The 105787-nt window shown below is 61.9% G+C and overlaps 2 protein-coding genes and 1 long non-coding RNA gene across 5 annotated transcripts; all 3 read left to right on the top strand.

Moving 5' to 3' along the window:
- Positions 1-3997: 3997 nt before the first annotated feature.
- Positions 3998-67365, top strand: ZC3H3 (zinc finger CCCH-type containing 3). Of its 3 annotated transcripts, none has more exons than XM_086337612.1 (12): positions 3998-4220; positions 5998-7321; positions 8358-8554; positions 29592-29745; positions 50801-50985; positions 55117-55159; positions 55234-55395; positions 55496-55565; positions 57292-57423; positions 64584-64768; positions 65290-65648; positions 66980-67365. In XM_086337612.1, the coding sequence occupies exons 1-12, from the start codon at positions 4133-4135 to the stop codon at positions 67009-67011; spliced, it is 2931 nt and encodes a 976-aa protein (XP_086193738.1). In that variant the 5' UTR covers positions 3998-4132; the 3' UTR covers positions 67012-67365. The 3 variants fall into 3 exon arrangements, with proteins under 3 accessions (XP_086193738.1, XP_086193739.1, XP_086193740.1); XM_086337614.1 differs by having other exon boundaries at positions 4031-4224; XM_086337613.1 differs by lacking the exons at positions 57292-57423; positions 64584-64768; positions 65290-65648; positions 66980-67365 and adding an exon at positions 56712-57211.
- A 1479-nt stretch (positions 67366-68844) lies between these two features.
- LOC147359807 (uncharacterized) lies at positions 68845-70746 on the top strand. The gene is made up of 4 exons (XR_015141258.1): positions 68845-68985; positions 69086-69133; positions 69657-69816; positions 70482-70746. It is a non-coding gene; the product is annotated as an uncharacterized LOC147359807 (long non-coding RNA).
- A 4464-nt stretch (positions 70747-75210) lies between these two features.
- MAFA (MAF bZIP transcription factor A) lies at positions 75211-76538 on the top strand. Its single transcript, XM_086337736.1, has one exon. The coding sequence runs from the start codon at positions 75347-75349 to the stop codon at positions 76400-76402; it is 1056 nt and encodes a 351-aa protein (XP_086193862.1). The 5' UTR covers positions 75211-75346; the 3' UTR covers positions 76403-76538.
- The last annotated feature ends 29249 nt before the right edge of the window (positions 76539-105787 follow it).

Below are 105787 nucleotides of genomic sequence, written 5' to 3'. Positions count from 1 at the left end.
ACGGGGCTCTACTGCTCTGAGCCTCACTTCACTCTGCCCTAGCAGGAGGAGCCTCTGACTGCTGGCCTCCAGGCATCGCTTGGCTGGGGCGGGGTGTCTTTTGCACCTGGCAAGTTCCCTGTCCGGGCTTGTCCAGGACTAGGGCATGTGGGACACTGTGGTGATGTCCAACCATCCATCCTCCGTGGCCCCTGAGAGCCTCATGGAAATGCTGCCATCTAGGAAACAGCAACTAGTCAACTTTTCTTCCCAAAGGATCTGGCTCTGAGGATCATGCTTTGCAGTGAGGGTGGAGAGTGGAGTAGGGGTTAGCGGCTGGGATGGGGGAACCCACAGAGTCCTCAATGGTTGGTCTCTTGTACAGTCACTTCCTGCTCCTCCCTACTTGGACGGAAGGCAAGGGGGCATCCATGGGGGGTAGTGCTCCCAGCCAGTCAACACCTGTTCCTATGAGGGCCTGTGGTTAGTCACTCAGTCGTGTCCAACAGTGATTCCACGGACTGTAACCTGCCAGGCTCCTCTGTGCGTGGTTCTCCAGGCAAGGATACTGCAGTGGATTGCCATTTCCTTCTCCAGGGGATCTTCCTGACCCAGAGACTGAACCCAGGTCTCCTGCATTGCAGGTGGATTCTTTACCACCTGAGTCGCCAGAGAAGCCTTATTTTTTTATTTTTGTTCCATGTAAGGAGCTCAGCACTTAATTTTTAAACTTTTTAAGTACAGTTGATTTACAATGTTATGTTAGTTTCTGGTGTATAGCAAAGTGATTCATATACATTTTCATACTCTTTTCCATTATGGTTTATTATAAGAAATTGAATATAGTTTCTTACTGAATATAAGAAATTGAATACACAAACTAATCTATATTAGTTTGTATCTGCTAATCTCAAACTCCTAATTTATCCCTCCCCCAGCACCTGATATTTTTGTTCAGAAGGCCTTGCATGTGTTTCCTTATTTCCTTTGGGAGGACTCCGAAAAGTGAAATTCCTTAAAAGGTATTCAGTCTTGGCACATATTGCAAACTGCTCTTCAGAAAGGCTATGCGAACATCCTAAAAAACTGAATGGTGAAGTCTCTTCCCTTTCACCCCCAAACACTGAGGGCAGAATGGTTTTTTTTTTCAAGACTAATCTTTGCCAGCTTGATGGGCATCAAAGTGTTTTAAGTTTAGCCAGATAATTGTGACAGCACTTACATCCTATTTAGTTTCACAACTCCAAGAGACAAATCCACAAACCTCGCCTCCTCTTGGCAAGGGGCTGGGTTCTCCCCTCTGCTACTCTTGGACTGAAGTCCAGGAGCACAGAGCTTGTTGGGCACAGAAGACAATAGGTTCAATGAATCCATCACTTTGTACTAATAAATCACCCCAGAACTTAGTGAGGTAAACATCCACTGGTTTGGTCAAAATTATGTGAAAGTTGCTGTCATGTCTGAGTTTTTGCCACCCATGGACTATATACAGTCTATGGAACTCTCCTGGCCAGAATACTGGAGTGGGTAGCCTTTTCCTTCTTCAGGGGATCTTCCCAACCCAGGGATAGAACCCAGGTCTCCTGCATTGCAGGCAGATTCCTTTTACCAGCTGAGCTACCAGCAAAGCCCAAAATTATGAGATGCCCTAAATCCTGACATTTAGGCTTATCTCTGCTCCACGTGGCATCACCTGGGTTTATCAAATTTGTGGCTAGCTAGCAACTGATGGCAGACAGCAGGCTGTCATGAGGGTCCATGGTGTTAAGTGGGCATGTGCTGCCCGTCCTCCCGCAGGCCAGTCCTGGCACATTCAGGAGGTGATGGCTGCAGGATTCTCAAGAGCCCAGACAGCACCAGCCCAAAGAAGTGCTTTTCACGATCCCTGGTGGGAAATCCCATTTCATTCTCTGGGAACTCCCATACCCTGCTCTCAGTTTTGCCAAGGCCTAAGGGTCTCACACAGTGCTCAGCATGACCCGTAGCTCACCCTGTCCCACAGCCTGAGTGCAGGGGCCATTCTATTGCCTGGTATTCCCAGCCTGGAGCCGCCACCGCTAAGAAACTCCAGGGTGCTCACTGCTGCGAGTTAAGCAGAGTAACACTAACACCCTGGGGTGGGCTCAGGCGCTGGCCTAGGAGGCAGGCCGGGGGTTGCGTCCTCACCTGCAGGGGACACAGTGCGTGTGGCCCCTTGCATCACTGTTGGCATGGTTTACCTCTAACTACGTTACAAACCCACAACACGTTTTTATTATTTTTGCTGTGACTGTCTTTTGGAGAAAATAAAAAATTTTTAAAAAGTTATTAATACTGTTTCCTGTTCTCTTTCTACATAAAGATCTGTTTCCATATTGTATCATTCCCCCTCACTTAGAAGAATCTCCTTTAACATTTCCTATTGTTCAGGTCTGCTGCAGACACTGTGTCCGCTTTTTATTATTGTGGTAAAATATATGCTAACAGCAGCAGCCATTGACACTTTTGAATTGTGGTGATGAAGACTCTTCAGAGTTCCTTGCAGTGCAAGGATATCAAATCAGTCAACCCTAAAGAAAATCAACCTTGAATATTCACTGGAAGGACGGATGCTGAAGCTAATACTTTAGCCACCTGATGCGAAGAGCTGACTCATTGGAAAAGACCCTGATGCTGGGAAAGACTGAAGGCAGGAGAAGAAGGCGGCTACAGAGGATGGGATGGTTGGATGGCATCATCAATTCAACAGACATGAACCTGAGCAAACTCTGGGAGATACTGAAGGATGGGAAGCCTGGCGTGCTGCAGCCCATGGGGTCCTAGTGTTGGAGACAACTTAGCGACTGAACAACAAAATATATATGGTATATAAGTTGTCATACAAGTATTTTAAATTTTATTTGGCTGCACCAGGTCTTAGTTGTGGCATGTGGGATCTTTAGTTGTGGCATACAGGATCTAGTGCCCTGACCGGAGACCGCAGCTGGGCACCCTGCATCGGAAGCTCGGAGTCTCAGGCACTGGCCCATCAAGGGAGTCCTCATATAATCATTTTGAAGTGTCCAATTCGGTGGATTAAGTAGATTCATAAGGTTGTGCAACCATCACCACTATATGTTTCCAACACTTTCTCATCACTGCAAACATAAAACTCTCTAGCCAAAAAGCATTAATTCCCCGTCTCTCCTCCCCTCAACCCTCCCTAACTTATGATGCACTTTGTTTCTACAAATGTGCTTATTCAACATGTCATGCAAGTGAGATCTTACCATATTTGTCCTTTTGTGGCTGGCTTATTTAATGTTTTTGAGATTCGTTTACGCTGTATCACGCACCAGTCCTACATTCCTTTTCAGGACTAAATCCTATTCCATCGTACAGATACACACCGCTTACCAATTCACCCTCATGGGCACTTGGGATATTTCTACATTTTGTTATGGCAAATAATGCTTCGCTCAACGTTGGCGCAAGAGTATGTTCGAGTCCCTGTTCTCACTTCTTCAGGGTATATACCCCGAACTATCTGACTGCTGGCTCAAAGCATCTATTTTTAACTTTCTGAGGAAACAGTAGTTTACCACAGCGGCCATATCATTTTACACCCCCTAGCTGTATACAGGGACGTACACACCTGTTTTCATACTTGTTTCTACCGAAACGGCACAGTCTTTCACCCTTTCAGAGGTTTAACGCGTCCCTGCAGTGCCTCTCCTATCCCGGACGTCCCTTCCCCTGTACCGGGCCGCCAACAACAGAGCCGCACGGGCCCTCGCCGCGCCGGCTCACTCCCGCAGAACCCCCCTCTAGCTCGACGAGAAAGGACCCGCGCCGTGGATAGCATGGAGTCCCCGGCTCTGCCCCTCGTCCCGGGCCCACAGGGAACGAACGCTCTCGGCGAAGAACCCGGCCAAAACTCCTCAAGGCGCGGACTTTACGCCGCAGGGTCCCCTCCGTAGGGCCGAGAGAGGACTTCCCGGCGCTCCATAGTGACGTGGCCTCCGCCCCCAGCATTGCGCGTGCGTGACCCCGCCCCTCCAGGCGCAGCCAGGGCGGGGGCGCACGACTCCCGAGGCCCCATTTCCGGCCGGCGGATGCCTGGGCCCAGCCGCAGTGCGCAGTCGCGGTGCCTCCCAGCGCTCCGCCCCGCCCGCAGTAAAACGGTCGCCCGGCGATGACGTCGCGGGGGCCTGGCCGGGCATCGCGGACTCCGGAGATGGAGGAAAAGGAGCAATTACGGCGGCAGATCCGCCTCCTGCAGGGTGGGTCGCTCCGGGCCCGGGTCGCGCGTCCCCTTCCTCCCCCTCGCTTCACAGCGGTCCCCTGCCCGCCTCCCCGAAGGGGGCCGCTCCCGCCCACGGGTCGGAGGCGGGGGTCCGGTCGGTGGGGAGGTGGGTGGGGTCGGGCCGGGTCCTGGGGACCCTGAAGGGGCGTTCCCAGCCGGCCCAGCTCATCCCAGCTCGGGTTTCCGCGGCGGGTGCGGGCGTTACCGGTGCTGCGGCAGCTGGCGGCGGGGCGGGTCGCTTAGTAACCGGCGGGAAGCGACCCTCCCCGCCGCCGCGGGCGTGCGCGGCCTCGGCCCCCCCGGCGCGCTCCCTTGCTCGGGGGCCAGGGGTGTGTATTTCTTCCCCGGACGCCCGGTTCTGATGCCTTTGTCCCTCCTTACAGTCACATTCTCCTTGATATTCCTGGCCCAGAATCCCCGGTCTTCAGGTTTTTCCAAACTTTTCCATTTTTAGACCTCAGACGGCATGTTGTTGTTCAATCGTTAAGTCGTGTCTGACTCTTTTGCGACCTCAGTGACTATAGCCCGGGGCTGACCCATCCCTCTGGCGGTGAAGAACCCGCCTGCGGTGCAGAAGGCACAGGAGACGCAGGTTCGATCCCTGAATAGGGAAGATCCCTTGGAGGAGGGCATGGCAACCCACTCCAGTATTCTTGCCTGGAGAGCCCCATGGACAGAGGAGCTTGGCGGGCTATGGTCACTGAGGCGACTGAGCACATGTGGACTGCAGTCTGCCAGCGCTTTGAAGGAAATGGGCTGCCGTTTCCTTCTCCAGGGGGTCTTCTGGACCCAAGGATTGAACCTGCATCTCTTGTGTCTCCTGCATTGGCAGATGGATTCTTTACTACTGAGTCATGAGAGATGGCGTGCTGTATTTTTTTTTTTTAAATCATTTTAAAGGTTATTCCCACAAAGAGAAGATCTAAGAACTTGGGAAGTGTGTATTATTGGCAAGAGTTCAGTTGGGCTGAGCCCATCTACCAGCCACTTCTGGCCCTCCATCATACCTGCCCTGAGGTGTCACCAGGTCTGGACATGACTCTCTTTGGGCCTGGAGGTGGGACATATGGTGGGGGAGTGCTGTAACTGGAGGGCTTGTTGGCTGAGTTGTGACAGCTTGGGTGGTTCCAGCTGAGGCCTGTGTCTGCCTGCACAGCCATGCTGTCCAGGGGCTTCACCTGGTGGTCTCCTGCACTGAAACTCCAAATGTTAGGCCTCTTCTCTTCTTGTGGGAGGATGATGTGACATTCTTGTCACGTGTGGAGTACCCGGGGCGTCAGTTGTCTTACACTCGCTGTTGTGTGTGCCAGGCAGGGAGGTCCTGAAGGTGCAGCCCTGCCCCTTTGTGTCTGTGGGCTAGCCGGAGGCCTTCCGTGTGTCTCTTGAGGTGCTGCAGCATGGGCCCTGCTGGTCTCTTCGTGCTGGGTGACACTTCGCCTCAGAGGATTGGGAACCCAGCATAATATCCCTGCTGAACAGGGGATATTATGTCACAGGAGTGCATTTTAAGGATAAGCAGCCAGAAATAGGATTGAAGTAGGATCGATGGGAAGAGGCTCATGGGAAAGATCGGCCTAGGGGATTTAGGCTGACTGTCAGTGGTTCTCAGGCCCTGGGGCTGCCCCTCCTGTACTGGGACTTGGCAGGATCCAGTGGGGTCTACAGGGTGTCTGGTCAGCTGATGCTCCTCCAGGGGTTTCTCCCTGATTTTCCTCACCCTTCGGTTGACAGAGTCTGTGCTCCTGCCTCCTCAGGTCTGATTGATGACTACAAAAGCCTCCACGGCAGTGCCTCTGCCCCAGGCACCTCCGCCGCCCTGGGCACCTCCACCACTTCCCAGTGGCAGCCGCCCACTTACAACAGCAGCAGGACCTTCAGTGCTCGCTACCCTCGTCCGAGCCGGAGGGGCTTCTCCCTGAACCATGGGCCTGCGTGGCGCAAGAAATACTCCCTCGTGAATCGGCCCTTGGGCTCCTCGGACCCGCCCGGTGATGGTGCCGCGCAGCCGCCGCTCAGGGCTGGGAGCAGCCAGGGTCCTGAACCGCAGGAGTACATCCTGGAGAGGCAGGTGCAGCTCAATCCAGACCAGAACATGGTCATCAAGATCAAACCACCATCCAAGCCGGGCTCGGCCAGCACTGCGGGGGTCCTGCGGACCTCCTTGGAAGAATACGAGGACCCCCCCTGGAATGACCACAGGCCTCAGGAAGGTGAGGGTGAGTCCTCTGGTGCACAGCGGCAGCCCTCGAGGCAAGGAAGAGCCAAGGGGGGCTGCAGTGCGGAGGACCCCCTTCTGGTTTGCCAGAAGGAGGCTGGCAAGCCCCGGGTGGTGAAGTCAGTGAGCAGCGTGAGTGAGAACCCCTTGGAGCCCCGGCGGACGGTCAGGGCCCGCTTCCTGCCCTCCAGCCTGCCCCAGCGAGGCGGCATGGCCCTAGGCCGGAAGGCGGGCTCGCACTCTGTGGCCAGCTCTGTTACACAGCTCCGTGGGGACGGGAGCGCGAACACTGGCCTCTCAGGCCCATCCGCTGCCTCTAGCCTGGTGGTAGGCCCAGCTAGACCTGCTGTTGGACCCAGGCAGACCAGGGAGCCCTCGGTGCTGGTGTCCTGTCGAACCAACAAGTTTCAGAAAAACAACTACAAGTGGGTGGCTGCCTCGGCAAAGAGTCCTCGGGCCTCTCGGCGGGCCCTCAGTCCCAGGGCGGTGGCGGAGAACGTGTGCAAGGCCCCCTTTGCTGCAGCGGAACGAACAGAGAAGCCTCAGCTCAAAGCCGACCCAGATGCCGAGCCCAGGAGGCCTGCCGTGTCTGCCGTGCCTGCCGTGCCTGGGGCCTCCCCCAGCAAGTACAAGTGGAAGGCCTCCAGCCCCTCGGCCTCCTCGGCCTCCTCCTTCCGTTGGCACTCAGAGGTTGGCAGCAAGGACCGTGCCTCCCAGCTCTCCCCCATCCCGTCTAGGTCCCCCCCAGCGGACAGACGGGCAGTGGAACCCAGCAGCTTGCAGCCTGTCTTCAGTGAGACTCCGCTCTCCGCTTACAAAGTGAAGAGCCGCACCAAGATCATCCGGAGGCGGGGCAGTGCCAGGTGCGGGCCCCTGCCCCTCCCTGGGTCTTGTCTGGGCAGGGGTGTGGGAGGCAGGGAGGAAGCGTCGCCCCTAATGGGGCCTGAGGACGGAGCTTTGCCTGTGGTGCATCAGCATGTCTGGCAGGAATGAGGCCGCAGTTACCGCTGTCCTTTCAGTTAATGGGGAGGGGACGGGTGGAGGTGGCGCCAGCAAGCCCTCCCTTTCCCTTGTTGGCGAGAGACCAGAGGCTGCTGGGGTGGCTTCCATTCTGGGCCTGCGGGATGGTGGATGGACAGCTTTGTGCCCAGGCCAGGGGCAGGGTCTTTGCAGGAGAAAGGTAGCCAGGTGACAGGGACTTCCTCCCTCGCTGAAGGCATGTCAGCTTCCCTGCCCTCTACCCACTTGGGTCCAGAGGAGACTGGAAGATGGCACTGTGGCCCAGGGCTTCAGGGTCAGGGACTTAATTGTGGAAGCTGCCAGATGCCTCTGTCATCAGGCGTGGCGACACATGCCATCTGTCAGGGAGTCCCACTCAGGCCCTTCCCACCGCTGACCTTGCCCTGGGGCCCTGCTCCCCGGACAGGCGCCGTCTGGGCTGCTGAGCTCCATGCTCTCCTCCTTGGCCTTTTGTCTCTAGCGGCCTCTGTGTCAGCGAGTTTGGGGAGGGGAGCCATGGGGCTGGTGGCGGCCCCTCCTTGGGACGACGCCTGCCTCCTCTGCTCTCCCCCAGTTCCACGTGGGGGCTCATCTCATCTGGCCGAGGAGGTGCAGAAGATGGTCGTGGAAATACCTGGTGGGGGTCAAGGGCTGTGCTCCTCCGCCCTCCACCTGCCCTGGCTCTGGGGTCCTCCAGGGCTGCGGCTGGGAGCCGGGTGGGGTAGGGTGGGGGGATGGATGGGCAGGGAGCCGCTGAGGTGGATCAGGAGGGAAAGCGAAGTGGGGGGGCCAGACCCCACTGGGGCTTGGCTGCCTGCCAGGGCTGGTCTCTTGGTTCTGGGATCTGGGTGGGCGAGGCGGGGAGGGTACCTGCTAGAGCTACCTGCTCTATCTCTGCAGCCTTCCTGCGGACAAGAAGAGCAGCCCCCCACCTGCTGCCACGGCTAAGAGTCAGTTCAGCCTGCGGCGAAAGCAGGCCCTCCGGGGAAAGAGCAGCCCCGTTACGAAGAAGACACCCAACAAGGGGCTGATGCCGGTCACCAAGCCCCGGCCGTGCTGCCTGCCTCCTGGCCGCGCCTACGTCCCCTCCAAGGAAGGTACGCTGGGAAGGGTTCCCTGGGCCTGCGCTGGCTCTGTTCCCCGCTGGGACCCACGGTCTCCATCCACCTTGTACTGTCAGGCCCTGGCCCAAGAGCTGTTCGGCCTGGCGGGCAGTGGGCAGCCTGGGCTGCGGTGCTGTGCGCTGCGCTCGGGGCCATGGAGAGGCTGCCAGACAGGCACGTGCGGCCTCTTCAGGACATCCCTCCATGCCTGCACGGCCGCGTCTTCTTGGCAGAGGTGGGAAGGGGATGAGAGGGCGGCAGGCAGACAGCCCTGAAGGGGGTGGTGGCCTGGCTGGTGCCGTCCAGGGCCCCTCCCTCCTGTCCTCGCTGCCCTCCCTGTGGGCTGCTGCCTCCTCTCAAGGCCTGAGCGGGCCTGGGAGGGGTCTCTCTGCTCTCTCAGTGAGTCCCTGGCACCCCCCACTGTGGCGATGGCAGTGCTCCGGGGGGGCTGGTCCTGGGTGTCTCCTTGGAGCAGCCGTGGCTTCCCCACGGACACACCAGGGATCTGGTCCTGGGCGCTGCTGCCAGGGCTTGTGTTCCAGGGACTGTGCTGCCTTAGTGCTCAGGGCCCAGCTGGGGTCCGGGACGGCATGCAGCACCTGCACAGAGCCGGCCAGAGAGCGTGGGCCCTGGGGGCCCGGGCGGAGGCCCGTGCTGGGCGGAGAGGGCTCCAGCCTCCCTCCCACCCAGTCTCCTTTGGCTGCATGTCCCTGGGTTCCGGCAAGCATGGATTTCACCCTGGTGGCAGCAGAGGGAGCCTGTCAGCAGCCCCTGGGGGCTGCCAGGGGAATGGGTTGGGGGTTGGGCCTTGGCTGCGGGACTGACTGGAGAGAACAAGTGGAGAAGCCTCGTGTTTTAAGAGGCTGGCAGGGGCTGGGGAGCCCACCGGGAGCCTGAGGCCAGCTGGGGGCTCTTGGGGCAGCCGGGAGAGGGATCGGGGTGCTTTCTGGAGGCTGGGCATCTGCGGGGCTGCACGGTCCCTATCCGGTGCTCTTGGTCACAATGTTGTCTCTGTCAGCAGAGAAGCTGCAGGCGGAGCTGCCCCCACAGGTAAGGCGCTGCAAGGGGGTGGTGCTCAGGGCCGGGAGTGGGAGGCGGGCTGCCCTGGAGCTGGGGGTCCCGGAACCCTGAGGCAGGGGTGTTCCCTCCTGCTAGCAGGGAGTGCGGTGTCCAGGAGGGGTCCCGCATGGAGGTGGTGTTTCAGAGGGTCTTGAATGATGGACATGGCAGGAGGGGGTTGGGGGGGGTGTCCAAGCAGGGGCGCTGTGCTCCTGCCAGCAGAGCCCTTGAGGGAGCTGGTGGGTGTCTGCCGGGTGCTGGGCTCCCGTGGAAGCCAGTGTGTGTGTGGAGCGGCTGCTGGGCAGGCGTTGAGGGTGGCACGGTCGCGGCAGACAGGGCCCTGGGCCTCTTGGCGGTCTTTCTGCTGCCCAGAATGCTGGGTCCTGATGCAAGGACCAACGCTGGCCTCGACTGTGTCCCTGCCAGCCCTGTGCTGCCCCTGCCCCATGGAGCCTGGGCTGCGGGCCGACGGGCCCAAGGCAGACAGTTGCCATCCTGTGTCCTGGGACCCTGTGGAAGGAGCACCATGCGGTCAAAGAGGTCATTCTGTGCCGTGGACTGGGAGCGCTCTCCAGATGGCGGGGAGGTTAGCACTGTGGACTGTCCATGTAGAGTCCTGGGGGCCCACTCTCCCTGCTCCAAGCTGGAGGGCTCTGGTGGCTTGGGGGTCAGGGTGAGGACTGCCCCAGGCCTGGGAACAGCCTGGCTGCGGCCGTGCTGTAGCCGCCATGGGCCAAGGGGCTGCCGGGGAGCTAGAGAGCAGGACAGGGGCCTGTGGGTAGTGTCCCAGGGCCGTGGGCTGGAGACGCTATAGGATGCTCACCCTGTTGCAGGGTGAACAGGGTGAGGGGTTGACAGGGCCACGGATCTGGTGCCAGGCCACAAGGGGGAGGTGGCATGTGTCTTCCCTGGAGTTGTACCTGCACTTGGGAACCGCGTGGTCCCGTTTTAGGCCTCAGGCAGACGGGTGCAGGCTGGGGACAGTGGAGGCTGTTCCTGCTGGCAGGGTGCTCTGCTGCTCCGAGGGAGGGGGGAGCAAGGCCGTGGGCACCACAGGGTGTGGGGTGCGGACCCCTGCGCCTTGTGCTGTCCCCACTCAGAGGCGGACAGATCAGCTTGTAGACATGCGGTGACCATGCTCTGCAGGGGACATGGAGGGGGAGCTGGGAAGAGGCTCCTCTTGGGGGGCTTGGAGAAGGCTTCTGCTGGCTCGGCCACTCTTCCTCCCCCCACGTGTCCTCCACCCCTCAGCCTTCCATGTACCACACCTCTGTGCTGGGCTGTGCGCTGGTTCCCGTGGTCCGAATGTGCCCAGGCCGGGGCGTGTCGGTGGATGGTGAATGCAGAAAGCTCCTTGGGTGCTTGTAAATAGGTCGAAAAATTTGCCTTCAGGCGGCAGAAGCACTCTGCAGAAAAGGAAATCCGCGGTGGTGTCTCAAGAGCTACAGGGGGTGGGGGGCAGCTTTAGCCAGGCAGGCAGTCTGGGGCGTCTCTGAGGAGCTCCCTCTGAGCCCTGAACCTACCTGTGTGAGGAGAGGCGAGAGGGAGGGGACACACCTGTGCAGGCGAGGTTGCGGTTGCGTTGCGTAGGAGCTGTAGGGCTGAGCTCAGCAAGTCCTGGAGTGGAGACCTGTCCTGCGCAGCATCCCAGAGGGCGGGAGAGGCTCAGGCCAGAGGCAGGTGGGCCTGGAGGGTGGGAAGGGGCGCCGTGCCACAGTAAGGAAAGGGGGTCCGGTTCGGAAGCCGCTGAGGGACGGTGGAGGCTCAAGGGTCCTATGGGAGCATGCTTGGGGACACAAGGCGGCCGTGTCCGGGCCTGAGGAGTGACTGGGGCCGGAGGGGCAGGAGCTAGGGTGTGCCTGTGGGAGAGGATTGACCTCCAGGCCCAGGGCAGGGGTCCTTTCCCCGAGACTTGATGGCAGGGAGCTCATGGGAGAGGCTTGTGTAGAGACTGGGCAGGGGTGAAGGTAGGGGTGGGGGCAGGGCTGAGGGGCAGCATTTCCCCGGCTCCCCACCCCTCCCGGCTCCCTCCCTTTCAGCTCTGTGCGGGACTTGGGCTTTTATCTAATGTTGTGGGTACTTGGGGTGCACAGGTGAGCCCCTCCTGGCCCCATTGGCGGGCCTGAGCAGCTGTGTGTGTCCATGTGTCTATATCGCCACAGGGGCGGCCCCTTCGTCTGCTTGTCTGCGGCTTCTCTGCTCTGTTTCCCCACACAGACCTTAGTGCCAGGTGCAGCCCTCCTCTCTCAGCCTGTGCCTGCCCGGCTGTGGGCTGAAGAGGGGGAGGGAGAGCCATGGGGTCCCCTCCAGGCCTGCTGTGCAGCCCGGCGGCCAGAAGAGGGCGCTCTCACCCTTCTTATTCCTCGTCCACCTTTTTCTGGTAATTGATTGCCTAATTTTCTCTTTATGTGAAAGAAAGCAGATATCAAGTAATTTGCAGCAATAACCTGCTAATGCTGGGCCAGTATCGAAACTCCCCTGTTCATTTCAAGTGGCAGATAAAACACTAATACATAATTATCCTTGCAAATTGGATTGTTTTAAATAACCAAAAGGCTGCGGCCAGAAGAAAGCGATCCCATCTCCCTTGAGTTACTATTGCAGTGTAATTGCCGCGTTCAATCAATTTCCCTGGCATTAGAAATTCCATCACAATCAACATTAAGCTTTATTCATTGTGATGGCTAAGAGCCGGGCCATTTCTCCTCTTTTTCTTAACTGGCAAAATTAATCAGGGAAAAGATTTTAAACATTTACCCGTGCGAAAGAGGTCAGCTCTGCCACTATATTGCTCAGCAGATAAGAGGGCTAATAAAAAGAAAATTGAATTACTAATGATCACCAGGAACAGAGTATATAAAACCTGGCAATCGCCGGCTCAGGAAAAGGGAGAATCAATTTTCTTGGGACAAGGTGCGCTCATTTTTTATTTTGGCGCATATTATCAGCAATTTAATTTGAGAGCGCATAAACAGGAGGAAACAGTTAGGGAATAATGAGCCTGGAGGTGTAAAGTGCCGCAGGATGTATGCTGTACACAATTTATTTGGCACAACAGATAATCGCTTTAATTGAATTCAAAACTGCATTGTTCAGCAGGCGCATGGACACTGCGCCTGGGGACTGAGCTGGAGGTTCAGCCTGACTCCGCCTCTTACTTTCTTTCCCTTCCCTGCCTCTCCCCTGCTTTCCTGGCTCCTGGCCAAGCCCTCCAACCCTCCCCCTGACCCTCCCCCTAGTCCCTGGGCCTAAAGTCCAACTCTGGCTGGGGGAGGGGCAGGTGGTCCCTGGGGTCACCATGTGACACCCCCCCCCCCCCCCCCGTGCTCCCTGGGGAGTACCTGCACCTTGGTTGCCAGAGACCTCAGTTGATTGCCTCAGGGCAGACAGACCCCAGAGAAGGCTGCAGAGAAGAGAACCTTAAGTAGAGAGCTTCTAGGGAGTGTGTTGAGGCCGGGCGCTCTCCAGCACCTGGGGCTTCAGGGCCCGCTCTGGGGTTCCCCTCCCCACCACACTGGGCCCAGCACTGTGACTCAGGTGCCCTGAGGTGACAGGCTCCATGTGTACCGAGGACCCTGACTCCTTGTGTGCAGAAAGGGTGCAGTGGGCGCCACGGGAGCCCGCACTGCGCTTGCCACTTGGCTCCAGGCTGGCTTCCTGCCCTGTCCTGCAAGGGGGCTTCCTGGGAGCAGCAAGTGTTTGCTTCTTGGGCCAAGGAAAAGCCTCAGGCGACTGCATGGGCAGTGGCGTCCTCATCTCCTGGGGCTTGCTGGGGCGGGGCCTCCTCTGCCTCACCTGCCCAGGACAGGGGGCACATGGCCATAGCCCCCACCGCTCGCCCGCCTGTCCAGAGCCCTGCTGCCGGAGCCCCGGATGTGGTGGGGCTGTGCACGCAGGCCATGTTTGATGGGAAGGGCCCAGGTTTCCTGGGGGGAGCCAGGTGTGGGTCTGAGGGCCGCGGGGCCTTCCCTCAGGCCTGCTGGCCTCACGCAGCGCCTGCCTCTGGCCGAGAGCTTGCCAGGCTCGTGGCGGGTGCTCCCCACACATCCCTCAGTCTGCTGTGCCAGCCACATGGTCTGGAAGGTCTGCCGTCACCTGTTTGTGAGTGCAGTGGGGCGGGCACGCATCCTCGGTCACCAGCAGAGAAGGCAGGGTGGGGGGGCCTTGCCCAGTCTTCACCTTGCAGCCCCAATCCCTGTGTCCGAGTTTGTCCAGGAAGCTGTCAGGGAGTCTCTCCCATGTAAGCCCCCCATGGGCCCCTGCCCCGGCTGCCCTTCCCTGCCGTTCCTGGGCTCCTCACCAAGGCCCCGGTGACTGTTTCTGCCCTCCCCCAGCCCAGAACAGGGGCCTGTGCGGACCAGGGGTCCCTGAGGCGCACAGCCCCCTGATGGACCCTCTGCGGGCAGACTGAGGGGACATCCTGGGGCTGCCTCCCCTGCTGTTCCATCATTTGGGCTTGAAGGGCCCACCTTGGGGCTGTTCCCAGGTCCCTGGGGTGCCCTCCTGTGCCAGTGGAGGTCAAAGCAGGCCCTCAGCTGCCTGGGTGCCAAAACCAGCCCTTGGGGCTCAGTTTGTTGAGGGCCCTCTGCAGGGCTCTCCTTGAGCAGCACCAGCTCAGGGACTTGGGGTGGACACCTACAGGGAGCCCTCCGCCCGCCCGCTGTGTGCTCAAAGCCATCCTCACTTAACCTCCTCCGTGGCCCCAAAGTTCTAGGTGTGCAGCAGCCCTGCTCTGACCACTCTGCCTGCGCTGCCCCTCTCCACACCCTCCCTGCCCCCTCCCTGCCCCTCCCGTCTCACCAGGCCCGCACCCCTCCCGACAGGGCCCCGCCCCACCCCCACCCCCTGCCTCTGACCAGGTGTGCCCAGCGGGCAGGGGCAGGCAGTGAGCCAGGTAGTGGCCCCGCAGCATGGCTCTCGGAGGCAGCCCGGAACCCGCTGCTTGGCGCCGGACAGCCCTGTGCCTGGCCTCACTGGCCTCCGGGCCGCGGTCTGTGGTCAGAGGGGCAGAGTGAAGCCTGCCCTGGGCCTTCACGCTCGTCAGTAGCGTTTTCATCACTAGTGCCCTCTGGCGGCGCTTTGGGAGGGCCAGGAGGCAGGCTTGCCATGGCACAGAGGGCACACAGGCCTGAGGGCCTCCTGAGGCGTCCCCGTGCTGGCCTGCGCCCTGGTCCTGGGGCCTCCTCGAGGCGCAGAAAGCCCCGGCCCTGAGCCTCCAGGCTGGTGCTGACCGGGCCTTGCTCTGTCCCCGCATCCTGGGCATTTCTGTGCCGGTTGAGGGGACGGGGCGGTCAGGTGCTGAGGGCAGGTTTGGTGGATGCTAGACTGGCTGGCTGCTGGATTTTCCCACCTTAGAGTAATCTGCGATCCAGCCTTTCCCACTGGGGTGCAGACGGGTTGTCAGTTTTACTGCCGCAGACACTGCAAAGGGCGCGAGAGCAGTTCCATCCAGAGCTCTGCTTCCCTAAGGGAAAAGGAAAACGCTGAAGCGGGCCCTGTGGAAGGCAGTCGCAGCAATCCTGAGCCTTGCGTAAACTGTCAGGCGAGTCGGAGGCTTCCGGTTTATATCTGCCTTGGCGGCGCTAGTTAATTATTTGGGCAGAGCTGGCGTGGAGCGCGTGCAGGTGCACGCAGTGCCGTGTGCTGCTTGGCAGGCGCTGGCCTCCCTGGGTGCTGTGAGCTCCAGGAGCCGGGGCGCAGCCATGACTCCAGCTGAAGCCCGGGGATCTGCTCCTGCCTGGGAAGGAGGGGCGGTGTTCCCTTGCGGCTGCGGCCCTGGCGGCTTGTGGGCAGGATCCCCAGGCGTCTTGACGAATGCGGATGGTGTGCTGGGGCGGCCCCACCTGGCTGTGGCTCAGGGACCCAGTCAGGGATTGGTGCTGGGAGCTACCTGGGAAGCAGGGCCGCGTCAGCCTGAGCCCTCTGGGCAGATTTCTTTCCTGCCAGGGCCAGGCGTGAGGGGGAGGGAGACCCCCCCAGGCCGTGGTGGGGGTGTCCCCAGGGTGGACCTTGTGGAGCCGGCCTCAGGAAAGGGATAGTCGCCGAGCTTGGAGTAGTCCTGCCCTGAGTCCAGCTTTAGTGGGAGGAGCAGGAGAGACCACCACGGCTCCCAGTCCAGGAGCCTGCCCCGGACTCCTCCACACAACACCCCCAGACCCCCCTGCACACCCTGGCCGGGCCCTGTGCAGCACCGGCAGTGATGCAATGGACCCTCCCTCTGAGACTCAGAGCCAGGCTCTGGGCTGGAGCTGCTCTCCTGCCCCTCTCAGTGTGGAGCTGGGGGCAGTGGGCTGGGGAGCTGAGCTTGGGCCCAGATGGTGTCTCAGGTAGACCGTGGCAGACGCCTTTCCTGGGGAGCGCTGTTCCTGACTCTCGTGACCCCGTGTGTTTTCACGGGGAAGGGTGCCAGGAGGGGTGGGGCCTGGTTGAATCTGACCCAGGCTGCTGCCTCCACGCTGTGCTGCGAAGGCAGGGAGCAGGTGCCGGGCCATGAGGCCACGCTGCCTCTCTTGCTGCCTTGACGGTGGGCCTGGCTGGAGGTGTCCCTGGCCGGCTCTGACAGTGCCAGCAGTGGAGGCAGAAGCCTGGGCGGGGACTGCTGTCAGAGCTACCCGGACGGGCCAGTGCGCTGAGCTTGGACGCAGCACACCAGGGTCAGATGGCTGGACATTTGCCTTCAGCCTCTCTTTTCTGAAATATGCAGATGTAAGGTTATAAACTTCCCCCTGAGCATAGCCTTAGGGTCTGCAAGTTAACTATTTTTGTGTTCCTCTAAAACTTTTTCTAATTTTTGTTGTAATTTTTCTTTGATCCAGGGTTATTCAGAAGGGATTGCTTCATTTCTAAATCTCTGAGGCTTTTGAGGTTCTTTGTAAAATGACCACTCCCCACCTTCACTGGGGGGGTTTAGGGTCCACTTTGGTAAAGCTCTTGTGTGTGCTTAGAAAGAATGACTCCACTTGGTGAGTTCAGGGCTGTAAGGAGAGTTGTATTCATGGTGTTGTTCAAACCTGTGGTAAACTTCCCAACTTTGAGGGGCAGGGAAGACTTGTGTTTTTCCAGTGTCTGAGAGAGTGCGGAGTTTGCACTGTGCCTGTGAGTGTGCTCGTGTTCTCAGTTGTCGCTTTTGTGTTAGTATTTATTTTAAGGTTATTTTACTGTGTGCAAAGCACTTAGAATTGTTACATCTCCGTGCTGGAATGAATCTTTACTGTTATGAAATATGTTTGTTTTTTTTTTAATCTCCAGCTTTTTGCCTTAAAGTCTGCTTTCTCTAAAGTAGGTATATGTAGGCCGGTTTTCTTTTAGTTAATGTCGCAAAATGTGTACGTATACACTAGTGTACATACATACATGGAGAAAGAAATGGCACCCCACTCCAGAACTCTTGCCTGGAAAACTCCATGGATGGAGGAGCCTGGTAGACTACAGTCCATGGGGTCTCAAAGAGTTGGACACGACTGAGCGACTTCACTTTCTTTCTTTCTATAGTTCCTTTTGGAGAGGGAGATGGCAACCCACTCCAGTGTTCTTCCCTGGAGAATCCCATGGATGGAGGGGCCTGGTGGGCTACGGTCTATGGGGTTGCAGAGTCAGACACGACTAAGCAACTAACACACACACATACATACCCTGCAAATGTTGGTGCATGATGTATGCAAACATGTTTACTTTTATAAGTAAATAATCCAAAAAAAGCTGTTTTGTATTATGGTTAGATTTTTTTTTTTTTTTTTTTTGTATCCAGCAAATAGTTCCTTTTAAAAAAGTGCAGCCTGAAATTGTTTTGTAAGAAAAGATTTCATCTGTCACAATAAACCGCAGTTTGGGTGTATTTGGGTTTAAATCCAGTCTTACTAGGTGCTTTTTCTTTGTTGTACCTGTTATGTATTTCTTTTCGTTTTTTTCTTCTTTTGGATGTATGTTTAAATTCCATTCTTTTCTCCGTTAGCTTATTGTATCTCCTTTTATTTTTCTTTCAGTAACATTGTACGTTTTTGAGTCTGTTACCAGGTCTTGGAAATTGCAGTCTGACCCTTCCCTGGACAGCATAAAGAAGCTTAGAGCACCCTCCCCCTTTTTTCTTCTCTTCCATCAGACATGCTGGAACTACCGTGATTTTAATTCTCCATGTGTTTTAGACCGTAAAAAACGTCGTATATGGTCATCCTTGACCCAGATTCAGCTACGTATTTATTCTCCCATTTCTTTTCACTCCTTCCTTGCCTTCCGCGGAGAAACACCTCTTAAGATTTCCTGTGATGTTGCAGATGTGCTGGGGGCTGTTGCTCTCCGTGGACGGTTATCTGAAGTCTTCCTCTCTGGAGAGCGATTTTGCGTGGGAGCCTGTGGGGCTCCAGGGGGAGACCTGGCTGTTGCCGGCTGGCCCTGCTCTCCTGCGGGGTCTGCTGTCGCCCTCTGGCTGCAGAGCTTTCTCCATCTCTGGTTTTCAGCAGGTGTATGACAGTGTGCTTCCCTTGCGTTTTATTTATCATGCTTAGGTGAATCGCCGCTTGATGGTTTTCATCAGTTTTGGTCTGGCTGAGAGCTGAGCGCCTCAGCACACACTCCTCTGGGCCGCCCAAGTGTGGCGAGGCCTCTGCTGGCACTTACCAGGGGAGGGTGGGGGTCTCTGCTCCACAGGGCCTGGGGGCTGGGCCAGTGGGGCTCAGGCTTCTGGGCAGCTTGCTCCTGTAGCTCATGTGGGGAGGAGCAGGACCTGGTGCCACGCGGACCCCAGCTCTGTGTGCCCGAGGCCCTGTCTCTTCCCGTGGGGTGGCGGAAGGGGTCCTGGGCAGGAGGCACTGCCGCCCCAGAGCTGGCGGGCGGTGGGCGCTGGTGTGCTTGCTTGGAGCCCCCAGGACTGTGCTGCTGCTACCCACCCCAGCCCTGTGCCCTCGTGGGGCCGTATCAGCACAAATGGAGCCCGCTCAGGACAGGCCCCAAGCGCAGGCCTCCCCCGGGTCTGAGCTGAGACCCTCTGCTTCCCACGCTCTGGCGTCCCACGGGTTACTCTCCCGCTGGAGGGACACGGGCTGAGGCCTCAGCTGTCCTGGGAAGGCGGGGCCCGGTATTCCTCTGCAGGGGGACTGTGCCTTTTCCGCTTTCGGAGCGTCTGCGCAGACCACGTGACCCTGGGTGGGCGCCAGTGTCCTCGGGGCCCTCCGGTGCCACTTGAGCATCACCTGTGTGGCCCGGGCCCCTCAGTGTTCCCGGGAGTCCTTCCGGTTCATAGGTTTGGTCCTAACGCATAGAATTGACGGGATTTGCAAAGAAAGTCTGTAATTGCGCACAACGACTGCAACCCCATCAGTTCTGACCGTGAGACGCGCAGGTGCTTGTTGCTCTGCCTCCGTGTCTTCTCCCAGGCCTGGCCCCTGGCATCTCGCGCCCAGCAGTCCTCAGGAGTCTGCAGTCCCGCCACTGGCGGTCCTGGCGGTGTCAGGACAGGGTCCAGCTCTGGGCGGTGGCAGGTCCCTCCTGTGGGGTTGCATGCGTGGGAGTGAGCCGCTGTCCTCCCACCTCCTGTGCCCCCCGGCAGCTGACCCTCAGGTACTGTGCTCGGACAGGCCCCGGGGGTTCTGGGCCAGAGTCTCTGGGGGCCTGTCCTCACCTGCTGCAGCTGTACGGGGGCCCCCCCAGGTGCGCTGAGGGAGCCAGCGTGCTCCCGGGCGTCCACGGGGTGGGGCTGGGCCGGCTCTGGTTTGTGGTATGCTCACTCCCTTCCCCTGCGTTGGTTTTGGGTGACGGGGGCCTGGGGGCATGGTGCTCCTCCTGGTGCTCCTGCCCGCCTGGCTGAGGAGAGTCTGAGAGTCTGGGGGCCCAGGACCTGGGCCATCAGCCTGGCCCCAACCGCTCTTCCCTGGAGAGCCGCACGTCCAGCAGGGCCTCTGGAGGTCCAGACAGGGCCTCTGGGTGCCGTGGGCCTGGGGCAGGGCGCAGCCCCCCGCACTTGCGGGTTGCTTGCTGTCCTCCCCCGGAGCGCGGCACTTTCTGAGCCAGTTCGGAGCTGTTTTCTCCTCACGGTGTGCCCCAGGCTGTGCAGACCCCCGGGCTCTGGCCGCTGTCCTCCTGACTGCCTTTGCGCATCGGCGGCGGCCTGTACGGAGCATACTCTCCATGGCGCTGGGTGTGACAGTGGCCACTGCTCCAAGTGCTGGGCAAGGGTAGGCCTTGGTGGCTGGCAGCAAATGGCCTCGCCACCCAGCAGGGGGTGTCCTGTGAGGCAGTGCGTGCTCGGGGCGGTGCGGCTGAGCCCGTCTGTCCGGCCATCCCGCGGTGCGGGTGCCTTCAGAGCCGCTTGCTCCCTGCACACCAGCAGCGGCTCAGCTGCCTGGTCCTGATCGTTGCTGGCGGCGGAGGTCTGTGGGGTGGGCAGTAGGGCCTGCGGTGTCGAGGGAGAGACAGCGTACCTCACCGTGTGCAGGAGACGGAAGGCAGACCCTGGCCCTGCAAGCAGACCCAAACTCCCGGCCCCGGCACTGCCATGGAGTCTGGGGAGGACGGCGGGAGGGTGGGGAGGAGCAGGCGGGGCCCACGGCTCCCAGCATGTCTGGGGTGAGCCTTGCTGAAGCCACGCTGTGCAGCGAGTCACCAGCACCACGTGTTCCCGTCTCTGCTCATCTGCACCCGTGTGGAGTCTGGAATGTTGGAGTGGGGGCAGGCTCGCCCTCAGGACCTGCCCTCCTGAACTCGGGCACCCCGAGTGCCCCTGCAGAGTGTGATGCTGGCGGGCGCTGTGACCTGGGCGTCAGCAGTGAGGGGCAGCCTTCCCTCCCTCCCGGCACCTTTGCCTCCTCTCTTCATCTGCCGAGTTTCTCTGGGCTCCAGACAGCAGGGCTGAGCCTCACGTCAGGTGGCGCCCTATTCTGGAGAGTCCATCAGCCTCAGGCAGACTGGCCTGGGGTGCCCACCACTCTGAGATTGGAAGGCCTCTGCCTGGCTGGCCCCCTCTCACCCCTCCTCTCCCCTTGCCAGCCACAGAGGCCCAAGGCCCTGTCTTCAGAGGTGTGTGGAGCTACAGCCGCCCCCAGCCTTACCCTGGCCCCAGCAGCCTGCTTTCTGCGGGTGGAGCCTGGGAGCTGTCCCTGAGCAGGGCTGCTGGGCCGGAGGACCCTGCAGGGGCCCAGGCCCAGGCTCCTCCCTGAGGGCTGAGAGCTGAGGGTGGGGGGCCTCTGGTCCCCTTCTTGGCCAGCCTGTGGTACCCTCCCACTGCCTCCACGGTTGGCAGGGCGGCACATGGCGGCGGGCCTCCTCTGGCCCGTGAGCCCCAGCGGCTCTGCTGCCTTCCCGCCTCCGCCACGGCGACCCGCCTCCAGCCTCTCGGCCGGGCAGGCTGGCTCCAGGGCTGAGTGAGGCCAGATCTGCTCTGCACCCAGGTGCCCTCAGGCCTGCTCGCTGCCCCTGGGCTGCAGCTCTGCCCCTCTGGCCACCGCATAGGACAGGTGAGTGGCCAGGAGAATCCGGGTAGCCTGGCACTTGTGAGGGCACATGTGGTTTTCTCTCCGTGGTCACTGCTTTTTATAGCGAGGTTATTTCCAGGCTCTCTCAGAAGTGTCTGTCTCTGGCCCCAACTCTGAGGAAGCTGGGCTGGGCGCCCGAGGGGCCAGGCTGTGGCCAGGAGGAGCACTGTCCTTGCGCGGGCCACCGGCTCTGGGTCATGTAGTGGGACTGGGGTTCCTGGGGACGACTGAAGCCCAGTGTGTGTCACATATCTAGGGGCACACCCCGTGTCTGCTGGGCACCCCCCCCCCGCCGTGGGTGAGGATGGGGTCTTGAGGGTGAGGAGGGTGGAGGCGGACACATTGATTGGCGCCTGTCCCGTGGCGCTGCGGTTAGTGTCTGGGCCAGCCCCGTGGGGAGGGCAGGCGTGTTCTGCACTGCTTCCCCCATCGCTCACGCTTGGAATGTGGGCCTCTGTCCACCTGGGACTGGTGGGCACTTTCCTGCCACCAGAAACCTCAGCAGAAACTGCCAAGGTAGGGTGGGCCGTCACCTCCCAGGATCGGCTTTGTCCCCTCAGCTGACCTGGCTTGTTGGGGGCCCTGGTGCTGTCAGTGGGGTGTGGACAAGGCCCCTCCACTCCTTTGGTGGACCTGGGAGCCCCTGTTGCTCCCTAGGGCTCTGGCCTTCTGGGGTCTCAGCCTGGTAGGGGGCGGATTCCCCCCCAGGCCATCTCCCTGTCCTCCTGGCTTGCCTGGGCCAAGCTCCCAAATGGACGGACACAGGCGTGAGAAAGGACCACCGTCCTGTGAGGATGGAGACCATGTGCTCACAGACCCAGTGTGGGGCCAGGTGTTGGCCAGCCCCTGGTCCCCTGGGCAGTCAGGCCTTGGACCTCCGCACGCAGGCGTGTCAGCCCAGCACAGCCTGGTTCAGCCCGGGCGGGGGCCGCCTGGTCTCCACTGGGGGGAGCCCAGCCATGTCTGAACCCTGCCCTCCGCCCGCTCGGGCCTGGCCCTGTCTCTGGGGGAGTGGAGGGAGGGTGGGCTGTCTGCCTGGCCTGGATCCCGCCTTCCCTGCCTTTGCTTGGGGCTCCCGGCTTTGGGGTGTGGCCGTCTCTTGCACCTGTGGGCCCTGCTCCCTGAGTTTGCCCCTGCCCCGGATCCCCAGCCACACGCCATGCTGTCTCTTCCGCCTTCTGGGGCACGCCTCCCTGGGATGTGCTCGGGCTCCCTGTCCCCTGTGCCCAGGGCCTGCAGGTGGGGCGGGGGCTAGGAGGTGCTCCCTTCCCCTCCTCCATCCTTTAGAGTGACACCTAAAGGGGTGGGAGACCCACCACCTGTAATGTACAGCGACTGTCAGGGAGCAGACTACCCCCATTTCACACAGACGGGGCGGTGTCGTCGTGCGATCGATGGCTCGTGCACGATAATTACAGGAACTGGCGGCTTGTGTTGCTTGAGTGAGTTTGAGAAGAGTAGGGTCTCAATCTTCCCTCTAATAGGGCCCTGACAGTCCTGGTGCTGTGCGTCTCTGGCTGACGGTGTCGTCATTAAACACCAGGTAACGTGAGACGGCGGCGCGCAGGGCCGGGCGGCGACAGGGCTGTCTGTCACCTCCCCGCTGCCCACGCTCCTCTGGTGCCGACAGCCGCCAGGTGACGTGCGGCCCAGTCAGGCTGTCGCTGTGACTTGGTGATGGTAGCTGTTCGCCAAGGCTGGTCCCTGGAGCAGAAGACAGGAAGCCTCTCAGGGCAAGACCCAGGCCCGCCTCTCCCCTCTCACAGGCAGGCGTCCCTCCCCCTTGCTGACGTGTGCCCGCGGCCTGCGTGTGAGTGAGCACGTGTGTGAGCGAGCACGTGTCCACGCGTCCACCCCTCTCCCCAGGGCCCCCTGTGCCTGCGTGTGAGCAAACGCGTGTGTGAGCGACCACGTGTCCACGCATCCACCCCTCTCCCCAGGGTCCTGTGCGGACTCTGGTCTGGAAGGCAGGGGTGGGTCCTCTGCATGTCAGAGTCTGGCAAAGCCTCTCCGCAGGCTGCCCGAGCCGTTCCTGGGGCCTGCAGGAGGGCTGGCCCTGGGGGCAGAGCTGGGTGCCATGGGAGCCAGGAGGGGCCTCGGCGGCCCCGTCCCCACCTCCCGCCCCGCCCCAGTGTGGCCGCCTGTGGGGACGCGGCCAAGCCGCTGACTGTGGCAGGGCTTGTCCGTTTGAAGTGCCGGCAGCCATCAGGCACAGGAAAAGTGGAGTGATTTATTAGACTCATAAAAATTCATACTTTGCGATCCCCGTCATCCCTCGTTTGAAGCTTGTTAGAGCGCTGGGGGCTGCGGTCCCTGGCAGCTCCCACTGAGCGAGCGCGGGGGCGGGGCGTCTGCCTCCTCCAGGAGAAGGCCCTCGCCGTCGCGGTTTGTCCTGAGGCCTTTCCTGTCCTGTGGTGGGTGCAGGAGGGCCAGGCCCGGTCACCACACACACCCTGCACCTGCAGGTTCTGGGCTGGGACCGGCTGCGGCCGCTGGCTGCAGGGCACTGAGTGCAGTGGGCCCAGGGTGGCGCCACGTGAGCGCTCTCCCGGGGAGGAGTGAGACACAGGTCTGGGGGCGCAGGGAGCCTGCAGGGCGAGGTGGAGATCTGGGGTGCCGGGGAGGTGTGGTGCAGGGGCAGGTTGCAGTGTGTTTCTGGCTGTCTTTATGGGTTGGAGCCGTGTGTCTTCTAGGCTGATGTCAGAGAGTTGAGCTCCTCTTTTGTCCATCCTGAGAGACTCCTACGCAGAGGCCCCTGGGCCTGGTGCCAGACGGGCCCAGCCTGGGTCCCTTCCTGCGGGGCAATGGGCCGGTTATTTTCCTTCCCTTTCCTTCCCTCGTCCTTAGGGCTGACGTACCTGGCGGCTCTGCTGCACGGTGGGCACTGTGGATCCTCTGTGGAGGGGGTGGAGGGAAGAGGGTCCGCACTTCTCTTGACAAGGCACCCCCTGAGCTGGCCAGGGCCAGCCTTCCCTGGGTCTTCCCCTGAGAACTGCTGTCTGGGCGGGGTGAGGGGCCCAGCCTCCTGCCATGACGCCTGCTTCCATCCGCCTCTGCAGGCAGCATCTCGCCAGCTCTGCTTTAGGTCCCAGCCCTTCCGCAGGGTGCGTGGGGCCAGTGTGGGAGCTGCCCTGCCCCGGGCATCTGCTGGGAGCACCCCTCTGGGAGCACTTCTGGGCACGCAGCCGTCCCCCTGCTTTCTGCAGGCGGTGGAGCTTCTCCTGGTGGCCCTTGGGGACTGTGCGCCCCTCCTCAGTCCTCCTGATGCTGTTGTGGTTTCACCGTCTCCAGGACCATAGGCGTCACCAACAGAACAGCTCAGACAGGCTGATGTTCAGACAAGGTGGTGTACAGAGACGACAGGCCCGTCGTTGGCAGTCTGGCGGCCTCTTTTCTGCTGACTAGGTGTGAGCCTTCCACCAGCCTTGAGGCAGCACAGGGCGGGCCCAACTCTCTGCCTGCCTGCAGCCCTCCCTGCTTCCCACTGTCCCAGGGGCCATGGCCATGCCATCCCCTCTGTCTAGAGCCCCCTGGCCAGCGGTGTCATTGTGGGCGCAATCCCTGAGCTCCCTGCCTTGTGATTCCTAAGCAGGTAGTTAGCTGGAGGGGCCTATTCTCGTGGAGGCTGGGGGTGGTCTGGGGGGCACCCTAGGAAGAGGCATCATGGGGGATCCCTCTTGGGAACTGTGGGCTTGAAAACTCTTTCTTTCAGATCTCAGAACCCAGGAGGAGTGGGTTTGGGTGCTCGGAAGCTGCTTCGGTTGTTGCTGCCCGCGGCCCCAGTCAGGTGGAGACATCCCCCGATGTGGGGGCCTCGAGCAGCCTTGGGGAGCGGGGTGCAGTGCAGGCTGCTGGTGAGGCGACCAGCCAGTGGGACCCACATTACTGGTAGTGGAGGACAGCTCCCGGGGCTCCTGAAAGCCTGAGCTGTGACGTGGCCTCTCGTCTGTCTTAACGCGGAGTTGGGGGTGTGAGGAAGTGTCGGGGCAGCTGCTGAGGAAGAGCAGGTTCGGTGACGGTGGGGGCTTTGAGTCACAGGACTTGGCACGGGACACCCAGGCTGGCAGGAGGCTCACCCCACAGCCCGCCCGCTCGCTTCCCAGCGGCCACGCTGCAAGACCCTGGGAGGCCAGGCGCTCGACTGACCCCACCCACTCTGTTCGCTGGTGGGGCCTGGGGCCCCCTTCAGGAGCAGAGCTTGGTTTCTGGGGTGCCTGACAGGCGGATGGAGTTCTCGGTCCTCAGGCTGTGCCCTGCCCAGGCTCCTCGTGCGTCTGGTTCTGGCGAATCCCCCGGCTGGCCGCCAGGCGGTGGCTGTGGCCCAGCTGTCCTGTTCTGCACCCCGCCGGGCGGGAGGGCTGGAGGCAGCCGTGCTCCCAGGCTCGGCCTTCCCCGGTGGCGCTGAGCTGTCCCCTCGCTCTGCTGGCCTCAGGGGCGGGGTGGTACCCTTGGAGCGCATGGGAAGCCCAGCGTGATTGTCTGCTGTCTCGGGTCTCCTCCTCGGCCTGTTGCTCAGTCTGCCCACTCCAGAGGCCCCAGTGCCCGTGTGGACCTGGAAGCTTGTGCACGATGGGCCGCAGGGTCCACGGCCCAGTCAGGGCGAGTCTGGGGACAGGCCTCTAGTCCACGCTCCTCAAGGTCCCAGATCAGCCTTGCCGCCCCCGCCCCGCCTTTCCTGACGGCGCCCACCCTGCCTCGTCGGGATGTCCGGAGCTGACTGGCCAGTGGGCTGTCGGGGGCTCCTCCCGTCGCCTCCTGCTCCCGTCAGCAGCCCCAGGCAGCCTCTACTCAGAGGAGCTCCGGTTCCAGCTCCTCTTCAGTCGTTAAACAGTCGTGAAATCAGCTCGTTTCCTCCTAGTTCTCGCCCTTTGAAGTTCCATAAAAACCTGAACTCCCTCTCAACCCTAGTCCGCAGCGACAGAGCGAGGGCCTGCCCTCCGTCCAGTGGCTCTGCTGTCTGTGGTGCTCGTTGAGGTGGGGTGGGGGCTGGGGTCAGCCAGAGGCCGGGCTGCTGCAGACGGTGCTGCCGGACGGCCACCGTGAGGGCTGGTGCTCCCACGCTCCCAGACGGCCGGGCCCCGCGGCTGGCCTCCCTGGCAGCAACCCCCCGCCACCCCAGCCGCGAGCTGGGTGCGCAGGGCCAGAGCCCAGCTGATGGATGGGCTCATACCCATTCAGATATGATGCCAGCAGTTTTTTTGTAGTTTGTCTTCCACTGCGGTAGTAAAGTTTTTAATTAGGGAAGCTAATGAGATCGATTAGTCATTAGAAGTGACCTCTGCACAGCGGGGCGGAGAGGGCTGTGTGTGTGGGCCTGATAACGCGGCGCCCGGGCGTCGTTGGCAATAAAGGCGCGAAGGGTTTGATTTGAGTGAAATGTGCCACGGGGAATACATCATGCGGAGAAAAAAATTACAGCCCTGGGAGTCTGTAATGAAAGGAATTAAACCAACATCGTATCTAAATAACATGATTATCTACACAGACCTCAGCCAGCCAGGAGGAAGGGGAGAGCCTGCTGCTTGGCAGGGCTGTGCTGGGCTGGGCTCAGGCGGCCCTGCCCGCGTGAGGAGCGTGCTGCCTCCTGGAGACCACACCCGCCGCTCCGCCTGCACACAGGCTTCAGGGCTACCGGGCCTCCCACCCCAGCTTCTGGCCCCCGTGTGCCATGTGCGGTCTTAGGAGCCCCCAGTCCTACCACCCCTAGGACGAGGGTGGCACGCCACCTGTCTGTCCACCTTGCTGAGCTCGTGCCCTGGACAGGGGCGCCCTGGACGGTCCTCTCTGGGGCGCGTCCACCCCTAGGCCCATGCTGCCCGTGAGAGAGTGGGAGGATCTGCAGGGCCAGGCAGGGGCCGCAGCACACTGTGGGGGTCCCATGCTGCCCATGGGAGAGCGGGAGGATCTGCAGGGCCAGGCCAGGGGCCACAGCACACTGTGGGGGCTGGGCATGCTGCCTATGGAAGAGCAGGGGGATCTTCAAGGCCAGGCAGGGGGCCGCAGCACACTGTGGGGGTCCTGTGCTGCCCATGGGAGAGCGGAAGGGTCTGCAGGGCCAGGCCGTGCTCTGTGCTCACTCTCCCCCTGCCTCTTAGATCTGGAGGGCGGAGGTGTGACAGGGGAGATGTCTGGAGAGTGACAATGAGTCTAAGAGGGAGGGTCTACTTTATTAGTTTGTGTATTTTTGGAAGTGGTAACGGGGCACCAATAAGGAAAATGCAGTAAATTGGTGATGAAGTTGCTCTCACAGTAGGGCTGCATTGTGAAGAGATGTGAATATCAGTGCTCTTTGTAGGGGGGAGTTAGGGCCAGGCCCAGAGGCTGTGTCTCAAGAGGCACTTTGCAGAATGTGGAGTCCAGTCCCTTGGGCTTTGGGGACTGGGGGCTTCCTGAAGGAGGTGGCGCCTGGTGGAGCAGGGAGGGGATGGGAGAAGGGGGCGTGCATCTGGGTGAGGGGGCGGGGCGTGGGATGGAAGCAGCCAGGCTGGGGCGGGGGCCTGCTCACTGCCCAGTGCCCCTTCCCACCCCACACAGCCATGCCCCGGGCCACAGAGCAGGGCACCCCTGGGTTCTGCGGTGTGTGTCACAGCCCCGGCTGGTGGGTGGTGGCTGCTGTGGGGGTCAGAATGGGGCAGAGAGTGGGCGGCCCCGCTGGAGGGAACAGGCAGGGGTCTGTCCAGGTGCAGAGTCTCTGTAAGCAGGGAGCTGGGGTGGGTTTGGAGGCCATGAGGTCAGCGTGGGGCTTGGTGATAACTTAGAGGAATTCTCATGTTCCTGAGCTCATAGTTGGAACAAGCTATTATTGATTTTCGTTGGTCTCTCCTTGCTTGTAAGACCTTGAAAATTCAATTCAACAAACATTTATTTATTGATGCCCAGGTTATGCTGGGCTGTGTGTGGTGTGGGGCTGCCCGAGGCTGCAGACCCGCCCGCTCAGTCACTTTCCAGGACCGGGCCCCCAGGTGAGCCTGTACTTTTGCTGAGCTCCCCTCGTTCTCTTGTGACCCCTCCTGAGCTTCCGCCCTTGCGAGGAGACAGACAGATGGAGACAGGTGGGGTGGGGTGCTGGCCCAGCCTTGCCCCGACTTCTGTGGACCCCCTTGGTGGGCAGTGGTTGTGGGTCCCTGCCATCAGTCCGGGGAGCAGAGGCGTCCCCCGCTCTCAGTATTCCCTGGGCCTTGGGGCCCACACCTAACCTGACCCGGCTGGGTGCTTGGAACCTGCACTTTCCTCTGTTGTGGAGGCTGCTAGGAGGGCCTGGAATCCGTCCGAGCCGCGTCCTGGCCGTCTCACGTGGGAAGGCGGGGCCCTTCCAGCATCTGGACAGGGAGGCACAGTGGCCATGCAGGTGCGGTCACTTCGCTGGGTGGGCTGGTCCTGACTGCCCCCGGGCAAGCCCTCACCCCACCACCTGCCGGGCCGGGTGGGCCTGGAGAGGAGGTCCAGGCCGAGGTGCTGATTGCTGACAGGGGAGGGCCTGGCTGTGGCTTGGTGGGCTGTTGTGTTCCCAGTTCTGAGAGATGGTTTTTAGGTAGTGTTACCGTCACCATTTTCAGAGCAGTAACTGCTTCCTGTGGGGTTTGCAGGTGCTGGGAAGATGTGTCCTTGGCCCAGGGGAGCAGGTTCGGGTCAGGACGCACTGGTTTGTGCCGCTGGACAGTGGGGTGGCTGGGCACCGCCGGGACTGGCGTAAAGCAGCAAGGCACGTGGGGCCCTGTGGGGCCGCCCCCTCTCCTGGGCCATGCCGGGCCCAGGCAGCCTTCAGCTGAAGGGTAGCTGATCCTTGCCCTTCCTTGTGCCGGATTTCTGGTGGTGAGACCAGTGCATTTTCCTGGCCACCCCCTGTGTGTCCATCCCCCCTGGCTGTGCTGCCCAGAAGCTGCCCGCTGCAGGGGTGGTGGTTGTGGCCCCCTTCTCGGCAGAGCCCTGGGCTGCGGGCAGGCATGTGGAAGTGGGCCCCAGGAGAGGCGCCCTTGGGAGCCTGGGCCTGAGCAGCCTGGCCTGAGGGCCTGGGTGCTAGCTGGGCCACGAGGGGCGGGAGCGCTGTGTTAGCTTTAATTATCTGGGCAGTTAGAGCTATGCGTTAACGAAAGGCGGGCAATTAGATGCGTTCCTTGAAGCCATGGAGAAATTGCTGGCTATCAAGTTGAGGGAACTGGGGCAAAACAGATCCCTGTTAATTGCATGAAACCTTCAGCAAGGAGGAAAGCTATGGTGTATATCACTCTGCAGAATGTTATAGAAACGGAAGTGATTAAGGACATAAATCTGCATGGATGCAGGGGGCGGGTGAGGGTGGCCAGAGAGGGAGGTGAATGCCTTGTACCCCAGCCTCCGCGGCCCACCTGCGGCCCCTCCTCAGTGCCCACGGGAGTTGGGCCTGCCCTGCCGCCGGCTCTGGCTGCAGGAGCTGCTGGGCTCCCCAGAGCGGGGCGGATGTGGGCAGGGCTGATGGAGCAGTGGGCAGCTCCCCCGCCTCCCCTGACCCCTGTGTCTGGGTCTCCCTGCAGCCTCCAGCCTGCATGGCCAGCGGCCCCCTCCCACCAGCAAAGTGATCAGGACGCGCTACCGCATCATCAAGAAGACTCCGACCTCGCCTCTTAGCACCACCCCCGGCCCCCCAGCCCTGCCCTCCTGGCGGGCGCGGCGGCTCTCCCTGTCCAGGTAAGAGGCCTGCGCCTGGTGGGCTCCAGAGGGCGGGGCAGGCCAGAGGGCCTCAGGGCCTGAGCGCACCGCCGCAAGTGCTTGGTCTGTAGTTGTTGACAGGGGAATGCGCTAATTTTTTTACCCAGCAATTTCTGCACAAGTCATGTAGCCAACCCGTGTGTGCCACACACTTGTGCAGACTCACGCTTCCTGTCCTGTTATCAGCAAGCTGCTGGAGCTGCTCTGGGAGCAGCTATGGCCTGGACCGTTGAGGCCACACCACACTGGGTGTCCCTCAGGGAGAAGCTTCTAGTGAGAGAGGCTGGGCCAGCTCTCTGTCCTATGGCGATCGTCAGGGGCGGGAGGCGAGGCTGCAGCCCGCTCCACCTGCCAGCCCCAGGGGCCTCCTGCTCTCGAGGGCTATGGCCTGGCTCCGGGCGGCCTCTGGCTGAGGGCGTGTGCAAGCTGAGTGGCCGTGGGAGAGGAGCTGAGGACCTCCTGGCCCGGGGTAGGTGTGCCAAGAGGTCAGCCTGCCCAGGCGGTCAGCAGTGCCCACCACCCTCCTCCCTCCCGCTAGGCCACACGAAACTTGGCCCTGCTGCTGACTTTTCTGGAGGCGATAGCTGGAAGTATATTTTAAATTAATTTTACTGCACTTTTTGTAATATTTTTGTTTTAAATAGATTTATAAGCATCTTGGGGGCTATTTCTACAAATTTATGAAGATAATTTTCACTCTCTCGATAAGGTTAAATTTACACCTGCTATTTCCATATTAATTCACAGTGCTAAGTGGGTCTAATTTTCTTCCGTTCTCCTATCTGGTGAGCATGGCCTTTCCTAATGCAATTTCCCCCTCACTAAATCACTGTGATCGGGAGTCATGATCGAGCTAAATTAACTTAAATTAATTTACTTAATAAGAGCCCCAGATCATCATGAATGAGGTTCAGATTTATTGATTCCTGCTCCTGCCTCCCCCTCCTGCAGTCGGCGTCCGGCTGCCTCGGCAGCCCAGGCCTGGCCCCGCCTCTGCTGGGGCTGCGTGACCTTTGTCAGGAGGCGCCAACGGGCCTCTCCTCCTGGCTCCTGGGGCCACGGGAGCCCAGGTGTGGATCCAGCTGGGCCAGTACTGAGTGCTGAGTGTGCCAGGCTGTGATGAGGTCACTGATCAGAAATGAGCGCCAGGCTTAAGGGGCAGAGGTCCTGAGGGGGGAGGTGGCTAGGTGCGCCCCCAAGGCAGCTGCCGCCTTGGTTTCAGCTAAGTGTCCAGGCCCTCAAGCGGAGGACGGCCCGGTCAGCAGCAGGGCCTGGGCTGTGCCTCCCCTTCAGCTCGGGACCGGCGGGGCTGCTGCATGGGCAGGTGGTGGCGTCCACACTTGGGTTGGGTGCACAGCAAGGCTGCTGGGACAGGCCCACCCAGCCTGGCCGCCAGCTCCTCTCGGCCGCTGCCTGCCTCAAGCTCCGTGTCCCTGTGACAGTGGTCCAGGCCCGGTGGGGAGGCTGGGGGCCTGGTGTGGAGGCTGGGTCGCCACCCAGGAGCCCTGCCAGGTGCCTGCGTTGCCGGCCCCGCAGCCCTGGCCATGCTCAGTGGCTGCAGCTGCTCTAGCTCTCAGCAGCCCAGTGCGGAGGTGCGGCCAAGACACGTGTTAGCTGAGGGCCGGTGTGGAGCCTGCTCGGGGGCTGCCTCCCTGAAGGCCTGTCTGACCCTCGCCAGGTGCCTGGGAGGCCCCCGAATGTGGCCTGGGGGTGGGGGAGCTGAGTGGCCGGGAGGCCCGGGAAGTGTGGCTGCCAGTGGGTGGGTTCTTGTGCCCAAGGTCACCTGTGCCCTGGCGGGGCCTCCTCCTCGGCAGAGTTGCGGCCTGCCACTGCCCGGCCCGACGTCAGCTGCTCACGCCCGGCTCAGCTTGTCAAGGCAGCAGGATGAGCCTGTCCCCGGAGCCGGCGGCTACCTTGATGCCTGCCCACGCTGCTCCTTCTGTCCCTCAGCGTTGGGGCTGCCTCTGTGTGGCCGGCAGGCGGTGTAGAGGCCCCAGGGCCCGCTGGCCTTGACCCTGACCTCTGTCCCGCAGCAGCAGCTTCCCCAGCTCTCCCTGGCAGAAGGAAGAGTTGTGCTGGCGACTGGGCTGAGGCCAGGATGGGCTCCTGGCTGCTGAGTGACCACAAAGCATGGCTGTCCACCAGGTGCCAGGCTGAGCCCAGGGACCAAGGGCTTTTCTTGGGCTCCTGATTGGTGCCCCAGGGAGAGAGGACACCAGTGGTGGGCTGGCTGGCAGGCCCTGCCGTCCTGAGGTCTCAGGAGGGCACATGGCCTCCAAACGCTGCAGCCTGCTCTCACCCCATCCGCTCATCCTTGGGGGGCAGCAGCCCCTCTGCCCGACCCCTGCCCTGCGGGAGCCAGCAGGATGGGTGTCCCCAGGCCTGGCTTCTGGTGTCCGGGAAGTGACAGAGATGGCGGGATCCTTGGCTTCTGCCCCCCAGAGGCCCGTGAGCGTCACTGTGGCCTGACCCACGTGCCGGCGTGGCCACACTGTTAGCGCTGTCCCGTGCGCCAGGGCGCATGTCTGCCTCACGAGGTGGCTTTGTGTTTTGCCCCCTGATTTAGATGGAAACCTGCCTACTCTGAGCCTCCGGTCAGTTTTGGCCTCACGTGCTGGGGGCTGAGGCCCACTTGGTAGCCCACATTCGCAGCAGGAGGCTGGGGTCCCTGCCCAGCCCTGTTGTATGCTCTGGAGGTGGAGGAGGTTCTGGTGCTGCTGTGGTGAGGCTCTGACTCCAGAAACACCCGAGAGGAAAGTCCGCTGGAAGTAGGGCCGTTAGCCCATCAGGTCCGTCTGCCGGTCAGCCCTCATCCCATTGGGGCAGATGGAAGGTGGGAAGCCCCTGGACACACTCTCCCCCGACCCGGACACCGCCCACCAGGCTCCCTAGACATGTGTCCGTCATCCCATAGAAAGCCCCTGGCTGCCCTGGTCAGGAGAGTGTGCGGAGGCCCAAGCAGGCGGGACACAGTGGCGTCTGCCCCTCCTGGGAACAACGCCGGCCCGAGTTACCCTCGGCGCTGTTCCGTGCTGCTGTCTAGGCCGGCAGACGCCCCACTTGGGGGCCACCTGGCTGTGGGGGCCATGGCGACAGGCCCCGCGGGCCCAGGCTGGTGCTCGCTCCAGAGGGGCTCACGGAGTGCGCCCTGGAGCTGAGGCTCACGCTGAGAGAGGGCTTAATTTTTTTATTCTAAGATTTGTGGATTTGCCATGCCCTCGCTGGCTTCCAGCAAGTTCATGAGTCTGAACTGAAGCTCGGCTGTGACTCATGTCCCCAAACGGCCTGTCACTTGTTTTCTCTCCGAATTCATCTGATGGGAAAGCGCGGAATAAACAGAAGCCGCTGTGCTTAAGCAGCCGCGTCTGCAGGCCGCGCTGGCCCGACTACGAATGGTGCTGTCACCGGGCCTGCCGCCCGCCGTGCTGCTCTCTTTTATTTTATTTTTGTGTCTGTGCCGTAAATCTTAAGTAATCTCAGAGGGTTGACGAGGTTTGGGCTGTGACTTTGAAGGCTCTAACGCGCTTCTCCAAAGTGACACTCGTCGTCGTGAGGATGGGGAGCCACAGTCCCCTCACCTGCCCTTCTTGGGGGCAGGCGGCCCCCTCGCCCCACCCAGCCTCCCCCGACCTGCCTTACCAGGGTGCTGGGTGGCCCGGGCTGCTGCAAGCAAACGCTGCATGCAGGGCGGCTCACACAGATGTTTACTGTTCGGTCTGGAGCTGGACGTCTGAGGTCAGGGAGCCGGCCAGGGCCACCCCTGCTCCTGTGGCACACAGCCGCCTGCCTGCTGTGTCCTCGCCTGTGAGGGAGACAGGAGCTCAGGCCTCACAAGGACACTAATCCTGTCACGGGCCTGCCCTGATGACCTCGCCTCACTCTCGTGCGTGCGTGTGTGCTAGGTCGCCTCAGTCGTGGCTGACTCCGACCCCATGGCTGTAGCCCACCAGGCTCCTCTGTCCTCGAGATGCTCCAGGCAAGAACACTGGAGTGGGTCGCTGCACCCTCCTCCAGGGGATCTTCCCGACCCAGGGATCGACCCAGGTCTCCCGCATTTCAGGCTTTACTGTCTGAGCCGCCAGGGAAGCCCCATCTCACCCTCATCACCCCCCAAACGCCCCGTCTCCAAACAGTGTCACACTGGGGCTAGGGCTTCAACATGGGAGTTTGGGGGGGACACAGCCTTGAGTCAGAGCAGGGGTGTCCTCTGAGGGCAGTGGGACTAGGGTCCCCACAGCCCCCGACCCTGCCCTGAAGGGTATGTGGCACTTGGAGGAGGTCAGGGGGCGGGAGGCAGTGCCCCCCCCCCCGAGCCCTACCCCGACTCCAGGGGGCCATCCTGGGGGTGTGCAGAGGCCCTCCCAGCTCAGCCCAGGTGGGGTTCACAGGGTGCCCTGGGCTGGGCAGCAGGGACCCCCCCACCGAGGGTACCTACAGGCAGCCATCCTGTGCCGGGCAAGTTCTCTGGTCAGAAGTCAACAGAGAGTGAAGCGGACGCTACCGTGGGGCGAGTGCCAGGAAGCACTGAGACTCATCCAGGCTGACGGAGGTCGTGGGCCCAGAGAAGGCTTCTCTGGGCAGGGGCCGTGGGGTCGGTGAGGGCCACATGGTGGGGGCTCTTCCCAGGGCAGGGATGTAGCCCCGGGGGTCTGCTCAGAGGGCAGTGGCCGCGGGACGTGCTGGGGGTGGGATCGGCCTGCTGCTGCACCTGCGGGGGCTACAGCTTTCCTCCAGGTGGCCCCCTCCCCAGGAGACTACTGTGTGCAGCCCTGGGTCACACACGGGGTGCCGTGTGCTGTGGTCCTGTGGGTGCCCGCCTGCCCTGGGGCAGAGCCTGGCTCCACCCAGCTGTGCCTCTGGCTGCCCTGCTGCCAGTGAGCGGCCTTTCGGACAGCGGAGGAGGGCCCTGGGCAGGGCGCCACTCAAGCAGCTCCCGAAGGGGCTCTGAAGGGGCCGTGAGGGTGGAATGCAGTTTTGAACTGGTCCTGCTACAAAGGCACGTGTCCGTTTCAAGCAGGGAGAATGATGGGGGCGGGGGCGGGGCTGGTGGCTCCGTGGGCAGCGGGCCGTCGAGGCGGTCCTGGTTCCATGTCAGAGGCATGCTCTGCCCCCTCACCTGGTGTGTGAGACACCAGGTAAGAGCACTTCCTCAGGGCGTTTGAGTGGGACAGGAGGGGCCCCCACACTCTTCAGGGCCTGCCGCGGCCCCCACGGGCTGCTCCCTCTGGAGACAGGCCTTCCACTTGGGCCGGAGATCGCGGGTGTTTGCACGTGACCCTTGGCTGAGCGTTTTCTCTCCTGGATCGTCAGTGCTGCAGCTCAGGCCTGGCCAAGCAGAGCAGGCACAGGGTCCAGTCCCCAGGCAGGTGGCTCTGGTGACACCTTGCTGCCCCTGGGTCTCTGGAAGAAGAGCCAATCCGTGTCTTTCTCTCGTCCACTCAGTCCCCAGGTGCTCGTGGAGGCCTGCCCTGTGTCAGGCCCCTGCTTGTCTGGAACCTGTGGCCCAGTGGCGGACAGACTGTGTTGGGCCCCCCCGGGCCCCCCCGGGCGTGACTGCCACCGAGGTCTCTGCCAGGCCTGCCTCTGCTGAGTGGAGGGGGCCAGGCACAGCTCTGAGACTCACTGTCGGGCTGCAGCCCTGCTCTGTGGCTTGTGCTCTGAGTGGCCGCTTTATGTCAGCATGTTGGGGACAGTACCCTGTTGTGGCTGACTCCCCGTCCACCCCAGGGGAGCTGTGAGCCAGGGGCTGCCGGGGAGAGGGGTGTGTCAGGAGGCAGGGAGGGGCTGGGCCAGTGGGCAGGGCAGGGCGGCGGCAGTTGGCCATGGGCTCCTGGTCTCACTTGGTTCCTTTCCTAGTCGGTTTCTAGCACGTGGTGTTTTGGATAACTTTATTCTCACCTACACAGAGGCACAGAAGAGTTGCAATAATGGTGCGTGGAACCACAGTGTGTTCTTTGCCTGGGCACCCCGATTCTGTGCACCCCGCTCCATCTGCTGCGCCGTCCCCTCTGCTCCTCTGTGGGGACGTGAGCCTGGGCGCCCTTGACCAGGGCTCCAGAGACAACACCATGCACGAGGAGACGCAGCTCGCCCTTCGGCAGGAGCCCTGTAGGTCCCTCGGGGTGTTGGTTGTGCCCGGCCGTGTGAGCGGCCTGTCCCTGCTGGGCCTCCTGCCCCGGGGGTCCTGCAGGGAGCTGCCGCCCCTCCTCCCCACCGCCCTGTATGTCCTCCTCGCGTGCACTCGAGGTCCTCACTTGACAGACTGTGAGCTGTTACCGTTTGCTCCGTTCTAACCGTCCATTTGCTGCCGCTCTGGTCTGTGGAGGCCCCTCAGGGCTGCCCCGGCTCCCTCCACGTGGCACCGCCCCTCACTGAGCCTACTTCACCCACACAGCAGAAGCTTCCAGGCTCACCTGGGACTTTCTCTCTGCAGGCCTGACTCCTGGGAGCCCAGTAGCTCCTGGCGGTTCTCAGCCGTGGGGGGTCTCTCAACAGTGCTGACGGGTGATGGGAGCGTGTCGAGGGGTCTGGGCAGGGGTGTGCTTCCTTCTCGCAGGCCTTCCTGGGTTCTCATCACGGCGTGCTCTCAACGTGTGTGGCTCTCTGGTGCTTTAACCTGCAGTCTCCTGGTCACCAGGGGCGTTGGACACTTAGGCACAGATGCTGGAGGCTCTTCCTGTCCCCTGTGTCTTTCGTGCTCATGGCCCGTGTCCGTTTTTAATGGCTGGTTTGTCTTCTGCTTCTGAGTCACGGGACCCATCCACTTGTGTAGGGCTCTGTGTCCAGCTTTTCCCACCTTGGAGCCTGGGGTGGGTCCACCAGGGCTCTCGGCCCGCTGGGGGCTTGTTCCACCAGCCTTGGCCCCCGTTCAGCGTGAGGTCGCATACCCCTCCTCAGGGGCTCTTGCCTGGCCTGGCGGCGCTCTGCGGCATTGCCTGATTCTCTCAGCGCCTTTGTACTGGAGCCTGGCCTCCGCCCTCACCACAGACGGCTGTGTGCTCTGAGAACAGACTCCCCTGCGCCCGCGGGAGCCGCGGAGAGCACGTGAGGTGGGATTTGAAGAGAGAGGAAAGAAATCAGAGCAGGAAGTTCAGCCTGCAGGTGACGGCAGGGGCGCGGAGGGGTTGCGAGACCAGAGCTCTTGGTGCTGAGCTTCGGAGGGGTTGGGGTGCCTTCTCTGGGCCTTCTTGGGGACTTGGTGGGACTGGCAGGGGTCAGGGCGGGCCCTGGGGTGACCCCATCCCCTCCTCTCCTGCCTCCCACCCGCCTGCCTCCCTGCATGATGCTGAAGCAGGTCTCCTCTGGCAGGTTTTTTAGGATTTTATTTTATGAGAACAGGCGGTTACGGCTCCCTGAGTGCTGTAAAAGTTAATGTGATGGCCTCCCCGTGCCTGTGCTCATTTTTATAATTTTTTATTTTATGAAACAGGACAGAGAGCTTAGTGACTTATTACTATTCATTTCGTTTCAATGCAGTAAATATTGATTCAGTTGGGGGTTTTCAATTTAAACCGCTTGGCGATTATATAAAATATTACTGGCCTCTGAAATTATGCTTACCGATCCCTTCGGCTGCTCATTAAGGAAGGAGTGCAGTTGTGGGTCCCTTTGCCTCCATCATTCTAATAGATGGTCTGAGGTGCGTTTCTGCACGGGAGGTGCCACGGAAACTGCTGGCGGGGGCCTGACAGCAAGGATGCAACTCTTAATTTGGAAGTCGCTTCAGAGCGAGCCTAGGTGGTTTATTCATTTCTCTGAGTCTAGCAGGCCTTTCGGCTGTCAGCAGCCCTGAGGCCTGAAGCCTGCCTGCCTCCTTGGTCGGATTTGGGAGGGCCTGGGGCCTTGGCTCCTCGCCCCCTTGGTAGTTTTGGGGAGGTGAGGGAGGCCAGCCTTGCCAGGCCACAGCTGCCCCTGTGTGCACAGGGGCTGGGGCACCTTGGGGTGCCCGCTCTCCCTCCAGAACCTGCTTCAGAGGGGCCTTGCTTGGCCTTGTTAGAGCCCAGTCTCTGGCTGGCAGGCCAGGCCTGGGACACAGGACCCTCAGGGGCCCAGGACGGCCACCGTCTTCCCTCTTCTGTCCGCGCTCTGTCAGCGTGCCACCCTGGTTGGGCTGGCACGTGGAGCCCCCGCCCAGGGCTGCCCTGGCTTCAGACCAGCTGGTCATCTGGGCCCTGTCTGTCTCCATCCTCCCCAGCATAGGCAGCTCCAGGGTGGGCTGTGTGAGGTCGGGGGCAACGGCCAGCACTACCGGGGCCCAGCACCGAGGAGAGGATGTGCTCGGCGGGGCCACCGGTGCCACGCGGCCCCTGGGCAGGGGCGAAGCTGGGCCGTCCTCCTTGGCCAGCTCTGGGCAGACACTGACGGGCGTGCAGGCGCCTGTGTGGGGCTCCGTCCAAGCCTCTGGTCCACCCTCCTCGGCGTCCACACAGCTCTGTGACAGTCATCCCTGAGGCAGCTCCGTGCCCCCTTCGTCCTTGGCTGTGGGGCTCCTGGTGTGGGCCCGGGTCACGGGCATTGTCGCCACAGTGTTTGTGGCTAGATTTCATGACAGATGGCACCTGGGTTCCATCTGTGGACAGTGTGGGAAGTGGCACGCACCGGACTCCCCTTTTCTGCATCTCAGACTGGAGCTGCTGGCACACGGCGCTGGGCCCTTCCCTCTCCAGGCCCACCGCGAGCTGGCCAGGAGCCCGTGGGCCAGGGCGTCTCCCTGGGCCAGTGTCCCTGAGGCCATGCCAGTTGGCAGGAGCTGCCGTGGAGGGCTGGTCGGGCATGGCAGTCCCTGGGGTGGCCCGTGTTCTGCCCCCCACCCAGGCTCTGCCACAGGCCCCTGTGGGATGGTCTCTGCCATCTGCAGCCCCCCGGTTGCCCGCCTGCCCTGCTGGTCTCTCGTCTGTCTGTGACTCACGGGCCCTCTAGTCTTTGGCCTTCTTTCTTCAGTCTCTCTGTCCTGCTTTTCTGTCGCTGCCTCCTCACGTCGGTGGCTTTCTCGCTTTCTGTCCCTTTTCTCCATGCACGGACATGTGCACCCCTCCCTCTGTCCTGCCCCCTGGCACCTTGGCTGCGTGCGGGTGCCCGGAGCAGGGAGGCGAGGAGGCTGCCCACGTCCCTGGCCCCTCTGCAGTGACTCTCGAGCCTCCCTTGCACAGCCTGGTGGGGCAGCGCTGCCCCAGGCCACTCTCGTTCTTGCCGCACACGAACCCCCCGCCTGGCCCCCACCCCGCGTGGATCCAGGCCATCCACAGCGCACTGCATCTCGATTGTGCCCACCCACCCCCCACCGCGTGGACCCAGGCCATCCACAGCACACTGCGTCTCGATTGTGCCCACCCACCCCCCACCGCGTGGACCCAGGCCATTCACAGCGCACTGCGTCTCAATCACGGACGTGCAGCTGGTGTCACTGCTTTTCGGGAGCTGCCTCAAGTGTCCAGGGCCTGCCCGGCAGCCTTCAGACCAGCATTAGAAAAGAGTCAGGCAGGTGACGCGTCACCCAGGCCAGCCCTGCAGGGCCCCGTGTGACTGGCCACTGTGTGGCCGCCCCACGTGCTTGGCGACACACCTCACGGAGACACTGGTGCACAGGCCAGAGTGCTTCAGAGTAAACCTAGAGGGAGCCCCTGCGTCCGCCCGAGGGAAGCTTTGCTCTGCAGGCAGCGGGACTGTCAGGACGCTGGCAGGGTCCCTCGAGGCCCTCCCCGTGGAGCCCCGCGGGGCTTCCCTAGCTGTGCCCAGGCCCCAGCCACACCTTGCACCAGGCCCTTGTGTGTCTGTGTCGGTGCCCCCAGGGGTCCCTGGGGATGAGGAGCAGGGAAGCTGAAAATACTGCTCCTGACAGCAAGGAATAAAATGTCCTTGTCACCCAGCGGTTCCTGGGTGCCTTACACAATCAAACATCGTTTTAAACACCACTTTTATCTTGGTTTTAGAGGTGGTAGTAAAGCAGTGTTCAGATAATCAATACCACATTTAACTCTTTGCATATATCAACCTCCAGCTTGGTCGTACCCCGAAACACAGTTCCCCTCTCAGGGCCGGGCCAGGGCCTCTGGAGATGTGTGAGGGAAGGCGCTGTTCTAGGGGTTCCCCTGAACAGGAAAATGGGCTCCCTGCGTTGGCTGTGGGGTGTGGGGGCTCACCGTGCTGCGGACCATGCCCTAAAGGCCCTGCTGGGCCTCAGGCCACCTGGCTCCTATCTGTCCCCAAGGTCCCACGTGTGGCTCTCAGGCGCTCTGGGCAGGCACCTCCCAGCGGGCACAGGCACCCTCGGGTGGGCTGCGCACGTGCTCCCCCTGCCAGAGCTCCAGTTAACCTCCCTCTCCCCTCCTGTGCTTGCCCGCCCCCACCACCATGTGCCCTGCGGGTCCTCAGAGGGTGGTCTTTGGTAACCCCTCAGCCACCCCTTGCCATTTAGGGCTCCACCCAGCATCTGCTGAGCCAGACACCCATCAGCGCTTGCTCCAGGTGGGAGGGGCTGAGGGTGCAGAGTCTCTGTGTGTTGGGACAGGTCCAGCGACTGCTGCCCTCCCCCACCCACCCGCGCTCCCTGCAGGAGGGTCCCTGACCCCAGCTGCTGCGAGCCTGACGGGCAGCCTGCCTCCTGGAGTCAGGGCAGCCGGCGAGCGAGCCGGTTTCTTTTTCTCTGACTTTCCTCGAAGTCAGCAAGGTTTCTGTGGCTGCCCCGCCCACTCCCCAGAGTAAGGAGCCCCGGTTTAATTTGCGGTTAGATGTCTGTTAAGATTGCGTCCACTTCCCAAGTCAGCACTTAATTGGCAAGGCGCTTGATTTAACAGCGTGGGAGCCTCCACCGGAAAAATGGCTTGAATAAATCACCGCCTGACGCCAGAAAATAGATATAATCTCAGCATTAACTACATTAATAGTAGCAGGAGCCGAATTAAGAAAGCCATAAAGCATAGGCGGGGGAGCATAAATTATGGCCGGGGCTCTGTCCCTCGGCAGAGCTCCTCTGGGGGTGGGGCGGGGTGGGGGGTGTGGCTGCTCCCGGCCCCGCCCGCCTGCCTGGTAGGGGCCCAGTGGGCGTGTCTGGGGCGGGGTTTGCTTTGGGGCGAGGCCTGCCGGCTGCAGCGCCCCACCTTGCTGGGCTCGGGTCCTGGAAGGGTGGGCTTCGCCCCCTACCCTCCAGGGCTCCCCACAGCCCGCCCCTCGCCCTAGTGGGGGTCGTGGGGGCCGAGTGCTTTGCACCTGGACGGTCATCCGCCGTTAGGTGCCCCAGGTGCTGGCAAGGACTCTGCCGTGTGAGACCCTGCGCGGACTGCACTGCCGCCACCTCCCGCTCCCGCAGAAGGCTTCGCCCAGGGTTCTGCCTCCCCGGGAAGCCTTCCGGAGGCCTCCCGGGGCTGGGGCTGGCGGTGGAGGTGGATGCGGCCTGAACCGCAGCCTCCTCGGGTGATGGATACTGGACTGTAGCCGCGAGGCCGGTCTCCCCGACGGCTGCCCTAGTCTGCACTTGTGCCGCAGCAGAGGGCTGTCCTGCTCCGCGGCGGCCTTCTGTCCGCCTCGCTGAGGTTGGCGCGTCCAGGTCGGGCCTCGGCCCCTGGGCTGTAGGGAGAGTCGGGGGCGCACCTTCTGCCGCGCTGCTGTGCATCTTCTGTCCTTCCAGGTGTTAGCTGCCCCTGCCAGAAACTTTGCCTGTGCTCTAGAAGAGATTGCGATCCAGTGTTCATTCAGACTTTGGTGGGTTTTCCTTGCTGCCACACCACGTGGCCTGTGGGATCACAGTTCCCCCAGCAGGAACACCCGCCACGGTGGTGAAAGAGCCAGACCGCTAGACCCACCAGGGAACTCCTTTAATGTCAATTGTGTTCATGCTCTTTGTTAAGTTCAACGTTTTTTTTGTGCACTGTTCATTTGCCTCTAGCCTGTTTCTTATGGGTTTTCAGGAATCTAAATATTTGGGGGTGGGGCACCCTTTTGGCAGACTACACATTTTTCCTCAATTTCTGTTTTGCCTTTTGTTTTGTTTGTGAGGATTTTTAATGGAACTTTTACGTTTTCTGTGTTCTTAGATCTGTCGGTCTCTTAAGACTTGGTATAACACACTGATTTGCTTAGAACCGCTCTCCTTGTCCCGTGATTCATGAGCTCGGTTATTCTCTTCTGGTGCTGCACTTTCTAGTTTTACAGTTAAAACTGTAATCTACCTGGGATTTATTTGGAGACTTGGTGTGAGATTAAAGGTCAAATTTAATTTTGTTTAACGCCTATCTGGTTGTCTTTGGAACATTTATTAAACATTCAGGCTTTTTCCCATTCTTTAAAAATGTCACCTTTATTATATAAAATCTTGTTCCTGAACTTGGTCTTCTGAACAGACCTTCAATTTCCGTAGCCAAAACGTGTGGTTTGTTTGTGTTTTCAGTGGTCAGTTCTGTGGATTTTTATCTTGTGTACCTACCACAGGGTGTGCCCGTTACCTACCCCCTGACGTTACCTACCCCCTTCAGGGTGCTCCCCCCACGCGTCCCCACCTACCCTGTGGTCCCTCTCCTATGTCTGGAAAAACTCTGTCTCAAAACTCTTGAACTTCATATAAGTAGGTTCGTATAATAGGTGCTGTTTTGTGTAATTCCTTTTGCTTACCATTTGTTATCCAAACAGACTCATAGACTGAAGTCTGAATCCCATTGTGGCTTTTTGGAGGTGAGAGGTGATTAAGGCTGAATGAGGTCATTAGGGTGGGGCCCTCATCTGATAGAATTGGTGTCTTTATTTGAGGAGGAAGAGATGACAGGGCCTGCTCTCCAGTCACCCTGGGGAGAGGCCTTGTGAGCGCCCGGAGGCCCTCTGCAGGCGCCTTGATCCGGGCTGCCGGCCTCCGGGACTGTGGGGAGACGGGGTGATCTACAACAGCCTGAGCCAGCTTGTCCTGCTCCTCTGCAGGCGCCTTGATCCGGGCTGCCGGCCTCCGGGACTGTGGGGAGACGGGGTGATCTACAACAGCCTGAGCCAGCTTGTCCTGCTCCTCTGCAGGCGCCTTGATCCGGGCTGCCGGCCTCTGGGACTGTGGGGAGACGGGGTGATCTACAGCAGCCTCAGCCAGCTTGTCCTGCTCCTCCCCAGGTGTGCCCACGCTGCTCTTGCTGTGCCCTTAGTGGTCGTCTGGGGGCTACTTGTCTCCGCTGCTCTGTCCTGTGGGGCATGCTGCCGAGTGACAAGGGGTGCCCCCTCCCCCCACCGTGGAGCTGGAGCCTTGGTGGGCAGGCAGATGCCAGGCGGCGGGTAGCTGGGGAGGAGGCTGCACACACGAGGCAGTGTGCAGTGCCCTGTGCAGTCTTTCACCCACATTTGTCTTAGTGGGTCTTTTATTGATTTGCTAGCACTCTTTACATATTACGGCTACATTCCTGTGTCAGCGGTCTTCTCACAGTGCGGCGCTTGCCATCAGCGCTGTCTGGTTCATCAGTCTTCTTTTATGAGTGTCCTGTTTGAGAAATATTTGCCAAGGCCACATTTTCTTCTAGAAGCTTGGCTATTTCAGTGTTAATATTATATTAAGTCTGTGATCCCTTATAAGTTAACTTTTACTTGTGGTCTGAGGTGGGGGGTCAAGATTCCTTGGTCTCCTTACAGCAAAACGTTTACTGAGCCTACCCCCACCCCACCCCTAGAAGTGCAGAGCCAGAGTCTGTGCTCTTGCTGGGCTGTGTGTCCTTACCACCCCTGCCTGTTTGGCCTCTGTATTCCTCAGGTCAGCCATAGGAACACTGGCTCAGTTTTGGCCTTTCCCAGTGGACACCTGCCACAGCATTGCCTGCGGTGCTTGTTCAGCTTTTCCTGGTGGTCTAGCTGGTCCCACTGGTGGCCTGGCGGCTTCGATGGGCGTGCTTCACTTGTAGTTGGCTCCCTGCTCACCCTCTGACCCGCAGGAGCTTTTATGCTGAGCTCAGGGGCTTGTCCCTGGGGTCTGCACGCCCACCACGGCTTCTCCCGGGAGCTGTGCTGTGCTCACATGATTCTGAGAGGAGCCCTCCTGCTGGGGCCTACGGGTCGCCTGCCCCCACCATCTCCCCTCTTCCCGAGTATCTTTAGGTAGCCATGACATGAGGGTCTCTGATGGCCGGGGCTTGTGGCGTCTGGGGGTGTTGTGATGTTTCCACTATGTCACGTGTCCCTGGCTTGGGCCGCCCTCCAGTGTCTCTCAGCTCGGCCATGTCCAGGTACTGGGGCCCCTTCATGACATGCATGCAAGCGTGAGTGTCCTAGGGCTCCCCAGAGGGTCACGGGCAACTGCTGTGAGATCCAGAGGTGAAGAGGGGCTGCAGCTGCAGGGACAGGGAGGCTCGAGCGAGGCGGACAGTGGCCCTAGGTCCTAGGGCCGGTGACGGGCCTGCGTGGTGGCAGGGGGAGCTGGAGAGACAGCGTGGGGTCCAGGGCCAGCGCCCTCCCACCCTGCGCGGGGCTCAGCGAGGGACAGGCTATGAGTGGAGTCCTGGGAAGGGCCGGCTCTAGTGTGCGGAGAGCCGAGTGCCGGCCAGCAGCGCTTCCAAGGAGGGTGAGGGCAAAGACCCCAAGCGAGATCACCAGGCAGGATGTGATGCGAGGCCTTGCGAAGGCGTGCAGCCCTCTGCTGCCAGAGGCCAGGCAGCCAGGCTTTTGATCGGGGCCTCGGCGAGACCTGTCCTGCCGAGAGGACAGCAACTGGCGGCAGCTGCCGGGCTCTTGGGGGTGTGGTAGTGGGGTGCACTCTGGGTTGGCCCCCACGCCCCTGGTGATGGGGTTTGAGCCACAGACACCAGGGCACAGAGGAGGGGTTGTGGTGAGGGGGCTGTGTGGGCAGCGGGGCTGACGGGCAGGCCCACAGTGGAGGAGGGAGCCCCAGGAGGTGCCCCCCGGGGTGTTCTCTAGGAGCCAGTGAGCCAGGTGGGGCCTCGACTTCCTGAGTTCCTCCCAGAGGACTCGGGGCGCAGGTTCTGCTACCCCAGCTTCCTTCCCTTCCCTCTTGCCCGTGTTGGGAGAGGACAGGGATGGGCGGACTGGACTTCACATGCACAGCGGGCTGGAGCTGGGGTGTTGGTGGGCCAGAGAGAGAGAAGGATGCCCGGAGCGAGGGGCGGTGGAGGGGTGGCAGTGGAGGGGCGGCTGCGGCGGGGCCAGGCCCTCCCCACCCTCGCCAGTGTCAGGCCCAGGGCCTGAGCGACAGCCCAGCCTGTAGGATGACACCGGGGAGCAAGGATCGGGGCAGCTGAGCTGGCCGACCCTGGACCCCGGGCCTGTGCCTAGCACGCTGAGCTCTGCACTCGGAGGGGGCCACTAAGGCCCAGTGATACCTGCTTTTTGTAGCTAACACGCAAAACACCAATGTCTTCAGCTAAAATGGATTTTTAAAAGTGTCATTTTATGGAGAATTTTACTTTCTATCTTGTTGTTTATTAGGCTCTTAAAGGGAAAGCTTGTAATGCATCCATTGATCGCAGCACCGATTGAATAGATGAGAGCTCATAAAACAGCCCCGCTTCTTAGGCAGCCGCCGCGCTCACGCTGGGGGCAGTTAGTGCCCCCCACCTCCAGTGTCGCTGGCCAGGGCACCCCCGAGTCACTTCTGCTCGGGGCTGGGGAGAGACGGGGCTGCGGTCCCTGGGGAAGGAGCAGGGCCCTCAGGTGTGTCCCGCACCCCCACACCCAGTTCCCCCCCCCAGCGCTCAGTCTGCGCCCTGGCCCACCAGCCCTCTCGGGGCCGTCCTTGCTGTGACCCACCAGGGTCCTCAGGCCTCAGCTCCCACCCAGGCCGCAGCCCCCAGCCACTGTGACCAGGTGCGTCCTGGGAAGCCCAGCCATCACCTCGGCCCTGCCGCAAGGTGGCCAGAGCTCGGCGGGCAGGTGGGCACACTCGGGAGGAGGGTCTTAGAAGGCCAGATGGCCCCAGTCGCCCTGAGACCCGCACCGTCCATCCGTCTGTCCACTGAGTTCCTGGCCCCCCTGCCCCGCCACCCCACCTGGGCCCTTGTCCCCAGCATGTTCCGTCAGCACCTGTGGGACTGGCTGCCTGTGTGCCGGCCGGCCCAGCCCGTGGGGCGCCGGGCGTCAGCGTTTCCGCGGAAAGCCCGCTTAAGCAGTTTGCAGCCGTCACGGTGGCGGCGCCAAACCTGACCTACTTGGGATTCGCTGCGCGGCCGCGCGGCGCCCTTCTGCTGACGGCGCACTCCTCGCTTGCTCAAGCTGTGTGGAACCCGCTCCACGTCCTGAAAACTGCTTCCCCGCTTGTTTTCTCTGCTCCCTGCAGGCTGCCCACCTCCTGGCCCGCCACGCTGAACCAAAGGCCTCTCCTGGTGTGGGTGCCCACACGTCCCAGCTCCCGCCCACCGAGGCCGCCCCACATTTCTCTTACTGGCCCCCTGGCAGACCCCAGGGTGGGAGACTCTGGTGGTCCCCAAGCCTCCCTCCTGGTGTGCGCTCACCCTGCACGAGTCCCTGGAGCCCCACTCGCCAGCACAGCCCTGTCCCAGGTGCTTGCTCCCAGGTGTGACTGGGCCCTGTATAGGGTCAGGGGAGGCTTCCCAAGGCCCCGACATCCGAGCTTGGGCTCAGGGCAGGACTCAGGTGACGGCAGAGGCCCAGCACGTGCACAGGCCCTGCGCAAGGGTGATCAGCAGGTGGTGGGGCAGTGGTGGGCCCCACAGCAGAGCAGGGAGTGCTGCCAGCGGGGGCGGGGTGACGGGAGAGGAACTGACGGGACGGTGCGGCGGGGACCCCGCCAGGGAGCGGCAGTGAAGGCAGGGCCCCAGACTGCCTTTGGGGTGAGAGAGGAGGCCGGCTCAGGGAGGCAGGGTCCTCGGTGACTGGGGTCTCCAGGAGGAGGCAGGGGACGCAGACTGTGGGTACTGGGAAGAACGTGCCAGCAAGACCCCTCTGTGCTGAGAGGCCTTCCTGTGCGAAAGCAGCCCTTAGTTCCACCAGCAGCTCCCTGTCCAGGTGTGGGCCCCTTGGCCTGGCCCTGGCCCTGTCCTCAGGGGCTCCCCACCCTCTCTGGGTGCACAGGACCCACCCTTGCCAGGCTGCCTTAGGACTGGGTGCTGAGAGGCCATGGCATCCTCAGCACTGGGTTTGCTGGAGCCAGGCTCCTTCAGCTCCCGTGTGCTCCTGCGGTCCTGGCCGGGCAGTGGCAGCCAAGGCAGTATATGTGTCAAGACTGGAGGTAGGCACAGCTCCAGGACAGAGCTTGTCCTGCCCTGGGCATCCTGGAGGCTGGGGCCGCTTCCAGAGTCTCCAGGGCCAGGCCGGCTTTCTGCCCCTCACCTCCCTGCACGCTCAGAGGGAGCCACTCTGCGCCTTCAGGCAACACAGCCCCACAGGCTGCCTGTCGCCAGCCCGGGGCCTGGGGTGCACTCACTGTGCATCAGGTCCTGTCAGTGGGCGGGCGAGCTACGTGTGCACGCGTTTTTGGGAGCCCGTCTGCCTGCGGTTCTTTGGGTGCACACCTGTGCCCCAGGCTGCCAGGCCACTAGCAAGGATGCCTGGGTGGGCCCATCTCAGCCGTGCAGCTCGAGAAGTAGACTGCGACAGGCGCCCTGCACGCATTACTGGGCCTGCACCAACCTGCTTGGGCAGTGGCCAGGGAGCGTGCAGGGAGCCCAGGGGGACTCTGGCAGAGTGGGCTCGGCGCTGCTGGGGGGGGGGGTTGCCCTGCAGGGTGGGCTCGGCACTGCTTGGTGGGGGGGCCTGCAGACCCAGCAGAGGACATACCACAGTCATCCCGGCTCTTGGGAGAGCCTTCCTGTCCTGCCCAGACTGATGTCCTGGCTCTCAGGGTCCTGCTTCCCTGGGACTGTCCTCTTGCTTCCTGGGCACAGCAGCTGAGGGGGCCTTGGAGGGCAGAGCCCCTGGGAGCTCCTGGACAGCCTCGGGCCTGGAACATTTCAGCTGCTCCCTGGGCAGTGGACACGTGGATCGCTTTTCTTTTTAAACCTACTTTTGTGGTGTGTGTGTCTTTCTCCCCATTACCAGCTCTCTTCATTTAAAATGTTATCTCCCCCCGCCCTGTCCTTTGTGGCCCCCCGGGGGGGCGCCCAGGAGAAGCCCAGCCCTCACCCCAGTGTAGTCAAGGTTATGGTGATAAATCCTGGGGCATTGTCACTTCTATTCGGAGTAAATTGGCTGGCCGCTTTCGGGCTGAAGGAAAGATAATTTGCTGTAGTATTTCAAATGGATTAGAAATGGATTTGAAGGGAAAGTTCATGCCTCCCATTACAAAGGCGAGAAAGAGGACTATCTTAAGGCACGGTTCCCTCCCTGGCCTTCATTATCCACGCTTAATACCTTTCCTATTTTCCAGCGTTAATGAAATTTCCTGGCGGCATGGGCCTGCCGGACGGATGGGAGAAGGCTTTAGGTCTGAGGCTCCTGTTGTAGAAAAGGAATTACAGGCCCTTGCCGCGAGGGCAGGAGCGCTCCCCGGGTCCTTGGCCCTGCTATTATCTCATTAATTTTATCCCCTCTTCTCAATACAGCTCGTTTCCAAAGGCTGTCCTCTCCATTAGGGTAACAATTTACTGGAGTGCCGTGACACCCACAGCAGTGAAAGGCTACGAGGCGTTTGGGGTGAGCACCCCCAGCCCAGTGTTCCAGCCCCCGCCTGCCCCGGTGTCTGCTGGCCGCAGGCCCAGAGTCAGCGGGCCCAGTGGGTGAGGGCAGGCAGAGAGGGCCGTGCGGCTGCCAGCTGGGCCGAGGCTCATGGGTACAGGGCCCTCCCCGAGTTCTTGGGGGCGCCCACCTCCCCCCGGTGGCCCCAGGGTGCCATCTGGGGACGCGGCTCCTTCCAGCCTGGCTCCCAGGCTCCAGCCCTGCCGCAGCCCTGCACCCGGGCACGTGGGTCCTCGGGCCCAGGTGTGCACATGGGCTGTGAACACGGAGAGGAGGCCTGCTGCGCCCCGGCCCTGCCCCGAGGCCCGCGGCAGAGCCCAGGAGCAGGTCTTCTCTCTGGAAAAAGGGGCCGGGTTGGTTGGTCACGCTCATCCATAAGAATAGTCATTCCCAGGCCCTCCAGCCTCCACCCGCTGGGCCTGCCAGGGCTGGGCCGCCGTGTGCTGCTGGGATCCATAGCTTCGCCTGCGTGGCTGCCTCTGGGGGTGGTATCCTGTCCAGCCTTAGCCCGGAGTATGTGGCCAAGTAGGGGGCGCTTCCTCACCCCCTGGAGGGCTGGTCTCAGGTCTCCGTGGCTCTGCTTCCTCCCCCCACTGTCTCAGGGGCATCGTGCAGCCTGTGTCTCTCATTTCATGGGGGCCAGCACTGTGGACGGAGGGAAGGTGGGGGAGGGGTGCCCCAGCGAGGCGAGGACGGCTGAGGGCCGTGTTCCGGCGAGTGCGTCCTGGCGTCTGGGAGCACAGCCTGTTGCGGGGGCGCTGGGGGTGGTGCCCTGATGGTGACCCCCCATGCTGCCCCCGGCCCAGGGCACGTTGATGGAAGGGCAGCTGCCTTGTGGGCAGGAGGCCCCTGAGGGCTCCGGGCAGTGCAGGGCTGGGGCTGCGGGCACCTCTCAGCCTTCAGCTGGGGGCTGTGGTGACCGCTGGCTGGGCTCCACTCACCGTGAGGGTCGGGACTCAGGCCAGGCTGAGCCTTTGAGCAGTGTCCAGGATGCCTACAGGGGCTCCAGAGCTCCCAAGGCTGACGGGCTTCTTCAGTGAGGGTGGGACCCCCAGCCCCACCCCTCCTCAGCCCCTCCCCGCCTTGGAGGAGCCCAGGAGACACGTCAGGCGCCCACTGGGCATGCAGATGCCCCGAGCCCAAGGTGGGAGACCTGGGTCCCGGGGTCTGGGGAGGGCCTGGGGTCTGGCTATCTCCCCAGCGCTCGGCTGGGCCAGGGAGTGGGCAGCGGAGTCCCTCTGGCACAGCCAGGGTGGGCAGGGCTGCCAAGGACCCTTGTTGGGGTCACTCCCTCCAAGACTGGTGTTTGTGAACCTGAATTCTAATTAAGGGACACTGGGTCAAGCGCTTTCGGGAGGCCTGCTCGGCGCTTCCCGCCTGAGGCTGCAGCTTCAGGTCCCGGCACGCCCGGCTGCTCAGCGCAGCCCGCAGCCCGCAGGTGGGGAGCCAGGCCAGTGGTGGGCCACCTGTGGGGCCTGCTCTGCACTCCAGACCCAGGTCGGGGCCTCCCCACCGTGTGGTCCCTGGTTTGCCAAAGGAGAGTGTTCTGCCACCCCAGTGGAGCTGGGGTTTGTAGGCTCCTGGGGAAGGGGCTTCAGGGCATGGGAGCCTCAGCAGGAGGTGCTGGGGAGCCCAGGACTCCCGGACGGCCCGGAGCTGCGGCTGGTGGCCTTGCCTGCCGGCAGCTGCCCTCCTCACACCCCACCCCGCTGCGGCAGAGGTGACGCTGTCAGACGGGCACTCCCCTGCCCAGCTCTGCCAGCAGCCCAGATGTGCCCTGAGCTAAGAGAGAACTGCGCTCAATTTGCATAAGTAGGTGTCTGCTAAGACACGCGGAAGGTCAAGGCCAAGTTGCTCTGGGGTCCTGAGCCCCTCCCGTGGCAGCTCAAGGAGCAGCCACCAGGGCAGCTGCAGGACCACCTCTGTGGGACCTGAGTTGGGGGGTGTGGCCCCTGTCTGCTGTGGCCAGGGGGTCTGTAGGGGACTTCTGACCCGTCTGCCCTTGGATTGGCCTGGGCCTGCACTCAGGTGACCCCACAGGCAGCCCAGGCCTTTACCAGCCCTTGACTTTGAGGGACTCCAGTTTTGCCCCCAGATAGCTTCCCTGGGTTGGGGGTCCGTGAGGCTGTTCCTTCCTGGTCGCGATGCCAGGCGCTCCATGCGGAGGAGCGGAGGGCGGGCAGAGGCCCTTGCTGACCGCACAGCACGGCCGTCCCAGAGCCAGGGCGCACCAGGGGTGGTGTCCAGGAGGCATCCCGGATACCGGTGACCCTCAGGGCCGCCTTAGTGCTGGCACTGAGGGCTTTCCCCCAACAAAGGCACCCCAGCTCAGAGGTGGGGTTAACGGTGCCACCTCCTGGGCCTGCGGATGGTGGGGGACAGAGATCTTCTGACCACCCCAGGGCTGAGCTGACGGTCCTTCCTGTCTCTGCAGGTCCCTGGCGCTGAACACCCTGCGTCCGGCCACGGGTGGGAGAGCCCAGACCGGCTCCCCTCGATGGCGGAGCAAAGGCTACCGCTGCATCGGGGGCGTCCTCTACAAGGTGTCAGCCAACAAGCTCTCCAAGACCTGCAGCCGGCTCGGCGGGGATGGAGGCGGCAGGCCCCTGCTGCGCACAGGTGAGGCCCCTGCTCTTGCGAGGGCGCCCTGGCGTCCTGGAACTGCCCCCGCCAAGGCAGCAGCGGCAGGAAGGCCCCCAGGGCACCCTGGCTGCACCCGCCTTGCGCTTGGCTAAGCCTCCTCCGATTTTCCATATTTTGCTCCTGGACAAAGGAGATGAGCCAGGTATGGTAAACACGACCCAGCGAGTGAACACCTGGGGCCACCATGCCTGATGGCATTGGCGACGCCTCCCAACTGTGTCCCGAGGCGCCGCCACCCCCACAGGCACCCCCGCGGCCCGGGGAGACAGGCCGCGGAGAAGGAAATGCTTCAGATTCGCTTATTGTACAAATTAACTAGAAAAGTATTTTGGTTTCAGTCCAATTTTACTCCTTTCCTTTTCTGTCAAAAAAAAGGTGGGGTTTGCAGGGGCTGTGGGGATTGCACAGGCCCAGCTACCCCCAGTCCTTAGCCTGACCACCCCAGAAGGGCAGAAGGGAGAAGAGCCCAGCTCAGGAAGTAGGTGGGGCGCAGGGCCAGCTGGCGCAAGAGACAGTGGAGAACTCCCCAGAACTTCCTCTCTGCCAGGACAGGCGCAGGGAGCTGGGGCCCAGGGCTCTGCTCCCCCACGCACCCTGCCCCCGCCCTCTGCCCGGTGGAGCCACAGGTGCAGGCCCGCCTCTGACGCCCTTGCTGGCGCATGTGATCTGTGGGCCCCACATACAGCTCTGGATGTCTCAGAGCTCCCCTCTGTCCTCCCCAAACCTGGGGTCCGCACAGGGCTCAGCCAGGCGGTGTGCCCGGGGCCCTTCCACACGACCCCACGAGGGCCGTGGAGCGACCAGGCCTCTCTGTGGGCCTTGCTCTCTGCCCCCTCGGTCTGGGCGCTGGGGGCTGTCCTGACTCTTGACAGAATCCCAGGCTGCACGTGAGGCTGATCCTGAATGGACTGGTGGGCTGTGGGGGCCCCGTGATCTGGGCTGCTCCGTGCCCCAGGGCGCCCACCGGCGGGAGGAAGACGCGGGTTTGCCCCCTCATAGTCCAGCGGTCCTGTCAGGGCCATTCGCCGGGTGCAGGGCCTGAGTCTGAGGCTGCTGCTGCCTTGGGGTGTGGTCAGGGCAGGCGGGGGCCTGCCTTCAGGGGGTGGGGGTACATCCCCCCTCCCCTGGGGGCCCCTCCGCCTAGGCTGGCAGCAGCTGGAGGAGTAGCCACACTTCTTTCTGGGGATCTCCACGCTGAGTGCTGAGCTCCGCACAACCTGCCTCCCCTGCAGAGCTGCGGGGGGATCCTGGCCTTCCCACCCTTCTTCCCTGGCCCCCCAGCCACTGGGCCTATGGTGAGAACAGAGGCCGCCTCCCTCCCCACCTGCCCCTGCGGGCCTCCGCTGACCATGCCCTGCTGACCAGTTGGCTGGGGCAGCCCCCCACCTCCACGCGGGGGCAGGGAGGTGGGGTTTGGTGCACAGACCACAGGGCAGCCTGTCCCGGGGACACAAGGCCGGCCAGACAGCACCAGCCGCCTGGACCCCCGCCCGGTGGCCAGCTCCTGGCTGTAAGGAGAGTAGATTGCTCCCAGCTGTAGGAATGCCCATAGGCTAGCAGCTCACTTAGATGAGTAATAATTAAAGAAATAAATTTTCTCCTCTGGTGTCAACAGAACTGTGACTTCAGCAAGAAAGTGCAGCCCTCCTTGGGGGGCGCGGGGGCTCCACCCTACCTCCTGGCTGCAGGCCTCTCAGCACAGCCTCAGCCCGTCGGGGTGCCCACCATCCCAGGCTTTGTGGGGAAGAGCCGTGCCCTGCCCGTCTCTCAGCTCCAGGGGCAGGGCCTTCTAGTAGGCACACCTCACTTCCCCAGGACCGAAACCAAGCACTTCCTCCTGGTCTCAGTCTGCCTGCCTGCAGGACCCAGCCCTGGGCCCCCTCCCTATAGGCTTCGGCCCGGATGGGTCAGCCCTAAGTGCCTTCAATGCCCTGCAGTAGAGCAGACCCCGAGTCTCCCTGCCCCAGCCCCCTTACTCAGCCTGTGCTGCAGGACTGGCTCCCAGGCTTGTTCTGAGCCCCAGGCCCCAGGCGTAGGCTGTGGGGAGCAGTTTCTCTGCCGCCAGCCTGCCGCTGCGGGCCCTGGGCAAGCAGGGGGGTCTCTGCGCCTCACCTGTGACCTGTGACCTGTCGCCTCCTCCCTGGGTGCTGCAGGGTCACGCAGAGCTGCACATGAGAGGGGGTCCCCCCGGGTGGCCAGTCTACCCTTGTGCATCCAAGGCCCTGCCCCACGGCCTCTGCTGCTCCTGGACGCCTCTTCCCCAGGGTGGCACGTTCCAGGGCAGCGTGGCCAGGCGGGGGCTGTGGGAGCTGGCGGTGCTTGCCCCTCTGTGCCCTCAGACCCCAGGGTCCTCAACTGGGGGGTGAGCCCCTGCCTGGGCGGGAGGGGGTGGGCGGCCTTGCTGCGCTATTTTGGGAAGACCCCTAGGAAGTGCAAGTTCTCCAGAAGGCTCAGCCCTCCTGCTTCGAAGTTGCCAGGGTTTTCAGCTGAACTTTTTAGCGCCTCTCAAGCCAGCTATTTTATGTGCATTTTTTAACACTGCAAAGCATTTGAAAAGGTGCTTCCTCCTGTTCCTGTAAAAATTCCTACCAAGGCCTACACTGGCATTTTTTAAGAGCCACAGTGGAAAGAGAACTAAACCTAAGCACCCCCCAGAGGCCAGACCTGGGGCTGTTCTGACGGCAGACTGACGACAACATCCCTGGGGGGTAGATGCTGCCCCAGGGTCACTGGCAGCCTGGCTGAGGCCGGGAAGCCGCGCTCACTGACCGCTATCAGATTGCACTGTCACCCTCAGGCTAGCAGGCGGGGGCCACCACGTGCCGTCTGGACTGACCTCCCCTGCCACTGGACGATGGGTGTCCCCTGCCTGGAAACCAGATTCCAGTACAGCCTGGAGCTGCCCCAAGACCCCTCGCCCCCAGCCTCCCAGCTCTGGGCCCCCCTCTCCTTTCCGTGTCGTGCCCCCCATTCAACCCTGTAACTCGGTCCCCCGGGCCTGGACCCCCGCAGGAGCAGCCTCCCTCCCAGGAGTTCCCCTGGAGGAGACTGGGGCTCGGAGGAGCGCCCCAGCGCGGCAATGCAGGCGCTGCCCAGAGGGCTAGGCCGGCACATGCCTGGGGTGGCGCTGGGCGCCCTGCAGCAAGCCAGGGGCAGGGCCCTCCAGGTGGTGAGGGGGCCACCTGCCCCACGGCCGCCTCCAGGCCAGGCATCTTGGGGACGTCCCTTTTTAAACCAGGAATGCTTTGTCATCGCCTCAGGTCCCTAGAATTTCTGAGTGATGTCAGTTGTGCCTCCTGCCGCGACTCCATTTCAGCAGCTGCCTGTGGGAAACTTGATCTGGTCTGGGGAGGGTCACGTGTGTGTTGAGGAACTGTGGCTGTCCCGAGCGGCTCTCACCCTGCCTGCCCGCCTCGGTCCTGGGGACTGCCCGGGTATGTAAATGGCAGGCGGGAGCTGCGTGTCAGGCTGGACGCCCCCTCTGCAGGCGAGCCTGGCCATGTGTCCACCTGCCTTCCTGTCACCACAGACTCCCCTTCGGGCCACAGTCAGTGACCTCAGAGAGGCCCTGCTTGGTCTGCACACTTGGGGTTTTGAGGAGTGTCTTACAGGATACCAACACAGTTTTAGGAGCTGGGTGCCTGCCAGGGCCTTGGAGCCGCGTGAGGCAGGCCAGCCCACAGCCTGCTCCTCAGGCCATCTGGGAGTCTGGTTTCCAGGCAGGGGACACCCATCTTCTGGTGGGTTTCAGCATTTGTGGAGGATTTCAGCATTTGCGGCCGTATACTTCTCAGCTTCTGTTTCACAGTGCTTTAAACAAGCCGTTCTTAGCTGCTGCAAAACCGAGTGGCATTCCCAGACCCTACTCAGGTCCCACGTCCCTGGGCTCTGCTCCAAGCAGAGGGAGGTAGCAGGGAGGCCCCGCCACCCCGTTCCTGTGACCACCCGCTCTGAGGCAGGACCACTGGCCAGACACCAGGGTGGCCTCTGCCTGATCCCCTTGGCTTCCGCCCTGCCCTGGCCCGGGTGGCCTGGCTGGTGAGCAGGGGGAGGGCAGAGCCCCGGGCGGGCGGTGGGCCTGGCGTGACCCAGCCCCTCCTCCCACAGGCCGCTTGGACCCTGCCAGCAGCTGCAGCCGCTCCCTGGCCAGGTATGTGCCTCGGGGTTGGGGGGCTCCCCGGCCTCCCTGCCTGCAGGGGCTCACGGCTCTCTCCCTGCCCCCAGCCGGGCCGTGCAGCGCAGCCTGGCCATCGTGCGGCAGGCGCGGCAGCGGCGGCGGCGGCGGAAGGAGGAGTACTGCATGTACTACAACCGCTTCGGCCGGTGCAACCGCGGCGAGCGCTGCCCCTACGTCCACGACCCCGAGAAGGTGGCTGTGTGCACCAGGTGCGTCCCCCACCCCCAGGCGGGTGCGGGGCGGCGGGGGGTGGCGGGGGGCCACGGCTGCCCTGGGCTCCCGCCCCTCAGACCCGCCCTGTGTGCGCAGGTTTGTCCGGGGCACCTGCAAGAAGACGGACGGGACCTGTCCCTTCTCCCACCACGTCTCCAAGGAGAAGGTGAGCTTCCCCCGTGCCTGCGGGCCGGAGCAGCCCCAAGGCTGCCCCCCTCCACCCTGCTCGGCCCGCCTGGGCCCCTCTGCCATCCCCTACACGCCCAGCGCCCCTCCCAAGTGCGCCAGGGGGGGCCGGCCGTGGGAGAGGGAGGCGCACAGCTGGGCTTCCCCCAGCGCGGGCGGCTGGGCAGCTGAGGTCAGGGGTCCCTGCTGGCTGTGGGAGTCCTGCCGGCCCCAAGGGGGGGTCGCTGCGGGCCCGGGGAGGCGCTGCTGCTGCCAAAGCTTTTCCCCTTGAGGAACTTGGGAAGAATCAGCATTTTCTCCCTAATAGAGCTTCGAAACTCTGTTGTGAGCAATTTGGAAATTCACGTCGAGTTTCGGGTTCATTAGCTCCGGCTTTGGAGCCGGCGCAGGCTCTGAGCTGTCTGAGGCGGACGCCCCGCACCAGCGCCCTGAATTAATGTTATTGTTATTTGTGTGGACGTGGTGGGTGCAAACAAGGTTAATTGAAATGAGAATGCAGTTTCCTCTTGATAGCGGCGCTGACAGCTAGGAGGAGTTCCGTTTGGTGCAAGAGTTGGCTTTATTATCCCTTTTTATTAGCGCTAATTTGGGCCCTGTATCAAAACGCACATTAAGGGAATTGTCTGCAGCCGCAGCTCTGCCAGCCCCAGGCCGGCCGCTCCCCTCTGCGCTGCAGTTAAAAGACAATTAAAAATAAACTCTCCTCGCTAAATCACCCTTTGTTTCTCTGCTTCCTCCCTCCTTCCCTCCTCGGCTAGTCATACCCCCCACTCTCCAACCCCCCCACACACACCCCCACTTCCTGCCAGAAAAGTGAAGCCCCCCGTGTGTCCTCTGGAGGCAGGAGAGCGCTCGGTGGGTGCAGTGGGCACCACATGGACAGGGCAGGCAGGGCTGACAGCGCAGGGAGAGCCTGGGATAGGCAGGCGGCGTGAGACCCGCAGGGCCACAGCTGTGTGAGCTCCTGGCAGGGTTCCCCCCTAGGAGGCTGGCCTGCAGGGGGCAGGGCTCACCCCAAGGGCCCCAAGTGCAGAGGTTGGTGTGGGCAAGAGACACAACCTCCCCTCTCTGCCTCCACTGGCCCTCAGGCCTCGCTTCCCTGCTGCCCACCTGTGTCCCCCACCAGGTCTCCCCGGGCCGGCCTGCCCTCTGCCAGGCCCCTACGGTGCCCACCCACAGTCAGTGCCAGCAGAGCCCCTGCAAGGGCTGCTCCGAGTCAGGTCTCCAGCTCACGGACGCTGCCGGTGCCCACGTGCCGGGCAGCTGGAAAGCCTGCTGGGTGTCAGGTCCTGTAGGCCGTCACCCTGCTGGGGCACCCGCACGCTGCCCCCCTTCTCCTCTGCCCTGCTTTTCTAGGTGCCGGCGCCTCCAGGCCGTGCCCCCCCGCCTGCCCCCGCCCCGAAAGTCCCGCAGCCCAGACCAGGCAGGCTCGGGGCAGGTGGTGGACTTGGGGACAGCACATCTGGGCCTGAGCTGTCCTGCTGGCTGAGTCCCCATCTCTGTCCTCACGTGATCGAAGGCCTGAGCGGCGTCGCCCCCGGGGAGGCTGGGGGTCTCACTTTGGGGTGGGCCAGTCTCTCTGTGGCTCACGCCTGGTGATGGAGCCCTGGGTGGGCCCCTCGGGTCCTGGTGCCCCTGCCTGTGAGGTGGGACAAGGAGGGAGGCTGGGGGCACTGCCCTGGGCCTCACTGCCTCCCGCCCTGCAGATGCCTGTCTGCTCCTACTTCCTGAAGGGCATCTGCAGCAACAGCAGCTGCCCCTACAGCCATGTGTACGTGTCCCGAAAGGCGGAGGTCTGCACCGACTTCCTGAAAGGCTACTGCCCTCTGGGTGCCAAGGTAAGGGGCATGGGGTGGAGGGGCACTGGGGGTGAGGAGCTGGCCCGGGGGCCAGGCCCACCCTGCTTTGTGGGCCTGTCCTCCCCACCTGCCCATCGACAGCTGACAGCTGACACCCCTGTGGGCTGGGGTGGGCCCCCTGGGCAGCGGGTCCCGGTGCCCTAGAGGGAGCCTCCTCACCAGCCCAGGGGCCTCAGCAAAGCCCGCTGCCTCGTCCGCAGATGCTCGTGAGTGACCACCCTGCCTCAGGGCTTGTGGGCTGACCTGGGGGAGCAGGGCTGGCCCTGAGCCCGGGGAGCGCGTGTCTCTGCAGGCCAGCTCCCTATTCCGGGCTGGGCTTCACCCTGTGGGGAGCACGATGGGAGCACAGCCGCTCCCCTGCTGGCCTGTGCACAGCACTCTGGGGCCCCCCGCGGAGGCCCCTCTTGCAGAGGTGGGGCCCGGCTGGTGACTCCAGAGCAGCCCAGGTGGGGTGAGGTGGGGGCGCAGGACCCCCATGGAGGCTGTGGGTGATTATTGTAAAAAATTCCAATGTAAATGAAAATATCAAGGCGATATTTAAGTTCTGCTTCTATTAGTGGAAGTGCTTACTGCGTGTGTTTCAGCGTGTGGGCGCTGCGTGGCTGCCACATGATGGATAGCGGCTTGTAATTATAGATGGGAAAAGCGCTGAGCAGGCCGGATCCAGCAGGGGCAGAGGCAGCAGCCTGGGCCGGCAAGGGTTAATTTTATTCTCTAAATAATATAGAAAGTGCTGAGTCGTCACCTTGCTCCTGAAGTGGAAGTCCTCAGATGGGCCCCAGAGAGTTTATAATATTCCACTGAATCAAGTGGAATTGTTAACCTTGCTTCATAAAGCGCTGGCTTGTTAAAGACACATGTCCCCTTTTCTTGTGAATGATTTAAGCTGGAGTAGATCCGTGTCCTTCACCTTTTCAGGGCCACGTGCTGCTCCTGGGTCTGGGGCTCACTGGTCAGCCTCTCTCATCTCCTCAGTTTGTCCCTCCGGACTCTCAAGATACTCGGGGACACGGCCAGCCTCCGTGAGCCGCCGGATGTCACAGCGACCGCCTCATGCTTGCTCCGCCACTCCTGGTGCTGGTGGTGGGCTCCCCTGATGGCTTGCTGTTGAATCCGCACGCGTGTCGGGGAGACACCGAGGGCGGGTGTTCCAGCACTGCCCTCCGCCCCGGCCAGCCTGCTCAGGTGTCTATGGCGCTGTCGCCCGGCACGCCCACCAGACTTGCGCTGCTCACACATCCCCAGGGTGCTTTCTGGCCGGAGGTCCAGCCCTGCCTGGGCCTGGAGCACCGCGCCTCCTGCCCCTCCTGGCGCAGAGCAGACCCGAGCGTGGGTATCATCTGCAGCCACCTCTGTAGCGACAGCGACTCCCCTGCCCTTATGGTGCCTGGCCCGCTCTCCACGACTTCCTTCTCTCTCTGTCCTCCACCGTGTCAGCGGCCCACCCCCGCCGCCTCCTGACGCACAGAAGTGCCTTGTCCTCTGGACGTCTTTCTTGGAAGTCACAGACAGTGTCTCTGTATCAGTTCAGTTCAGTCGCTGAATCGTGTCTGACTTTTTGCGACCCCGTGGAATGCAGCATGCCAGGCTTCCCTGTCCATCACCAGCTCCCAGAGCTTACTCAAACTCACGTCCATCGAGTCGGTGATGCCATCCAACCATCTCATCCTCTGTCGTCATCCCCTTCTCCCCCTGCCTTTAGTTTTTCCCAGCATCAGAGTCTTTTCTAATCTTCACAGCTTTACTGAGATAGAACTCATATCCCATACAAATCACCCATTTAAGTGCACAATACTATGGGTTTTGGCACATTACATTTTTAATTTTTTAATTTTAGCAGAATTTGCCATTTTTAAGTGTATAATTCAGTGGTATTAATTACATTGACAATATTATACAACCACCACTATCTGTTTCCAAAACTTTTTCATCCCCCCAAACAGAATCTCTAAACAGTTGGCAATGACTCCCTGTTCCCCTCCTCACCACCTCCTGACAGCCACAAATCAACATTTTGTCTCCATGAATGTGCCTATTCTAGGTATTTAACATAGGTGGAATCTTATAGCTATTTGCCCAAATCTTTTTTGTATCAGTTGAGATAATCATGTGGGTTTTTTCCCCTTCATTCTATTAAGGTAGTCAATCAGACATACTGACCACATCGATCAATCACAAATATACTGATTGATTTTTGGATGTTGAACCATCTTTGCATTCTGAGAATAAATCCCACTGGATCATAGTCTATAATCTTTTTAATATGCCACTAGTCCAGTTTTGTAGTATTTTGTTGAGGATTTTGACATCTGTATCCATAATAATATTGATCTGTAATTTCCTTTTCTTGTAGTATCTCTGTATGCTTTTGGAACCAAGGTAAGGCTAGCCTTGTAGATTGTTTTGGCTGTTGTGTGTTAGGAAGTATTCTCTCATCTTCTGTGTTTTTGGAGGAATTTGAAAAGAATAGGTGTTAATTCTTTACATGTTTAGTAGGATTCACCTGTTGAAACCATCTAGTCTCGGGCTTTTCTTGATTGGGAGGTTTTATGATTACTGATTCAATCTCTGTACTATACAGCTGACCCTTGAATACCACCCCCCCCAACACAGTAAGAAATCTGCGTGTAACTTTACAGTCAGCCCACCACATGCCCTGTTTGCATGCCAGCAGCTCCTGGTGTGCAGTCAGTGCCGACTGCAGCCTGGGCTCTTGGCTGTTACACTAGTCCGGGTCTTACCTGGGCCCCTGGCTGTTACACTCGTCCGGGTCTTACCTGGGCTCTTGGCTGTTACACTCGTCCGGGTCTTACCTGGGCTCTTGGCTGTTACACTCGTCCGGGTCTTACCTGGGCACTTGGCTGTTACACTCGTCCGGGTCTTACCTGGGCTCTTGGCTGTTACACTCGTCCGGGTCTTACCTGGGCTCTTGGCTGTTACACTCGTCCGGGTCTTACCTGGGCTCTTGGCTGTTACACTCGTCCGGGTCTTACCTGGGCTCCTGGCTGTTACACTCGTCCGGGTCTTACCTGGGCTCCTGGCTGTTACACTCGTCCGGGTCTTACCTGGGCTCTTGGCTGTTAAACTAGTCCGGGTCTCATTTAACAGTCCCAGGTTGTTGTTGTTCAGTAGCTCAGGCGTGTCTGACTCTTCGCGACCCCATGGACTACAGCATGCCAGGCTTCCCTGTCCATCACTATCTCCTGGAGCTTGTTCAAACTGATGTGCGTTGAGTCAGTGATACCATCCAGCCAACTCATCCTCTGTCACCTCCTTCTCCTCCTGCCTTCAGTCTTTCCCAGCATCAGGGCCTTTTCCAATGAGTTGGCTCTTGGCATCAGGTGGCCTAAATACTGGGGCTTCAGTTTCAACATGAGTCCTTCCAGTGAATATTCAGGCTTGATTTTCTTTATTATTGATTGGTTTGATCGCCCTGCAGCCCAAGGGACTCTCAAGAGTCTTTTCCAGCACCACAGTTCAAAAGCATCAGTTCTTCAGTACTCAGCCTCGTGGTCCAACTCTCACATCCATACATGACTCCTGGAAAAACCACAGCTTTGACTACAGGGACCTTTGTCGGTTATTTGAGCTTTGGGATAAGTCATAACAAGGAAGCAGATTTCTTCACTTTTTTCTTCCTTGTGGTTATTTTAGCTGTTCTTGCCCCTTTATCCTTCCAGAAATGTATTTTAAATTCCAGGTAAGGTTTTTAGAGTTGGAATTTGGATTCGGGTTGACTTGAATCTGTGCCTTAGTTTGGTGAGAACTGGTCTCACCAGTCTCTACAGTGAATCTCCTGTGTATGATCAATGCGCTGTCTCTAGTGACACAGACTCTCCTTTGATGTCATTTGATAAAATTTTTGCTTGTCTTATCTCTGTTAAGTTTATTTCTCTCACATTTATTATTATTATAAAAAGCTTGTTTTTAAATGTTATTTTCTTACTGTTCATTGGTAACGGACATACGATTTTTAATACTGATTTTGTTTCCAGCAGTCTTGCTAAATTATATTAGTAATTGTAATAATTCATCCATGGGACTTAGTCTTTTGGGTTTTTCTACATAAACAATCATATCTTTTGCAAATAATGACCGTATTTTCTTCCTTTGAGTTTCTTTTTCTGCCCTGCCTATAAGCCCAGTAAGATAGTAACTCATAGCTGTGGGCTTCCAGCTGCACCCCTTGGTGAATGATGATGATGGTTTCGTGAAGGTTCTGTATTAAGCTAAGGAAGCTTCCTTCTATTGCTAATCTGCTAAACGTTTGTTGATTCTGACTTCCATGATGCTCTTCTTTCTTGCCTCTCAAGGTGATCACATGGTTCCTTTCTCTTAGGTTGCTAATGTGCTGATTTCTATTCCCTGGTTTTCTAACGTTAAACTAACCTTGCATTCCTGAGATAAACTCAGCTTGGTCCTAACATGGTCTTTTTACACATTTCAGGACTCATTTTTTACACATTTCAGTTTATTTATGATTTGTGTAGAACGTGAGTCATTGTTCATGCAATTGGCCTAAAGGTTGTTTGATCATCTCGCTGTGGTCAGGTTCCAGGTTTAAGACCCCTCTGGCTGCGTAGACTGAGCTGAGTGTTCTCTGCTGTCCTCTTCTGTGGGCTGGTTCATGGGAGGTTGGGTAGTGCATTCTTGAATAGCTGGTAGAACCACCGTGAAACCCTGGGCTGGCGCTTGCCTTGTTTAACTACTGATTCAAATTCCTTTATGGTCTATATTCATTCAGATTTAATGTCAGATTTTGGCAGTTTTTCTAGAATTTGTAGATTTTGTCTGTGTTTTCAAATTTATTGGCATAAAATTTGTTCATTGTGTCCCCTTCTGCAGCACCAGCAGTTAACGGCACTTCTGTCATTCCTAATATTGTTTATATGTTCCTTTTCTCTCTATGTCCTTCTCTCTGCTTTCTTTGTTTTTCTGTTTTCCTCTGACTTTGAGGTGTTTCGTCTTTGCTAATGTAAGACTCCGAGGCTGAGGGCTTTGCTCCAAGCGCTCCTTTAGCTCCAGTCCATCAACTTTGATGAGTTGTTTTAGTGTTGTCATTTGGTTTTAAATATCACCTAGTTTCTGTTGCGTCTTGACTGACTGACGCATTATTTAGCACTAACTTTCTTTATTTCCAGGCTTCCCTAGTAGCTCAGATGGTAAAGCATCTGCCTGTAATGCAAGAGACCCGGGTTCGATCCTTGTGTCGGGAAGATACACTGGAGAAGGAAATGGCAATCCACTCCAGTTTTCTTGCCGGGGAATTCCATGAACAGAGGAGCCTGGCAGTCTATAATCCCAGGAATTTTCCTTACTTCCAGCTCTGCGGGGCACATGGGGCAGGGGCAGGGGTGTGGGGTTTGCTTTTTCCTCGGCAGCCTTGCACTAAGGATGGCGGGGGCTGAGGTCTGAGACCAGCCCTGCACCCAGTAGACGTTCCTCCATCATTTCACCTGCTCAGGAGTTCTTGGATGATTTCAGAAGGTTCTTTACGTTTGAGCCTAGATTTGGGTTGCTCTGGGAGGACGGTCAGTTCAGACCAGCTATCTCTAGTCCCACAGTCAACCGGATGTGAGCTGCATGTGGGATTTCACAGTTTCTAGTGCCGCTGTAAGAAAGTGAGATAGAAACAGCTGGAACGAGTGTACGTGACCCAGTGGCTCACAGATGTCAGCGTGCAGTCCCAGAGGAAACCGAGGTGCTGCCTTTTACCGGGTCCCTCTGTGCCAGGTCCCGCCTCCCGTGTGTTGCTCCTGTTGAGCCGCCTGGGCTCAGAGCAGCGGCGGGGCTCATGGCCACCATGGGACGGCACAGAGACAGCACCCCCCGGCCACCTCTCTGCACCCAGCCCAGGGTGGGCTCTCCACACAGAGGGCCTGCCCATCCCTCTGCCTGCCCAGGAGAGCCCGCTGCAGCATATACCACCGAGGGGACCACTGGGATTCAGGGCAGAGGGCCCTTGACTCTGGGGCTGGAGGAGCAGGCGTTGGGGAGCAGGGCTGGGTCTCCCCAGCACAGGGAGGGGTAGCCGTCCAGGTGCAGGGGTGCTACCTGCCTGTCTTCACACCAGCCCCGGGCACCAGTGTGAAGGGCCTCTAGTTCCTGGGTGGCAAGTGAGGGCCAGGTGTGGGAACAAGAATGGGGTCAGTGCCCAGATCCTGCTCACAGAATGGGCACAGGCTCCGTGGGGTCCTCGGCCAGCCTTGTCCTGTGTGCTGGGAGCCAGGCCGACATCTGGGGCTCTGAGGACACGTGCCCAGTGGGGGTGACGGGTCCAGAAGGAAGTGGTCTCAAGGCTGTTGCCATGACACTTCCAGTGGCTGTGCCAGGGGGCACCCTCGAGCTGCTCAGGCACCAGGGCTGGTTTTAAACTTGACTCTGGGTGTTCTTGCCTGGAGATCCCATGGACAGAGGAGCCTGGCGGGCTACAGTCCATGGGCTCGCACAGAGTCAGACACAATGGAGCTGACTGAGTGCACACGGGGTGGTTTTGGGGCTCTGCTTGCAGGGGTTTCCTTCTGGGTCTCTTTCTAGCATGTCACCTGTCACCTGGTCAGCATGAGGGTGGCTTCCTCCTCCTGGGTGGGGCCCACTGAGCTAGTTCTTGGGGGTGGGAGAATAGGCCCCTTCCTCTAGGAGGACCAGGCAAGAAGCAGGCACACGGTAGGGCTACAGTTCCTGCCTGGGGGCAGGGGGGCCATGGAGAGGCGGGCCTTGGGTCCAGGCTCTGTGCTCCCTGTGGGCCTGGTGGGCAGAGCTGAGGCCATCTGTTGCCCCGACTTGCCTGACAGTGCACCCTCCGTGGGGTGCCCCCCACCCTGGTCCTCTGCCAGGACAGGTGGGCTGCAGTCAGGAGGAGGAGGTAGCTCCCTGGGAATCCGCACCCCAGTCTCAGTCCAGGCCCAGGGCCAGGCTGGGTGGTGCTGGTACAACCAGGGAAGTGCCCTTGACCCTCAGACTGACCCTTCCTATCTTTGAGATGGGTAGGGGTGAGCGCCCTGGGGCCTCTCTGGCCTGAGGACCTCAGACCCCCAACAGGAACCCTTCCGCGTGAGCCCCACTGGGCGAAGCAGGCAGGCCCCCTGCGTGGTGCTGCGGTCTCCACCGGCTCACCCAGCTGTGCCCTCCTCCCGCAGTGCAAGAAGAAGCACACGCTGCTGTGCCCTGACTTCTCCCGCCAGGGCGTGTGCCCCCGCGGTGCCCAGTGCCAGCTGCCCCACCGCAACCCGAAGCGCCTGGGCCGGCGAGCAGCCACCCCCACAGCCCCGGAGCCTGGCAACACGCCCCCCAGGAGCAGGGCTTCTACCAGCCACGGGCCCAGGTGACGGGGACTGTGGGTGCGGCATGTGTAAGCTTGGGGTGGGGGCAGGAGGGAGCCCTGCATCCCCGCCCAGCTCTGGGGGCTTCATACCCCCCAAAAAACCTCTGTCCAAAGTTGGTGAAGTGACCTCCAGAGGTGCCCCACCCCCGGTCCTCAGGCTGGACGAGTGGAGAGCATCCCTGACCCACCCCAATCTCCAGGGGCAGGGGAGGTCCTAAGTGACGCTCGTGGCTGGGCCCCGCGGTGTGCTCCCCTGCCTGCGCGTGTGGGAACCCGTGTGGACGGGGAAGGCTCCAGGAGGTGAGGACAGCATCAGCGTGCAGCTGCTGGAGGCCCTTAAGTGTCACCAGGCTGTCCTTGGCCCACAGGCCCGCCTTGACCTGCGTGGCGGTGCCTGATAGTTGCTGGGCAGGGATGGGTGGGGGTGGACGGATGGTGTGCAGATGGTGGGCCAGCACCCTCTGGACCCCGCCTGCCCCACGCCGCCCGCCTCACACCCCGCTCCCCTCCCGTTCCTACAGGAAGCCCTCGGCCGCCCTGCGCCCCGCCAGACGGATGTCCAGCCCCCCCAGCTCCATGGCTGCTGGCTCGACCTCACCCCCCTCCTCCGCACGGGTGTTAGCTGCGGCCTCCCCCTCCCCCTCCTCCCCCTCCCCCCCCTCCTCCTCCTCTTCCCCCTCCCCCTCCTCTCCCTGCCCCCCCCCTGCCTCCCTGTCCTTGGAGCCAGAGGAGCTGTGTCTGCAGGCGGCTGAGGCCTCAGCGGGAGCTGGCTCCGGTGGCCTCTCCAAGCTGCCCTCCTTCATCGCCCTGCAGTCCTCGCCCAGCCCTGGAGGCCAGCCCAGGGCCCAGGCCCCCAGGAGCGCCTCCTCCAAGGACTCAGGTAGGCAGCCCAGCTCTGGCGGCGCGCACCTCAGGCCTGTGGGTCAGCCTGGGGGGCCTGCTGGTCCCAGGGAGCCGGCGGCACGGTCTCTGGCATGGCAGGTGCGCGCCTGCAGGCCCACAGGTCGGGCGCGAGGTGCGGGCGCAGAGCACCGCTCACAGACCGCCCAGCCGAGGGCTGATTTAATTAGAAAGCACCCATTTCTGTTAATTTGTTCTGGAAGATCACCGCACACTCCTGGAGAGAACAGATGTTTCCTCTCCCCCGATGAACATTTGGGGCTTGGTAAATGGCTCCACTCAGCCTTGTTTAGGAGAGAAAAGAGGATTTTATGGCTGCAAACGACCCTTTCTGTAAACATTTTACAGCTCTCTGCGCGTTTGAGTGACGATAAACCCCACGCAGCTCGGCGGGCTGCAAATTTGCGACCATACGGCTATCATTTTATTGTCATATTTCACGGTCGTAACATTAATGGGAGATGCTTGCCGCAGCCTCTTCTCCCAGCTCTGCTGAGCGAGCTCGCACGCTGCCTGCTCAGCCCCCGAGCCAGGGGCGCCAAGCTGCGGCCAGGCCCTCCATGGGCAGGACACCCTGAGGGCGGGAGGAAGGAGCAGATAGCCCCAAGCCACCAGTGTTTTAATTTTGTTTTTAATTACGATGAGAAGCCCTGCAACCAGCCCTAGAATCAGAGGAAGCAGGGGCGGGGGAGTGGTGACTGTCCCGTCCTTCCCTGCTCAGGCCTTGCCGGCTTCCTGGGGGCCTGAGGGGCCCGGGGCTCTGGCTGGCTGAGCAGGTGACTGGGGTCCTCAGCCCTGCAGTGGGATCCCAGGAGGAGTCGCGAGCTTGCAGGGGGCACGTGGACAGTGCTGGCCTGTGGGCAGCTGGTTTGCCGGCCTATGAGGCCACCAGGAGTGTCCTTGGTGAGGAGAGGCACCGGGGTGCCCAGTGGGGGTGGGGCCCAGGGCGGCAGCCTCTCCCACCCCAGCCCAGCAGCCCTGGCTGGTCCCTGGGGCCTCGGGGCCCCCAGCAGCTGCTCGCACACACCCTGGGTTTCCGTGTGGAAGGCGCCGTCTGGCAGCGCCAGACACCTGTCCCTGCGTGAGCCTGAGCAGTGTGTGCGAGCCGCCGGCACCCGGTGCTCAGGGCTCAGCTGCAGGCTGCGGGGCTCCCGTGGCGCAGCCCACTGCCCAGGGCCAGGCCTGGACCTGCTCCACGCGGGACCCCGGGCCGTTGGGTGGTGTCCCAGCCCCTCCCAGTTTCGAGCAACCCCTGACCCAGAGGCCTTGAGGGAGCCCTCCTGTGCCTGACCTTTGGCCTTCTTGGAACAGGGAAGTCGCTGCACATCAAGCCGCGTCTGTGAGGGTCCAGGGGGCCAGCCCACGCCTACCTCAGCCCCGTCCCAAGAGGAAGGAGGCTCCACCCGCCACCGCCCCGGATGAGGGGCCGCCTGCCACGGAGCGCCCCCAGGGGTGGCAGGGCTGTCCCCCTGCCCGCCTGGCTTTCAGCCCTGTGTGACCAGTGCCCACGCCTGGCTCCCCTCAGGCTGGGCTCCACCACTTCCCCACCCCTGGGCCTTCAGCCTTGCCCTGAGAGGTGCCTGGCAGGGCTCCCCCGTGCGATGTCTGCCCTGTCCTCCCACAGGCCTCCTGAGACTGCCGGGCGGGCCTCCCTGGCGGGTACTTTGTGTTCAGCAATAAAGGTTCTGTCCTGTGTCTGCTTGGCTGTCCTGACCGTTGCTGCTGCTGCCTGGCCTGCTGAGCACAGCGCAGGTGGATGCACAGGGCCTAGGGGTCCCAGAGCCTCCCCTGGGATGCGACTCCAGGGGGACCTGGAGGCCTGAGGTTGAGGGGAAGGTGAGGGGTACGCCCCAGAGCCTCCTCCAGGGCCCCCCCAACCTGCCCACCTGGCCCGGCCTCTGGGTAGGGATGTGGGCCCCTTCCCTGCCGCCCCAGGGTGGCTCAGGGCTGAGGCCACCTGTCCCCCATGGCCAGGCCAGTGTGCTTTATGGTTGGGAGAGGCCTGGGCAGGCCCTGGGGACTGGAGGCAACAGGCTGGGGCCAGAGGGCCTCCCCCAAGCAGATCTCTCCTCCAGAACCCCTTCCCCGGGCCTCTCAGGAGAGCAGCTGGGCCAGAGTAGGCCTGGGGACAGGCCAGGGCTGCCGGACAGAGGGGACAGCTCATCGCCCCCTGAGCTGTCTCCAGTCCCAGGGCACCTGGGCAAGCTGGCTGAGAGTCATGACCTCAGCCCGGGGCCCTGACAGGATGCAGCCCTGGCTGGTAGCCCCCCACTGCCAAGGCCTGGAGTGGAGCCGGGCCGCTCAGGGTATCTGCCCCTCACCCCCAGGCAAGTGAGGTGTGCTCCCTTTGAGCACCTGCCCGCAGCCACACTCCTAGGGTGCCCCTGCCCCCGCCTGCCTCCATCCCCGCCAGTCAGTCGGCTGCAGCAGGGACCTGTGCCACAAACCACCCTGTAGGCGGGGGCTACAGGTAGCCCTCGGGCTCCCCTGCCCACAGCCCCACACGACTCCTGCAGTTGACCACAGGGGAGTCGGCTGTGTGGCTGCTCGTCTTCCCGCTGCTTCTTCCGGCCCCAGTGGGAAGAGCGCTGTCCAGCTCTGGCTGACAGGGGCAGCCCAGGCCTCTGAACGCACTGCCTCCTTGAGGGTCCCTCTGACCGAAGAAGGCCCCTTGGCCCTCCCTGGCTCCAGACGAGGCGAGGTCCCACAGATGACGAGAGCCAGGTGGGGTTGTGGAGAGGGGCCCGCCTGGCCTCAGCGTGCAGGGGCCCGCTGTCCAGCAGGGCAGGGGTCCTGGCCTCAGCGTGCGGGGGCCCGCTGTCCAGCAGGGCAGGGGTCCCGGCCTCAGCATGCGGGGGCCCGCTGTCCAGCAGAGCTGGGCTCCTGGCCTCAGCGTGCGGGGGCCCGCTGTCCAGCAGAGCAGGGCTCCCACTGTCCTGTGCCGATCGCTGGCACCTCCGCCCGGGGCCCCGAGCCCTGTCTCTGGGGCCTGATCTGTGCTAGTTCAGCAGGCTGCTGGACACCGGACTCAGACCTGACTGCGAAGAATGGGCCCACAGCCCAGCAGGAAGCTGAGTGCCGACAGTGAGGAACCTGCAGAGCAGGGGCAGCAGCCTGCCTGGCCGGGTGCCCTGGGCCAGGGCTGAGCCCCCTGCCCAGCTCCTCCTCCTGGCCTAGGCTGGCAGGAGGAGCAGGCACCGGGGTGCAGCCTGGGGGCCACCGAGGCCTCCCCCACCTCCTGCCTAGGCTGTCCTTGATGCCCACGGTCAGCTCCACCACAGAGGGACAGAAGGACCTCTGACGACGGGAGGACCGAGGTTCGAGTCTCCCTCCCCCGCCTGGAGAGACGGGAGACCGAGGGAGACTCGGGTGTTTGTTTCTCCCATCCGATTGACCTCCCTGCTCTTCCCTCCATAGTAAAGGAGGGGACCCCAGACTGTGAGACAGACACCAGCTGGACAGGAGGTGGGCAGGTGTTTCCATTACGCGAGGCGCTCCCGACAGACCAGTGGGTGCTGGGCCCCTCCTGTTGGGCACCCAGCACCTGGCCGGGACCAGCGCTGTGCTCCAGGGCCTCCCCGGCCGCTCCACCTCCTCAGGTGTACTTCCTGTACCCGGGCCCACTGCGCACGGCACAGCCCACGACCCTGAGGCAGCCGGCCTGACAGCTGCGGGCCCGCAGGGAAGGCTTAGGAAGGGCTGGGCGCCCCAGAGCATGGGGGTAGCCCTGCCCACAGCTGCCTGTGCTCCTGGACCCCTGCCCTGCGGGCCCACACCCCGTGACCCCCTGAGGACCGGTCAGCCTCCGGCTCAGCCTGGTCAGACTCCCTGCTCCCAGCAGGGGAAGGGGTCACCGTCACTGTGGGCTCCCTGTGCTAAGGGCAGATCAGCTGGGCCCCCAGGAGGAAGGGCCCGTCGTCCCCACCAGCCCCGACTGTGTGAGGGCCGTGGAGTCCAGGCAGGCCCTGCCCCTTTGTCCCCTTCACAGGTGCCTGCTGCCACCCCAGGCCTGTGGCCCCGTGGACTGCCCTTCGCCCTGGTGCAGCCTCTCAGGTGATGGCCCCAAGGACAGGGAGCCTCCTGTGAGGGCTGCGGGGCTCGCACCGTGACCGTGAAACACCCCTCCCGTGGGCAGGGTGGGCCCTCAGGTGAGCCCCGAGGTCGTGTGGCCAGCAGGGCCTCGGGATCTGGGCTGCTGGGCTCCGGGGAGGCATCTGACGTGGGGGCCCGAAAGTGCCCCCGTGTGGGGTCTCGGGGAGGGGCCTGCCTCTCCCGGCTCCTCTGCAGCCTGACTGACCGTGGTGGGTGGGGAAGGCACCCACCCCTCACTGTCTGAGCCCAGGAAGGAGCCCCTGGCGGGACAGCGGGGCTGCCGGGTCTAGAGCTGGGCCTGAGCTTGTGTAGCGCCTCTAAGCCCCGCCTGGAGAGCAGGGCCTCTGTTCCCAACAGGGACTACTGTGGCCTCGTCTTGTGACTCCCATGAGGCTGGGCGGCTGGGTGACCGCTGGGCCTGGGCAGATCCTGCAGCGCAGTGCTGTGATGGCGTGCACACCCTGCAGCTGGACTTGTCGAGAGTCTAGGGCACTGAGCTGGGACCTTGGCACTGTGCTGCCCGAGGGTGGTCCCAGGGTCCCCAGAGGGGCCGCCCCCCCAGACTCTAATCCCCACCCCACATCAGGCCAGGCCCCTCGGCCTTTCCCGTCTCCCATTCTGTAGGGCCCCCTCCATCTGCCTGGATTCGCTAGGGCAGTCATCAGGCGTGGGAAGCCAGGGCGGCCTCCAACCCCCTGAGCCTGGGGTCTTGGCTCCTCAGATGCCAAGAAATGGTCCCGACAGTCTGAGAGAGCTTGGGAGCATCTTCCCCAGAGAAGCCTTCAGACAACAGTGCCGCCCCCCACCTGACCCGCCCTCGCCACGACCTTGAGACGGTAGCCCCACAGGACTCTGGACGACAACACTGCCTGCAGGCGCTGGACTTACGCTGATCTCCTGCACAGACGTGCTGTGTAGTTCACTTTCTATTTTATGGTTTATTTCCTGCTCTCTCACCCGCTCTCGGGTAGATTGTATTTTCCAGAGATGCTGTGACTGTGTAGTTTTTCCTACATACTCCATGGGGGATGGTGTCTGTGCCCCTTGGATATGAGCACTGCTACCCCTCACGAAAATGCCAAGCATATCTGCCTGACTCCCTTGGACGCTCACGCTGAGAACCAGCCGCCACGCTGTGAGGAAGCCCAATCAGTCAGCCACCGTGTGCGGATACTGGTCCGGCTACGGCCCCATCGTCTGCCGGCCACCAGTCCCTCAGCCTTCAAGTCCTCCCAGCCGCCACGGTCCAGCTGCACCAGGACAACCTGTCCACTGCAGAGCCCACGAGTGCCTGTTTCCTACCAGGGACCCCTGGGCCACCTCCCTGGCGGAAGGTGCTGGAAGCTGCCCCTGGACAGGCTGCCTGGCACACAGAACTGCTCAGTAAAGACACGTGTGTGTATTTACTGAGGAGCCTCCACACAGTCCCTGTGGCTCCCTGGCTCCAAGCGCTGGTTGTTTGCTGGGCGGGCAGGGAGGTCCCCAGAGGGCGAGGAAGAAAGGGAGCCTTTTCTGGGCCACATGAAATCGGCGGCATCCTCTGCTGGCTCCACTGCTGGTCGAGGGAGCCGCGAGGGAGCCACGGCTGGGCCTGCAGCACTCCTGAGTGCCGTCTCTGGGGCCTGCGAGCCTTTCATGGCAGAGAGGAGGTGGCTCTGGGCTCTCATGGCCTCTGCCTCTGAGACCCAGCTGACAGCCCCTCCTTGAACTTGCCGGGTCCCAGACCAGCAAGTGGCGAAGAGGAGGTTTCTGAAGAGAAAGGAGCGAGCCTGAAGCCCACAACCAAAGTCAAGAAGGGGCAGGCTTTCCCTGGGCTGGGAAGAGCCCATCTCGCCTGTAGTGGGTGCCGGGAGGTTGGGGTCTGTGTACAGGGGCAGTCAGCCCCTTTCCCAGCCCCCTGGCAGTGACTCAGGACAGAGGAGGGCTCAGCTGCCACCACGAGAAGCCACGGAGCAGACTCAGGGCCCCTCCACCTTCCAGGGCTCCTGCTCCCGAGAGCTTAGCCCAGGCCTGCAGGCCCAGACACCTTCTGGGAAGCCAGTCTGACCTGAGGTCAAGCCCAGGACTGGAGAACTTACCGAGGGCCCGAGGCAGTTGGGGACATGGGTGCCTTGCTTGGTTCCAGGTTGCCCGAAGGCCCTTGTGTCTGTTCCCAGTTCTGAGTGCAGTCTCTGTAGCCGGCCCTGCACTGGGTCCCTCTCCCCTGGGGACAGACAATGAAAGGCCTGTGAGTGTGACTGGGCAAGGGGCTGGCTGGCTCTGGCCCAGCACCCTTGAGCACCACATTTTGGGGCCAGATGTGGGCAGGTGTCCCTGACTTAGTGTGGCTGAGTGCAGGCCTCGAGGAGGTTTGGGATAGGGAGGGGCTGTTCTGCAAGGCCTCCCTGGCTTTAGCAGCCTTACTGCACCTCTCAGGACAAGGCGTGGTGACTGGGTGGGACTGGGAATGCCGCAGAGCTCGGCAATGGCTGCAGTCAGTGGCCCTTGGCCTGGGGCCAGGAGCTGTGAGGAGGACCCCCACCTGCACCAGCCTGGCTCTACCCAGCACCTTCCCGAGCTTGGAACCACACTCTTGCCTGGTCCAGTGGCCTGGCTGAAGCCATGCCATGAGGAGCAGAGGCCAGGTGGCCAATGCAAGGGCTCACTCCATCTCAGACGGGCATATGGACCACCAGCTTGCCACGCAGCGTCTCCCCTCTGAGCTGTGGCTTCCCTCTGAACGCCAAGTGCTTTCAGTTCAGTTCAGTTCAGTTGCTCAGTCGTGTCCGACTCTGTGACCCCATGAACTGCAGCACGCCAGGCCTCCCTGTCCACCAACTCCCAGAGTCCACCCAAATCCATGTCCATTGAGTCAGTGATGCCATCCAACCATCTCATCCTCTGTCGTCCCCTTCTCCTACTCTCAATCTTTCCCAGCATCAGAGTCTTTTCAAATGAGTCAGCTCTTCACATCAGGTGGCCAAAGTATTGGAGTTTCAGCTTCAACATCAGTCCTTCCAATGAACACCTAGGACTGATCTTTAGGATGGACTGGATCTCCTTGCAGTCCAAGGGACTCTCAAGAGTCTTCTTCAACACCACAGTTCAAAAGCATGAATTCTTCGGCGCTCAGCTTTCTTTATAATCCAACTCTCACATCCATACACAACATTGGAAAAACCATAGCTTTGACTAGATGGACCTTTTTTGACAAAGTAATGTCTCTGCTTTTTAATATGCTGTCTAGGTTGTTTGTAACTTTCCTTCCAAGGAGCAAGCGTCTTTTAATTTCATGGCTGCAGTCACCATCCACAGTGATTTTGGAGCCCAGAAAAATAAAGTCAGCCACTGTTTCCAATGTTTCCCCATCTATTTGCCATGATGTGATGGGACTGGATGCCATGATCTTCATTTTCTGAATGTTGAGCTCTAAGTCAACCTTTTCACTTTCCACTTTCACTTTCATCAGGAAGCTCTTTAGTTCCTCTTCACTTTCTGCCATAAGGGTGGTATCATCTGCATATCTGAGGTTATTGATATCTCTCCCGGCAATCTTGATTCCAGCTTGTGCTTCATCCAGCCCAGCGTTTCTCATGATGTACTCTGCATATAAGTTAAATCAGCACGGTGACAATATACAGCCTTGACGTACTCCTTTTCCTATTTGGAACCAGTCTGTTGTTCCCTGTCCAGTTCTAACTGTTGCTTCCTGACCTGCATACAGGTTTTCTGGAGGCAGGTCAGGTGGTCTGGTGTTCCCAGCTCTTTCAAGAGGGCTTTAAAGGGAGCCCCTAACCTGGCAACACATGTCCCTGAGCACCCAGGCTGGGTTCATCCCTGTGGGAGGGGAGAGGAGAAAGGAGCGGGGTCACCCCCATGTACATTAAAAAGTGAGGTTTCACTTGCCATTGCGACAGTTTTCTTCTTACAAAATACTAGACACTTGTGAGGAACCAGGTAGAAGCCCTGATAGATAAATGCCCCCAGCACATGGCTAGGCTGCCCCTGGTGACGTCCTGCCCGTAGTCCCTCCAGACTTTTCCTTCTGTGCACAGATGGTTGGTTGCATTTAAGAATGAGTTAAACTGTAGAAGTCATATGATAGTATAGAGAATGGGGGGAGGGCTCTCTGGGTCATGGCCCCATCTCAGTTGACCCTAGAAGGCCCCTGCTCTGAGCACACCCGCGGCTCTACAGATTACTACCCAGTCACCAAGCCCTGGGTAACCGGCCACCTCTGGTCCCCTAGTCCGGCTCTTAAGGCTTCTCGCGTTGGAGGCCTCCCACCTGCGCCCGACCCTCATCCCCGCCCGCACCTAGCTCTGAGCCCCATTCTCCGCCAGGAGGCCAGATCTCGGCGGATGGGCAGCTGGGGGCCGATTCCTAACGTGGTGTAGGCCTGGCAGCCCTCCGGCCTTGGGACAGCCCCCGCGCCCCGCCCGTGCCGGGTCGGTCCAGCCCCTGAGCCTCAAGTCCCACCAGCCGCGCAGGCTCCGGCCCCCACGCTCCGGTCCCTGACCCCACCTTCGCTGCTCCGCGCGCGACTCCCTCTGCACCTGCACCGCATAGCGGGGGCACCGGGCGCCCGGCGGTGAATCCCGCCGCACCGAGGTGCCAACAACTTTGTTGACTAAATTCCTGAACCCGCCTGAACCGCGAAGCTAAAAATAACCAGCGCTCCCGCGCAGCGCCCGGCCAGGCCGCGCAGCGTCACCCGTGTCGAGAGGCCGGAATGTCCCGGCGCCACTACGCTAGCAGGCTGAACGTGGGCTCCCCGATGGACCGACGGAAAAAATCTTGGGAAGGGGCTGCGGGGTCACGGCCAGCCGGCGGCGGGGTGACGAGGTCACCAAGGAGCACCCCTCGCCCCGATCCCCGAAGCTCTGGCCACTCCGTGGAGGACGCGAGGCATCGGAGGCCGCAGGCAAGGCCCCGCGCCGCCCGCGCGCCCCCAGCTCCCCAGGCCCTTGCCGTGCAGCCCCCCGAGGTGGCCACCAGAGGGCCCTGCCCCTCCTCTCCCGGGCAGCGGGTCACCACCCCTTCCCACAGCTGTTCCCTGCAGGAGACTGACAGCTGGGCTCCTGGTTGCCATGGGGATATGTAAATTAGGCTACGGGTCTGGGGCTCTTATTGGCCCGGAGGCGTGTACTCCTCCCAGAGAGGCGGGCCCAGGCGCCCGGCCCTATAAAGGGGAGCGCGCGGCGCGGAGCTTGGCGGTAGAGGCGGGGCGGGCCGTTCGCGGGCGGAGCGCGGGGAACCCAAGTAGCCCGAGGCGGTGGCTGCACCGCCGCCCGCCCGGCCATCGCCGGGCCGCTGGCGGAGCGGGGGGGGTGGGGGCGGTGTACAGGGGACCGCGGACGGCCTGCATCCGCTGGGGAGCGACCCAGGGTTGCGCGAGAGGCCCTACCGGCGGCGTCCCCATTGGCCACCCCAGAGTTGGCCGAGTGAAACTTTTCCCTTCGCGCTTCGGCTCGGAGCCCGCGCCTCTCGCTGCCCGGACCCACCGCCCGTGGGAAGCGAAGGGGGGGGACAGGCCCGCGGCTCGCCCCCCCCGGCCCCGCCTCCCGTCGGGGCTCAGCCGGGCGAGGCGGCGGGGCCCCCCAGGCGATGGCCACGGAGCTGGCGATGGGCGCCGAGCTGCCCAGCAGCCCGCTGGCCATCGAGTACGTGAACGATTTCGACCTGATGAAGTTCGAGGTGAAGAAGGAGCCGCCCGAGGCCGAGCGCTTTTGCCACCGACTGCCACCCGGCTCGCTGTCCTCGACGCCGCTCAGCACGCCGTGTTCCTCCGTGCCCTCTTCGCCCAGCTTCTGCGCGCCCAGCCCCGGCACCAGCGGCGGCGCGGGGGGCGGCGGCGGCGCGGCGCAGGCCGGGGCCACCCCGGGGCAGGCGAGTGGGGGCCCCGGCGCCGTCGGGGGCGCCTCGGGGAAGCCGGCGCTGGAGGATCTGTACTGGATGAGTGGCTATCAGCACCACCTTAACCCCGAGGCCCTCAACCTGACGCCCGAGGACGCGGTGGAGGCGCTCATCGGAAGCGGCCACCACGCTGGGCACCACAGCGCGCACCACCCAGCGGCCGCTGCGGCCTACGAGGCCTTCCGGGGCCAGGGCTTCGCGGGCGGCGGCGGCGCGGACGACATGGGCGCTGGCCACCACCACGGCACCCACCACGCCGCCCACCACCACCACCACGCGCCCCACCACCATCACCACCACCACCACGGCGGCGCGGGCCACGGCGGCGGCGGCACAACCCACCACGTGCGCTTGGAGGAGCGCTTCTCCGACGACCAGCTGGTGTCCATGTCCGTGCGCGAGCTGAACAGGCAGCTCCGCGGCTTCAGCAAGGAGGAGGTCATCCGGCTGAAGCAGAAGCGGCGCACGCTTAAGAACCGCGGCTACGCGCAGTCGTGCCGCTTCAAGCGGGTGCAGCAGCGGCACATTCTGGAGAGCGAGAAGTGCCAGCTCCAGAGCCAGGTGGAGCAGCTGAAGCTGGAGGTGGGGCGCCTGGCCAAGGAGCGGGACCTGTACAAGGAGAAATACGAGAAGCTGGCCGGCCGGGGCGGCCCCGGGGGCGCGGGCGGGGCCGGCTTCCCGCGGGAGTCCTCGCCGCCGCAGGCCGGGCCCGGCGGGGCCAAGGGCACTCCCGACTTCTTCCTGTGAGCGCGGGGCCCAGAGTCCGCGCCACCGCCGAGTAGAGGCTCGCGCGGGCGGCCGGGGGCCTGGACTTGGACTCCGCAGCTCAGGGCGAGGACGCACGGCCGCGCCGAGCCTCCCCAGCGCGCCGGCCCCCGCGTGAGTGCCACCGCCTCCGGCCGGGCCGGCCCCGCGCGCCTTGTCTGCAGGCGCCGGACAGAGGCCCGTCCCTCGGCGCGGTCTCCTCTCTCCCGGCTTGCGCACCTTCCCGGGTCGCCATCCCGACGCTGTTCCAATTCCTCTGCTCGGAGCACGGCGACTCCCAGGAAGCTGGACCGGGTCGAAGTCCTTCCTGGCGTCCGCTTGTACATACGTGGAGCGCGGTTGTGCGCCCGACCTCACCCGGACCGCCACGGGCAGCCGGCGCCACCCTGCACCCTTGGTCTCCTTTCTTTTGGCCTCCCTACCCAGGCCTTTTGTACTCCTTTTCGAAGCGGTACTTATTTTCGAAGTATTTATATTTATTTTGCTCGGTGATCAGAAAAGGAAACCCCGGAGAAGCTCCCTTCTTCCCGCCGGGGTTGCCCTCGGATGTCCGTGTGTCCCAGCATGTGTCGCTCGCTCGGAGGGTCCTGGCCCCTGCCTGCCCGCTTGCCCGCCTGCCCCCCACCCTGCCACTGGCGTCCCCTAGAGATTGACGTGGAGGAGCATTATCTATGCTGTGTTCAGTCCTGCTGCCCTACTGTACTCCGGGGTGGGGGGAGGGGGGAGGGAGCTGGCCGGGACTTCCGTGCTGCTATTTCTCTATGCACCAGATCGTATTTATGGCTCCTGGGGAAGTATATCTTATTTTAACCCTCAAGAGAAGTGAAAAAAAAAAAAAAAAGTAATGCACAGTATTTCTAGCAGAAAAAAAAAATTTTTTTAAGAGGAGGTTTCGCCTGAATCTCCTGGCATGGAGTCCGGTGGAGAAAGTGTATAATTTTATTTTAATTTAAAATGTGTTTCGTTTTGTTTGTGGATTCTTTTTTAAACAACCTGATCACTTTTGGAGTGGCCAGAAGAGGGAGGGAAGGCCGAGCTCTGGCCCCTTTAAGCCCCCAGCCCCTGACTACACCCTGCACCCCGGCCTGGGCTCCTTCCACGCCAGCTCGTGGGGGGCCTGGGAGATACCAACTCCTTGCAAGTTTTGTTGTGCTGTGGGATTTCGTTGGGTTCTTTTTTCATTTGCTACGAAACTGAGGAAAGAAAAAAACACACACACAAAATAAATTCATTTAGATCCAAAAGTTATTGGAGCCTGGCTGGTTTTTCTGTGGTTTTCGTTTCTACCATATTTCTTCCTGAATAGAAAGAAAAGGAGTTTCCCAAACTAAGCCCTGCCTTAGCTCCAGGTGACCCACCCCCGTTGAAGCGGGGAGTGGCCGGAGTTGTTTAAAAAGGCTGCTGCCAGGGCCCGACCGGTAGGAACCTGCCCCCGAGCTGCCCCGTGGGGAGGAGGCTGCACAGTGAGGCCCCGACCCCCACGACAGCCCAACGCAACCCCAGGCTAAAGGCCACCCTTGGTAGCACGATGTGTCCTGGGCAGGGCAAGCGCTGTCCTCAGCTCTTCTGAGCCTGCAGTCTCCCACCTGCAGGACCAAGGCCTGGACTGCGGGAGCAACGGGCAGGGCAGCACCCTGGAAACTTCGCCCTGGGGGGCTGGAGTCAGCGCAGGGGCCTGGGGTCAGCGCAGGATGCTTGGCCAGTACCTCGGTTCACACTGGGATTGGGGCAGGGTCTGGTGAACCCTGTGGTTTGCATGTTTGGAGCCCGCCGGCCTCGGCAGAGCACCCCACTATTCTGTCTGGGAGCACCAGCTCCTCCTCTGGGCTGGGAGAGCTGCGGTTCCCGAGAGGACATCACCTGAGTTGGTCTCAGAGTCAAACCAAGAGGCAGAGCAAAACCGAGGGCCGCCCCCTCCCTCTTTGCTTTAGAATGAAACTTAGAACCAGGAGGCTGGGTCTCCGGGAGGAATGGAGCAAAATCCCCAAACACAGGTTGAGCACCCCAACCGCCCGGGAGGGAGCAGGCTTCTCTCGGTGAGCAAAACTGCTGCTGCAGAGAGAAGTAGAAATGCAGGGATGGGGATGAATTAAGGGTAGCTGGGGAGGCTGTAGCATGGCCAGGGGGCACCAGGAGGGTTCCTGCCGGCCTGGCCAAGGAGGAGCCCAGAGTCTGCGTGCTTGGGAGGGCCGGCCGCTGGCTGGTGTGGGTGAGGGCACCTTAGTTTTCACCGCTGTCACCTAAGGAACCACTGGGGAGTCCTCCTGGCAGAGAAAGTAGGTTGAGGGCTGCGGGCCTGACAGTATTCTTTAGGGGGAGGGAGCCAGGCTCCCTCCAGCACCCCAGGCTTCCCAGAGCCCAGTTCTCGGGGCCTGGATCCAGCGTGGGGGCTGGGGAGGCCTGGGAAAGGGGTCACCCTCACCGCAAAGCGCAGCTTGGGCTCCTGCTCGGGCTCGTCTGCCGGCAGCTGAGCCGGGCTGGTTTCACTTTCCTCTTCTGTTTCCTTTTCCTCCCTCCTTCCCTTTCCTTCCTCCCCACCCCCTTCTTTCCTCCAGTTTTCCCTCTAAGATAAAATGGAGAAGGCAAATGAACCTACAAGACCTGGAAATTATTCGGAGAGACAGGAGGAGCACTCATGTGTGAGTTTAGAGACAAATCTTTTCCCAAAAGCTTTTGAGAGGATGCAGACAATGGCAACCCACTCCAGTGTTCTTGCCTGGAGAATCCCAGGGATGGGGAGCCTGGTGGGCTGCCGTCTATGGGGTCACACAGAGTTGGACGCGACTGAAGCAACTTAGCAGCAGCAGACCTCCTGCAGGAAAGCAGGCAGCCTGTGGAGAGTAGACCAGAGGCCCCCACGTGCCCCCTCAGGGCGCCCCCTTCTAGCAGGGCGCCGCCCCCATAGGTGCTGGGGGCTGAAACTCTGCCCTCATCAGAAGGATTGCTGCAGCCCGTGGGGGCCCAGGAGGGAGGTACCTGGTGGAGGGCCACCGCCTCACCACACCTGGGGACCTCGGGCGCGCTCAGTGCTCGGGGTGTCTGTGCCCACGTGTGTGCCTGTGATGCAACTCGTGTCCTGTAGGTGTGAGGGGCAGTGACTGCACCGAGACCCTGGAGCCACCTGGACCAGGCTGAGAGGGACCTGGCGGGGCAGGGAGGGCCCCAGCCGGGGGTGGAGGGCGCTGCCCGTCCAGGCTGCACTGCACGCCCAGGTCTCTGGGCTGTCATGTCCACTGGATGTTCAGGGGCAGTGGTGGCCCCTCGCCTCCCAGCTCAGCCTAACCCAGCACCTCGGGCGGGCAGCGATGCCAGCTCACACCGCCACGCTCTACACTCTGGGAAGAGGCTCCCTGAACCATCCTGCAGACATAAGCTGCACCTCGCAGCCTTGGGCCCACCCCCGACCCCCCACCCTGCCCCTGCCTCTGGGGGGATTTGTTTTTCACTCCTTTGTGACTTCATTCAGCGTGAGTCCCAACTCTGCCTCGTCCACTGGAGACCGGAGGCCAGACCAAGATGACAGCCCTGCCCGGAGCGGGGAGAGACAGCTGAGCGTCTGGAGGAAAGGAGGGGCGATGATTCTGGGGGGCCTGGGACGTGAGAGCAGATCTGGGACAGCCTGGAGGGCGGCGTGCAGGCAGTGTTCCCAGGGGCCAGAGTCGCCCTCCTGAGGCCTGGGGGCCAAGAGTGCGACCCTGGAGAGGACAGGGAGGCACACTCACACAAACACGCTGGACACAACATGTGTCAACTCATTACACACGCGACACATACGATCCACACTAGACAGCTGCACACCTGTGGCCCGCACACAGCTCCCCTAGGCTGCCCCACCTCAGGGAGTCCCTCCCTGCCCGCTGGGATCCCCAGGGCTACCTGCCCTGACAGCCCCAGCTCCCAGCCCAGGGAGGCTGCCTGAGCTGAGAACTGGTCACCCGTACCCCACCCGAGCCTACCCCAGCCTCTGGGGGCGGCAGCATTTCAGGCCCCGCCCCATATGCAGAGCACCCGGCTGGGCCTCCCCCTCCACTGGTGCAGGGGTCCCTATACCCCAAACACACATTCACACACACCACAGCTGCCCGCCCTCTGCAGCTGGTTAAGGGCTCCAGCAAAAACCCTGAGCTGGGATTGCAAGAGAGAGGCTCTGGCCCCCTTCCCCAGCTGCTGGCCCTACAGAGGGGGCTCTATACTGGGGGCACCCCAATTCCATTTGTAGCCTCCCCACCCCTCTCCATTTCCACAGCAGCCCTGCCCTCTGGAGGGGACTGTCTGCAGGCCCCTCCCTGGCCTCCTATTTATAGCTGCTTGGGGTGGGGTCAGCCAAGGCCAAGATGTCCTCCTCCCTGACCTCCCCCTCCCCAGGATGGGCGCACATTCAGCCACATGGGCCTGGGTCTCCTCACCTCTAGCTGCTCCAGGGAGCAGACAAGCAGGAGGTTTGAGCTGGCCACAGTGATGACAGGCTGTGTCGTCCCCAGCACTTGGAGGCGACAGTTGAGGGACAGAGAAGGGCCACCAGTCAGTCCTGCGGGAGTCTAAAGCTGTACCCTTGCCGAGCACCTCACCCTGCCAGCGGCTCTGAGCACAGGACCAGCCCACTCACCTCCCTGGGCCCTCCCTGGGTCAGCAGTTCCCTAGGCCAGAGTCACCCCCACCCACTTGCTGGGGAGGCCCTGTTAGGGTGCTGGGAACTCGGCTTTGGCCCTGCCCGCCCGCCCAGATACAAGCCCAGCCCACCTCGCCACCAGGGGACACTAGCCCCAGTGGAGAAGGGCCAGCCTGGAAAAGAAGGCCTCCTTTTCTCCAGGGGAGGGGACTCATTCATCCACTCGGAACTATCCACTAGGCACTACTGCCTGCCAGGCCTATTCTTGGAGGTGAGGTCAGACCTGGGAGCAGGGAGCCCACCGCCTCCAGCCCGGGGAGGTGGTGCAGACCAGCTGTAGGGGCTGGCGCCGGGCGGGGGGAGGCAGCAGAGACCCACCGCTGACACCTGGGGCCCCAAGACCTGGGATAGAACTTTCCTGGCAGAGGGATCTGGGGGAGGAGAATGTAGCCGGGAGGGGTGGGGTGAGGCGTGCAGGCGAGAGGAGCTCTTTGAGGGTGGGGCTGCCTGAGAGGACCTCCGGGAGGGGCGCTGCGTAGGGAGTGGAGGGTGATGGTCCCTCGGGTAGGGGGTGGGGGGCCGGGCCCGGGCTGCAGCGTCCCCATGGGGCAGAGTTTAGAGCCGGAGCCCCCACCCCCAGAGGGCCCAGAGGACACTTCGCTGGAGGCCAGCCAGGGAGGGCCGGGGAGCCAGGGCCTGAACTGAGCAAGTGCGGGGCGGAGAAGCGCGGAGGCCACCGGCGCTGGCTCCTGGTCGCCGGCGGAGGAATGCCGGCCCGGGAGGCGGAGGCGCGCTCCCATCCCTACGGGCCAAGTTCCGAAGGAGCAGATCAGTGGAGATGGGCGAGGACCGGCGGTGGGGGCCAGGCTGCGGTGGGCGCTGGCAAGGCTGGGGGCGGCAGAAAGGCTGGGGCTGCCGTGCTGGGAGGGGTGGGCTGCAGGGACGGCCGGGAACAGGGGGCCGCGGGGCGCGCCCCCCGACACCCTCACTCGGATCGAGCCCACGGCACACGTGCCCCGGGCTGTTCACGAGGCTGTCGCCGCCGGCGCCGCAGCGACGAGTAATTTGCGGTTGGCGGGCTCAGCGCCTGCTAATGCGCAATGACACCGCTCAGCTGCGGAGGGCTCGAGCTGTCACAGCCGATTACCCGCGACCCGGCAGGAAAGGAGGCTGGGGGCGGGGGCGGGGGACAGGATGAGGCGGCGACCGCCGGCGCGGGGCCAGCCAGGGGCCGGCCAGGGGCACCGGGCGGGGGCGGGGCCTCCCCGGCTGCTCTTCATCCCTGGCCCCCTCCTTAAGGAAGCTTCCAGGTGGACCCTGCTTACTCGCCGAGGGAGGAGAACCGGGTCGGAACATTCTCACGACTCGGCTAGAACCCTGCTAAAATGCTGGTGCCTGTCTTGCATTTCTAGGGCGCTCAGACTGAAGTCACAGAGCAGGCAGCAGAGACCAGGTTTTCTTTGGGGCCCGAGTTGGTCGCAGGAGGAGGCAAGTGTGGGGGGTAGAGAGGCCTGCAGGGAGACCCCCCAAAAGTCAGGGGGTGGTGCTGAAAGAAGCAGGCGGTGGGTGTGGGATGTCAGCCCAGTGCTAGCAGGAGCCAAGGGGGAGGGGTGCTCCAGCTGCCCGCGGCAGCAGCCCTCCGCCTGTCTCTCTTGGCCTTGCTCTCCCATGAGCCTCACCACGCCCTCCACGCTGGCCTCCCTGACTCTGGAATCCTTGCTGGCTGACACCCCATGGAGGGGGCTGAGGCCAGCTGCAATCAGCCATGCCAGGCTCAAAGTTCCCCGCCTTCCCAGACCACCGCCCTCAGCCCCATCCCATCCCACTCCATCTCCTTTCCTCTCACCCCGCCCCTTGGGCCTCCACCTGGACACTAGCATCGCTCTAGTCTGGTCCCAGCCCTCCAGGGGACCGGCCTCCCTTCTTTCCCACAGCCCTCCTCTGATGGCCCTCTGTCCCGCCCTGTCCTCAGAGAGGGCCCAGGAATGTCGTGGAGTGTCCAGCATGCACCAGACTCCAGATCTCCTGATGGCCTCCTGGGAATGGTCCTGGGGTGGCAATGGCCCGTTCTGCAGATGAGGGGCTGGGGGTGGAGGCTGGGCATGGGGGAGGAGGCTCAGCAGGGCCCCAGAGGCCAGCTGATGATGCCCAGGTGCCCAGTTGCTCTGCTAAGGATGGTCCTGCTGCCCCTTCTTCCTCAGTGACAGACCTGGGGGAGCAGTGGGGACCCCTCACGGCTCCCTCTCTGCAGGGCACAGGTGCCCCAGGGAGCGCTGAGGACACAGCAGGAGCAGGATGCCCTCTGCTCCCCTGAGACAGCAGGGGTTTGAAACAACCGGCCGAGGTTAGGGCCCACCCAGAGCCTGACCCCAGCTTCTCCCTCCTGCTTCTGGTCTCTCCTCTTCAGCTCCAGGCAGGAGCTGCCTGTGGCTCCCCAGTGCCCTCACCCCCAGCTCCTGAGGGTCTGACCACAGCTCTGGGGCCTTAGGGCTCTCTGATTCCTTTCCCAGGCGGCTCTTCCTTCTTGTCGTCTCAGCTGACTCTGACCCTTTCCTAGTATCCCCTTTACTGAACCCTACCGTCCCCTGCTCATCCACCCCAGACACAGGCGGTAGACAGAGGGCTTTTCGCCCCACCATGAGCAGTGAAGGTCCCGCCATGTGGCCAGCAGATCAGCCCAGTTCACTGCCCTTGGCTGGGGCCGCAACACAGCTGACCCCTCCCCATTCCAGGGCACCCCCAGAGTGTGGAGCTGGGGAAGGAGCCAGAGGGGCCCTGGTGGGTGGTGGGGGATGGTCCCTGACCCGCATCCCTGGGCCGGAGGAGGCTTTCCTCCAGCGCTGACTGCGGAGGTGAGGAGGACCGCCGTTCCTTCCCAGGCTGGGACACGTGACTGCGGGTGTGAGTGGCAGAGGGTGTCGAGGTGGCACTTCCAGATGTGTGTCTCAGTGTGTGAGACGTTCTGGCTGGGTCGCCGCGGGACACGCGTGGAAGCACCGCGCCGGGACCTGTTACTCCGGGGCGGTCGGGTGTGAGCGCAGCTCGGAACGGCGGGGGGCCGCGCTGGTGCGCTGGAGGGGCTGCGCTGGGGGTTGGGGGCGGGCTCTGCTCGATTAGGAAGAAGCCCGTCAGCAAGTTAAGTAAATGATAGAGTAAGTCAGAGTGAGGTGAGCACCGCGGACAGTAAAATGGGCGGGGCAGCGGCAGGGAGAAGGTGTGCGGAGGGGTGTGGAGGGTGTGGGGGTGGGGTGGGGTGGGGTGGGGTGTGGAGGGTGGGGAGGGGTTGGGTGGGAGGGTGGGGAGGGGTTGGGTGGGAGGGTGGGGGAGGGGTTGGGAGGGGAGAGGCGAAGAGCCACCAGGGGCAGGGGTGCCCAGCCAGGCATGAGCCGGAGGTGGGGCCCACCCCATGGGGCTGTAGTGGAGGAGGGGCTTCGGTGAGGGTAACTCTGGCCCCAGAGCCTCCACCCCAACAGTGGTCAGAGCTGGTCCCTCCATCCCACCAGCCCCCCAGGAGAGCCAGGGCCGGAGTCTGGTCTGGGTGCCCCCGAAGGGCAGCCCCTCAGGCACTTGTGGGTGCTGGCAGACACACCACCAGCACCCTGACACCTCACGAGTCCAGGAAGCACAGGGTGGTGTGGAGGGTTCCACCTGGAGCCTGGCAAGGCCCCTTCCCTGGAGCAGAGTGGGGCTGCCCGTGCCTGGGCACTGGGTCATGGGAGTCTGGGTGGGCAGAGGCCAAGCCTAGGGGCCCGGTCTGGTTGGGGAGACACTTCCCCTGGCTCCCCAGGCTCCCGGAACCCAGTCACCACCCCACCCACACCAAGGCCAGCGTCAGACCTGATTCTGTTCCCAGTCTGCTCCTCACCAGCTGGAAGTAGGAGGAGTGACTTCTGTGGGCTCAGTCACCTCGTTGGTGAAAAGGACACTGAGCTCCCCTTGTCCACACCTGTGTCCACCAGGGTCCTTGTGAGGGATAAAGGAGAGAAGGCAAGTCCTCTGTCAGTCTGGGAAGGCTTCCTGGAAGAGGAGGCTCTGTACAGAGGGGAGCAGGACATGTCTCTCCAGGTGCACTGGGGCAGGGTTTGCAAAAGGGGTTGCAAACTATGACCACATTTGTGGAAGCCACCATCTGCAGGAGCCTCATGGCAGGCTCCTGGCCCCAGTGGGAGGCGGGCAGGGAAGGAAGAAGTGCAGGAGGGGCACACAGCTGCCCAGCCCCCGACTCCTCAGAGTTCCTCCACCTCCAGTCTGGGGCTGTGCCTGCACTGCCTTTGCCCAGACTTGTGCACCAGGGGTTATTCTTGGGGGCTAGTCCCGTCCCCATCACTCAGCAAATACTACTGAGTTTGGGAAGCTGAATTAAGCTGAATTCAGAAATTCTGAGGCATGGACAGGGCATTTAGGGTCATGTTGAGATTATGATCCAGGAAAGCATGACTTACAACCCCAGGCAATTGGCCCCCAATCCAGGGGCCAGATCCAGACCCCGAGACTCCTACTCCCACAGTCCAGACCACTAATGGGGTAGCAGCTGCAACCTGGGCAGGACTGGCCGTGTGGCGTGAAGAGACACTTGATACATATGAGCTGGCTGGCTAGCTGGATGGATGGATGGACAGACAGAAAACTGGATGGATGACAAGGAAGATAGAGGGCTAGGACAGGTGGGAAGACAGGAGGATGGTGGCTGGATGGATGGTTGATAGATGGATGGGGGTTTTTGGATGGGTGGGTGGATGATGGGTGGGTGGGTAAGTGGGTGGGTGGGCAGGTAAGTGGATGCTGCAAAAAGCCGTGGGGCAACTCCAAAACTATTATTCTCCTATCAGAACCTGCTCACCTCTATCCCCTTCTCCCCTCTTTTCAGAAACCTCCTCAATCTTGCACTTGCAGATTCGAGAAGCCTGTGTCACCACTGGGGCCCCCATTGCTCCCCTCTCCTCAACCAGCCTTGCTTCTCTCTCGGCTATTATCACTTCTAATACACCTTACTTGGTCACTCACTTGTCTCCCCTCACCACAGTGTCAGCTCCAGGAGGGCAGCCTCTGCGTGACTTCACCACTGGTCTCCTAGAGCTTACAACAGTGCCTGGCACAGACTACGCGCTTAAAAAATAGTTGTTGGAAGGGGAAACAGGAAAAGGGGTGGAGAGATGGACTGACCCTGTGAGGGCTCCCCTCCGCTGGCTCGCCCCTTCCTAGAGCGCCCACCTTTCCTGTGCATGGTTGCCCCCCTAGCCGGTCTCTGGCTCCCGCTCCACTCCAGCTCGCCTGGGTTGCTTAAGAAGTACTGAGGCCCTTGTCTCCATCTGCACCCTCAGCTGAGCAGGGAGGGCTCCCTGAGACCCCCACCCGTGGTGCCCTCTCCTCAAGGCTGAAGTTTGGGCTCCACCTGCTACCATCAGAGACAGTCCAGATGGGGGCCTGGCACACAGGTGGGGTGGGGGGCACAGGGCAGGGTCAGGCAACCCCCTGGCTCTCTGCTCTGTCCTACTTCGGGGTCCTTTGTCCTGAAAGTACCTTCTGGGTACAGGTAGCCTCCTGGCCATCAGTCACCAAGACAGGTCCCCGAGTGCTCTGGGGACAGAGAGCCGCTTTCGCCACATGCTCCCCCCTCCCTGATCCCGTGCTCGGCCAGCTTCCTCCGAGACAGACCTCCACAGCGGGACAGGCTCTGCCAGCAGACCCTCCGCCTGCCCACAGGGTCCTCCTGCGCCCTCAGCGGGGCAACCTTTCTCCGGCTCTTGGTCCCACTGACCATCTCTCTCTCTGCTTCTCTGTCACGCTGGCCGTTATTTTGGAGACTCCAGGAAGTGACACCTGTACCCCCGCCGCCATGTCTAACAGAAGTCTGGGCTCCCGGGACTTGAGGGGTGTTCCCACGCTGAGCCAGGATGGGCAGAGCTCAGAACCCTCCTATTGCCGGGCTCTTCCCAAGAGCCTGGGGTGGGAGGCCCCAGACAGACGGCTGGGTGGCCAGTGGAGGCCAGCCTGAGTCGGCCGGGGCCCCCGGAGCTGGGTTTGCGAGGGGCAGGGTGGAGGGCTGCACCAGTCCAGGTCGTGGCCCCTGGGCCTGCAGGCCCTTCCCCTGAAGGCGGTGAGGAGGGGGCCAGGTCAGTGAGCCGGGTGGCACTGCCTCTCCAGCCCGTGTCCCCATTAAGGGGACAATGGGAGAATAAGCACTTTTCTTTCTTCATTTCCCTGCTGTCTGCTAATATCATATTGATGGTAATTTCTCTTTAATGGGCTATTTGCGGTAATTATGATGCACGGAGTGAGTAATTGTATCTGACTCCCAGCGCCCACCAGGGCCACAAGGGTGGGGGGTACCAGTCCTTGGCCCTCTCAGCTGGGTCAGCTCCACCCTCTCCCGGGGACCGGGGACCGACCTCCAGTCCGTGGCCCCTAGGACAGGGGTCCTCTTTGGCCTCGCCTTCTGGGGAAGGCTAGGCTCTCAGCTTCCCAGAGCTGATGGGAGTCCGTCCCAGGCCAGCGCAGGGGCCCAGGGCACCCCCACCAGAGCCAGGACAGGGCTGCGTGCCTCTCTCCCTCCCGAGGAAGCTTCAGGCTCCCTCTGGGTCTGGCCTGGACTCCTTGCTCCTGCCATGTCTCTGCTGAGACGCCACTTCCGGCAGGGACTGCCTGGGGGCACAGGCACACAGTGGGGGAGTCTCAGTCACTGCAGGTGGGTACTGGGAAGACCCCTGTGGACTCAGGCCTCGCCTCCCACATTAGGGAGCTGCCTCCAGCCCCTCGGCCCCACTTCAGAGGCCCTGGGCCCCACCCCGCCCCAGTCTCTTTTCTTTCATGCTTGTCCCTCTGGGTTCCCGTCACCTCCGAGGCCCAGCTGGGCAGAAGGCACTGGGGTCCTCAATAGTGTGGCCTTACTGTGTGCCTGGGACAGGCCGTCTGGGACAGAGGTTAAAGGTCAGGTGGAGGTCTACTCTGGGTTTCCCCACACAGACAGTGAGGTCAGGAGCCAGAAGCAGCCCAGAGCCCACCAAACATCTGCCCAGGTCCCTGGGGCCCACACCCTGCATTTTTTCCTAGACAAGGGCACCTTCCTTCAGCCTTGCCAGGCTGTGTTCAAGACACGTGTCACTCAAGCCTGTAAGAAGCATCCCAAGGCAGGGCCCCTCACCTCACCATCACCTCTACCATGACCATCACCACCATCGCCGCCATCACCAATATCACCACCATGACCATGACCATCATCACCACCAGCAGCATCACCACCATCACCCCTGCATCATGTACCATCAGTGTCTACTGTGGACCTTGCTAGATTCGTGATCATCTAGTTGGGAGATAAGACACACCCTCTTGTCATTTCTGAGAAAACTAATGCCAAATTGACGGTTGTTGCCCGCAGCACAGTAGTCTCTAGGCTGGGCTTGTCTGGGAGGGCCAGGAGCCTTGCCACTGTGGTTGGTGGTCCATCATAAACTGAACAGCTTGGCAGACGGATTGGGTGTGAGCATGCCAGGTGACCTGGCTGGCATGGGCACACACCTGCTCCAAGCCCCAAGAGAAGAGGGCTGGGCATAGGTGTGGCCTCCACTCTGGGAACTCCAGGCCACACATCCGCCCTGCCTGAGATGACATCAGGTAGAAACTCAGGGACTAGAGGTGTGGAAAGGGTCACCCAGGGACCTGGGTGGGAGCTGGGCTAAGGACATGGGGCTGCCCCCACACACAGGGCTGAGGGGCTCCTGCCTGCCTCCCCTACCCCTCCACTCACCCGGCAACCCCCTGCTGCCAGGGTCTCCTCATATGTCTTTTCTGGTCAATAAACCTCAGCTCCTGGGGGGCCCAGGCTGATAACGCTGCCCCACCCCCGCTGGGCACTCTGTCATAATTAAGCACGCACAGCCTAATTAATTGAGTGGTCAGGATGCTAATTAGCAGCTTGATTGAGCCTGGAGGAGGGTGAAGGGCAACCTTGGCAGTGGGCGCTCTTCCCCGCTGGGCCGCTCTCTGGCTCTCCCAGGCCGGCCCCACCCTCAGGTCAGCCCTAGTCTTCAGGTCCTGTCCTTAGCGCTCTGCTCCCTGCGTCTCCTGTGTCTGGCCCTGGCCCTGGGCCTCTCTTGTCCCTCTCCAACCACCACGGACAGATCTGCCCCCCTGCCACTCTCCACCTCAGCACCCCTGCCCAAAGGACTTGAGCTCGCCCAGTGGCAGAGAGTCCCTCTCTCTGGAGACAGCTCTCCCAGGGAGCACGTGCCCTCAGGCTCCTGTCCACAGCCCTGACCATAGCTCTTGGCCGTGAGGGCAGCATGCCCACACCGCATGGCAAGGCCCTTGCCCTCTCTAGGGTCCTGGCCCATCTGTGACCCCTGGGCTCCTCTGCCCTCCAGCTCTCCCCTCACTCCAAGCAGCCACAAACCCACAGGGACTGGGACCCAGTGGCCTAACAGGCAGGTGACTTTGGCTAGACCCCCACACCATTGCAGCCCATCTCCTCTGAGTGGCCACTTCCCCACAAGGTCATCTGGTTGAATGGACCCGGGGTGGGGAGTAGGAAGATTGATGAAATCAGAAGAGGGACTTCCCAGTGGTCTAGTGATAAGACTCTGAGCTCCCAATGCAGGTGCCCTAAGTTTGATCCCTGATTGGGGAACTGGAGCCCACATGCTCCAACTAAGAGGTCACACGCTGCGGTGACGATCAAAGACCCTGCAGCGGGCAACTAAGGCCTGGCACAACCAAACAAGATAAAAAAGAAAAAAAAAATGAAACGGGGAGGGGGCAGGGAGAGGGGAGAAGAAAGGCTGGAGGTGGGGGGCGGAGCCCAAGGATCGGGTCTCTCTGAGAGATCTCCTGCGGCCCTCCTCCAGCCCACAGTGCCTGCCCTGCACTGTCAGGCCTGGGGGGCTCCCCGTCACACTGCCCCTAGACAGGAGGAGCATACCCGCCCTCTCCCTGAAGGAGCCAATGGGCAGGTGCAGAGGGTGGGACGGCCAGAGGATGGCCACACCCCCTCAAAGCCTCTGCGGCCTCATCTGTAAGTACAGTGGAGGGTGATGGGGAGCCTCCCTCTAGGGATAGTGGGGCCGGCCCCCCTCGTGGCTTTTTGCTGCTCAGCCCGGTTCCAAGGCGAGGAGAGGCGGCATGGCCCCGGGGGCCAGGGGAACCCCGCTAGCGGTCCTGAGTAGGGGCCACGCAGAGTGAACCAGCGGCGAAGTCCCCCCAGGCTCCTAGCGGCTCCCGGGCTGCGGAGGTCGGAGGTCGCTTACTAGAGGTGAAGGGCACTCAGGGTCCAACCCGAGGAGCCTGGAGGGAGCGCTTGGAGAGCTGGAGCCGGCTGCACGCGGGCTTGGGGGCCTTGCAGGACCCGGGGCACACTGAGGACTACAGCAGGCAGGCGTGCTTGAACCCGAGGAGGCCCCAGAGCGGAGTCCTGGGAAAGAGGGTACCAGGGCCTCCTCTTTCGGCTCCGCAGAGGTTCGGGCACCGCAGCTCCTACACCCTCCCTGCCCTGCTTCGCCCCAGCCTCAGGGGCGTCACCCGGGACGAGCCGGGGGGCCGGGGACGGCTGGCCGTGGGCAGCGGCCGGGGCGCCCTCTCGGCCCTGGCCCCTGGCCTACTTCGGCTCCACCGCAGACAGATGGCGGCGCGCCGGGTGGGGCGGATGGATGGAGGGGGCGTCAGATGGCGCTGCTCCGGGCGGACTCCCGCCTCCGTCGAGGACGCCCCGGGCCCCGCGCATCTGGAGGGCCCGCGTGCCCGCTGCGCTGCGCGGGTGGCAAGGGAGGTGACACGCCGAGCTGCCACCGCCGGTGCCCGCGGCTGTCCCGACGCGCCCGGGCGCGGCGAGGTGGGAACGCGCAGGAGGGCGCAGCTGTCAAGTCGCAGCTGCGCAGCACCCGGCCGGGCCGCCAGTGCGCATGCGCGGCCGGGGCTCCCAGGGTGGCCGGGGCTCCCAGGGCGGCCGGGGACCAGCCCGCGGGACCCCTCCCTCGAGCCCTCCCTGTCCCTCGCCTTCTCCAGCAGGCTCTCCCTGCTCCTCGCATCCCCCCACGGGCTCTGCCTGCCTCTGCGTCATGGCACCTGCCCCGGGCTGCCCCTGCGGCCCAGGTGAGCTGTTCGCTCCGCACCCCTGCTCTGGGTGGCAGGGCGTGGGGCCCGATGATGATTTGAGGTGATGTACACTACATCCCTGGTGGCTCAGACGGTAAAGAATCTGCCCGCAATGCGGGAGACCTGGGTTCGATCCCTGGGTCGGAAAGACCCCCTGGAGAAGGAAAAGGCAACCCACTCCAGTGTTCTTGCCTGGAGAATCCCATGGACAGAGGAACCTCGTGGGCCACAGTCCATGGGATCTCCAGGAGTCAGACAGGACCGAAGAGACAGCACGCACACATAGGACATCCGAAGATGAGGGAGAAAACAGAGGTTTAAAGACAGAAGAAGAGGTACAGCAACAGAGAGTTCTCTGAGGCCCAGCTGAACTGTCACCCCCAGCACCCTGTCTCCTTGTCAGAAGGTGAAAAACACCCCTGTTTTCCTGGGGGCTGTCCCATGGGGACCCCTACACCAAGGATCCAGCTAAAAGGGCACCCACCCTCAGGGCATGGATGGTGGGCCATCTTAGCTGCTTCCAGGCTGGCTGCCCCCAGATGCGGATGGGGGGTATGGGGCAGCGGGGGTGGGCACACAGCCTCAAAGCACAGGACAGGGCGGGGGTCCTAGGGCACTGGCCTTGCCCCTGTGGGCTGTTTCTAAGGGTCCAGGGGAGGCAGGTCCCCTGACTCTTGTGGCCAGCTGAGCACTTGTCTTGAGCACAGTCTGAGCACGGACTTGTAGTCTGTGAGCCCCTGTGAGGCTCCCAGTTGGGTTGGGAGGGGGGCGCTGGAGACCAAAGAGGAGGTCATGGCTCCTGGGGGCAGGCAGCAGGCAGGGCAGAGCAAGGGCTGGAGTCCTGGAGCCTAGGTCTGCTCTGAGCGGCCTCGCCTCCTGCCCTCTCCCCTGGGGATAAGGGGTGGGCGGTGGGCTGGGAAGGCTTTCTGGAAGGAGGTGGCGGTCCCCGGAACTGGCTGGCTTGTGGATAATTGAAGCCGCCCTGGGATGGAGGCAGGAGGTGTGTGAGGGGCCGCTGGGAGAGGCTGCCCAGGCCAGCTGACTGGGTCCCTGCTCCGAAGGGGGCTCCCTGGCCTCCTGGCTGCCCTGGGTGGGCTCAGTACTGAGTGTGGTGGGCCAGGCTCAGGGATGGGGGTGGCCACCACCAGGGGTGGGCGGTGGGAGGAGATCCACAGAGGGCCAGGTGCTCCGGGCACTGGAGGAGACCGTGATTTGGTCCTCAGGGAGAATGGGGCAGGCAGGGTGGAGACTGAAGGACAGGCGTGGGCGTGCTGCAGCCCAGAGACTGCCGTGCACAGTGGGCGAGGTCCCTGGGCTCAGACTGTGGAAGGTTCTGGAGGGTTTGAGAGTGACGGTTGGGGGTGGGATGCCTGCCCTAGAGGCAGATGGCTGCTGTGGGGACCTGGGAGGGACTGTAGGGTGTGGCCTTCTTTTAAAAACCACCAGGCCTGATGCATTTTTATTAAAATAAATAGAATTTCTTTCTGGCCTGCATTTGCTTTATTTTCTCAAAGCAATGAAATTCAGCTCAGTGTTTTCCTAATTAGATCTATTTGACCAAAGTGAAGTATGTAATATTTATCACAAAGTGTTGGTGGGAGGGAGGCGCTGAAAGGCTGAGAAGGGCCACAGGCTCCTGTCCCCCAGAAGCTTGGTTCTGTAGGGGCCCCAGACCCGGAGTGGTTAAGTGGCCACAGTGCCCACCCGGCACTAGGAGTCTTGGGGACCCCAAGGGGCCAAGAACCTGCCCAGAATTTGCCTTCAGGGTTTGGGGCCGAACTCACAGGGGCCAGGTTCACATGGCTGGAGCACAGGGGCTGTGGACGGTAGAGGGACAGTGTCGGAGAGGGCTTCCTGGGGAGGTGACATGGAGGTGACCTGTAGCCAGGGCAGAGAGGCCAGGAAATGGGGAGGACAGGGCCTGGGCACGTTCTTGTGGGCAGTACCCACAGCCACCCCTGCCCTCATCCTTGCTGTGGCCAGTGATGGTGCCCCTCAGTGGGCCAGTCCTCCTGGCCCTCCTGCCAGGCCCTGGGCTCTGAAGAGGGAACTGGAGCTGTGGGCTTGGGTTTCAGGTCACTCCGCTGCGACATGAATAATGCAGCTGGCTGAGATTGGAAGGTGACCTCAGCCCGGGGGTGGGGGCATCTCCTCAGCCTCCAGCCTGCCCTAGCTTCCCCCTTGCCAAGCAGGACATTGGGTTCCCAGCCCCTGCCCTGCCTGGGCATCCGGTTGGCTGCCCACCTATTCATCGGTCTCCCTCGGCCCGCTCTGGGCGGCCGAGATGGTGGGGGCAGGCGGGGGGCACGGCTGCGTGGGGAGGGGGCACCCTCTTCTGTCCTGAGAGGTGGGATCCTTGCAGGGGTCCCGTGCTGCCCGTCAGGGCTCGTGGGCGATGAGACGTCTCACTCCTGGACCATGACATCTGGTGGAAAGAGGCCAAACATCAGTCTGAAACTCCCCAACCCTAGGACAAAGAGAACATCCGAAGAGACCAGGGCAGGGGTGGCCCAGGTCACGGGCAACGAAGGAAATCGGAAGGGGAGGAGCCAGAAGACAGAGCGTCCCCCAGAGCTGGCTTCCAGCCGGAGTGTGGGCTGGCTGTGCTGCCCAGTGGGGTGTAGAATCAGGACAATTTAAGGTGGCCAAGTCCCCGGAGGTTTGCCTTCAGGGTACTTCCTGGGGAAGTGAGCAGACAGCAGCTGTGAGAGAAAACCAGTGAGGAGGAAGACTGGGTCCCCAGAGAAGGGAATCTGGCACAGGAGAGAGGCCCAGGGGGCAGCCACAGGAGCGGCAAGGTCATCCCGGGACGAGGGACGCCCTGCAGACAGAAGGTCCAGGATTGGCCTGCGGGAGGCCGTGGGAGCGTCACACTGCTGAGAGTCGCCGCGGGCACGGAGCCCTGGCTGGGGGAACTGGCTCCAGGAAGCTGGGGGACTCACAGTGTTACCTGTGGACAGGTCTACACTGCCGCAGTAAGGACCTGCCAGAGAGCGCTGTAACCACAGCTGGCACTGTTGAGGACGTGGCAGAGCAGGATAAGGGCCTGGAGACCCCCCCTGTTCTGAGGAGGAAGGCTGTCCAGGAGGACTAACGCTGGAAAATCAAGAGAGCCACGTTCATGGATTATTTGGAAATAAAGAGGAAACCCGACCATGGGTACTCGTGTGGAGCAATGGCGCCCCCCCATCCATTGCTGGGGGTGATGCAGAGTGGTGCAACCGCTTTAGAAGCAGCTTCGTGGTGTCTCACAAAATTAATATACCCTTACCACAGCATCCAGGCATCCTGCTGCTTGGTCTTTACCCAAAATGAGCTGGAAACTTGCATCTGCACAGAACCTGCACCTTCATAACTGCCAAAACTTGAAAGTAATCAAGCGGTCCTCTAGTAGGTGAGTGGGGAAGCTGTGGTCCGTTCAGGCAATGGAGTATTAATGGAAAAAGAAATGAGTAGGGATAAATTAGGAGGCTGAGATTAACATACACACACTGCAAGAACCTACTGTATAGCACAGCGAACTGTGCTCGGTATTCTGTACTTCATTTCCTATAAGGGAAATGAATCTGAAAAAGTGTATGTATATAAAACAATCACTTTGCTTACACGTACCTAAAACTAACCTGCTATAGTAAATCAACTACACTTCGATTTAAAAAAGACAGAGAGATTTCTTCAAGGCTACAAAAAAGGAAGAAAGAAAGAAAAGAACTGTCAGCCACGAAAAGACATGGAGGGACCCTAAACGCGTGTCCCTAAACGAGAGAGCTGATCTAATTACATACAGTGTGATTCAGTCTCTAGGACTGTTTTGGAAAAGGCAAAACTACAGAGATAGTGAAAGGATCCGTGTTTGCCAGGGGTGTGGTGGGGAGGGATGAGGGGGTACACAGAAACTCTACTTCCTGCTCATTTTTCCATAAATATAAAAAAATGCTCAAAGCGACTTCCCTGGTGGTCCAGGGGTTAAGAATCTGCCTTGCGTGCAGAGGGCACGGGCTTGATCCCTGGTGGAGGAACTAGGGTCCTACATGCTGTGCGATGCAGCCAAAAAAAAAAAAGCTCAAAAGCGGTCTATTAATTCTGTGTGTGTGAGAGCTTAGTTTCCCATCCAGGGGTTGAATACAGACCACAGCAGGGAAAGCACCTAACTCCTAACCACTGAATTCCCTCCCAACTCTATTAACTTTATTTCTATATTTACACCTGTCTAGCTAGCTAGCTCGGAGAAGGCAATGGCAATCCACTCCAGTACTCTTGCCTGGAAAATCCCATGGACGGAGGAGCCTGGTAGGCTGCAGTCCATGGGGTCACTAAGAGTTGGACACGACTGAGTGACTTCACTTTCACTTTTCACTTTCATGCACTGGAGAAGGAAATGGCAACCCACTCCAGTGTTCTTGCCTGGAGAATCCCAGGGATGGGGGACTCTGGTGGGCTGCTGTCTATGGGGTCGCACAGAGTCGGACAGGACTGATGTGACTTAGCAGCAGCAGCAGCAGCAGCAACTAGCTAGCTATCGAAGAAGAAAGCAAAATGATGTGGGGCCTGGCGTGAAGGCATGGAGGGCTGGGGTCTCTGAGGGGCTGGGGCCCACCTGCCCCAAGGGGACCCATACATCCTCCCAGCCCCTGTCTCTCCCCACCTCTAGGTCCTGCTCCCCAGACGAGCTGATCATCCCTGTCCCCCCGGAGGCTCTAACTCAGGGAGGCATCTTGGTCAGCACCACGCTGTCCTGGACCCACCGACCACCTGCCACCCACAAGTGAGCCCTTGGTATCACAGCGCAGGGCTGGGGGAGGGGGGACCTGGGAGGGGCTCAGGGCGGGGTGGGCCTCCAGCAAAAGCAGCTCCCCAACAACTCTGCTCCCCACCAGCCACCAGACCCCTCCTCTCTCACGTCTTCCTTAAGAAGACACCGGAACCGCCTGCCACTCACCCCACCCCTGCTGACCCTGACCTGGGCAGCCTCCCCCGCTGGCCCCTGGCCCCAGCCTGTTGCCCACTCCTGCTCAGGACCCTGGCGCTGGCAGCTTCCCCGACTGGAAGACTCCCGTCTAGCCCCACAGGACCCTACAGACAGGAGGAAAAGCGCCCACCCTGACCCCTGGGACCGGGGCAAGCCTGGAATGTGGGGAAGCTTAGGGCCCCTGGGGGCCTGGTCTCCCCTTCAACCAGCAGTGGGCATGGCCTGCACACGCCCCAGTCTGCACAGGACCTCCGTGCTGACGCAGGGGTCCTCACCAGTCGTCTACACAACCCAGCCGTCTACATGACCCTGTAACTCGGGTGTCAGGGGTGTCAGGGCGGGGCCAGTTCTCAGGCACCCCTGGCGTCTCTGCTTCCTCCCTGCCCTGGCTGCCCCACCCTACCGCACAGGCTCCACCTCGAGCCGCCACGCATGACTGTGCACTGAGGCCTTCAGCCGTCTCCTGCCCACCTCCTCATCACCCAGCAGGTGCCCAGTGGGCTTGTCCCCCATCTCCTTGAGCTTCTGACCTCCCCCCGCCTGGGTCCCAGCCGTGGCCTGTTGGCAGTTCCACCACCGCCCAGGAGGGAAGGTTTGACTGCTGAACGGGCCACAACGATGGTGGGGTCTAGGGGTGCGCTCCTCTGGTTCTGCAGCCTCTCCCGGGAGACCCTAAGCCCCCAGCAGAGATGGGCAGGCCCAAGGTCAGCCATCTGCATATCAACAGCGTCTGTCCACCCAGGGCTGGGGGAGGGGCATACACGGCTCAATAAGGCCCATCTTGTGAGACAATAAATTTGGCTATTGACCTAGCAAGCAGACGTCGATAAATGAACGGTTAATATAAACATTATCCTTCCCAAATTAATCCAGGCACGGTGCAGGGGGCGGGCACAGGGCAGATGGGAGGCTGAAATGTGAGGAGGCAGGCAGGGCAGGTCTGGCCCGGCAGCCCTGGGGCCCTTCTGCGGCCCTTCTGCAGGGTGGGGCTGCTTCTCCCCTCAGGGTGTCTGGGCAGCTGCCGTCCAGTGTTTGGAGGGCAGCCAGATTCAGCAAATAAAATCCCAAGAGGCCTGGCCATAGTCAGATTTCAGATCAACAACTTCATTTGAGTATAAGTATATCCCTTCCTGATTTGGGAAATACTTATACCAAAGAGTATTCATAGCCTCTGTAAAGTGTGTATGCTGGTGGGGTCCTGTGCTTTACCTGAAGACTCTGGAGGGAAGGGGAGCCTCTGGACAGGCAGGAGGGAAGTCTTGTGACCGCAGGGCCCGGCAGGGTCCAGGCCGCCCCACCCCCAGGCCCACTCATCTCCACCAGCCTCCTGCAGTCATGACCGGGAGGGCACCCAGCAGCTGCCAGCGGTCAGGGCGTGGTGCTCCAGAAACGTGGCGCTGGAGAGCTGCTGTCATTGTCGTGGCCCAGCACCCCTCAGTGACCCTCACCCTGTGGCCCCTGCTTCCCCACCCACTCGAAGACCGCTTCCCGGTGGGGGACGGACATCGGCCAGCTTTGCTGTGGGCCCTCTGCAGCCGGGCCTTGAGGAACTTGGGGCTCAGGGCCTTGCAGCCGCCTGGAGCTCCCAGTCCACGGCTGGGCACCGCCCAGGGGGAGCCCTATAAATAAATAAACCTCGTCATATAAATAAACCACAGCCTGCCGGGCAGGCCCGAACTGGAGGCAGCTGCTGGGCCGGCCAGGCCATCACCTGCACACAGGCCCGCACCCAGACTCCACAGGAGGAGCCAGTGGCCAGACGTTTCCGGTGGCTCTTTGCTCCCGCGGCGTCCACGCCGGCCTGTCAGCCCAACAGGACCCGTGGCTGCACCCTCCTGGGCTCTGACTAGCTCCCATGCACCCTCTAGCCTGGCTGATGGGCAAAAACAGGCCTGGAGACCCAGCAGGGTCAGCCTCGGGCCCCCTGTGGAGGGTGGGCCATGAGGGGTGGGGTTGCGGCCAGCCTGACCCTGGCTCCCCAAGGGCGGGGCATGTGCTCTGTCCACCAGCCAGCACAGGGCTGAGGGGCGGGGGCAGCCATTGATGCTGCCCCTCCTGGCTTGGGAGCTGCCGCCTCTGCACAAGCTGCCCTGTCCTTCCCGGACGAACAGTCCTATTGAGGGCCCTCAGCCCAGGCCAAGGCAGTGGGGGCTGCAGACCCAAGGGTCAGTGATTGATGGGGGTCTGGGGGCCGTGGCCCCGCCCTGAGACGGGCAGCCGGGGAAGCGGCTGTCAGCAGCTAATGGGCCCCTTGACAAATACGATCGAGGAGGCTGGGGGAGCTTCCGATCTGGCCCTGCCCCCCGCAGTGCCCCCAAGGGCCGGGCAGTTCCGGCCTGGCAGGCAGGGCTGGGAACTGGTGTCTGAAGACCCACAGGACAGGCCTCGAAGTCTCTGACAGCTCTTCCGGTGGCCCTGGGGGGAAGGAGGGGGTGGGAGCTGAGTGCTGAGGCCCCTCCCAGCCTCACACGGGGATGCTGAGCTCAGTGCTGCGGCCGGCCAACCGAGGGCTTCAGGGAGGGTAAAAACCCTCTGGGCCTCCGGCCACCTGGAGATACCAGTTTGCTGCAGGTCTGTAGTTACCGTGCCGCCTCCCCTCCCCCGCGCCGCCTCCATTGCAGCCTCCACCCAAGGGGTCCCCGTGGCTTTCCCCACCCTCCCAGGGTGAGGCCTGCCCCTCGCTGGGCGGCATCTGGCCCTGTGTGGCCTTTTAGGCCGGGAGAGTCTCGGTTTGGGAAGGTGAGAAAGTTCTGGAGCCGGATGGTGGTACAGATTGTAAAACAAGGTAGATGTGCTTAATGCCACTGAACTGTGCTCGTAAAAATGGCTCAGATGGAGAAATTTATGTGAAATATATTTTAATGTGATTTGAAAAAATCTAAGTGCACCATGTCCCATGCCCTCAACACCCACGCCCGGCACCTGGCCACGGAGTCCGTACTAAGAGGTCTGTGTGCCTCACCTCTTCCTTCTATTCCTGGGCCCAGCAGGCCCTCCTCTGAGGATGTCCTGGGTGGGGTGGCAGTGGCCGAGGGAGCCTGGGGGATACAAGTGGGGTGGAGGAGGGGGACGGGTGATGTTCCAGGCCAGGCTGGGAGTGCAGCTCCCCCAGGACAGGCCCAGGCTCAGGAGACTACCCACTGTCCCCGTGGTGGAGGCTGAGACCCATGCTGGGGCTGCAGGAAGCGGGGCTGGGGGTGGGGGCAGAGGAGGGTCTGCTGGGGGACGGGCATTTTCTTGTTGACACTGGTTACTGCAGTCATGATGAAAAGGCCATCTAAAAGGCCAACTTTTAGATGGTCATTGGTGATGGACTTGGCGTGCTGCAGTCCATGCGGTCGCAAAGAGTCGGACACGACTGAGCAACTGAACTGAACTGGAGTTTTTCAACTCTGCAGTTAACCCACCCTCTTCTGGGCAGGGCAGGGGGGCAGCTCCCCCAGGCATGAGACCACCTGGATCCCTGGCGGGGACTGGGCAGACCCGACCCCCGAGGTGCTCCTCACTGGATCCCCGTGTCACCCGCAGGCTTGTGTCCACGGGACAGGTGGGGGTCCTCAGGCCGAGGGAGGGGGGGCACTTGAGACTGGCCATGTCAGGGGTCACGGCTGTTGCCCTGTCGAGTGAGCAGCGGGAGGCGGGGGCTGCTGACCTGGCAGTGCGGGGGTCCCATGGGGAGGGGGCCAGTTGCCTGCAAGGCCGCCAGCCCAAAGAGGATTTAGATGGTACTCGCTTAGCGATCGATCCACCCCGGCGTCTCTTCTGAGGTGTAGAAAACTGCATGTTCTCCCAGTAGAGAAACGGCCATGTTCCGAGGATAATTGATGGACCTTCCGCTTCAGGAATATCCATAAACTCCGGCTCCAAGAACAGGTAAACCCAAGTCCCCATGCCAAGTCAGCCACGGGGGGCCGTTGGGTGTGGCCTCCCTCCAGGGCGGAGAGCAAAGGGGCCTTGCCCTGCCTCTTCCCGCCTCCACTCTGCACTGAAGTGGGGGTTGCCCACGGCAGGGGGTGTGGTGGCAGACAGAAGGTGGGCCTGCCCTTTGGGGCTCCCAGTCAGATCCTAACCAGCTGCCTGAACAGGCCCAGAGGTGAGTGTCTAGGTCCACTGACTGCCCAAATGCTGTGTGACACTGGACAGGTCTCGGAACCTCTCTGGGCACTAAAACAGAAGCTCAGGCTCAGCCCCACGAACCTGAACACCTGTGTCGGGGTCCAGGGCTTGGAGGGCCAGCGCTGCAGTGAAAAGGTCACTAGGGCACCCGGGGAGCTGTGGATCAAAGGGCCGAAGGCGGCGGTCCTGCTGGTTGAGGGGCCCCGGGCTGCTGTCTGAGGTTGCCCACCCCACACAGCCTCTGACCGACCACCCCACGGCCCCAGCCGCGACCCAGTCCTCACCGGCTGGCAGCCCCTTGATGGTCCAGGCTTGCCCCCAGGCTGGCTAATCTAATCTCCTCCTGGAGCCCCTGTTCTAAGGGCAGGAAGCTCCGCCTGATGGGTGAGCTGCTCACGCAAGTGCAGGACGTGGTGTGCGAGCCGTGTGGGGAGCTCAGGCCTGATCTCGAGGACAGAGGAGGCGGCCATCTGAGCAGGCAGGGCCCCAGCTGAGTGCTGGGGGCCGCTCACTGGCCCTGTCGTGAGCAGCTCGGTGACGGGGACTCGTCCTTCTACGGTCCCCACCCCTGAGACAGTTGTGTCTCCTAGGAGCTCCTCTAGGACTTCCCTGGTGGCCCAGTGGTTGAGACGCCACTCTTCCAATGCAGGGGGCGTGAGTTGGATCTTCGGTCCCACATGCCACGTGGTCCGGCTAAAAATAAGAAAGCTCTTTAAACTGAGTGGTCTGGCCCAGGAATTCCTCCCAGTGCCCTGGCGGGAGTTTAAGTTCTTGTCAGGCTCTTCTCCCCACAAGGCAATGCCTCAGAGGCGGGAGGTCAGCCCTGCAGGAGGCCTGGGGGCAAGGCCTGGCAGAGAACCCCAGGTGGCTTGAGGGGGCCACCCTGTTGGGCCCTGGAGGCCACCAGGGAGACGGGTGGGGTGGAGAGGCCCAGGAGCCTGCAGCTGACAGCCCACCCAACGACCTAACTCCCAGGACCTGCCCGCTGTGGCTGTAGTCCCGGCTGGCATCCTGCTGAGGGTCTCTGAGGGCCAAGGGTCCCTGGGGTGCTGAGAGCAGCACAGCACGGGATGTTCCGCTATCGACTGACTGGACAGGATGGGGCCGGCCGGCCTGGGTCAGCAGATCCAGCCCCTGCTTGGGGATGTCAGGTCCTGCCTGGCCATTGATCAGAGGATGCTGGCTGGGCCGGGCCCTGGGGAGGTGTGGCTGGGTGCAGGGTTATGGGGGGCATGCAGGTGCAGACTCGCCGCCTGCCTCGTGCCCACCACGCTCTGCTGGGCCCACCCTGAGGCCGGGGCATCCTTGAGGCTAGGGCATCCTTGAGGCTACCTTGGCATCATACCAATGGGCAGAGCTGAGACCTGGCCAGTGGGCTGACCCTGGTGGGGGTACCAGACACTCCTGATACTGGGCCAAGTGGAAACTCGGCTGTGACTTCTGAACCCTAGCAGGCACACTGCCAACCTGTTCCGCAGGGCCCTGTGACCTGGGGGGCCTGGCCCCCTCCTGCATTGGCTGGTCCTGGGCCACCAGACCTGCTCAGGTATGAGAAGGCACAGGCCTGAGAACTGATGGTGCCCCACTGGCGAGGGAGGGGTGTGATCGCAAGAACCAGAGCAGGAGGTGGCACCCAAGGGACCAGAGGTAGGGGAGGGGGCGAAAAAGGGAGCAGAGCCCCCTGACCAGGGCGCCCAAGACAGAGAGGGAACCGCAGGACAGAGCACCCAGCCCTTGCCGCCCCACGCACCCCGCAGAGGCCAGGCCAGGCTCGAGTCACCTTGGGCCTCCCGCGGTCTGAGGGATTCATGTTGGCAAGCGCCACCCCCGATTGATTATTGGGAACAGGCTCGCTTGATGGGGTCTGGGAGCCTCTGGAGCCAGGCGGCCAGGCCACCTGGAAAACCGCAGACGTGGTCTCGGCCCCCTGCCCACACCAGCCCTCCCGCCCGGACCTGCACCGCTAATGAATTGGGATTTGATCCACGAGACCACAGCCCGCCACTGCCCGTCTGACTGTCTGGCTCCAGCTGGTGGGTGAGGGGCTGGGGCGCCGCAGGGCTGGGGGACTGGTTCTGCCCGCCGCCCCTCTGCTCAGGTCCCCGGGCGGTCACCCCCCTGGGCTGGGGCTCCCCATGGTGGGAGGACCCCTGAGTGTGACCCATTCCAGTAGCGAGCCCCAGGGGCAAAGGGGTGGGTGCAGGGCCCGAGGGGTTTCTCCAGCTACCCCCACCCTGGGCTCCCCCTGCCCAGCTGACCACGTGCCGTTCTCCTCCATACCCACTGAGAGGCCCCAGCCAGCACCACTTCTGCCCCAAACCCTCCTGGTGGCCAGACCCCTCTGTCCCCCCCAGCTTGGCCTCCTGCCCCACCCTATGGGCCCTCTGCTCACCTGCCTGGCCTCCCCACTCACACCTCGGGGGCAGGGACCAGGCCTGAGCCCCGTCTGGGCAGCGGGGACTGGCAGGGCGAGCCCCCAGGATGGTCAAGAGCATGCGAATGAATGGATGGTGAACAAGTGAGGTGAGCAGAGCCCCAGGAGGACACAGGAGGGTGACAGCTCAGAGTTGAGGCTCCAGCAAAGACTGTAAGACACGATCTGGGTGGGGCGGGGGCAGAGACGGGGAGCACAGGGCAGGGGGGTGTGGCCGTCACTAGAGCACCTGGGCGGGGGGGCCCCGAGGAAAAGGACCAGGGGAGGGGGTTGCCCTCTGGGCCCTGGGCTTTCCCGGGGGTCCTGCCCGACTGAGGTCAGGCCTGAGGGTACCCCTCCAGGGACACGGTGAAAGGAGGGTGCTGACTGCGCCTCCTGGGAGGGTCAGAGGGAACCAGGCTGCTGACGGATGCGGCTGTCAGACCAGCCGCGTTTCAAGGCAGGGTTCCAGGAGAGAGGGGAGAAATCGAGAGAGATTTGCCAATTTAATGGAAAGTCAATCAATCTGGCCTCCTGGCCCAGTGCAGGCCCCTGGTGGGCATGGCAGACCTCCCGCCACTGGCCACCTTCTCTTGCTGGGGAAGGAGGCCCCTTGGTCACACCTGGGTCTGGGGTCAGCCAGAAGCCTCCTGCTGCCCCCAAGCCCTGGGCCCTGTGGCCTCCATGCAGTGACAGAGCCCACTGAGAGAGGAGGTCCAGGCACGCCACCTGCCTCCGTAGGACGCAGCTCCCAGGAGCGGGCCCACCCTGTCCTCCTGGGCCTAGCATGCCCACCCCAGGGGTCAACAGCGCAGCGCCCGGGCTGGCGGGGCCTCCTCACCCGCACAGCACCAGCCCGTCTCAGCAGCCGGCAACAGCGTCGCGGGTGACACTGACCCTCACGGCCACACGCGCTGAGCCCTGGCCCACCACAGCCTGCCTCTGCCCGTGTGGCCAGTTGTGTGGACACTGACGTCACCCACACCCCCAGCCAGCCTCCCCATCCCGTCTGCCCCCTCTTCACCATACTGCCACCTCGCTCAATCCCCGGGGAGCCCTGGGTCTTGTTGGGGGACCCTTGGGCCTGCTCAGTTGGACAGTGGTCCAGGGTGCGGGCCTCCGAGGGGCTCTGGGTGGGAGCCTTGGACTGGCTGAGGCTGGACGCCTGGGGGGCGGGGCAGCAGGTGTCATTCTCAGAAGTAAGCACCGAGGGGTGATGAGTGGGGGAGGGGGCTGCAGTATTTAACGGCTGCTATCGGATTGTGCGGCTCCGCCTGTAACCGGCGCATTATGAAGGCTAATGGATTTTTGAGGCCAGATTGATTTTTCATTAATTTGGTAAAAATCTTTTTCCTCTCCCCTATAATTCTGTCTTAAAACGCTCCCACTGACAGCTCGATAAGTCACTCTTGTCTTAATGCACGTCTGGCTCACCCGTCCAGGGGCCGAGGGGGAGGGGAGCGTGGAGCCTGGGGGCGGTAAATACTGCATTAGGCCTGGGCCCAGGGAGGCACCCTGCGGGGCCCCTACCTGGGTGGGCATGGGCCTCAGGCACCGCCCCCCACCCGCAGGCCCCAGGCTGCGGAGGAGAGAGCAGAGGCGGTGTGTGAGAGACAGGGGGCAGTGAGGCAGGAGGCCCGCTCCCAGAAGGGAGGCCCGCAGAGGCCTTCCTCCTGGTCAAGGCAAGGCTAGAGCTCTGACCCCAGGGGCTGACGTCGGGTGCGGCCTGCCCAGGCCTCTGTCCATTCTCTTCCTACCCCGGCCTGGGGAGGGCCGCCCCCAGCCTGGTCTGTGCCGCTGACCAGCAGGGCCCTGCCCCTCCTGGACTCATCCCAGTTCCATCCTCCAGAGACCTCAGGGTCTGCAAGGCCTGCAGATGCAGCCACCCAGTCTGAGCAGGGCTGGCCTGGGGGTGGGGAAGAGCTGAACCTTCTCTTCTTCCCCGGCTCAGCCGCTCCTCTCTCTGCTCCCTGACAGTGCTCCGGGCTCCCCTCCCTCCTCCTCCTTGAGATTCTCCCCCTCGCATCTTCTTGTGGGGTCTCCAAGCTGTCCCGAACCCCTCCCGCCCAACCACCCTCTGCCAGGCTTCAGGTAGCCCTCCCGGGCCTGCTCACAGCCCTCCCCTCCAGCCCCAGACCATGCCCAGCCTCCAGGGACACGCCCCTCATTCCCCGACAGCCCAAGCCCAGTGGGTCTCCTTGAGCCGACCTACCTGACCTGCTTGCCTCCTGGAGTCCCACCCCACCACACCCAGCTCCAAAGGCCTCACAGATGTCCTCCCGGAATTGGGAATCCTAGTCCTCAGGGTCCGGGCCTCCAGGGGCCTTCTGGGAGCAGGGTGCAACCCCGAGGTCGTGCCCTCCCCCAGTGGGGGCATGAAGCCATGGAGGTGACGGTGCTGCTGGTCAGGGGTGCTGACGGAGGCCACGTGGGGGGTGCTGACGTGGATGCTGGTGACAGTGGGGGTGAGGTGCTGGTGGCCATGGGGACGGGTGGGGAGGCGGTGCTGCGCTGGCCAGCGGAGCCCTTGGTGCTGGTGAGACAGAGGCGGAGCTGCTGCTGGTCTGAGCGCTGGCCCCAGCTGTGGGGCAAGACGGGCAGGTGGCGGTGGTGAAGGCGGGTCCTGGCAGGAGGGGAGGGGAGCGGCAGCAAGTGGCAGAGGCCTGTGAGAGCCCAGGAGCCTGGAGGGGGTCCCTGGAGTGAGGAGGGCCCTCCTGCATTTCCGGGGTGACCGCGCCCTCCAGGCCCGGTGCGTCTTCCTGCACTCCCTGTGGGCCTGGACCCAGCCTGGGGTCCTCAGGGCCTGGCAGGGGGTGGCTGTGTGTGTGAGCACGTGCTGGCCCGGCTGACACAATCGACCTCCTGAGCAGAGGGGTCCCAGTGGGCGTGTCCCCTCCAGGACCGAGGCTGGCCCCCGGCCCCCTGCAGCAGGGCTCTGAGCTCACAGGTAGGGAAGTGGAGGAGGCCCAGCAACACTCTGCAGGTGGGGGCGCACTGCCCGGGGAAGCCCTCACCCCCTGGGGCTGGGAGACGGAGGTTCGTGGGGGTGAGTGGGGGAGTGTCCCCGCTAGAGCCACACGGACCCTGGGCCGGGTCTGCACTCCGACTCCTCGGACGTCCCCAGTGAGGACTCCCAAGTTCACCTGCAGTGACCACACCTGGGTGCACCGTCCCCAC

Source organism: Bos grunniens, chromosome 14, assembly GCF_055505025.1.
Source record: "Bos grunniens cultivar Pamir isolate PY7600 chromosome 14, Bosgru_T2T1.0, whole genome shotgun sequence".
Classification (NCBI taxonomy): domain Eukaryota; kingdom Metazoa; phylum Chordata; class Mammalia; order Artiodactyla; family Bovidae; genus Bos; species Bos grunniens.
The sequence above is the reverse complement of the archived record's forward strand: the minus strand, read 5'-3'. Positions and strand labels throughout refer to the sequence as shown.

Excerpts from the sequence above, each read along its gene's own strand:
- ZC3H3 (XM_086337612.1), top strand. The coding sequence starts at position 4,133 with ATGACGTCGCGGGGGCCTGGCCGGGCATCGCGGACTCCGGAGATGGAG. Across the intron at positions 55,160-55,233 it reads TGCAGCCGCTCCCTGGCCAG|CCGGGCCGTGCAGCGCAGCC; the intron begins GTATGTGCCTCG and ends CCCTGCCCCCAG. Across the intron at positions 65,649-66,979 it reads CGCCTCCTCCAAGGACTCAG|GGAAGTCGCTGCACATCAAG; the intron begins GTAGGCAGCCCA and ends TTCTTGGAACAG.
- MAFA (XM_086337736.1), top strand. The coding sequence starts at position 75,347 with ATGGCCACGGAGCTGGCGATGGGCGCCGAGCTGCCCAGCAGCCCGCTG.